The 122,177-nt window shown below is 50.6% G+C and overlaps 3 protein-coding genes across 4 annotated transcripts; all 3 read left to right on the forward strand.

Annotated features, from left to right (window-relative positions):
- Positions 1–7,457: 7,457 nt before the first annotated feature.
- On the forward strand, positions 7,458–62,214 carry CHST8 (carbohydrate sulfotransferase 8). Its single transcript, XM_078606902.1, has 4 exons — positions 7,458–7,587; positions 41,886–41,923; positions 57,835–58,590; positions 60,695–62,214. Exons 1-4 carry the CDS (start codon positions 7,458–7,460, stop codon positions 61,358–61,360), a joined length of 1,590 nt encoding a protein of 529 aa, XP_078463028.1. The 3' UTR covers positions 61,361–62,214.
- Positions 62,215–71,189: 8,975 nt separating this feature from the next.
- On the forward strand, positions 71,190–87,402 carry AQP4 (aquaporin 4). Its single transcript, XM_078606468.1, has 5 exons — positions 71,190–71,265; positions 74,321–74,698; positions 81,929–82,093; positions 85,757–85,837; positions 86,609–87,402. The coding sequence occupies exons 2-5, from the start codon at positions 74,330–74,332 to the stop codon at positions 86,954–86,956; spliced, it is 963 nt and encodes a 320-aa protein (XP_078462594.1). The 5' UTR covers positions 71,190–71,265; positions 74,321–74,329; the 3' UTR covers positions 86,957–87,402.
- A 7,719-nt stretch (positions 87,403–95,121) lies between these two features.
- LOC144727572 (protein LSM14 homolog B-like) lies at positions 95,122–118,280 on the forward strand. 2 transcript variants are annotated; one of them, XM_078606467.1, is made up of 8 exons: positions 95,122–95,470; positions 99,757–99,914; positions 102,690–102,930; positions 109,320–109,505; positions 112,769–112,933; positions 114,275–114,377; positions 115,170–115,413; positions 116,487–118,280. In XM_078606467.1, exons 1-7 carry the CDS (start codon positions 95,350–95,352, stop codon positions 115,375–115,377), a joined length of 1,182 nt encoding a protein of 393 aa, XP_078462593.1. In that variant the 5' UTR covers positions 95,122–95,349; the 3' UTR covers positions 115,378–115,413; positions 116,487–118,280. The 2 variants fall into 2 exon arrangements, with proteins under 2 accessions (XP_078462593.1, XP_078462592.1); XM_078606466.1 differs by having other exon boundaries at positions 95,124–95,470; positions 109,320–109,517.
- Positions 118,281–122,177: the final 3,897 nt, after the last annotated feature.

Below are 122,177 nucleotides of genomic sequence, written 5' to 3' on the forward strand. Positions count from 1 at the left end.
CCCGTGTAGGCGATACAGGCTGCTGGGGCATGTGCCGTGAGTGAGCACACAGGACGGCCAGCAGAACACACCATTCCCGGCCGCCTTTGTCTCCCGAGCGCTGATCTTGATGCATCACATCATCGACTCGCTGAAGGCGACATTGACCACAGAGAGACCCAGGACCGGTTCGCCGGGTTTGCAGCGCAGGGCGCCAACCATCACCACCCCCGCTGCCCACAGCAGACAAAGATCCCCTGTATAGCCTGAACAGACTGTTTGGGCAAGCGCTGTTCGTGAGTAGTATCCTTTGAAGTTCAGCACGGCACACAAAGAGACGCACAAAGACAGACACACACAAACAGACACAATATATTCCCATTAGCCGGCAGTGAGGCTGGTAAGACGCAAATGTGCTTCAAGCCCTTAGTGGCCAGTGCTCCACGTGTATGAGAACGGAGGGTTGGATGGAGATGGTGGTGGTTGGGGCAGCAGACAAGCGTGAACGCACCCTCACATGCCCTGTGAAACGCGGTGTGTGTATAATACATTGTCGCAGAGCGGTGTTTTTCCAACGGTAAGATGAAACAAATTATACGGCTGAGATAAATTCGAGATGGCGGCGTAGATTTGCAGACCCCCCCCCCCAACCATCAGCGCCCCCCCCCCTCCCTCGAACAAAAACCCATCTAGCCCGATAGGGCGAGCAGGCTGCCTCTGATACCGGGCTGATAATTGCGTGGGGAGAAGACATTTCCAAGCCCGGTGGAGGAATGGTCCCTAGTGGCGTCCTGGCAGGGGGCAGGGTGAGAGAGAAGCGAGAGAGAGAGAGGGGGAGAGAGAAAGAGAGGGGGGGGCGGTATATGGGGGGGGGGGGTGGGATGTTCCGGATTCCTGGTATGGAGGGAACGATGCGAGTTTAAAATCTCCAAGCCCTACCCGGCCCCGACCCGGCCTCAACCCGGCCCCGTTGCGCAGGCCCCTGTCGGAGCGAGCGATGTCCGACGTTTTGCTCCACGTGCTGAGGAAGAAGAAAAAGAAGAGGAGGAAGCTGAAGACGAGGAAGCTCCCGGTCATCTGAATGTATCTCAAGACGGACGGACACCGAGAGAAGAACAGGGAGACAGATGAGTCGACGACCAGACAGGCAGGCAGACGGAGAGAGATGGACAGATGCCCGGCTGGAAGGAATGCAACACACGTGTGGAATCTACACGGCACCGATATGGAATTACATTTCCAGACGGAAGGACGTACAGACAGCCGGACAGACAGACACGTGGGCAATGACGCGCGACGTTTCACTTCGCGTGCTTAACAAGAAGCTCCAGGCACACGGGCCGAAACGTCGGACGTCGGAGAGCGAGGAGCGCTGTTGCGACCGCCGCTAACCGCACTGTGAATTCCACGAATACGCTGAACATCGATCGATCCTCGCGGGCTCCCGAGAGAAAGTGGGGGGGGGGGGGTGGGCCCATCATTTTCTTAAACAAAGTAAATAAATGTTGAGTTCGAGAGATTAAGGTAGATCAGCAATGGATTTAAATTCAGGTGGAGTTGCAAATGGAATGAAAATAGAAAAATGAAAAACGCCATGCCCACCTCTAAGCTCCGCTTAAAGGTGGAGGTTGCTGAATGGGATTTGTGCTGCTTACCGAGGTGTGATTACAGACTGGGCGAGTCAAACTCTTAAAATCACATTTGGTAATTTTCCCTGCTGCTTTATACAGATAAGACGCACAAATCAACAAGACAGCGATACAGACTGACCGACTCAGGGGGGGGGGGGGGGGGGTAGGCCGGGAGATAGACAGGGAAAGGCGAGGTGGCGGACGTTCACATGGACAGAGGTGCAGATGGACAGTTAGTTAGAATGAGAAGACAAGTACATCTTCTTGGTTCTTTCGGTAAAGCCACGTAGCTCTGGCTTCACCTGAGGACGGCTGCTTGTGTTGTGGCCGAAACGTCGTGAGATTTTTATTTTATGTTTTATTTTTATTATTTTATTATTTCCCTTCTACGTGCCTTTACCGAAAGAACCAAGAAGATGAATCCCTGCAGTCACGAAAGCTTTAAATCGAAATTTACAATTGGGATGTTCTATAGCATCCAAATGCAACTGCGCACTGCCAGATGGACAGATGCCTGGTTGGAATGAATTGCAATACCATGTTGGATTCATGCAGCGGATCAATACAAGTGCGTCTCTGCACGCAAGGGCGGACTTGAGAGATACAGTAGTTGGACGGCTCAACGGACAGGCAGACAAAAGGGACACCCGACTGGAAAGAACACACCGCAAATACAATCTCGAGTCACCCAGCTTCCAACGCAACCGCAACTTAAGGCGAAAGGACGTACGCGCAGACAAACGCACACAGATGGATGTATGACAGGTTGGCAGATTGGTACATTGCTTTGTGTGTGTGTGTATGAAATGCTGCAGGTGATAAACAATGTGGAATTAAAGTGAAGGCACCAGAAGCTGTTTTCAGCAGCCACACGGAGCGTGCGCGGCAATGCGATGTCTTGGCATCCTCAATACCCCAGCCTCCGAATCCATCTGTTGCCTCCCAAGACAACTCTGAACCACACACTAAGCTGCACACGCTGAACATTGCTTGCCGATTTCACCAGGGTACTGCTGCCGTTGTTCAAGGCACTCGAACGGCGTAATCGTGGTAATAGTCCCTTTCATTTTCAGCCGGAACGGTCCCGAACGCCGTCTCGGGAACGATTTTTGTCACGTAAAAAAATCCATCCCACCATATTGTCATCATTGATCACGAGGACATGTCCTCATTGTGACTCCGCATTACTGTAAACCCGCTCATATGATTGTGTGAATACAGAGCGCAATGATATAGGATTGTTACTATGAGGCGTACCGTGTATGGGTAGTGCCTTACGCCGTCAATCCCTACTCCGAGGCTGACTAACAGCGTTCCCCAAAAATATCGGGTGAGAGATGAAGCCTCGATAATGACGGCCCTCTGTTAATCTAGTCCGTGTCGGTCACTGGATGCTGCTGACCCACTTGACCACGCTGGTCAGTGCGAGTTGGTGAAACAAGGGGGTGGGGGGGGGGGGTGTGAGTGGAATAGCCCAGGATTGGTTCAGATACCACTGATCTTGTTAGCCGACGGCTGGGGATCAAACCTAGGTTGCTCGGTCTCGCAGCGCGGTAACCGCTGCACCAACACGGGCATCGTAAGAGGACACTAACCTAAACCGCATGACCTCAACTACTGTCCTCGTTGTCGTCGGCCATGACCAATCCACTGCTGGATGAAGGCCTCACCAAGCTCTCGCGACGCTGTGCGGTGTTGCGATGTGGCAATCCGTGCAGCTGCTGCACGTGGGTTGCTACCCACTGCAACTCGATTGCTGCTGCAACTAACCCGTGCAATGCAGAGCACACGAGATACAGACATGAATAATTTTCTCTCGTGCTATAGACTGCGATGGCAAGTGTCATTAGCGAGTGCCTATTAAGGCCAGTCTGGCACTTAACTTCAGCGGACACTCACGCACAGCACAGGAATAGACGTTTTCCTTCTTCTCGTGCACAATGTTAATGCAGTGTTAATACCAATTCCTTACTTGTGAAAAGAAGCATTGGTGGTTTCTCGTTGTTTAATCAATTTACTTTATTTACCTGTACGCGTACAGTATTTAAAAGCTTGCTTCGAATTACACTAAGAAACTAAGAATAGCGCGCACTGATGGAGAGTCACGATCGTGGATCGTGTTCGACACGGAGCACTTCTCGCCGGGGCATCTCAAGAGCGCTTTTGCGTCGCATTTCGTCTCAACGCGATTTGATGGGGGGAACCCCCAGCAGCAGCTGTCCCTGTGAGCACGCGGTGACTCGCGCAAAATCGGGCATTAGTCTGGCATAGAGGAGACGATGATTGCGATCGCAGTGCAGTGTCCACATTGAGTTGGATTCGGATCAGGAAACACGAAAGCAAGCGGAGTTGTGCGATCACGTGACCGTTCCTGGGGGGGGGGGGTGTGGTCGCGCGTGGACGAGATCGGTGACAGAATGGCAGCCAGAAAAGATCATCTCGCCCCCCCCCCCCCCCGAGAGAATTCCCACCGTGGAGATGGAGCGATGAGATGGAGTTCACGCGCGAGGCAGAGATGGGTCGTGGCATCGCGCGATCGCAAGGAAATGCCAACGGGTGTCCCCCACCCCCATCCCCGGGGGGGGGGGGGGGCAGTGGTGTGGGGGAGATTTATTTTATCCAGCAGTGGATATAACACGGGCCCGTGACGCTCGTGCGCTTGGAGGAACACGCAAAAACATTTTAAAAGGTCACGCATTACGTGCGCACGGAACTAACGTAAAGGATTGACATCGGTCCGCTCACGTAAAAACCGCGCGCGGCGCGTCACCCAATATGCCGCTGGCTAAAAGGGAGCCGGCTGCCCTGCCAACGACGATCAGCGTCAAAATGTCGTAACCCGGATCACAGGTGCGGCTCACGTGCCCAGGTGAACGGCGACAGCGCCAGTGGCACGTTCGATAGCGGGCCAACGTATCGGGGTGCTTTTGTTTGTGTTAAACCAATTGCGGCGGAAGGCATTGGCGCTCTTCCCGAGCTGATTCAGCTTCAACGCTTCGCAAATCTGTTCACATCCTCCTCCACCCCCCCACCACACCAAACGCGTCGCCATTGCCCAGCGGCGGAACAGACGGCGCAGGTGCGACCACGCGGCGCCGGGGGCGTGCCTCTGTTCCGCTGTCATCGTTACGGCCAAAGTGGCCGTCCGTTGTTGCTGGTCCCGCAGGAAGAGAGAGACAGAGAGAGGCAGGGAGTGGGAGGGAGAGGGATGGAGAGAGATGGAGGGAGGGAATGAGGGAGGGAGGGAGAGGGAGGGAGAGGGATGGAGAGAGATGGAGGGAGGGAATGAGGGAGGGAGAGGGAGGGAGAAAGACACACAGAGAGAAAGGGAAGGAGAGATACAGAGAGAGGTAGGGAGAGGGAGGGAGAGGGATGGAGGGAGATGGAGGGAGGGAATGGGAGAGAGAGGGAGGGAGAAAGACACAGAGAGAGAGGGGAGGAGAGACACAGAGAGGGGGAGGGAGTGGAGAGGACAGGACGAGTGAGTCAAGGTGAGCGTGGCAGGTCAAGGCTGCCTTCCCCGGGTCCACAGACGCCTGGGGCGTGGGCGGGCGAGCGAGGTGTGGGCAGACGCCCTCGGCGAGGCGACGGGGGGGAGTGTGCGGGGCCAGGAGGTGAGGCCAGACGAGAGAACCGTCTGCGGGACAACGTCACCGTTGTTTTGGTAGCCCGCGGTCGGTTTGCTCTGTGGCAGGCAACGGTGAGTGAGAGGCATCTGTGGCCCTGTGCGTGTGGTTCTCGGTAAATGCTGTGCTCCACGTCTGATGGGGACGGGGGGAGTATTATAGCAGGGGGGGGGGGGTTCACCCTGTTAGCGAATGTCCCTGTTTTGTGTGAGCGTCGCCGTTGATAATTGCAGCTTTACTTTGCGAGAGTTTGCATTGGTCCCTCCACGAGTCAGTCACAGCTCTCAGTTTAGTCGTTTTCACGTAAGGGCTCATTCAAGCCAGAAATAAAACCACAAAGACCTATGACATCGATGAAGAGTTATGTAAAGGCGATGCCCTGTGAGTTAGGTTAACAAACAACAAAAAGCTTCCGAAGAATGTAACCGCGTTATTTTAGACATTTGAAAACTCTATTCCCATTCCTGGAGTTTTTTTTTTTAGTTGAGACTTGGGAATAGTTTTGAATCGTGGGTGAAAAAAAAGCAATCATTGTAATGATGTGGGAGAAAAATGTATTTGAGGCACGGTCAAATTTCAATGTGAATTTAATATTCTTTTTGTAAGTACGTTAACACCGGATTCATTAGTATTATTGTTTTTGGGTTGGATCGAAAAAGTTCACTGTGTGTCGTAAAGCCACCTCCATCCGACACAGCCATTCAACGAAAAGTTATCACGTGAACAAATGTGCCCCTTGATTACCAAGGGCACCACACCTGAGAACCAGGGGCACCACACCTGAGAACCAGGGGGACCACACCTGAGAACCAGGGGGACCACACCTGAGAACCAGGGATAAAACTTAACTTGTCATCAATTTGGGTACTGGCAAAAAAAAGTTGCCATCGATAACAAAAACAAACCCATTCCGTTGCACGTCCCCCGCGTGCAAAATGCAGTCGCGAGAAAGTCTGTGACGTCCACCGCTTGAGAGACGACCCTGGACCCCACTCCAGCACCGCAGCCACAGCCCTCCCGACGGAAACACCACCCCACACCACCCCACGTCACGCCACCCCACACCACAGCACGTCACACCACACCACCCCACACCACCCCACACCACCCCACACCACCCCACACCACCCCACAACCACGCCACCCCACACCACACCACCCCACAACCACGCCACACCACCCCACGCCACACCACCCCACACCACACCACGCCACACCACCCCACACCACCCCACACCACCCCACACCACAACAACGCCACACCACCCCACACCATCCCACAACCACGCCACACCACCCCACGCCACGCCACACCACCCCACACCACCCCACGCCACACCACCCCACACCACCCCACACCACCCCACACTACAACAACGCCACACCACCCCACACCACCCCACACCACCCCACTCGACACCACACCGTGCCGGCAGTTGGAGACAGCCGCACCGAAATAAACTGGGGGTGGGGGTGGGGGAGGGGGGGTAACAGAGACAAATATTCCCCGTATAGCCTTCAACAGACTATTGGGGCAAGTGCAGTTAGCGAGTAGCACCTATGAAGGCCGGCACGGCACACGAGGGGGTGGGTGGCCAACACCACGGCCGGCCGCCTTTGTCTCCCGAGTGGCGATGTTTACACACCGCACCAGGTACTAGTTTGTGGCTGAGTCGACCAAGTGGAGGTCCAGGACCGGTCTTCATAAGCGTCCTCATCGTCACCAGCCACGATCTGTTCGCTGCCAAACGAAGGCTTCCGCACCCGGTCCCCATCGCGCACGGCTCTGTGATGTTACCACCCACGTGAGCAAATCTCATTTCTCCATCTCCGCGGTGACCCTTGATTATATAATGCAACACATTTCCCCAGCCATTGTTTGTTAAGTATTACTGTTATTATTATTATTATTACCACTACGTGTAATTACCCCCACACGTGATTGTGTTTGTTCACCCCAATCGTCGTGCTCACGGGCACCATTGCATTTTGCCTTACAGGTCACTGACGCGAGCAGTAAAACATGTGCCGCTGTCAATTTCTCTCCGCAGCGTCGGGGAGAATCGCTGTCATTCTCGCCAGCTCGCGGGCCGGCCTCGGAGCGAGTGAACGAGCGATCGAACGAGCGGGCGGGCGATCGAGCCAGACGAGACGAAGGCGAGCGAGGAGGCTCCAAGTGAGAGCGGCGTGCGTCGAGGGGGCGGTGGGGGAGGTGGCCGCCATGGGGCGCGTGTCTCGAGGGATGCCCGCTCGCCGCGCCTTCCTGTGGCTCGTGGCGGCCGGGGCAGCCGCCCTTCTACTCGCCGTCTACAGGCAGAGGCGGCACGGCCCCACGGAGCACCATCCAGGAAGTGAGCGGACCCGCACTCATTCAGCCAGCGGCAACTGCGCGGTGGCTCTCCGTTATTGAACGGTCCGACGGCGTTTATAATTATTCTTCTTTTTTATATCCTTTATATTAAGTTCACTTGCTTGCTTGCTTGCGCGCTTACGACCGTGCAAATCTTTTGGTCGTTTTTTAACCCACTTCCCGTGATCCAATCGAGCTGACATTTTGCACACAGACTCGTTGTGCGTGACAATTTATTTTCGTGAAAATTTTTTGTCCAAAATTTTACACTTTTTAGGAAAAAATAAATTATATTTAATTACCAATTGTTTAATGGTGGCAGGCAATCATCTGACGCATAGGTGGCAGCTATCTCAAGCCAGAGGACGAGAGGACTCTAGCCGCCACGCATATAAAGGATTTATAGTGAAAAACTTTGTTTTTACGGGTTAAATTTTTGTTGTTGAAACCACCGTCGTCGTCGTCACAATCCAGCGGCAGCCGCAGCTCCATTCGCAAACACTCATTTATTTATTCGTTCGCCGTTTAAATAATGTTTTCCCAGAATTGCTATCGGCATCTTGGCATGGGATGAAGAATGCATTCAGATCTCTCAGGGCGGGGCAAACTATCGCGGAAGGGGATATCACTGAGCTACCTCTGAGATGAATTTCAAGTGACCTCTGGTGCGCCCGTCAAAGGGCAGCTCTGGTGTAAGAGCAGACATCCGTCATCACGTGATTCTCGCGAGCGATTGCGACCAACGAATCACTCAATTCAACGTTTTGGTCCGACCTCCAGGTCAGGTCACGCACTCTCAAAAATCAAACTTGAAATTTTTGAAACGGGATTTTGTTTTCGCCGAATGTTTTTGTAGCAATGCTCATCCTCGCCCAGCTCCGATGTATCAACTATATTTCAACATTTGTTTTGTTTTACCAGCTAAAGCCGACTGAGCAGTGTAGCTCTTTGTCAAAAGCGACCTGGCCACAAATGATAGCTCAAGGAAGTGGCTTATCGGGTGTAAATGTACAGCAACCAAAACTCTAAACGCGTGACGTTGATTCCAAACGTGGTGGGAAAACCGGAGAAACCGGAGATAAATCCACGCGACCACGTGGAGAGAGACACGCAAACTCAAAATATACAGGCGTCAGAGTCGGAATCGAACCCACCACCTCCTGCATGGCAGGATGTTCCGTTCACGTTCTGTCGTAATGTGCACCGATGCCAACTTTATTGAGGGCGATTTTGGGAACGTAAAATAGAGATTTATTGATTGATTGAGGCGAGGGAGATAAGATCTCGCCACCGTGGCACCCTGGTTAATAAGTGGAATGACAAACATCGTTCAATAAATCACAAACACATTCACAAGAGATGTCACCGTGCTCGCAGATGCATCGCGTGCTGTGCTCAGCGTGTTGTTTCCGCGCGATGTCTGACGTTTCGCTCCACGTCCTGGGAGCTTCTGGAGGAACCGAATATCAAAAAAACTTGAAAATCGTCCCGGGGCGTGTGGGAGTGAAACGTCGGACAACACGCGATATAACCCAAAGGCACAACGGATAGCTATAGAGCACAACCGCGAAAACCCAGGCAGCTGGTACATTTGGACAGTGGCCACTGATTGCATGCGACGCCAGAGAGCCATGGAGCTGCTTTTTGTCTTCAGTTTGCCGTCCTTCCCCCGCACTTCCAAATTAGCGCGGTTGGCAACGTACGGTGCGAAAGAAGTCCAACGTACGTATGCACATACTCAGTCGCCAATGAACGTGAACCACCGCGCTAGCTGCAGTCATCACCGCAGCGACTTTGTGTCTCGTCATCGAACAAAGGCGACGGTCGCCGCTTCATCGCGCAGCTCTTTCAGGTGGCGCTTCTGCGGCCGTCTGGAACGCTCTCCCCCTTCCGATCTTGGGACGCCGCCGGAGCTGTGTGCACTTTTACATCATCATCGAGATTGACAAACTCATTCGTTTGAAACTGCTTTGTGTGCGTTAGTTTGCTGTCCTTCCCCGGGACATCCGATTAGCGCGGTGGGCCACGTGCGGTGCGTAAGGAGTTCAACGTGCACACGAGACTGCTGTTCACTTCACAATAATAGACGTGTCCGTTGATGGCTCACCGTAGAAACTGTGGCAACAGCGATGGGAATTGAACCTCCCTCTCCCCCCCAACAGACTCTGTGCAAATCGGCCCAGTGGCGAGCGAACGGTCGGCACACCACACACACCACACATACCACATACACCGCACACACCACACACACCACACACACACCACACACACCACACACACCACACACACCACAAACACACCACACACCGTACACACCACACACACCACACACACACACCACACACACCACACACACCACACACACCACACACACCACAAACACACCACACACCGTACACACCACACACACCGCACACACCGCACACACACCACACACCACACACACCGCACACACACCACACACACCGCACACACACCACACACACACCACACACACACCACATACACCGCACACACCGCACACACCGCACACACACCACACACACACCACATACACCACATACACCACACACACACCACATACACACACCACATACACCACACACACCGCACACACACCACACACACACCACACACACACCACACACACACCACACACACCACACAGGCACTGCACTCTCCCGCTCGCACACACGCTTGGGAATTCAGCGCTCACGCTCGTGCGTGCCGCAGAGTGGGGGGTTGAGAAGGGGGCAGCAGAGTGGGGGGTTGAGAAGGGGCAGCAGAGTGGGGGGTTGAGAAGGGGCAGCAGAGCGGGGTCGAGAAGGGGGCAGCAGAGTGGGGGGTTGAGAAGGGGCAGCAGAGTGGGGGGTTGAGAAGGGGGCAGCAGAGTGGGGGGTTGAGAAGGGGGCAGCAGAGTGGGGGGTTGAGAAGGGGGCAGCAGAGTGGGGGGTTGAGAAGGGGGCAGCAGAGTGGGGGGTTGAGAAGGGGGCAGCAGAGTGGGGGGTTGAGAAGGGGCAGCAGAGTGGGGGGTTGAGAAGGGGGCAGCAGAGTGGGGGGTTGAGAAGGGGCAGCAGAGTGGGGGGTTGAGAAGGGGGCAGCAGAGTGGGGGGTTGAGAAGGGGGCAGCAGAGTGGGGGGTTGAGAAAGGGCAGCAGAGTGGGGGGTTGAGAAGGGGGCAGCAGAGTGGGGGGTTGAGAAGGGGGCAGCAGAGTGGGGGGTTGAGAAGGGGCAGCAGAGCGGGGTCGAGAAGGGGGCGGCAGAGTGGGGGGTTGAGAAGGGGGCAGCAGAGTGGGGTGTTGAGAAGGGGGCAGCAGAGTGGGGGTTGAGGAGGGGGCAGCAGAGTGGGGGGTTGAGGAGGGGGCAGCAGAGTGGGGGTTGAGGAGGGGGCAGCAGAGTGGGGGGTTGAGAAGGGGGCAGCAGAGTGGGGGGTTGAGAAGGGGGCAGCAGAGTGGGGGGTTGAGGAGGGGGCAGCAGAGTGGGGGGTAGAGAAGGGGGCAGCAGAGTGGGGGGTTGAGAAGGGGCAGCAGAGTGGGGTCGAGAAGGGGGCAGCAGGCAAGCCGTGGGGGGGGGGGGGGAGGGGCTGGAATACCTCTCAACGTTCACTTTAACAAAGCACTCGATGTATTTCTGACGTTAACCGGCGAATATTCCCACGTGTCCGGCCACTGGACGGCAGGGAAGCGATCGGCCTCCTTGCGACGGTGGCCCCAGGGGTAACGGGGCGCTTGAGCCGGCGTCGCTGAGACCCTTGGGTTCCAATCTGGGTGGAGTGAGTTGACGGTTTCAGCCTCGTAACCAAAATGACTGTTCACGAATTCGCTTAAAATGTGGCTTCTGCCAGCTCTGAGATTTTTGAATGATAAATTAAAGGTGCTTTGCTTGATGTGACAGACAATTCGCATGGCACGGAGACGCCGTGCCCCCTGGCGTAGATATACAGCGGCTGATTGAGGTGACTGCAGAAGTACTTCTGAGACATCAACTTCCCGAGCCAACACCGGATCCTGTACCGGTTGCTGCAGAATTCCGAACGTAAATGTGCAGCAAAATTGAATAATAACCGGTGGGGTGGGAGGCGGGCGGGCGGGCGGGCGGGCGGGGGGGATGTGTGGTGTGGCCAATGAAAGAGACAAGATGCGTCTTGCATTGTTGACATTCATCTGCTTCACGTCGAGACCGAGTTGACTCGTCGCGGTTGGCCCTGCAGCTCACGTCCATGCCACGCAGCGTGGTGGTCCGGCATTGCCATCGAGCGTGCGGCTGCTGCCACTGCGCCTCGGATAAGCACGGTTGTGGCTACCCACGGTGCGAATGAAGTTCAACATACAGCACCTGCAACTGCACCAGGGCCCGTGGGCCGGAGGGTCCCCACAGGCCCCGGGCCACACAGGGAGGGGGGTAAATAGGACCCGGGGAGGGGTGCTCTGGGCGTTCCTCGTCACCGCTACGCCACTCAGACCACCAGTCGACTGACACGGTGACTCTGTAGATGCACGCGGAGACCCGCGGAGACTTTACACAGCACGTGGCAAGGCTGGCACAGGACTCATGAACCTAGGTCGGACCCAGTGGTGCAATTATTGTTTGTGTAGTCGGTGCCTCTGCACTGTGGGAGGGGGGGGGGTGGGCGCAGTGGGGGGCAGGCAGGCGCTTGACTATGAAGATTGAGGGGGGGAGACGGACAGAGGGTCCAAATGAATGCCCTGCACCAGGGCACGTGGTTAGCCTCACCTTGTCGCCCGCCGCCGCTGTGGTGGTTGTGGTGGTGCGGTATTGCTTAACATTTCACGAGGCGGACGCGTGTGATGCGAAGACAAATACGACGATAACAGCCGATAGGTTTGTGTCGCGGTGGATTTGCCCTGAGCCCCATTCCTCTGGGGATTGAAGATGTTTGAATAGCAGTGCATTTCATATGCAGGGGAAAGCTAAAGCTGGCCTTGAGCAAAAAAAAAATACCCGCTCGCCTCCCGATAATAATCAACTTGGTAAACAAAACCAAAAGCTGAGCTAACCCTCTCCGGATACGACACTCATTTATATTTTAGGTGTTTTTTTTCTCCCCTACTTTCATATATTTATGATAAGCTTATTAAATGCTAACAAGGGCTAAAATGTTGGTTTATCTGTGCATTGTTAAGCAGAGCTGTCATGGAGATGTTTTGAAATGACCTCATGCAGCGGATCTTTTGAATTTGCTTGGTGCATTATGAACAGACGCAACCATTAAGATGCAAGACATGTAGAGACAAAGACCCCCCGTATAGCCTTCAACAGACGGTTGGGGCAAGGGCTGTTAGCGAGCAACAATTAATGCCGGCATGACACAGGATGGAGCGAGTGGCCATCATCATGCCCAGCCGCCTTTGTCTCCCGAGTAGCGATGTTTACACACCGCACCAGGTACTCATCGGAGAGCTGAGCCGACCTAGGGGAGGCCCAGGACAAGTTCAGATAATCGTCACTGCTGTTAGCCGTGAAAGCTAATCGATCTTGGATGATGAGACGCTTCACCACCACTCCCCATATACAAGCGTACACGCGTACACAACATATGTGCGTACATATAATCTGGTTTCAACGAGAAACGATCTACATGTTGACGTGGCTGGCGTGTTACTTTGACAGCAATCTTCTCACACGTGCCTTTTTTTGTTTTAATTAACGTGCCAATCACATCATGCAAATATAATTTATCCCCCGCGAGCAACAATTTGCAAGAGAAAGGCAATCTAATCCCAAAGAAACATTATCACCGTGATTACAAAATGAAATTACTTAAGAAACGATTAACACATCTCAAAGCATTGTACTTTTTTTTGTTCGAATCGTACTTTTTCTCATATCAAGTATTATATATCAATCTTGATTTGAAGCTTTCGTGACTGCAGGAATCCATACTCTTTGGTTATTTCGGGAAAGTCACGTAGGTAGAAAAATAAAATTTAAAATAATATATCACGACATTTCGATCGCAACACAAGCGGTCGTCCTCAGGCGGAAAATATACATCGTCATCCTACGTTGTCATCCTACGTCGTCATCCTACGTCATCATCCTACGTCGTCCCACGTTCCCCCACATTCCCGTTCGGCCCCACAGTGACGACCGCGGCGCCCCTTACGAGATAACAAGCAGTGGGGGGGCGGGGAGGTGGGGGGAGTGTGACCCGCTGCCCGGCTAAGACTTGACACAGCTCCGCCCGCCACCGGGGCGATATTGCGTCATTTGTCACCATTACACTCTGCCTGCTGCCCCCCCCCACGCGACTCTCTCACCTCGCGACGCCTTAGCGCGCTGCCCCCCCCCCTCCCGCGCCGTTCAACCTCTGATCGGACCGCGCCGCCACCGCCGTCGTTACCACGCCGAGGCCAGCCCCTTGCATTCTGAGCAAATGTGGGGGGGGTGGAGCAAGGGGTGCCTTGCTTCCCCCCCCCACCGCCCCCCGTTAGCTAAAGCTACGAGCTGGGGGAGGGGGGGCCTTGACAAGCACCATGAGATATGTTTTCAACCAGGGCGTAGAAGAACGACGGCTATTATGTAACGACGTGATTAGGCGCGAGCAGCCGCGATACGCTGTGTGTAGCCAAGGTGCGACCGTGCCAGGCAAACCAAATATTGGAGCACCACCTGATCGATTTCCGCACCCGCTGGGGCTGATAAAGTCGTCACCAGGCCACCTGAGCCTTTTTTTTTTGCTCGAGCGGGTGCAGTTTACGGAGCGCGCAGGCCGGTGCAACTGCACGGGTCGGAGAGATCCTGGGGAATTGGGCTGAGCACCCTCCACTGCCACCCATTGAACTTCTCGTTTAAGGTCCCATGCCGGCCGAGCGCTGGCCAGTGAAAGATTGGCTGTCCGAGTCGGCCTGTGTTCAGCGAAGAGCCTGTGTCAGTCAAGAAGCTGTGTTAGCGAGGAGAGTGGGTCACTAACAAAAAAAAACCTGTGACAGTGATGAACCTCTGTCAGTGATGAGGCCGTGTAAGTGAACTCCGTCCGTGCCGGAATGCGCATGAATCTAGCTCCACGCACACCCACGGATGTCTTTTATTTTCTCTTTTTATGCAAAACCCTTCAACCAATGCCCCCTTTAAAATGTAGCACATTCACGTGACCAATCACGTCTCGCTCTCCTTCTGCCAAGCGCGAACTGGGAGAGAGAAAACATTTCTGCAGTTTCCAAGTCATATTATTAACACGTGGCAGTCCGGCTTAGGTTTCCCCCAAGTCAGATTTACCAAATAGATATATATATACCAGAGCCAACAAATGTGATGGGTTCTTTTTTCTTCCCCCTTTTTATTCTTCTTATTTGTCACTGCTTGTTTGTTCACTCGCCCACAGGAATCCCCACGCACCTGGCGCGGTGTCCGCTCACCGCGCCGTGATTAATGGGTCTGATTACGCACCGCGGATTCGGCACCCCAACCCCCTTCCCGCCCACGGGTCCCCTTATCTCTGGCACGGAGAATTTGTCCCGAGACATAAATTGAAGTTGTAACCGGGCCGTGCCTTAAACCTCGACCGTGCCAGGCAGCACTCAAACGTGGCGATAATAATAATAATAATGCCTGCCTCGTAATTTTTCTTTTTTGCGAGCGACTAAAAAATTGATTAATGAAGGCAGGGGCTGACGCTGATGCAGCCCATTTAAAGGAGGGTCATTAATTATCCATGAGTGACGCTTTATCATGCGCTGCCGTGCGCGGCGCCCTCTTCCCCGTAATTGTTTTATTTCTTGCGGACCGGGATGTCTTTTTTTTGTTGCTATTCCAAAAGCGCCCCCTCAAGGATTCTGCGTCCCCTCGCTCGTGTGCATTGTCTGAGATCTCCGACTCGTTCGTGCGCCACCATTCCTGGAGCCATCGGGCAATTGCACCCCCCCCCCCGTCCCCATCAACATCCGAATAGTAAACGGTTGTGTTTTTTTTTTTACTGAACACTTTCTCGACGCCAAATTGTTCGCAAAATGTTGTATTGACTTGCGTGCTATTGCTAACTTTGAAGTCACATGTCCGGTTGTTGTTTATTTTCTTCAAGCTCGCCGTCTGCTGGCTACAACCAAGCGGTCTCCTGGCCATGCAGCGTTCCTTCCAACCGACGTGGTTATCCCTGACAATCACAGATTCATTTCAGCCACGGCTGTCCGAGGCTGAGTTTTGGAAAAGGGGTCGCCGTTGTTAGGGGGGAAGGGGGGGGGGTCATGGTTTTGCGAGCCCCTGAAATTATTCCAGGATGAATGTAGCCCCCCCCCCCCCTGCTCGCTGTGTCCAGGGACAGAACTCCCGTTGCTGGGCTCATAGCTCAGTGCAATAACCACCACCACCACGCCACCACCTCACCCCCTTGTTATCTCTGCATGTACCCATATTACTCACTCACGCGCTCGCGCGCACACAAGCCCCAGGCATGTGTAAGTGGGACGAACGCAGGCACGTTGCATTACTCTCTTTTTTTTTCTTCTTCTTCTTGCCCAGTTAAATGCAAATGCGTTCACAACACGAACGCGAGACGGGTGGACTCTCTTCCATTATGAGCTGTCAAGGCCGTCCTTTCGCGGAGATCGGCGCGCTCGCCGAATGAAGACACTTGTGGGCGTTCGAGAAGGGGGATACGTTTGGCATGAAGGTTACAAACAGGGCGTGCACACACAGCGCGCGGCAGCAGCAGCAGCAGCGGAGGCAACAGCATCCCCGTTACGGGTTATAGATTCTGCGCGTGCAAAATTAACAGCTCGGAGCAGCGGGATGGGGTAGGGCTTTAGATCAATGTCAAAACTATTATTTATACGCGGGATGTGCACGCGCGCAAAAAAAAAAAAACAGGGACGCGGGAGACAAAACGAGGGAAGGGCGACTGTGGTTTATTTGTATTTTTTACGAGCGGGATTTGTTTCGCGGACTCGAGCGGCGAGCCTCGCAGCGGCAACCTGCCACGTGTTTGTGCTTTCGGTACCGCGAGAGCACGGAGATTTCTCCCATTTTTCACGAGGAATAAATTTGACACTGATAACATTCCACACGGAGCATTGGTGGAGAGGGGGGGGGGGCTAATTGTATAGGGTGGAGGGCGCGGAACCGGTATGAATTCAGAACAGGAGGTCAGAGTGATATCTGTGCGCGTATTTATTTATTTCCCCTCGTTTGGTTTGGGGTCGTCGGGGAGAAATAATTCTGGGTAAAAGCTATTTCTGTACGGTGAGTACCCTTGGTGTTTGTGCCATGTCGTGCGTACGCATTGATGTGAATGCATGCGCTAGCTTTAAAGTACGCGTGGGTCTTTAAGAATTATTACGATGAGTCCTTGTGAGATGCAGGTGAGTGCTTTTGGCCAGGATTTGGCTCATTTCTGTCCGAGGTGGCTGTCACTATATTATCCTTTGGAATGCGTCTGTTTAAAATCCTCCCGGGTATCGCTGCTTAAATCCGAAACAACCGGCGCCAGGCTATAATTTTAATAAGCAATGTTTCTAAGCTCGCATTTGGAAGCCTCGATGTGATATCGCTCAGGCACCAATTACATTCGACACGCAATGACAAATCGGATTCGCCGATTTAAAAAATGTATCCGAGCGCTCACGATCAAATCGCAAATGCAAGGATCGACTCCCGATCTGAATAATTTATGAGCAACGGTACTGTGTCACAATGCGTTGCGGCGATGAATAAATCCCAACGCTCTGGGTTTGCATCCCAGCCACGGCGAATATTCGTGTGCGGGTGATATGTGAACTGCAACACCCCATCCAACCCTTAGCCAAACCGGCGTGAGACCAGCGTGGTGAAGTATGGTCAAACCACCGCCCCATGACTGACGCGGAAGTGGACTTACCAAGGAAATCGCGGCACATTAGAATTATCCCCACCTTGCTATCCTTCCAAAAACTGGTGTCACGTCGCATCGGATTAAATACATTTTGTTGATTTCACATCTAGGCTGCCAAATGAGGATGACACGTTAAATTATTACATCGTTTAAAAATGGTCCGGAGAACATTTATGCCAAATTGTCCTGAACAACTAAAACATCTGCATTATTGCCTGTATCATACGTGATGTACATACATCGAGATAATCCCTGTATATATGTAGTCATTGTTCACACGCACGTTGGAATATACACGTACGAATGTCGATACTATGGTGCGCGTGTATCTCTGGTCTCCACCTCGAGTGCTCCAGTGCTTCGCTTTGCAAAATAATTTTAAAGGTCAGCCGCGCCCATTCTGGCTGTTCCGAAAAATTGAAGTGGCCAGCACCCATCGTTATTCATAAACTCAGATGTCCACGGTGGCTTTTCGTGCGAGCAAACCGGAGGGCCTCAACAAAGCCCTACGCTTTACGAGGGGGAAACATTTAAAATCTCCGCACAGACAGATTCCGGAATCCTTTGCCATTCTGCCATCTCCTGACCACTCCATAGCCTAATCCCACAACCGCCTGGCATTCCCAGCCATGTTCAAACCAAAGCTTTAAACATTTTTTCAAAAATCCCTGCTTGGCTTCCAAAATCTGACGAAATCGTGACGCATTCGGCATGGGGATTTGGCCACGGGCAAAGAGGGTGGGTTGGTCGCGGTTCAGCAACCGCGGATTTGCGCTAAAGTTTTCATCTCTGCGGGCACACAAAACCATCGTCGGGTCCGGAGCAGCTAAGCTGGATTGGGGCACACAGATGAATAGATGAATATATATATATATTATATACACTCGCGCAAGAAAATAAACCCGGATGGTCCCGAGGGCATGCCTCTCGTGTGTGTACGCGTGTGACTGTGCGCATGAATAATTTACTGCCGTATTGATATTATTGACTTAAGGAGATTGAGTCCCCGGAAATCAGGAGCGTTGGATTATGTTGGTTGCCATCTTCGTCACGTGTTGCGGCCCGCGATGTTGTGAATTTATTTTTCCCATTATGAGTAAGTGTAATTATTATTAATAGGCATGTAATGATTCACCTTCCCCCCACCCCCTCAACACCACTCAGCTATTCCAGCGAAGATATGACTCGTATCTAAGCTGCGCGTGTTTCGCGTGTTGTGCTGCACGGTTCTCCGACGTAGTTTCGGATCGCGCCCGCGTGTTGCTCTTGGGAATGCAGTCCGACGTTTCGCTCCGCGTGCTGGGAGCTTCTTCGGGGAACTCAATTGAGCAGATTTCGATTTAAAGCGTTCGTGACTGCAGGGATTCATCTTCTCGGTTCTTTCGGTAAAGTCACGTAGAAGGGAAGTAATAAAATAATTAAAACAAAACATAAAATAATTCTCACGACGTTTCGGTCACAACGCAAGCAGCCGTCCTCAGGTGAAAACCAGGTCTGTCGAGGCGACAGCGTCTGAATGGTTTTCACCTGAGGACGGCTGCTTGCGTTGTGGCCGAAACGTCGTGAGAATTATTTTATTATGTTTTATTTTTATTATTTTATTACTTCCCTTCTACGTGACTTTACCGAAAGAACCAAGAAGATCAATTGAGCAGCTCACGCTCTCCCTGGATTGGAGAGGAGTGCCAACTGTTGCTGGTGAGGTCGGTTTTTTTTGTCCATCTGGCAACAGCACCAGCAGGAGGAATCCGATGAGCTCCCAAGCTTTTTTTTCCCACAGATGTCCAGTAGTGGCGGGTCAGCAAAGCTACAGGAGCAAATAATAATAAAAAACAACGATAGGAGTGCAACGATAGTGAACACGGTAAGCAAGTCACGAAATATAAATACGTAATAAACGCACTTATTATGTAAGTTCGAATCGTCGAGATTGGACAAGGCAGCAAATACAACGACAAAACAGTCCCAGACCACACCAATAAAACACCACACAGCAATAGTCCCTGAATAAAATGGCACATTGAACTATCGACACGACACTGGCAAGGATCAAAGTTACAAATCTCATTTTCCAAAACGTGGCCGCTGTATCCAGCACTCATCTCCTGCGTGAGAAAGGGCTGTCAAGACCGACAAGCGAATTGCTGGCCAGACACCCAAAAGGGGAAATAAGGTTTAGACGTCCTCGCCTTAGAGGAGACGCACAATGGTGATGGCACGGGGATGGAGAGCTACAGAATAAACGATCCTACTCTCGTTGCTGCCGTCTATTCGACTTCAACTTAAAACATTTTGTTTTATTTTAGCAGCTAAGAAGGGCCCACTGAGATATATACACTGTAGCTCTTTTACAGAAGCGACCAGGCCCACGAATAACAGCTTAACGAGGACCCGGAGAAAAATCCACGCGACCATTGTGGAGAGAGACACCGCAAACTCTAAATATACAGCAGCAAGCGGCAGGGTCGAGATCGAATCCACGACCTCTTGTATACCAGGCGAGGTAGTCAACATCCCCTATCCACCGTGATGATGATGATGATGAGAGGGATACACGCAAACTCCAAATATACAGCAGCAAGCGGCAGGGTCAAGATCGAATCCACTACCTTCTGTATACCAGGCGAGGTAGTTAACATCCCCTAGCCACCGTGATGATGATGATGATGAGAAGGATACACGCAAACTCTAAATATACGGCAGCAAGCGGCAGGGTCGAGATCGAATCCACGACCTCTTGTATACCTGGCGAGGTAGTCAACATCCCCTATCCACCGTGATGATGATGATGATGATGAGAGGGATACACGCAAACTCCAAATATACAGCAGCAAGCGGCAGGGTCAAGATCGAATCCACTACCTTCTGTATACCAGGCGAGGTAGTTAACATCCCCTAGCCACCGTGATGATGATGATGAGAGGGATACACGCAAACTCTAAATATACGGCAGCAAGCGGCAAGGTCGAGATCAAATCCACGACCTCTTGTATACCAGGCGAGGTAGTCAACATCCCCTATCCACCGTGATGATGATGATGAGAGGGATACACGCAAACTCCAAATATACAGCAGCAAGCGGCAGGGTCAAGATCGAATGCACTACCTTCTGTATACCAGGCGAGGTAGTTAACATCCCCTAGCCACCGTGATGATGATGATGAGAGAGAGAGACACGCAAACTCCAAAAATACAGCAGCAGGCGGCAGGGTCGAGATCGAATCCACGACCTCCTGTACCCCAGGCGAGGTGGTTAACATCTCTTAGCCACCGCGGCGTCTACCACCCTAAACACGGCCTCCTCGCCACCTTCACCGGGCAAGACCTAAAGGCGCACGCTCTCAGGACCACCACCAACACGATAGACATCGACGACAGCCGTCACAGCTGGTCACGTGGCAGTCGTCACCACCTGTGCCAGCAGCCGCTGTAGACGCGGGTGATTTCAGCAGCCGCCATGGCACTCACACCGGGGCTTCTCGGAAAATTGACAAAGCCAGACACGTCCCCGATGTACGAGCCTAAACAGCTGGGCACATTCCACTCAGGCCGATGGAAAAAAAGGAATAGAACCCATACTCATGCTTGGTCTCAGAGGACAAGGAAGGACAGCCGCTAATTGTTTCTCGAACAATTGTAAGTAATTGCCCAAAGAGCCAACACGGACCGGCAGTCACGCAAATCAGTTTACTGGTACCGGCCGTAACCTCAACACCACGGCCACCGCGTTGGAACTATCAGGCGACCAGGCGGCTGGAAAAGAAAACCGAAGCCGGATTGAAGAACCCGAAGCCAGAGTCGAACGAGTTCTATTAAAATAAAAAGTAAAAATTAAAGTCCATGAACTCTGCACGGAGAGAGCAAAGCTCCTCCAGAACCGAGGGTGCCTCAAATCCAAACAGCATGCAGACCGCCGCAATAAACATAAACCCCCGCAGTGAATGCGGTAAGCTTGCCACGCGCTTTCCTGTTCAAAGGACCATGCGCACGTCTCATGGACGAAGGGGAAATTAAAGACACGAGCCACAGTAGTGCGACTGGAGGCAATGCAAGCCGAGCTATGGACCGTATCGTAAACCACTGAATTCTGCGCTCGTTTGACACAGCAATAGCAATAAACAGCACAAACTTTCTCCCGAAGTCCTCTCCGCTGGATAGCAGCCCTCGCCACTGGCATTTAGCCAGTGGACGGATTGCCATACGGGCCTATTTTAGCCTCGCAGCAACGCAGAAAATATTCAGTGGCAGATTAAACCTTGGTAAGCAGCCACCAGCGAATGCATTATCGCGATGCGTGTTGAATGGACCTACTTATAGATTCGCAAGCCTTGTGTATCAGCCAGCTTGTGTCAAAACTCTGTCAGCCTTTTAGTAACAATACAATAATAATATGCAGGAATAAATAATAGATTAATTCTTCATGGGTGTGAGAATATCACGTGCGCGCATGGAATAGAGAGAGAGAGCGCGCGAGAGAGATGGAAATGTCTCATTATAGCTGGCTACACGCCAAGCCTATAAGCACTTTGTTTGGAAATCCAGATTCGACAAAGCAGGTGTGTGAAAAATGTATTCTTTTCATTTTCACCGGAGCGAAACGGTACGAGAGGAGAAACAGACGTGAATATATTAAATAGCGTTAGGGTGGAGATAGCCAGCGAGGGTTTGATTACGTCACCCGTCTTAAAGCCCCCTCGCTCGCCCTGACACAGTATCCACGCGTGATCACTATTGCACGGTGGGGGGTGGTGGCGGTGGGGGTGGCGGTGGCGGTGGGGGGTGGTGGCGGTGGGGGTGGTGGTGGTGGTGGCGGTGGTGGCGGTGGGGGTGGTGGCGGTGGGGGTGGTGGCGGTGGGGGTGGTGGCGGTGGTGGTGGCGGTGGGGGTGGCGGCGGTGGTGGCGGCGGTGGGGGTGGTGGGGGTGGTGGTGGCGGTGGGGGTGGTGGGGGTGGGGGTGGTGGCGGTGGTGGTGGCGGTGGGGGTGGTGGCGGTGGTGGTGGCGGTGGTGGTGGCGGTGGGGGTGGTGGCGGTGGTGGTGGCGGTGGTGGTGGCGGCGGTGGTGGTGGCGGTGGTGGTGGCGGTGGGGGTGGTGGCGGTGGTGGTGGCGGTGGTGGTGGCGGCGGTGGTGGTGGCGGTGGTGGTGGCGGTGGGGGGTGGTGGCGGTGGTGGTGGCGGTGGGGGTGGTGGCGGTGGTGGTGGCGGTGGGGGTGGTGGCGGTGGTGGTGGCGGTGGGGGTGGTGGCGGTGGTGGTGGCGGTGGGGGTGGTGGCGGTGGTGGTGGCGGTGGTTTTTTTTTCTTAGCCACAGCGCGAAACATGAATATTTACACAAGCCCTCTCTCTCTGCATGCATGATTCAGCCAGCCAGGACTCGTTTGTGTATGAACTTCTTTGACACCGTACGTAGCCAACCGTGCTAATCGGAGGTTCGGGGAAAGGACAACAAACTTTTGAAAGACATTCATTTTCAATCTAGATATAGAATTGCATAGCTCCAGTGAGTGGCGTCCTAATAGCGAATGGAAGAGCATTCCAGACGGCTACAGAAGCGCATCTGAAAGCGCGCGATGCGGTGACCGTCTTTGTTCGATGGCTAGCAGCCAAAATCCGCTGCTGCGAGGATGACCGGAGTTTGCGTGATGGTTTAGGGTAGCACTTTGAACTTGTAATCATCCGTCTAAGCCACTCGCTCACCCTGAGACCGTTTCCACGCACGCTCACGGCGGTGTTGTTATTGTTGTTGTTATCTTTTTTCAACGTAACCACGGCGCGCAACATGAACATTTACACAAGGCCCGTGCGTGCATGATTCAGCCAGCCAGGATTCCGTGCGTTCCAACACGTGCATCCCTTTCTCTGCCACAGACACGCGCGCCAGACACCGGGGCTTGTGGAGACGCCAATTTAATGTTTAAACGCACTATTAATAACATGGAGCTCTTACCCCCGCCCCCCCATCCTTTCTGTGGCCCCGCGATGACGGAATCGTCTGAAATGCGCCTCACCATAAATAATAAATGAGTTGTTGCAAGATACATTTCTATCCTTCCATTAATATTAATGCGCGCCAAATTTTTCCTAGAGTGTCTCCGGCACATATTTCACGCTCCGCATTAAATCACTTATTTATTTATGAACTTATTTACAGTATTTAAACTAAAAAAAAAATGTGCGTTCCATCGTTCGTCCAAACTCGCTCCGCTGCATCATGAGCGCGCCTAAGCGAAGCTGACACTTCTCTCTTGATTTGAAGCTTTCGTGACTGCAGGAAGCCATACCTCTTTAGTTCTTTCGGTAAAGTCACGTAGGTAGAAAACAAAAATACTGGTAGGAACCTCCTGGTTCCACCAGCCCACAGGGGATTATTGTGTCCGTCCGTCGTGCAGGGAGGGGCTGGGTGGGGAAGGAGGGGCTGGGTGGGGAGGGGAAGGTGGGGAGGGGAGGGTGGGGAGGGGCTTGGTGTGGAGGGTGGGGAGGGACTGGGTGGGGTGGGGTTGGGTGGGGAGGGTGGGGCTGGGTGGGGGGTGGGAGGGGTGGGGCTGGGTGGGGAGGGGCTGGTCACCCCGTGGTGCCCTTATAAAACTCAACGTTTAACCTACTCACGCCGGCTTGTGCCCGCCCTCACAGTCGGGCATATTTGCGGAATACACCTACGCCGCCGTTGACCCTGCAGGCCATTGACCGAGCAACCCAACGTACCTACCAGCTCCCTCCGCAGGACAATGTGTTAAAAGAAAACACGACGTCGCAACACAAGCGTCCTGAAGACGGACGCTTGTGTTGCGCCCGAAACGTCGTGTTTTTTGTTATTATTTTTTCTTCTATCTACGTGACTTTACCGAAAGAACCAGAAAATACTGACAGTTCTTGTCTTTCTCGCGCTTCCTCGAAGGAACAGCCCGGATGAGTGCATGTCTCACCAGACGATGGAGCCACCAAGTCAGATTTCTCCTCGCCTCGTCTCGCCGTTGCGTCGAGACCGCGCTTGGCTTTCCGAGATGTGACGAGGTCGACGCATATCCAAGAAGCTCTTTTGGTCACAGCGTCTCAAGTCAGTATAAAGAGCTTGCCACATATCAACACCCAACACCTTTGCTGAACTAAAGAAACATTAACCATCACGCAGACTCCGGTGATACTCGCAGCACCAGCTTTTGGCTGGCCGTCGAAGAAAGGCGGTCACCAGATGCACTTCTGTGGCCGTCTGGAACGTTCCTCCTTCTGACATTAGGACGCCGCTGGAGCTATGCATTGTGAAATCTCCTCTATTGAAAACTCATTTCTTTAGAACTGCTTTTTGTGTTTATTTTGACGTCCTTTCACCGCACGATCCGATTATCACGGTTGGCTATACACGGTGCGAAAGAAGTTCAACATACACACATTACATACCAAGCCGTGACCATTTCCCTTCGCCGATATCTCCTTGCCAGCGTCTCACCTACTTCCACTCTGTCCGTCGCTGCCTGCGTCTTTCAACCGAGTCGCCTTCCATCGCGTTCACAGGTTGGCATTTGATGTTTGGGAAAGACCCGAGGTCTTTGTCTTCCACCGAGCACCATCGTGAGTTCCCTCCATCGCCGTCCGTTTGCGAACTGGTCACCATCCATCCGTCGTGTAGTCTCCTTCACCTGACCTCACCTGACCTCACCTGGCCTCACCTGACCTCACCTGACCTCAGCTGGCCTCACCTGGCCTCATCTGACCTCACCTGACCTCACCTGACCTCACCTGACCTCACCTGACTTGAGGTAGTTGTCTAGGTTTTTTCCGCGAGAAAACCGCGGCGAGTGTTTTAGGATTATTTCCAGAAAGGGTAAAACCTGTTTATTATTTTTTTCATACTTTGATACCTGGCGAAAAGGTCCCATTTTTTTTGCTGCTCACCCCGAGCTTCAAATGAACACTGAGAGTGCATTGTCCTTGTACTGTTCGCCTTTTGGTGTTCTCTGCTCTGACACTGGTGGTGGTGAGACTGGGCCCTGAAGAAGGCTGCCGTCTCTAGTGTAGGCCAATCGGTTTCAAAGACAATGCCATTTATTGTCAGAGCATGTTGGTTTGCATGTTCGCCACAAGTAGGCGTGGTCAATGCAGACATGATTCCTTGCAAAAGGTTTCTATTTGGTGTTTGAACATCTTAACACCGCCTTTTATTGCCAGAAATGGTTAAAACCTATTTCTTATTTTTTTTTATTTTTGGGGATATGTTGAGTGTTCGTTCGACTCTGGTGCTTCTCATCGTTTCATCCACTTCGGTGGCGAGATTTACGCGGCACGGCGCAAGGCTTGCGCTTAACTGTACCCTTAGCATCCTTAATTAAGCATAACATAAAATCTGTAAAGCAAGCGGCCAAACATAGGCACGCATGATACCACAGTTATAATTGCATGCATATTAAATTTAAAGTTAAGGTCATGATCAATTTGTTTAATTGATTTTTTTTCGCTTCCCCTTTACCGAATCCTCCAAATTAATGAAACAACGCGTGCGCTTGGATTATAGATTAAGCGAGATTAAGGATTTGCTTCCACCGGCGAGCAATTCGCTTTGTGGAGCAGAGCATCTGTAGGTTGTGGGTCCCTCCCCTTGACCTCCCCCCCAACCCTTGCCCCTGCCCTACCCCCCTGCCCCCCTCCCCCACCTTAGTAGAATAACAATGACAAAGATCCCCCGTAGAAACTTGACAAACTGTTGGGGCAAGTGTTGTTGGCGAGTCGAATAAGAGCCATCCACCCACACACATCACCGCTCCGTGAATCGTGCAAACACAACAGCAGCAGCAGCAATAGCCGACATTGGCCACTAAGTGGCATTGACGGCACCACCACGACGCTTGTGCCAGGCTCGGTGTCCTTAAGCAACGCGTGTGTACGTACAACAAAGACAAAATTCCCCCCTAGTATAGCCTTCACAGACTTTTTGGGCAAGTGATGTGAGCGAGTGGCGTCTATGAAGGCCGGCACGGCACACCAGGGGGTGGGTGGCCAACACCACGCCCGGCCGCCTTTGTCTCCCCAGTGGCGATGTTTACACATCACACCAGGTACTCATTTGAGGCTGAGTCGACCTAGGGAAGGGGATCTTTGTCTTTGTCTCGTGTGTGTGTCTGTGTGGGGAGCGGTAGTGTAGCGGTTAGCGCTACGCTGTGCTACGAACCTGGCAAACCGGGTTCGATTCCCGTCTCACGGCCAACACCGGTGACTATTGTCTGAACCGGTCCAGGGCCTCCCCTAGGTCGACTCAACCTCAAATGATTACCTGGTGCGATGTGTAAACATCGCCACTGGGGAGACAAAGGCGGCCGGGTGTGGTGCTGGCCACCCACTGTCTCGTGCGCAGCGTCGGCCTTTATAGGTGCTCGCTAACAGCACTTGCCCCTACAATCTGTTAAGGCTACACGGGGTATCTTTGCCTTTGTACGTGGCACAGTGGGGGAGGGGGGGGGGCCGGAGTGTAGCGGTGAGCGCGTGCACGCGTGCCACCCCCCGTGTTGCTCTCCGTGGTGGGGGAGCAGCGCAGGCGCGCGGGGGGCACATTCACCGCGGAGCGGGGTGCCCCTCGTCGGCCCCCAACGGGCGGCGGCGATTCGGTGCGTGAAGGTCGCCAGCGGATGATTTTGATGGATGTCGGTGCAATGATCCTCGGCTACACGTCGATGCTGCGAGCAAACTAGTGGACGTCTGTTGAGAGAGAGAGAGAGAAACAAGAGAGAGATTCGTAGCTCATCGGATTCCTCCCGTGTACATCGATATAACGATTCTGAAACGCGTGCGTGGGTGCGCGCGTGCACCTAGCGTGGCACGCGCGTCGTGGTGACGTCACCGCCCACTTCGTGGTGAGCGGCGGTTGTTGTTGTTGTCGTTGCTGCTGCTGCGTGTGTGTGTGCACGTGCGTATGTGTGTGTGTATGCGTGTGTGTGTGTGCACGTGTCTGCGTGTGTGTGTGTGTACGCGTGTGTGCGCGTGTGTGCGTGTGTGTGTGCGCGTGTGTACGCGTGTGTGTGCGTGTGTGTGCGCGTGAGTGTGTGTACGCGTGTGCGTGTGTGTGTGCGTGTGCGTGCGTGTGTGTGTGTGTGCGTGTGCGTGTGTGTGCGTGTGTGTGTGCGTGTGTGTGTGCGTGTGTGTGTGTGGGTGTGTGCGTGTGTGTGTGTGCGTGTGTGTGCGTGTGTGTGTGTGCGTGCGTGTGTGTGTGCGTGTGTGTGTGGGCGTGTGTGCGTGTGTGTGCGTGTGTGTGCGTGCGTGTGTGTGCGTGTGTGTGTGTGCGTGTGTGTGTGTGTGCGTGTGTGTGTGTGCTGGTGTGTGTGTGGCGTCGTGCAGTGGTGAGCGCGCTGCGCTACGAACCCGGCGACCTCACTTCGTTTCCAGGACACGACTTACATCGCTGTGGCGGATATTTGGAACTTGTCCTGGGGCCTCCCCTAGGTCGACTCGGCATCAAATGAGCACGTAAATGACTTTGGAGCCGTGTGTAAAACGCCAGCACTGCGGAGACAATAGGTAGAGGAAGCAATGGTGTCTCGCCACACCGCCCCTGTCTGTGACGTGCCGGCCTTGATAGGAGCTCGCTAACAGAACTCTTGCCCCTACAATTGAAAAACGAAATCGACACTGAGACCCATGCGTGCATGCGCGGAGCTTGCTTCGCTTGTCTCCCCCCTTTCGTTTTGTTTTACTTTGGTCTGCCGGTCACCTCCGTCCACCTGGGTCCGTCCCGTGCTCTCCTGCCAGTGCGCTTTGGACACACCTCAAGCAGAGGTCGCAAACGGGTTTTGATTCCTTACCCGTACCCGTACCCGGCCGCACCAGGGTCCCAAATGGGTACCCGTACCCTACCTGTACCCTACCCGAAATGAGTGACAAACGTCTTCTTGGTTCTTTTGGTAAAGTCACGTAGAAGGAAAATAATAAAATAATAAAAATAAAACATAATAAAATAATTCTCACGACGTTTCGGCTACAACGCAAGCAGCCGAAACGTCGTGAGAATTATTTTATTATGTTTTATTTTTATTATTTTATTATTTTCCTTCTACGTGACTTTACCGAAAGAACCAAGAAGATGAATCTCTGCAGTCACGAAAGCTTTAAATCGAAAGAGTGACAAACGGTTACTCACCAGTGACTCACGGCCTACCCGTACCCGTACCCGGCCGCACCAGGGTATCGGGTACCCGGTTGCGACCTCTGACCTCAAGTGGCCTCGGAGTGCACCTCGCCTGTCACAACGGCTGCCGTGACATCGCCGCCACTTCGCGGTGAATGGAGCGGTGGCGCAATCAGTCGTGGGCTTTGAAGCCGCGCTCTCATCTCGAACCCTTTGAGTTCGATTCCCGAACCTGGGCAACGTCAGAGGCGAGGTGGTATATGAAGCCTGCCTTGAGCCTCCCCTAGGTCGACTCGGCCTCAAATGACTACCCGGTGCGGTGTGTAAACATCGCCACTGGGGAGACAAACGCGATCGGGCGTGGTGCTGGCCACCCACCCCTTCGTGTACCGTTCCGGCCTTCATGGGTGCTCGCTAACAGCACTTGCCCCTACAGTCTGTTAAGTCTATACGGGGGATATTTGTCTTTGTGAACGTGACCGCGAATGTTGGTTGGGTGTGGCGCTGGCCAAACCACCCCCTCCCCCACCCCCGTGGTGTGACAAGCCGATCTGAATGTTTGCTCACTCACAGCAAACGGGCCTGGCGATCTGGCCGAGTGGCTCGGTGGTCGAATGAGCGGTTCGCGATCGCGAGGTTGGGAGCTCAATTACCTGGTTGGGATGGTAGGTGGGAGGCGGGGGATGGGGTGGGGGGGCTGGTTGACTAAGCCCATCATCCCTCCCATGGTGGGTTAAATGAGTACCACTTTGTCGAGAGGTCAACGGTGGTTTTGGTCTTACGGGTAAACTCGCCCCCGTCATAGGAATGCGGAATGTCCACCGCTGGCTCGGGACTGCCAGCGGGAAAGGAGCGCTGTCACAATCGCTCAATTGAGCAGCAAATCGCCGTGGCTTGAAGAGCGCGTGTGCTCAGGGTGTGTGGATGGCGAAACAGGCGGATCGTTGTGAGTCTCTGTGATGTAAGTGTGTGTATGTGACCTCCTGCCAGCGGGCGTTCGAGACTTCACGTGGCCTCAAGGTGTACATGGCCTGGCACAAGCGTCGTGGTGACGTCACCGCCACTTAGTGGCGAATGTTGTGTTTGTGCGCGTGTGTACATGTGCATTGTTGTGTGTGTGTGTGCAAGTGTGGTGAGCGGTAGCGCAGCGGTTAGCGCGCTGTGCTCTGAACCCGGAGGAACCGAGTTCGATTCCTGCTCACGACCAGTATCAGTGGCCGATATCTGAGCCGGTCCTGGGCCTCCTCTGTGTCGACTCAGTCCTCAAATCGGCAACTGGTGCGGTGTGTTAGCGTCGTCACTAGACGGTCGGGCGTGGTGCTGGCCACCCACTCCTTCGTTGTGCCCTGCCGGAGTTTATAGGTGCTCGCTAACAACACTTGCCCCAAAAGTCTGTTGAGGCTATACGGGTGATCTTTGTCTTTGTGCGTGCGCGTTTGCACGTGGAGAGGTGCAGGTGCGCGTGTCAGCGGCGTCTCAGTGCTTTGCGCAATGAACCCGGTGACCTGAGCTCGATTCCCGGACAGAGCTGTTAGCGAGCGATATCTGAACTGGTGCTGGGCCTCATCTTACCTTGGGTAGATTTGGTTAGCAACCGGGGATACAAAAGTGGGCAGGACTTTGTCTTTGTACAGTTTTGTTTTTTAACAGATGGCATTGTGCAACGTGAATAATTGTTCGCGTTGAGCTTACCAACGAAGGAAATTGCATCACCATCGGTGCATGTCTGTCGTGTTTAATAGTGCACCCGATTATGAAACGTCCGTTGCTACATTTTCCTCTCCGGGATTGAATCGGGTGCAACCGCAATAAACAAAAACATGAACAAGAAAACATTTTAAAGTTACTATGCGAGAGAGAGAGACTGTGGAAAGCGTTCGATTTCGTAACATTTCGGAAGCGAAGTTTGGCCTGAAGCCTCGAAAGTGCCTGGATGGATGCCCACCACACACCACCCTCTGCTGAGACACGGGGACAAATGGCTTTAGTTCTTTCACCGTTTCTAAATGCGCGCGCGCGCTCTGAAATGGCATTGTTCCTGTAATTCTATTAGCCGCACAATTGCTCAATATATACAAAGACAAAGCTCCCCCGCGTATAGTATAGTCTTTAACAGTCTGTTGGGGCAAGTGCTGTTCGCCAGCAGCTATGGGTGGCCAGCGCCACGTTCGGGCCGCCTTTGTCTCCCGAGTGCCAATGTTTACACGCCGCACAAGGTACTCATTTGCTGCTGAGTCAACCTAGGGGAGGACCGGTTCAGATTATAATCGTCACCGGTGGTGACCGTGGGAATCGAATTCGGGTCGCCGGGTTCGTAGCGCAGCGCGCTAACCGCAACACTACAGCTCCCCATAATAAATATATTCACACACACACGCACACGTGCATAATTACACAGTGTACGTTCCTCTTGAGCAGGCTGACGGTCGAGACGGAATAAGCCATCAGCGGATGAGCAAGGTCGGCTGCAGAGAATTAGCGAGGCGGCTCAGCGGGAGGACAGGCTGGCCGAGAAGGGGGAGGGGAAGGCGAGTGGGTTGGGGGAAGACGTCGAAATGAGAGCCGAGAGACGCGGGGTTTTCAGCAGGTCGGGCCGGGTGACGTTTGATGAGAAAGCTCACGTCAAGAATTAAAACCCAAAAATAAACGGGTAGAAAAATAATAAAAATCGTTAACGGAGGGTTGTTACGTGGTATGGGAAAGAGGATGGGCTAGGTACGGTGAAATGAATCGGAGCAGATCGTGCATCCGTAAAAGTAAAATGTTGAAATGTATTTAAATTAAAACGGCGATATTGAGTGACGCTCATCCCATTCAATGTGGATTCAGCAATTTGTTTTGCAGTTAGATATAAAAGGAAAATCTGCACGCATTCGTGTGCCAAGTCTCAATAAATAAATAAATAGCCATCTGTTGGTGATTATAATAAAGGTGGTGGAGATGTGTGGGGAATGGCAACGGATCTACCGTGGGATTTTAATGGGTCTCGGTTATCTCATGGATCACACGTCTAGTTCACGTCCCTGTTAGCAGAAAATATATATTAGCCGATGGCGCCGTGTACACGTTCTCACGGTGGCTTTTCGTCTTTAAACATTCGCGTTAATTTGTTTTTGTTCACGATTTTTTTTATTGATGCCTCATTATCTTGTATATCAGGAGGGAGCATTATAACGGCATTCTTAACCTCAGAGATACGTCGCGGAACAGGAACACGCTGGCCTTATTTATGTTAGCCGACATAATTGTTAGGTTTTTTTTTCACTCGTATTTTCGTGTAACGACCCATCAATTCTGGCCGGTTGAAAGTTATTAACTCGGCCGATGGGTCCTGGTCCCCGATAAATCAATGCGAAGGGGTTGGGGGTGGGTGGGTGGGTAGCGAGCTTGACAACATTTAACACGTGCCCGAGCAGTGTGCAATGCTGTAAAATTAGTAATTTGCTCAATTTAACTATAATTGAACCTCGCAGTTTCCGTGTGTCCGTGCGCACAGTTAATTGCATCTCTGCAACATCTTGTGTAATTGAGCCATTGATTTCTCTATTATTTTTCACCGCTCGGGTTTGGACCTGCATTAAGTTTTATATTTATGAGCGCGTGCGTGTGTATGTATGTATGTGCGGGCAGCGATAGCAAAGTGGTTAGTGTGCACTCACGCTATTAACCTGACAGCCCATATTTAATTCCTTGCCACAGCTAAACAACCATCAGTGTCAATGAACTGAACCAATCCTGGGCCTCCCACCCCCCAGGATTCAATATAAAATAAACAGCCATGAGGAGTCCTACTACGATTTTTTTTTATTTGTTTTAACCGGGTAAGGCCCACTGAGCTCCACAGCTCTTTTTCAGAAGCGACCTGGTCACAAATAACCTCTCAACGAAGTGGCTTAACATGGTGGGAACAAAAAACGGAGGACCCAGAGAAAAACCCACGCGACCACCGGGAGAACACGCAAACTCCATCCTGTACACCAGGCGAGGCAATTAACATTTCGCCATCGCGGCGCCCAAAACATCGGCTCTGGGAGACAAGTTCGGCCGGGTGTGGTCTCAGCCACAACAGCTATCGGTTGTGCCGACGCTTGACTTTTGAAGGCACTCGCTAACAGCGCCAGCCCCAGCGGTCTGTCCGGGCTACGCGGGGAGGAGGGGGGGAGAGATCTCAGTCGTCGTTCTCTCCCTGTACACATAAAACATTCACTTTTAATTATTTATTTCTGACACGCCATCTCCAAATCCACGTTAAAAAAATCCATATTTGTTACGCGGCCAAGCTTATCCACTTTGCGCGAGACAAATTTATTTGACTCGCGCCGTATTTACGAGGTCACGAAAGCACCGCGGATCAAAGCACAAAAACGGCGAAGGGCAAAGAGCGACGCGCAGAGAAACGCGCGCACGCCTTCAAACCGCCGAGCCGCTCCGAGGCTGGCCGATCGATGCGTCTAATAAGTTCCAAGGCGACAACAGCATTGAGCGACAAAAGAAAAAAACGAGAAAACTTCTGTGCGCGTGGCGTAATCATTTGGAAACGATGTGCGGGGGAACGCGCGCGAGACGATAAGTGGGCGCGATGATGAGAAGTGATCTATGATGATGATGATGATAAGTGAGATGATGGTAAGTGGGACGAGGTTGGTGGCTTGGGAGAGAAAGTTGTGTTTTGTTTTGGCGCCCCGAGTCTTTGTCAAAGCCTCCTAATAAGTGCTAATTATTATTGCGTGTGTCTTTGTCGTTGTCACACAATTTATATTATTCTGTCACGTACAACACATGCAAAAAAAAATTACTTTACACCCGTAACTTTTCTAAATACACTTTAGTAACTCTGAACACCAGCGGACATTTGGTGGTGTTAATGCATAAAATAGTTTTAAGTTAACGCTAATATTTGCTTTGGTTTTCTTTGACATTACCCTCCTGATCTGCATTTTTCTTATCATCGGGTTGTGTTCCCTCCGTGCTATCGGCGTCTTTTCACGAGCAGTCGCGTTTCACTCCCGTGTTAGGGAACGACGGGCCGTGCACTCGTATGTGTGTATGTACGTTGAACTTCTTTCGCACCGTACGTAGCCAACCGTGATAATCCGTTGGCTACCACAGTGATTATCGTATTTCCTTCAGGTGACTTGTTTCATCCGCACACGAGCAGGGCACACACATTCCCACACTTTACAGACAAATAGATTTGTTTTTTGTTGTTGTTGTTGTTGTTTTATGACCTAAACCAGTATTTATTTTGGAATCCTCAGGAGCTGGGGTTTATCCAAATTCGGGTGAAAAAAATCTCTACATTATGGGGTTTGATAATTGGTTTTTTACCCTTCTATCTGGCAACAAAACTGACACCTTTTTTTTACAAGGAGTCATGTTTGCATAGACCACAATACCTGCAGTCATAATGCAAACATTCATAATGCAAACATTATGACTGCAGGTATTGTGGTCTATGCAAACATGACTCCTTGTAAAAAAGGTGTCAGTTTTGTTGCCAGATAGAAGGGTAAAAAACCAATTATCATATTTTTTACTGGCAAATAAGGTTCCAATGATGATGGGGTTTGTTGTACGAAGCATGGAAATTTAGGACACTTGAGTACGCAGTTTAATCACGGGTGACTGAGACCTGGATTTGAACCATGCCTCTAAGTGGTGCCAGATCACCGCTTTGAGTAACCGAGGCAATTCATCTTTGTTTTTAGTAATTTTTTTTTGGCCCGCTTCTCATACTTAACCTAAAAGGACATTTCATTTACCCTGAAATGTAAAGATACAGTTACGGCACCAATGGGGAGACATTCATCCAGCCGCGGATTAATGATTCTCCACTTCCCGGGTTATTTCGATCGTGGCGGTTGTTTGGGCATACTTCACCCCGCTGGTCAGTGCGAGTCTGTGAAGGCAGAGAGACGCCGCAGCGTAGTACAGTACAACAATGCGTATTGCTGCACTGACTTATGCTGACAAAATAGCCCCCACAGAGGCCGTGGGTCCAGATCAGATATTAAATTTGTCTATTAACACGTGAGGTGGCGTCAATTCAGTGGTTCCGATTTCTTTACGTGACCTATAGTGGTGAATCGTGCGATGAACACTTTTAAAACGAGTGGACTATCAAATAATTCACTCCCATTAGCCATATAAATGCATCGTTTCTACTCCAGTTTGCCACGTTAAGTGTTACCGATGACTGCTCTGGTCCATGAACTAACGGTAGCCTCCGGCACATTCGGCCAATTCCATTCATGAGTGGACAGTGGACGGAATCCAGAGTAGCCAAGAGAAAGCCCAAACATACAAGAGGATAATGCGCACACCTTTACACACACACAGATTTACACACACACACAGCTTTACACACACACAGCTTTACACACACACAGCTTTACACACACACAGCTTTACACACACACACAGATTTACACACACACACAGATTTACACACACACAGCTTTACACACACACAGATTTACACACACACAGCTTTACACACACAGCTTTACACACACACAGATTTACACACACACCTTTACACACACACACAGCTTTACACACACACACACAGCTTTACACACACACACACAGCTTTACACACACACACACAGCTTTACACACACACAGCTTTACACACACACAGATTTACACACACACAGATTTACACACACACACAGCTTTACACACACACAGCTTTACACACACACAGATTTACACACACACAGCTTTACACACACACACAGCTTTACACACACGCACAGCTTTACACACACACAGCTTTACACACACACAGATTCAGGAATTCATCGCTGCATCGCCATTTCCTGGCCGCTTTGCAGCAGCACAATCCACTCGTCGCAATTGACTGTCACAAATTTCGCTTTCGCCGAATTGACGCATCATCACAGATTGCTTCTTCTCATCTGTTTCATTCACACGCACCTCCACCATTACATTCACACACGGGCGCGTTGCTGTGCCGTTGCTAATTCAGTATAAAGCGCCTTGGTTAAGGTGCTATATCGTTCCTGTGAAAATAAGATAAGACGCCGCGGTATTCCCCGTTAGTTTCCCATCCAAGCGCTACACAGGTCCAAAGCCTGCTTAGCTTAGTGGTCTGACGTGCCTCGGGCACAACCGAGGAGACGCGTCCTCAGGCTAAGGGGACATGACAATGTCGCACCTTCAATTAGCACGGTGGGCGACGCACGGTGCGAAAGAAGTTCAACGCAAATTTTGATTTAAAGCTTTCGTGACTGCAGGGATTCATATTCTTGGTTCTTTCGGTAAAGTCACGTAGAAGGGAAATAATAAAATAATATTAATATTTTATATTTAAATATTTAATATATTTAACGTAGAAGGGAAATAATAAATAATATGAATATTTTATATTTAAATATTTAATATCAACATTATTTTATTATTTCCCTTCTACGTGACTTTACCGAAAGAACCAAGAATATAAGTTCACACATAGCACAATTTCAATAATCCGTGAGAAACACTCTCACGAGATCGATGTCTGTTTTCTTGCGGGTGTCAGCCAACTAACCCACCCCCCCCAGCCCACTGATGATAGTGTGAGGGGTCAGCGGCGTGTGACGTGCGTCTGTTGCTCTGACTGACAAGCCCGAGTCATCCGAGGCGAGGTTACCACAGGCGTGCCCAGGATGCCGGCCAAGGCTGGATATAAAAGTGGAGGAAAAAAAACCTCTCGCTAATGATACGGCTAAAAATAAGCGCTGGAATAAACAAGGAATACTGATAAATGTCAACGCAATGCACCCTCTCCTCCCCCCCCCCGAGCGTTGTGGGAACGGCGCACTTGCTCCGAATCACTCAGGAGACGGTTGTTGTGACGGCTCTGAAAAATGCATGGGGGGTGGGGGGGTTGGTTAGTGGGGAGGGTGGGGGGAGGGGGTGGTGGGTGGGTGGGGGGGGGTTCGTCGGGGGCAAGGGGGCAGTGCTCGACTGACCCGTGGCCTTGCGGGGTCCCTGATTCACGCAATCGCTGCTCGCTTGGCGGCCGCGTTTACTTCATCAAATCCGTTCCAATTCAGCGGAGCAATCACTTTTGGCGCAAATCACTGCGTCGCGCAATCAGCTGCGCAAGAAATCACTCTACCGCCGCCGCAGACTTACTTAAAGCCCAGCTCTGACGAGACGATTAGGTAGCACAAGTTGAGTTCATTATGCGAGTGGCGTCGGCCGCACGCGTTGGCAAACTGGCCACACTGACGAGATTGAAAATGAGAATGGCGAATGAAGCTAATTATGGGTCTCCGTTGTCTGCGCGCTTTTGCCTCCCCATTAAGAGAGAGGCAAGCGCGTGGGCGCCAGAGGCTCGGTGTAGTGCATCTGAACGAGCCATTCGGACCCTGGACGTGCAGTTGAGATGCCACCGCGTCCAGGAAGACCGTGCCCGGGGCAGTGCGCTCGGCGTCCAGGGAGACGGAGGAGATCACGCGCGTCTCGGCGCGTGATCACGAAGCGCCAAGGGTAGTCACGTTGAACTTATTTCGCACCGTGCGTAGCCAACCGTGCCGAAGGGTGGTGCGGTGGAAGGACAACACAACTAAACACGCACGAAAAAGCAGTTCTGGGGAAATTCATTTTCAATCTAGAGGATTTAAAAATGTATGGCTCCTGTGGCTTCCTAATATGAAAAGAGCGTTCCAGACCGCCGCAGAAGCGGATTATTGAAAGCGCGCGATGCGGTGGCCACCGTCTTTGTTTCGATGGGCTCGTCAAAAACTGCCGCTGTGAGGATGATCGGAGTTCGCGTGATGGTCTATGGTCCTTGACGAGACCAGCGAAGCATGCACCCTGTAGCGTCATATCTCCTAAGCTTTAGCGCAAAATAAATCAGTGGTGTCTCCCTTACGTGATGTACATCCGTCTCGCCCCGTTTTACGTCTCCTCCCCTTTACGTAGTTTCGTAAATACGTTGTCACGTATTAATCCCACCACCCGATTTGCGTCGGCTCAACCCCCCACGCTTACGTCGCTGTCAGCATCGTCCGTCATTTCTCGATATCCGTTGCCTCAGCCTTCGCCTCCACCACCTACTGCCCTGTACATCGCTTTGATTTACGTCGTTTCGATATCTGTCGCACCTTTTAGGAAGGCATCGACGGGGGTATTGGTAAGCCGCTGCAACTATGCACTTCTACATCTAGATTGAAAACGAATTTTTTTCGAACTGATTTATTTATGCTTAGTTTGGCGTCCTTACCCCGCATCTACGATGAGCAAGGTTGGCTACGAACGGTGCGAAACAAGTTCAACATACATACTCTTTGGTTCTTTCGGAAAGTCACGTAGGTAGAAAGAAAAAAAAAATCACAACGTTTCGATAACAACACAAGCCATCGTCTAGCAACACAAGCCATCGTCTTCAAATCTTTGTGACGTCATGTTTGAGAGGGGGGTCTGACTTTTTGTGACGCCGTGTGACGATGGGGGGGGGGGGGTCAAAAATCGTCCAAAATCACGTGACGTCATTTATGGACGGCCCATTATCGCGTGCTTATTTATTTTTTGATATCAAATGAGCTCTGGCTGTGCCCACGAAAAAAAAATCCTGTTCCACAACAGTCGACGGCCAAGTGTGTGAATCAAGATCACGTGCCACCACCCCCATTGTTCTGGCTGAACAAGGTGAGACATCAAAAATGTGCACGCTTCGGCGACGGATCTGTGGGGATGTTTTATTGTTTGAAGCTCGCAGAGCGAAGCCACCTTCTTGCTCACGGCTCCCCACGCTCGCACAAAGTTTATACTTCGTGTTGCCCGCGCCTTCCTAATGCGCGTTTGGCCACGGGGGTTTTTTGTTGTTGTTGTTTGAGCTGAAGTTTTTGAACCCCCACCTTGTTCCAAATGTAATGGTCGCGTTCAATGGGCGCGGTTTATTCCAAGGGTTGTAGCCTCATTAGAAGTAAAGCCGTTGGCCCTGACATTTGATCGCCCGGCTTGACCCTCCGAAACCCACCACGCCCACTTTAACGAGAGATTATCCAAGAGAAGGCATCCTTTTCTTGTTTTAAACGAGACGCTTTTTGTGTTAGCGGCAATGCAGTCGCTTTAGTGAGAGAAGCTCCTCGCAGGCAACATGTTGGGGCTGTGAAATATCAGGCCAGAATGTTGTCCTCTTGTATGAACAGGAAACGGCACACGACCGAGTCGCCCTCAATGCAGACAATGCCGTCAGGGGCAAAGAAGGCTAAGCCGGTGTGAGCCTGGTCGGTTTTGCAGGCGTGGGTTGTGAGGTGGCCAGGAGATGGCACTGGGTCCTTGAATCTGATCGTGGGACATGTTCAGCGTGGGTTTGGTTCCTTCCAGGAGCTCCGCTTTCCTCCCACATGAAGCCAAACACTCACGAATGGAATTGGCCAAACAAACCGATCAACGAAGAACCCTCCTTGAGAATAATCCTGGGAATCAGTTGGATTGATAAAGGTCGTGCCTTTGATTAGAAAGTCCTTCCGTCCTACAAAACAAACCATTAACTCTCACCGTGACATCTCCACTGCCTTGGAGAACACACGTTTATATATATATATTTTTTTGGAAATATCTTTTTACACGAACTTTTTCCTTCTCAATCTGCCCTGCTGCCCTCTTCATCTCTGATTGTCACAACAAAGCCTCGCTTGAGCTTGCGTCTCGGATAAAGCCCAGCAACTGCGAAGCGAGGGGGACACACCATCGATTGCTCGTGTCCGATGCGAGCGCCGCTTTGTGTCTCAGAGACACGAAAGGGAGCGGGCATCCCCTGCATTCATCCATTGCGGCGGTCGCAGCAGCAGCAGCAGCAGCGGTCATGCTCAATCCACTGGCGGATGAAGGCCTCCTCAATGGCGCTGTCACCTCTCACGAGCCCTGCGATGCAGCAATCCGCAGGCCCAGATTGGCCAAAGGGGCAGCAGTCCATAGGGCTAATGCCCGGTGAGGTCGGTCCATTCCGAGGGCCGGTGGGTCGGTCGGTGTGGGGAAATTGCAAGTGTGATCAGACAAAAAAAAAATCTATATTAAAACATGTTTTGATTAAAATATTTTATTACCTCTAATGTGTACTCCTCATTGCTTATTTACGCTTTCAGTTGCCGTTAACTTTCCACCATATTCGGCAGCTCCCAAGATTCTTCCTCACAGGTCCCATCTGTGTTCTTTTTTTGGACTCATTCCCAAATGGTACCAATGATGATCGCGCGGCAATTTGGGCCCGGTTTGTCTACAAAATGCCTGCGGTGATTTTGTTGTTCTTTACTCCCAGTCTGTCACTGCGCTCCATCTCCTTGGCTGACGCCCTCTCGAGGTTGTCTCGAGGTGGCCACGCCAGTGTGGGGGGGGGGGGGTGCTTTGTGCAGAGGAAAGTGGGAACGTACAGTACTTATGCATTCGTCAAACGACGATAGAACGCTCTCTCCCTCTCTCTCTCTCTCGAAAAAAAGGGACTGTTAGCAACGAGATATTTATTGCAGATATTTTTTCTACGCTCGAGAAACGTAACCTAAAACGTGGAGAGCGATACGAGATATATTATTCAATTTACGACCGAGGATTTCTCAGAGAAAGCCGTTGTTCCATTATATATCCATTCCTCTTTCTATTAATGCGTTTCATCGCGGGCGTAGCCTTGCCCTCGAGGAGAGTGAAATCAGAGCTGGATAAACCAGATTCTTTTTTTTAGTTTTCGTTTATTCTCCGAGCCATTAACAGCCACACCTGCATACGTTACGTGTCCTGCAGAACGTGCAGACGATAATGGGATCTCACCCTGCATCGTGACATACCGGTGTGTGGTGTTTTATATATTATTATTATTACTTTTTACTGTATGTCAGGTAAGGCACAGAGACCCTGAGAAAGATTTTTTTTATTTTATCAGAGGAGCTTTGGGCTACAACAAAGCAATGCGGGAAACTTACGAGTGTGCAGTCGAATAATAATATCGTTAACGCAACATTGATGGAACTCGAGCTGGAGACAAATTAACTGTGAACAGCAAACAAACGGTACCGCAGTGATAAAACATTTTTTTTTACTTAAATTAACAATGCAATGATTGTATCTATTACTTTATTTATATTTTACTTGTATTATTATATTATTAATGTAGCATTTATTTTACTTCATTAACTTCATTTCCAGCAAGACAACTATTTTTAGCCGTGCGATGTACTGTATAGCTCGAGAGAATTGACATTCATAAATGTACGCGCGTGTATAAACACTCATTTAATTTGGCTGAAAACATCTTCATAGACAGATGACTGCAGAACTTGGGCAATTGTAGCACAGGCTCGATGCCTGGCCGGCTGCCTTCGAGCTCCTCCATAATTTCTCAGCGAGGTGTGAGAGATGCAATCTGCATGAACGATGATGCAATTACATAAAACCAAACTAAACATTATAAATGACCACGCAACATTCACGTTTTTTTGTGTGAACAGTTCACCGGGAAGGAATGCATTTTAAACGTGATGGTTTTAACGCTCTTTTGAACGAGGACAGCGAATGGCGTCACGGCCCAAAACACGCGACCCTAAACTTTGTTAAGAGTACCCAAGTCGCTGAGCCACTGTTCGCATTCCCCAACAAAGCGTACAATGTGTCTCGGTCACCGTGTTTCCAGCCTAGAAGTGGGAGAAATAGCTCGGTTCATACGAATCCAAATTACATCCGTACATGTATATTACAGGAACAGCCCCCCTCCTTGTCAATCCACTGCTGGATGAGGGGCCTCCCCGCGGGGGTCATGTGACCGCACTTGACAACGCTGGCTGGTCACTGCGTGTTGGTCAAGGCACTCCTCAGCATAGACATCGGGAGCATAGAAGTCCGGTACAATAATGGGATGCTATGCATGGCGGTCACCCATCCCAGCACGATTCGGGCTCGTAGCCTGCTTCAGCTTCCAAGGTCTGACGAGCCGCGATGCATTCTGGGTGACGAGGTCACAGGCGCATATTGCGCGTTTCAATCTGGATTTCAATCTGGAATTATTGCACCGCGCAGACTGGGTGGCAATGCCTCGGGCCGGCTGGCACGATGTTGGTCTATTACAGTCGAGGCTCCGAGCCGTATTGTTTTGAAATAACGCGCATTACCCGGCGCCAATTAAAGAGCATCAATAGCCACGTTGAGGCTGTTTCAACAGCGCGAACGTGCGCCGGATTGGAAGGATTGGACACAGGTCACTGATGATTTTTTTTCGCTCTCAAAATATTGAATGCCGAGACGGCGGGCAATTACAGAATCTAATTGCATGGGAACAGGGGTTTGCCGTGTGTGTTTTTGCGCGTGTAATTTCTGTTGTTTATTTATCGCTCTTCTCTTTCTCTCTGCCCTCCCCCCCCAACCGCCAGGGCTGATGTTGAACAACTCTCCATACCTCGGCCAACAGGTGAGCATGGTACAATGCAATGACACACTTCGTCGTCACCGATGCACCGATGCATCGTGGATAACACATTGCGTGGCAGGAAAGGGGGGAGGAAGAGAAATAACCCCCCCCCCCCCCACAACCCACAAGGAGGGCTCTCCGATGCGCTTTTCTTGTCAGTACGCACGTCCGTTGAACGTCTCTCGCGTCGTACGTGGTCAACCTTTGCTACTCGGCGTATTGGTTGACACGATGTCCGACGTTTCCGCTCCGCGCACTTCACCAAAGAGACGCCGGAGCGTGCAAGCCAATCGTCGGGACACCGCAGGCCGAGAGGGATGCGCGGCACAGCGCCGACGACGATTCGCCGGGCTGACGCTGCCTAGCGGTGAACCCCCGAGGGTGGATCGACGCGGGGGGCCGTGTTCGCCAATCCCGATCCGATCACGTCCTACGGGATTGAACCTCGCTCGCTCGCTCGCTCGCTCGCTCGCTCGCAGCTCGCGATGACTGGAACACGTTGTGTGCGGGGTGGAAGGTGATGGGAAAAGCAACTTTCGAATTTGGGAAATGGAAGGCGGAAGAGAAGTGTTGTAAGACAGGCAGTAAGACGAGCTTGTGGCGGGTGTTAACACTGTTATAGGATGGAGGAGGATTAGGGTCAGCAACTTGGGGTTTGGGAAGCTCAACATTGCGGGAGAGCGTCGCACAGTATTTGTAATCAGGGAGCGGAGGTTGCGATTGGTGGGACGTGTGTGTGCGGGGCGGAGGAGGTTTAGATTTTTTACCGAGGCGACATTGGAGTGGCACCCAAGTGTTGTTCACGGTGGCGGTAATGAGAATGTGGGAGCGAACCCTGAAGGGCAGGGCTCTCGACTTTGCAACAACTTTGGGAAGCAGCAGACGAAAGAAAGATCGATGGCGTTGGTGTGGTGTAATCGACAGCATTGGCCATGATGACCTCGTGACCTCGACTCGCCGGTTTGAGGGTTTCCACCGTTGAAGGGATGTCGCGCTTTGTTGAATTCTCTCGCGCGCGTGGATAAATTGTGATGGAGAGTTCCACATTTCCTCCACCCAACCGCCTGCCTCCCACCTCCTTCAAAAAACAATCTCACATTTTCACTTGTTTTTTTTTTCTCAACATGACATTCTAGATTTGCCACTCAAGACACTTTTGCACAAATACTGGTTATTTGGATCTTGAGTGCTTGTCCCGTGTCATTATCCACTTGCCAATCACGGCTGGGCAGAGCCGAAGGAAGAGCATCCACTCACAATCAGTGGGGACGAAGACAGATTTCCACGTGTTTTTGTTTTCAAGCTGTGTGACACACAGCAAGGACACAATGCCTGTCAACACGGCTCGATCGCATGGCCGGCTACGTACGTGCGATATGAAGTTCAACATACATACGGAGGTGCACCCAGCACACCACTCACTTGGCTTTTCTGACACCGTGAGAGGTTGCGTGTTTACACCGTTTACACTGTTGGAGCGGTGGCGCATTGGTTAGAGCACTTCGCTATGAAACCGGCGACCCGGGCTCGATTCCCCGCTCACGGCCAATAAGTGGAAAATAGTCGAACCGGTTCTGGGCTTCGACTCGGTCGACTCGTCCTTAAATGAGTACCTGGTGCGGTGTGTAAACATCGCCACTGGGGAGACAAAGGCGGCCGGGCGTGGTGCTGGCCACCCACTCCCTCGTTGTGCCGTGCCGGCCTTCATAGGTGCTCGCAAACAGCACTTGCCCCAACAGTCTGTTACAGGCTGCACAGCGGAATCTTTGGTATTTGCCTTGACAGACTGTACACACCTCCTCGTTGGATTGGAACCGCATGAGCGGGCACAAGATTATAATTGCTGTGGTGTACGGATCAGAAACGTGGGCGTGAATGAAGAAAATGAACAGAAAACTTCAGTGTGCGCAAAGAAGCATGGACAGACGCATGCCTTTGGATTACGTTGACAGACAAATGATGGCCAATGGTTGAGAATAATTGTAGAATGACAGCGACTGCTCAGAACACCACTGAGAGTACGTCCTCAGCAGAGACGGAGCAATGAACGCAGCTCGTTTGAAGGGAGCTTCGGTGGATTGGTGTTTTCTAAGTTATATTAAAGCTGTGCTATGGGCATCGTGCCAAGAGATAAAGGCATTTACACGCAGAACTCTCACAGATCGCGGTGCAGATATCGCCGTGGAAGTTGACCGTACAGAACTACTTCTGAAGTCGCTTCAACAGGCTTCCTTATCGACACGTAGATCACACTTTTCACAAATCACAACGAGAGTGTCGGTCACGTGTTAAACCGCAACTTCTCATTCTCAGAGCTGTAACAAGCCAACATTTATATTAAACTAGCAGCCCACACGTCCTTTGGATGAGGCATGAGACCGTCCATCCCTCACACCCTCCAGCCAGCAAAACTTGTTTTGTTTTGTTATCACACAGAGTACGGTAGCGGCGATTAGTGCGATCCTTTTATTGTGCGGTCCCAAGTGGCTGGGCTGAGACCATCGACTCGCTGCGCTGGAGAATACGACTCAAGCACAGGTGGCTCAGACCTGACTCCCTGCCACTTACCATGGACCCCCCCACCCAACACTCCTCCCACCACCTTTCTCAAGACAGCAAAGCTGCGTTCGGCGAGACGCAGGAGAGTGACGCGCCACTCATCTGGGACGTCTCCACATCCGCGGCGACATCGCCGATGGTGGCTCGGAGCGGGCGTGGCACGGGCACGCGAAACGGGGGGTCGATAGCGAGCATCCCGTGAAACAAACACATTTTTTTTATTTCACCAATTTGCTTCGCCGCCATTGGCTGTGCGCGCGCGAGTCGCGCACCACCTGTGTGTGTGTGCGTGCGTGTGTGTGCGTGCGTGTGTGCGCGTGTGTGTGTGCGTGTGCGTGCGTGTGTGTGCGTGTGTGTGTGTGTGTGCGTGTGTGTGTGTGCGTGCGTGTGTGCGTGCGTGTGTGTGCGTGTGTGCGTGTTTGTGTGTGCGTGTGTGTGTGTGCGTGTGTGTGTGTGTGCGTGTGTGTGCGTGTGTGTGTGTGTGCGTGTGTGTGTGTGTGCGTGCGTGTGTGCGTGCGTGTGTGTGCGTGTGTGTGTGCGTGTGCGTGCGTGTGTGTGCGTGTGTGTGTGTGTGTGCGTGCGTGCGTGTGTGTGCGTGTGTGCGTGTGTGCGTGTGTGTGTGTGTGCGTGTGTGCGTGCGTGCGTGTGTGTGCGTGTGTGCGTGCGTGTGTGTGCGTGTGTGTGTGTGCGTGTCCGTGCGTGTGTGTGCGTGCGTGTGTGTGTGTGTGTGCGTGTGTGTGTGCGTGTGTGCGTGTGTGTGTGTGTGTGTGCGTGCGTGTGTGCGTGCGTGTGTGTGCGTGTGTGCGTGCGTGTGTGTGCGTTTGTGTGTGCGTGTGTGTGTGTGCGTGTCCGTGCGAGTTTGATTGCCGCTCAAGGCCAACGCCCAGCGAGACAATTGTCGGAATCGGCCGTCGGCCTCCCCTAGGTCGACTCGGCCCCAAATGAGTACCTGGGTGCGGTGTGTAAAATCATCGCCAGTAGGGAGACAAAGGCGGTAGGGCGCGGTGTTGGCCACCCAGCCCCTTCGTGTGCTGTTCCGGCCTTCATAGGTGCTGCTCGCTCTCAACAGTCAGGCTACACGGGGGGTCTTTGTACGCATCATCATCATCATCACCGTCATCATAATCAACAGCAACAGATTGTTATCAGCAGCAATACCAGGAGCACCATCATTATCATTATGATGATGATGATGGTCATCATCATCTGCAAAAGGCATAGAAGCATCATCATCAGTAGCAGGAATAGCATGAACACCATAAACATCATTGATAGCAGCATCATAATATTATAATCAACAGCAGCGTCATCAGCAGCAGCAACAGCACAGCAGCAGTGCGTCGGCTATTGCCTGCGGTGGTTTAACCTCGAAGTCTTCCTCCCACCTCCGACCCAGTTCCTCCCAGGGAGTCCCTGACCTCAGCGGCAGTGCTGCCCAGAGAGCGAGCGGACGACGTGCACGTGACCCATTACGCGTGTGTGCAGTGGCAGCACGGGAAGACAGAATGATGTCAGAACGAAAAGCAGATGTGCTCCCGACTACCAGCTCATCCACTTGCTGCTTAGTCGCCTTGTATGAGGAGTAGGGTATACCATTTCAGATGGAGACATTCTTGAACAGTGTAGCACACGCTTGGGGGCCCAGTGGCTCGGAGGTCGGCGAGTTGAGCTGGTCCAGCCGAGATCCCGGGTTCGGATCCATACAGTCACCTGTGATTAATCCGGGATCTCAAATGGAGCGAGTCGATGGCCGTAGCCCGGCCACCAATGATTGCACACACAAAAGCCATCACATTAAAACGTGGTTCCGCGCTACAGGTGAATTGAAGCTTGTGAGAGTTTTCAAAAATGTCGGTTTAATTGTCACGTGGCAAACCATACGCGCAGTGGCAGAGCCGGCGAGAACGCGATGTCCCCCTGGTCTGTGGAACAGAGGTCCCTTGAAAGCGTTCCCAGAGGTAGCTCTGCAACATACACTTCCTTCGGGCCGTTCTCTTAACGCGGAGGGTTGCAAATCATCTGTGAAAGATCCGAACGGGGACTTTGTCTAACGATGTGGCACGATTGGGGAAATAACGAGAGCGCAAGTGGGCGGGTGGGGGGTGGTGGGGGGTAGAAACAGTTTTGTTCGTTTAGCCGCGCGAGTCGCGGGAAACATTGCACCGTCCAAGAGGTTTGCGTGCTAAAAGTTGCGACTGGAACAAGACGCTTTGTGTGGGCTGCTCATTAAAACGGTACATATGTCGGCAAAATGAAGCGCCTTTAAAAATACAGCTCGTTTGATATCCCTCGGATCGTTTCGCCAGTATGTGCACTATTAGCATCCTTCATCAAGCAGGCCAGCTGTTAGCAGTAAGTTAAGATCATTATTCCACCCCCCCCCCCGCGTTTCTCCTGCATCGCTGGCTGATGCGTTCCGTGCCGAGCGCAATTGCCCGGGGGTGGCTATCGTAATGAGACCTTCTAATTGACAGCCCCATCCCCACCGATGTATGTAGCGGCTGCGCTGGCGTTCGTCTGCGTGCCCTTCAGCTCTATGGCACCGGGCACCGATGCCGCTCTGTCCGTAGCGGGAGGGTGGGCCGCTAAGCGAGATGTTGGGGAGGGTACGAGACGGGTTGACAGAACGGGAAGCGATGAGCGACCTTGATGAAACTATCGGCTCCCACCCAAACCACCACCGCACCGCGAGCGGTCACCTTGAAGTCAAACTCACACTCGGTCCATTGATGTTCCAAGGTTTCAATCCCAGCCCAGAAGAACTCTTTGTCCCACTCCTCAAACAACTTGTTCAGGGCCGGCACGCCACTCTTCATTGTCACTAGAAAATTGCTTTTCTCCCGGGGCGATGATTTAGCTGTGGATACACGCGGAAAGCGCCGGGAGCTTTGTTGGTGTGCTGAGTACCTTCTTAGTTTCGCTCCAGATTTCGCTGAATTCCCCCGAAACATTCCTCAAGCGATTTAAGTTCATAATATCTGCGGGTGTTATTTTTTGTTCAGTTCAACGATTCCAAGATTATATCAAACACACAAATTGTAATCGCTATGAAATCTTTCTAACAAATGCTTCTCCCCCCCCCCCCACAACTATCTTGCGAATCGTGTTGTCCGTTGCGACGAGTGACAAATTAGCTTTCAGAACTCTCGCAGTGAGCAGTGCACCATCCTGTCTCAGATAACGTCCTGGGGAGGATGCAGTCACCAATTTACTTCTGAAGTCACTTCGATATTCTCACCAGGGCCACACCTTTTATACGTCACGTAGCAATCAAGTCAAACGTTTAATTATCACCACTTGCGTAATCCCAATGAATTTAAAAAAATCGATTGTTTAATATAATCGGTATTTTTGCTGGCACTCATTGAAACAGTTGACACGATGGTGCAAGCTTCATGACCCCTTCCCCCCCAAGCCTCTTGTCCACCCATCAGTACTCAATGTGTATGGTGGGGTAAAGTGTGGGTAACACAACCTTATCCAAGACGTCTGACCAGCGTGGAGGAGCAGGCCAAATGTCACGTGAGACAAACTATCCTTAGGGCGCCCCCTAGCTGAGGCCCTTCCACCAGCAGTGACGTGACCAAGTAATTGCGGGGCTGCCCCTTTAAAATTGCAGCCCAGGGTCCCAGCGCGCCAGCTCAGCGCTCTGACGTGGCATCAGATCTCCGAGTCACTGCGGCCACCACCAAATGTCACTTCAGACCGCACCGTTCACCCCGCGTCGCCGGGCCACTTCTATACCTTCGTCAGGCGCAGGGGTTTTCGATCAGCCCCTCCCCAGCGCGTGCGAGCGCGCGCGAGTTCTCTGGATGCAGCCGCTATTCTCAGCCTCCCGTGATGAAGCGGTGTGTGGTGGTTATGTAACACGGCAACCGCTATCAGATCTTAATTCTTTCAGCACTCTGTGGCCTGTGGATTCGAACCCTGCCCCTCCCCCCCTTGCTCAACCCCAGTACACATGCAAACGTTGGGGCGACGTTGGGGCAACGTCAGATGCCGTCGGCCGAAAGTTGGTCCAATGTTGCCCTACGTTTGAATGTTTATTGGGTTCGGGCGGGGCACGGGCACGCGAAACGGGGGATCGATAACGAGCATCCCGTGAAACAAACTAATTTTTTTTTAAATCGCAGCAATTTGCTTCGTCGCCATTGGCTGAATGTGTGGCATTGCCGGGTGCGGTAGCGTAGCGGTTAGCGCGCTGCTCTGCGAACCTGGAGAGTTCGATTCCCGCTCACGGCTAACACCAGATTATCTGAACCGGTCCTGGTGTGGTGTGTAGACCAATAGGGAGGCACTTGCCCCAACAATGTATCTGACTATATGGGGGAGCTTGATCTTTGTGTGTCATCATCGTCGTCGTCGTCAGCCATAATCTATCATCTGCTGGATGAAAAAGGCCTCTCCAAGCCAAGAGATCAATTATCCCATTTTTGTCTTTAAGTGTTGTCAGCGAGCACCTATTCAGTGATGCACAACACATCATACTTTAACTAGTGGTATATTTAACGAATTGTGGGTTTAATTGTGTTCATAGTACGCAATGGATGGTGATAATTATTCAAGCAGAATAAAGGTTTGGCGAAAAATGATTCTAGTAATAAACAATATTCACCATTGAAAACCGCCCTTAAGATGAAGATTCAAACATCCTACATAAGTTCAATGTATTTGCATTAAGCACGGCTGCTGAGCAAGGGCCTGAAGGCCCAACATGCTAAACGGTCAGCAACAAACAGCACCGTTGACGTTGTAATGGATACGTTCTTTGAATTACGCAACGGTTGTAGTGACTTTGAGCGGTGGGGCAGTGGGAGGGCATTCTGAAGCCCAGCGGAGTCAGGGAAGTGGGAGAACGAGAAGTGTGGTGACCTGCAGTGCGGTGAGTGGGTGAGTGAGTGGGTGAGTGAGTGAGTGGGTGGGTGAGTGAGTGGGTGGGTGAGTGAGTGAGTGGGTGAATGAGTGGGTGGGTGAGTGAGTGAGTGGGTGAATGAGTGGGTGAGTGAGTGGGTGAGTGAGTGGGTGGTGGGTGAGTGGGTGGGTGAGTGGGTGAGGGAGTGAGTGAGTGGATGGGTGGGTGAGTGAGTGAGTGAGTGAGTGGGTGAGTGAGTGGGTGAATGAGTGAGTGAGTGGGTGAATGAGTGAGTGAGTGAGTGGGTGAGTGAGAGAATGAGTGAGTGAGTGGGTGAGTGAGTGGGTGGTGGGTGAGTGGGTGGGTGAGTGAGTGGGTGAGTGAGTGATTGAGTGGGTGAGTGAGTGAGTGAGTGGGTGGGTGGGTGAGTGAGTGAGTGAGTGAGTGGGTGAGTGAGTGGGTGTGTGAGTGAATGAGTGAGTTGTCGTGACCTGCAGTGCGGTGAGTGGGTGAATGAGTGAATGAGTGTGCTGTTGTGATCAGAAGTGCGGTGAGTGTGTAGATGAGTGAGTTAGTGATTGAGTGAGTGTGTTGTTGTCACCTGCAGTGAGGTGACTGCGTGGGTGAGTGAATGAGTGAGCGAGTGTGCTGTTGTGATCTGGAGTGTGGATGGGACGAATCAGTCTGACAGAGTCCTCGACAGAGGTGGACGTTTCAACGAGCAAAGTTCACGGGTACAGTAACCATAGCGATAGTAGAGCGAAAAGGAGGCGACTGACGGTTGAATAATTACGAATAGCATTTTGTATCCGTACAAAGTTGACCAATTTCCCCCAACTCTCACTCGACACACTTTGTATCCGACCGTATCTTTCTATCTATCCGTGCTGCTCTTTCAAGGAAGCGCTCATCCTCGTAAGCAAACAAAAAATACGTCTCCGTTTATGTTGCAGACCTTTAACAATTTTGTCCTTTTAGCGTCTCGTGGGTCAGCCACCACGCCCCGCCCCACAAGAAAGTCTGGTTCCAGCCGGGCCGCGCTGCCCTTTGTTTGACGGCGTCATGCTGCGTGGTGGCGGAAGGGGGTGGGAGGGGCTTGAGAGTCAGGTCAAACTTGTTCCAACGCCACAACTCCGCATCGCATCATCACCACCAACTCACTAATCTCACAATTGACGTGTTTTTTTTATTTAACCAGGTAAGGCCCATTGAGCTATACGGTATAGCTGTTTTCCAGAAGCGACCTGACCACAAATGATAGCGCAACGAAGAGGCTTATCACGTGACACATCTATAGCAGCCAATTATTCTAAGCACATGTTGACTCTTTATGTGGAAGGAAAAAAACCGGAGTACCCAGAGAAAAATCCACGCGACCACGAGGAGAGCGACACGCAAACTCCACATACACAGCAGGCGCCAGGGTCGTGACCGAACCCACGACCTCCTGCATACCGGGCGAGGTAGTTAACATGTCACCATAGCGAGAAAGAGACACGCAAACTCCACATACACAGCAGGCGTCAGGGTCAGGATCGAACCCACGACCTCCTGCATACCTGGCGAGGGAGCTAACATCTCACCACAGCGAGAGAGAGAGACACGCAAACTCCAAATACACAGCAGGCGTCAGGGTCAGGATCGAACCCACGACCTCCTGCATACCGGGCGAGGGAATTAACATCTCACCATAGCGAGAGAGAGAGACACGCAAACTCCAAATACACAGCAGGCGTCAGGGTCAGGATCGAACCCACGACCTCCTGCATACCGGGCGAGGGAATTAACATCTCACCATAGCGAGAGAGAGAGACACGCAAACTCCAAATACACAGCAGGCGTCAGGGTCAGGATCGAACCCACGACCTCCTGCATACCGGGCGAGGGAATTAACATCTCACCATAGCGAGAGAGAGAGACACGCAAACTCCAAATACACAGCAGGCGTCAGGGTCAGGATCGAACCCACGACCTCCTGCATACCGGGCGAGGGAATTAACATCTCACCATAGCGAGAGAGAGAGACACGCAAACTCCAAATACACAGCAGGCGTCAGGGTCAGGATCGAACCCACGACCTCCTGCATACCGGGCGAGGGAATTAACAACATCGTCACCACCGTGGCGACAGGCGGAGGCGTCACGGCCCCAATGATGACGCGTCCCGGACGGAGCGCGTATTCGCGTGATGTCACCGCGACCCTCAAACTTTGTGAAAAGTCAGAGGCGTCGGGCGACATTTGCATAGCAGACGAATCGGACGGCTTGTCTCGGTCACTGGATTTCCAGTCTATAAGTGGAGAACATTTCTATTTGCATCCCTACGTGGCCGTTACAGCCACAGTCCCCCTTGTCCATCCGCTGCGGGGCCAGGGGCGCGGGCACCATTTGACCATACTTCACCACGCTGGTCAGTGCGTGTTAGTGAAGGCACGCCTCGGCACAGGGGAAGTCCATAAATGACGTCACGCACCTAGGGGGGGAGGGGGGGTCAGACATTTGTGATGATGTGTGACGAGGGGGGGGGGGGGGTTGAGAATGTGACGTCACATCAAAATGCGCAACTTTAAATAAATCTAGACAACACGTTCTACTTAATGAAATAGACTTTTTAATAAATGTTTTCTCCTACGATATCAGAGTGCAACGCCACATTAAATACGCACGACAATGACAATAGTTTAAAGCGATTTGAACCATGTTTTATTTTCAAAATGGAAATATTGTTTGGGGGGGGGGGGCAGAGCTTTGTGACGTCATATTTGAGGGGGGGGTCTGACTTTTTGTGACGCCGTATGACGAGGGGGGTGGGGGGGGTCAAACATCGTCCAAAATCGCGTGACGTCATTTATGGACGGCCCCACAGACATTGGGAGTGTAGATGTGTCTCGGGAAACAATGACGTCAGCTCCTATGGTAGGGACCCGCATATTACGAGTGATAACAATTCAATCCCACTCCTAATAATGCGATCAATTCATAATACAGCCGATTAGTAAGCGTTGTCATGTAAATAGAACATGCCGATTCGTTTACGTGACAAGCCTTACTAGTTGGCTGTGTCGGGTGGTGGCGGGTTTAACGACACGTTTATATTTGCCCCTAACGTGTTAATTCGATCAATTGTTGCAATTCATGGTCGCGACTTCTATTTAAGTACAGTCGTCAACTCTTTTGTTTGATGATTTGAGTTAATGACAGCGCCTGAAGTGTCTGCGGGGGTGACATGAACCAAATCCACACAACGTACATGAATGGAAACACAATGAACATTCACCGATTATCTTATTGGTTCTTTCGGTAAAGTCACGTAGAAGAGAAATAATAAAATAAGCAAAAATAAAACATAATAAAATAAAATCCTCACGACGTTTCGGCCACAACACAAGCAGCCGTCCTCAGGTGAAGACACAGAGCTGTCGGAAAGACAGCGCTCCAATGAACACTGCTAAGCTTGGCAGCGTATTTTAATCTGGGGTGGGAGGAGAAGAGCGCCTTGACAAAGGAGTTTACATATCAACATAAGAATTTAGCATTGAATAAGCTGTGTTAATGTGAGAGAAAAATTCACCATATCAACATAACAATTTAGCATTGAATAAGCTGTGTTAATGTGAGAGAAAAATTCACCATATCAACATAAGAATTTAGCATTGAATAAGCTGTGTTAATGTGAGAGAAAAATTCACCATATCAACAGAAGAATTTAGCATTGAATAAGCTGTGTTAATGTGAGAGAAAAAATCACCATATCAACAGAAGAATTTAGCATTGAATAAGCTGTGTTAATGTGAGAGAAAATTTCACCATATCAACAGAAGAATTTAGCATTGAATAAGCTGTGTTAATGTGAGAGAAAATTTCACCATATCAACAGAAGAATTTAGCATTGAATAAGCTGTGTTAATGTGAGAGAAAATTTCACCATATCAACAGATGAATTTAGCATTGAATAAGCTGTGTTAATGTTAGATAAAACTCCACCATATCAACAGAAGAATTTAGCATTGAATAAGCTGTGTTAATGTGAGAGAAAAATTCACCATATCAACAGAAGAATTTAGCATTGAATAAGCTGTGTTAATGTTAGATAAAACTCCACCATATCAACAGAAGAATTTAGCATTGAATAAGCTGTGTTAATGTTAGATAAAACTCCACCATATCAACAGAAGAATTTAGCATTGAATAAGCCGTGTTAATGTGAGAGAAAAATCCACCGATCAATCAATGCGTCCCGGACGTTCGAGTGGACGACGACTGCATCGTAAGCCACGGGGTCAGAATCCAGGGCGCGAATGCAGGCCCCAAAAAAGACGAAAACAACAAAACGATGGCTGTCTGCGCCACCCGTCTGGCTGACGGCCACTGATGTTGGCCGAGATTATTATTATCATCATCATCCACGCTCCTGTTGGGCGAAGTGAAGTCACCCGTTCCTCGGTTTCTCAATCATCGCCACCCGCGCCTCGTACTGCAACGATCGGCAATAGTGAGGTCGCCTCTCTTGCGCAATGGGAAATTATTGCGCAATCTTTGGCGGAGACGACTTTTAAACAACTTTTATTGCCGCCAGCAGCAACGGCACTGGATGCGATTCCGATATGAAATACACAAAGTCACCAGAAAACAAACAGACGCTATAAATCCACGCGCCGTGGCGCTAAATGCAGCGCGCACAACACGAAAGAGAAGTCACGTGGTGAGAGAGAGCCCAGCGAAATTCATTTTTTTTAAAAACCCGGACGACTTTGCCGCAGCGTCTCGAGAAGAATCTCCTTCATAATTATTGTAGCCCGCGAGGTGGGCAGACGGCGGTGCGAAGAAATGGATTCTTGAATCCATCTGTGGTGGAGATTTGCGTGTAAACCCGCTCGTGCACGTGCGTTGGATCGGTGGAGACATCCCGACGCAGGGGACACACCACCAGAGGGATACGAATCTTACGACTCGGTTTAGAATTTTGCACGTGCAAATAAATGCACAGGCGTTATTAAGCGAAGAGCCTCTCGTAATTTAAATGTTGAATTACCCCGTTCAATGTTTGTCTACTTGAGATTGAATGCACGCATTAAAAAGCACAGCTTTTATGGGTACACATAAGCGCGTTCAACCGACAACTCTCTTGTGTAAATAACTAGCACGACTCTATTATTAGCACCAAAAAAGTGTTGTCAGCCGCACTGAAGCAAACGCAGCGCGGTTCGCACTGCGTTACGACACGCTGAACTTCATTCGAACCGTGCGTAGCCCACCGTGCTCATCGGAGGTGCGAAAGTTTCGGGCCGTCTTCTCGGACCCCCCCCCCACCCCCCCGGTCGCTCTGCCCTGACGCGACACCCTCCTAGACGCACACATTTGCTGTCCTGGCCAAAAAAAAAATCTGTTGCATTGCTCGTGGAGTTGACCTTCACGTCTTGTCTGTTGCAGCCTTGCAGACATCAACGGAACCCGTTGCCGCAGGGCAAAAGCCGTCGTCTTGTTCTCTACTTGTGGCTGCCATTCCGCAGTTAGTCAGTCTCACCCCAACAGCCGCTGGTGTTTTTTTAGAGAAGGCGCAATGTGGATTTTTTTTTGACAATTCAATTTTAGAAATGGGGGGTGGGGGGGGGGAGCGGTGGCGCAGTGGTTAACGCACTGCACCGTGCACCCGAGTTCAATTCGCGGCCAATATCAACGGCGTGTGATATCCGACCTGGCCCTCTGGCTGGCTCATCCGCTGAACGGTGCCTGGATGGGTGAGCACCGTGCATAACAGGTGTTATAGGCTGTCGCTGGGGCTACAGCGCGGTCAACAATGGGCAATGCTTCTATGCCGCCAGCATCTACTCTCGCTCTCTCTCCTTCACCCCCCCCAGCCCCCTATTGACCGGTGTCGTGAAGCAGTCAAACAAATCCATCCCCGCCACTGATGCAGCGTGGAGGAGGGGCACTCATCCAGCAGTGGATTGACAAAGTGTCCGTAAACGATTACCATTCTTTCGAAATTAACGTTAGCCTAGTTAAAAATAATGGTGGGGTCGTTTGGGGGGGGATGTGGGGGGGGGGGGGCTTGGCAGAGTTATTTTTTGCTCTGGACCCGCGAATTCCCTTCGCGAAAGAAAGAAAACACACACAAACACACATGGGGGCAGCGTGCGCACTTAAGATGTTGCCCTTTAAACTGCGAACGTCTGCGGCTGCTGCTGCTGCCCTCGCTGCAGACGTCGACGGGAGCCCCGTGACGACGCGACACCCCGTGACACCGCCGCACATTCACGACGAACCACCCCCCCCCCCCCCCCGTTAAAGTTCACCAGCGTGAATTCACGGCCGATTGAGCAATTGACGCAATGAGTCTCGTCGCGTGTTTACTTTAAAGGGGGGGAAGAGAGAGAGAGAGAGGCGAGAGAGAGCGGCATGGGGGGGGGGGGATAAATAAATAGCAGCCGGCTGGATTGCTCTCTCGAGGCGAAGAATGTCGATAAACAACAGCGGCTGCTCGAAATGTTGATGGGTAAATTGAGGTGGCGGTAAGCGCGAGAAGCGGCGCTTGCAGAGACGTGCGGCCCTGTGGTCACAAATGAAGCCAGCAAACCTGAGTTCAATTCCCTGCCACGGCTGCAACCGATTCCATCACATTTCCACCCCCCCCTCCGCAACTTCCCACTCTGCCCCCACCGCTTCATCAACTCAACCCGACCAGCGTGGTGAAGTATGGTCGAGCAAGTGCCCCGTGCTTGATGCAGCGTGGGTAGGAATTTTCGCCAAGCAGCTGGTGAACAATTAGCCCGTGGGCCGGAGCTGAAATCGGTGCCGCTTAGTGTGGCACAACGTTAACTGTGACCATTCATTTCACACGGCGAATTCGAGTTCATCCTTTTACAACTCCACACATCTTCTTGGTTCTTTCGGTAAAGTCACGTAGAAGCGAAATAATAAAATAATAAAAATAAAACATAATAAAAGAATTCTCACGACGTTTCGGCCACAACGCAAGCAGCCGTCCTCAGGTGAAGAACAGGTCTGTCGGAAAGACAGCGTCTTCACCTGATGACGGCTGCTTGCGTTGTGGCCGAAACGTCGTGAGAATTATTTTATTATGTTTAATTTTTATTATTTTATTATTTCCCTTCTACGTGACTTTACCGAAAAAACCAAGAAGATAAATCCCTGCAGTCACGAAAGCTTTAAATCGAAACTCCATACATGTCAAACGGTAATCAAATAATTAACCGTTATTGGCCAAGTATTGAAATTGTAACGGGGTGTTTTATTTCTCTCTGTGCCCTCCTTTGGCTGCTGCTCCATAGTTAGTCTCACCCCAGAAGCAGTGGCGGTTTTGTATGGGAATGAGTAATTAATGGGAATGTGCCATTAATGGGAATGTGTAATGTATGGGAATATTCATTATTTGGGAATGAGTAATGGATGGGATGTGTAGTGAATGCAACTGCACGGAGGATTCACAATGCAAGGACAATTTAGGAGGACCTTGTAACGTTGGTAAGGTGGTTCACCTTACCAACATGACACTATGAACCGGCCGCCTGAGCTATATTCCTGGCTGTGGTGACATCAGTGGTGGGTGACCGCTGCCATGCCTACATCACCAACCTACACTGACCAGCGTACAGCGAAGTGTGGTCAAACAATCCCCCGACTGACATGGCGTGGGTAAGCCCACATTCAGCAGCGATTGAATGTATTTTTTCACGCACATGTATATGCAATGTTGAATTACGTGCGTATTGTTCTGCAGTTGAACGATTACATCCAGTCTCCCCGTCAAGATTCATTGGGCACAGCGTGTGCTGGCTCTCATGACTTTGCGCATTCCCTTCCCAATTTAGAATTGTGAGAGGGTTATTGGTTGTTCACGCGCGCAGTCTATTTTCACATCCGTGATTTCGTCAAAAGCCTCGTGTCGTCTCATATCGGTGGGCGGCACAGATTTACGTGCAACAAGGCGCTGTGAAGGTTTCTATTGCATCACGATGCGATGTATGTATGCCTGTACTGTATGTTGAACTTCTTTCGCACCGTGCGTGGCCAACCGTGCCAATCGGAGGTGCGGGGGAAAGACAACGAATTAAACACCAAAAGCCTTTCTAAAGAAATTGGTTTAAATCTTGATGATTTAAAAGTGTGATTAGCTCCAATGGCTTTCTAATATCGGCAGGAAGAGCGTTTCAGATGGCCACAGGAGCGCATCTGAAAGTGCGCGATGCGGTCACCGTCTTCTGTGACGACGACAATGATGATGAAGTTGAATGACTGAAAGCTGATGTTTGGGTGACTATGAACGATTGTGATCGAACAACTTTGATCATAAATGATTGAATGATGACGACGGCAGCGATGATGGGACCGAATGATGATGATGACTATGGTGATCACTGACCATACTGAAAGTGAATAATTATTATGATTTGATGATGATGATGATGATGACATTGATGAGGACGACGAGGACCACGACGACGATGACGAATGTCCGCCGCCTCTCTCACGTCCGCAGGATTCGCAGGAGGGCGATCGCCTCCCCGCTCGCTCCTCGGCCGCCCTCTCTCCCCCCGAGGCCCGAGTGGCCGTGAACGCGGCGGCACAGAAGCGGCAGCTCCTCAACCGAGAACTTGGAACCTTCAACTCATCCTCCTCCTCCTCGGTCTTCTCGTCGGCAGCCCATCCATCGCACCTCTTCGACAACGAAGCAGTGGCGGCGGCGGCGGCTGCAATGTCACGCAACCACGCAACCTCCTCGACCACCACCACAACAACCACCACCACCGCCTCCGTTCTCAACCACGCGGCGTTCAGACCTCACGGCTCTCCGCGGTCATCATCGTCGTCGTCGTCACCGCCTCCACCGTCACCGCCGTCGCACCGGGTCGGCCCCGACTTCCCGCGGGACCCTCGCCTCGACCTCTCCGCCCTGCCGGAGGCGGCGGCTCAGGCGCAGGCGGCGCGCAGGGCGCAGATCGCTCAGCTGTGCGCGCGCTACGGCGTCGGCGGCAGCGCGGGTAGCGGCACGGTGGCCCCCGTGTCTCCGCGCCAGGTGTCGCGCCTCTACGTGGAGGACCGCTACCGCCTGCTCTACTGCGAGGTGCCCAAGGTGGGCTGCACCAACTGGAAGCGGTTGCTCATGGTGCTGAGCGGAGCGGCGCGCAGGGCCGGGGAGGTGGCGCACGACGCGGCGCACTACGCCAACGGGCTGCGGAGGCTCGACAGCTTCGGGCGCGCCGAGATGGAGCGGCGGCTCGCAACTTACACCAAGGTGGGTGGGGGGCGGCGCTCGTGGGGGGGAGGAGGGCAGGAGAAGCGGACGTCGGTCGCGACGAGGCTGTCCGTCTCTCGTGCTGAGATTCTGGAAAGTGACGATTTAATGTTTTCTAATAGGGTTTTACCCGTTTTTCTGGCAACAAAACTGACACCTTTTGCAAGGAATCATGCTTACATTAACCACAATACTTGCAGTCAAATGCAAACAAAAAACAATACTCTGATAATTTATGCATTGTCTTTGAAACTGATTTCAAACTGATTTCAAAGACAATGCATAAATTATCAGAGTATTGTTTTTTGTTTGCATTTGACTGCAAGTATTGTGGTTAATGTGAGCATGGTTCCTTGCAAAAGGTGTCAGTTTTGTTGCCAGAAAAAAGGGGAAACCCCTATTAGTATATTTTGGTACTGGCAAAGGAGGTCCCATGATCAATGTTTTCTGTTTATTTGACCAGGTAAGGCCCACTTAGCTGTGTGGCTCTTTTTCAGGAGCGACCTGGCTCTCACAAATAATAGCTCAACGAAGTGGCTCATCGCCTGGACATTTTTTGGCAGCCGAATAATCTAAACGCGTGATGTTGATTCTAAATGTTGAGGAGAGAAACTGGAGGACCAGGAGAAGAAAATCCACTTGACCACGGAGAGAGAGACACGCAAACTCCAAAAATGCAGTTTAACACGTAGGCTTTCGCGACCAATATGACCCAAAAAAAACCTCTATTATGGTCCAGATGTGCAGGCGTCAGGGTCGGGATCGAACCCACGACCTCCTGCATACCAGGTGAGGGAGCTAACATTTCCTAGCCACCGCGGCGCATTTCATTGAGAACGGAACGCAAAAATCTGACAGATTGTATGCGGGGGCCAGTAACTCACTATTTCAAGAGCCGCAAACGCACTGCGTGGCGAACACGAGAAAGGCGGCCCTTACTAAACGACGTCACTTAGCGGTCCTTAAAGAGCCGCACGGCGGGTTCGGAGCCGGGGGTTTGTCGACCCCTGGTCTGGACCTTAGCAACATCCCACACCGGCCAACGAATTGTTTGTTGAGTTACTCACTTCCACGGATACGAACTTATGGTGATGCTGCTGATGCTGCAGCTGCGTTGGCAGCGGTGTGTGCACAAGCACCATTCACATTAAACAACAAAAAAGCTCAAGACGTCCGTCAATAAGACTGTGTGGCCTTAACGTTATAAATATATTATAGGCAATGACCCTTCTTCGAAGCATGTAGAGAGGCCAGATAGAATGGATAATAAGAGTTGGATAACCACATATGAAGTAAATGTGATTGTTGTCGAAGGTGTAATGGCGATTATCTTATTGATCAGCGTTATCGTTGTTGATGCCCTGAATTGTCAATTCATCTCTTGCTGCCGCCGCTGCTGATGTTGCATCTGCTGCTTCTGGCTCTGCTACTGCTCCTTCTATTTGCCTCTCCTACTGCCGCTTCCACTCCTCCTGGCTCTCCTGCTGCTGCTGATGTTGCATCTGCTGCTTCTGGCTCTGCTACTGCTCCTTCTATTGGCGTCTCCTACTGCCGCTTCCACTCCTCCTGGCTCTCCTGCTGCTGCTGATGTTGCATCTGCTGCTTCTGGCTCTGCTACTGCTCCTTCTATTTGCATATCCTACTTCTGCTTCCACTCCTCCTGGCTCTCCTGCTGCTGCTGATGTTGCATCTGCTGCTTCTGGCTCTGCTACTGCTCCTTCTATTGGCGTCTCCTACTGCCGCTTCCACTCCTCCTGGCTCTCCTGCTGCTGCTGATGTTGCATCTGCTGCTTCTGGCTCTGCTACTGCTCCTTCTATTTGCATATCCTACTTCTGCTTCCACTCCTCCTGGCTCTCCTGCTGCTGCTGATGTTGCATCTGCTGCTTCTGGCTCTGCTACTGCTCCTTCTATTGGCGTCTCCTACTGCCGCTTCCACTCCTCCTGGCTCTCCTGCTGCTGCTGATGTTGCATCTGCTGCTTCTGGCTCTGCTACTGCTCCTTCTATTTGCATATCCTACTTCTGCTTCCACTCCTCCTGGCTCTCTTGCTGCTGATGTCGCTTCCGCCGCTTCTGGCTCCGCCGCTGCCGCTTCTCCGCGGCAGGTCCTCTTCGTGCGCGAGCCGCTGGAGCGCCTCGTCTCCGCCTTCCGCGACAAACTCGAGCGCCCCAACCCTTACTACCAGCCGCTGTTCGGCCGCGCCATCCTCGCCCGCTACCGCGCCAACGCGAGCCGCGAGGCCCTGCGCTCGGGCGAGGGCGTGACCTTCCGCGAGTTCCTGCGCTACCTGCTGGACCCGCGGCGCCCCCTCGGCATGGACATCCACTGGGAGGCGGCGACGCGCCTCTGCCACCCGTGCGCCATCTCCTACGACTTCGTGGGCAAGTTCGAGGAGCTGGAGGGGGACGCCAACGACCTCCTCCGGGCCGTCGGCGTGCCGGACGACGTCACGTTCCCCGGGGAAGGCGAGGCGCGGGCGGCGCAGGTGCCGGCCGAAGCCGAAGAGGCCGCGGCGTTTCCCCAGACGCCTCCGTCGGGGGAACGCGCGGGCACGGGCGAGCGTGCCGACCGGGACGAGGAACCCGGGAGGGGTTCGACCGCCGGAGACGGAAACGGGACGGCGACGGTGGCCGCGGGCGAGGACGGCCGGGCGACGGGACGCAGATACCTGTCGGCGCTGTCGAGGCGGGAGAGGCAACGCGCCTACGACTTTTACTACCTGGATTACATCATGTTCAACTACTCCAAGCCGTTCGGCGACATTTACTAGCCCGCGTGGCCTCGCAAGCCGTGCGGCAGGCATTTACGCGTCGGGGAAGCAGCGACGAGCGCACAGCGGTGGCGGTGACAATTGCGGTTCGGATTTAAGGAGCATTATTGTGGATCTGTATTTAACCGGGATTTCCAAAACACAACAACAACAACTCTCGAGATTCACGTCTTCTTACCAAGAAGGCGGCAGTGGGACATCAGTTCCGCATGAACGCAACCGCATGTCAAGAGGCTGTACAAAAATATTATATATACTGTGTATATATATATGAGAACGGGTAGTGAGTCACAGGCAGAAGAGCCAAGCAAGGACTTGAGCCTGGACTTGGAACAGAGGCAGAGGTCGACAGCATGGATTGCTGGGAGGAAGTTTTCGGGCAGGGGGGGGGGTCCGTGAGGGGGGGGGGTGCAGCACAGGAGAAGAAGCGACCGCCCCGCTGACGTTGACTACAGCCGCCAGTGGATGTACACGTGGCTTGTACGACGAAGGTTGACTGGGAGTAGGCGTCAAAATGTGAATCGTTCAACTACGCACTCAGTGTACGTGCGACGCATTCGATTGCACATTATTTACGAATCTAAAAAGATATCAGGTGTGCTTTAACCCCAACCGGACCGCCTACTGCGGTAAATCTGGTTCGGGGGTTGGGTATCGTCGTCAAAATATAGGCCACCGATGCAAATAGTGCACACCGAGAGAGGAGATATCCCACCACTCAGAAGGTTTAACGATAGACCTCATGCACGGTTCATTTACACACACACACGTGTCACACAGACACACACACACACATATACACACTGTGTACAGAGTCTGTGCTTGCGGTGGATTACAAGACTAGCGTCATTGAGTTTTATTGGTTCGAGTCGTTTCTTTATTTCCAGTGTTCCATATAAGTGCCATTTAAATTAACGTGCGCTAGGGAGATGACGATTGATGCTCCCGATGAAGATGATGATGACAAATGATGATGATGATCATGATCATCATGACGATGACCTCTGTTTGTCGCGATGATGACCTTTGCTGTTCTCGATGATGATGATGATGATGATCATGAGTCTGGATATTGACATTTGCTTTTCATTGTGATGATGACCATCATCATGGTAACAAAGATTATATTTGCCACTCATGATGATCATGATGACAGTGATGAACTTGATGATGATGATGATTAATGGTCTTAATGATCGTTATTATGAGGCTCTTGGCTGCTCATGGTGATAATGATCATCATGTTATCACGATTCTCCTATTCACGATGTTGGGTTTTTTTTCTGAGTGATGATTACACCTGTGATACTGCAGTTGCATTCATTAAAGCGCTTATACCTGACAGCCACACACACATCTCTTGTTGACTTAACAGGCAATTGTTAACAGTGTAACGTGGCTCGTGTGTAGCCTATAGAAGCAATCCCATGATCAAACAGGGCCGCCCAGATAATCTCACACAATACGGCCTGGGAGACATCTCCAATCGCACGACACAACACCGCCGGGCACCTCCATCACCCCCATCACCCCCATCACCCCCATCACCCGAAAATAACTCGTGCGCAAGAATGGACAGCTGTTTTTAACTGGTGTCACTCTTCAAGGTCATATGCATATGTAGAGGTGTCTGTCTTCTTGGGTTCAAAGTACATTTACCGGGCATTATGATTGCAGTAAAATCATAAGACAACCGAGCCATGCTTGCAGTGGTTAGCGCTCACCGCAATGCACCTGGAAACCCGAGTTTGAATCCAGGCCACGGTTCCGTAAGCGAATTACACACGAACCGGTTTACTCGTGTGGTTCATCAGCAGGGTCAGGCGTGTTAAACGCATACTGATGGTTACCCACAATTGGTGACATCACTCCATCTCCACAATGGAAATCATGGTAAATCGACCTCGTAGATTTTCCACCGTGAGGTGGTCAGTGGCGTGGACAGGGGAGGGGGGGTTCGAAAATATTTTCCATAGCTCAGCCCCAGACATCTCCGGCTGAAATAAATAAGGCCCTGGTTTCGCCCCATATGAATTGTATTGGGAGTGCACAATTAAAAAAACTATATATACGGCACCAGCTCTTAACGGATCACAGACCCACACACTGGTGGAGTGTGTGTGTGACAAGACCTGGTTTGCAAACGTTGCGTTCAGCCCGCCCGTCTTGTTTAATATACATAAGTTACGACAATACCATACATCATTTAAATAAAGAGATGTTACGTACGCACGGTGTGCTGATCAGTATTGTTCATGTGGGTCCGTATGTGCATGTGCTCGAGTGGAAAAACAGAGAGTTTCAAGATCATCACTCATCTCAGGTATGATCAGGTGTTTATTTAATAACGTCGGTTATTTATTACCGGTATGCCCAAATAAACCCCAAACTGTACAATACTGTACTGTAATGCCACACACGATATCATTCCATGATGCCGGTGTATGGGTATTGTTTGGTGGGTTAAAGTGGGGGTTAACATCGCTTTGATAGCTATTAGTCACATGACAATTTTTTTCTGGAGGGTCCTGCTACGTTGGCCTATTCCATTGATGAGTGCCTGGCTTCGAGTGGGAGGAAACTTGAGAGAAATCCACACAATACCAGGCGGTATTATAAAACGCTTGTGTTGCGCCCGAAACGTCGTGATTTATTTTATTTTCTACCTACGTGACTTTACCGAAAGAACCAAAGAGTATGGATTCCTGCAGTCACGAAAGCTTCAAATCAAGATAGATTGAATAATTTAATTGCTGTACTGGTCACCGTGCAGTTCAGAATATTCACTTATATGAGAATCAGAATATGTATTTATACTGGAGGAATCCGATAAGCTATGAAGCTCTTTTCACAGATGTCCAGTCGAGGCGGGTTAAAACGTTACAACAAACAATACAAAAACATGATAAAAGTGCAAAGTACAAGAAAGGTGAACAAATCACCCCAAAACACACAAATCAAACGAAATCATCCCCATCCTACCAGACAAATCCCACTGAAATATTAACTTATTTTAAAAAAAGCGACATGGCCACAAATGACAGCTCAAAAAAGTGGTTTATCATTTGGACATTAACAACAGCAAAATTATCTAAATAGTTCAAGCGCAAATACAACGCCTGATATTTTCAGGCAGTCTTACATGCAATTAAAAACCAGGCTCAAAACCTGCTTATCTCCTGAGGTCCGTTCAGATCGAACAAATCCGGGGTGACTTGGTCGTGTGCTGTTTCCATTTCGTAATAGTCTCGAGGTCCCACATTCTTGTCACGTGAGCACTACATTCTGTTTGTGAGGGCTCCTCAATAAAACGACTGAATTGCCACTAAAACGTCTCTTGTTGGAAAAGTACAGGATGCCTTCTCTTGGCTAATCTCTCGTTGTAGTTTCTGGAGGGTCAAGGACAGCTAACGAATGTCAGGGCCGACGGCTTTACCTCTAATGGAATAAATTGCGCCCATTGACTCCGACCATTCATTTGGAACAAGGTGGGATTAAAAACTTCAGCTCAAAAAAATACAACCCTGTGGCCAAACGCACATTAGGACGGCGCGGGCAACACGACACGGCGGTGGAAGTTTTGTGCGAGCGTGGGAGCCGTGATCGGAAGGTGGCTTTGCTCTGCGAGCTTTAAACTAAAAAATTTCCACAGCTCCGCCGTCTCTGAAGCGTGCGAAGTTACGATTTCTCGGGTCCGTTCCAACGTGTTATCCCCTTCTGATACGAATTTACAGATAAGTCACATTGCACGCGGTTACCGATGCGATCGGCGACTACCGCGTATTGAGCACGGATAATGTTGTTCAGTCCAGAGTGAGAGAGAGAGAGAGAAAACCCCAGGGGCAGTGCCGCAGCAGTTAGCGAATTGCGCAAATAAACCCAGCCACGTTGAGTTTGATTCCCAGCTGCCTCGGCCAATTTAGAATTACAAGTAGGGTGGACATGGATGTTTGGTGTTCGTGCTTTGTTATGACGCAGAGGCTCTCACGACGGCTTCATAATTATGCTTTGTAAACTTTAATAATAATAAATCAAATGTATAATGCGCATTCCACCATTATGATGCCAATGCGCAATGCATAAAAAGCAGGAAACAACAGAACCAGGGAAACCAACCAAAGTCAAGGGGGAAGGCTCCGTTTAAAGAAATGGGGTTTTCAAAGCTGACTTGAATCTATCTACCGACTCCGATTGCCCGATTTCAAGTGGCAAGGCGTTCCATAGTTGGATGCTTCGCTAATTAAAGCCTGATCACCAAAAGAGCGCAACCTAAACCCGGGAGTGCTGAGAATTTCCGTCGTGAGCCAAAACCAGGAGGCAAGCGATATTGGAACCTGCTCGGACCCAATTACACGGGGAGGGACTTAATACAGCAGCGGATTGACAAAGAGCTTTGAAGCATATCTTGAAAAATGTACGATTAAATATGTATATATCCCCAAATGGCTTAATTGTATTCTCAATCTAAATCCAGTGTTTGTTTGAAATCCAGCCCGGCATTTTTGTTGGTGCGTGGGCTTTTGCGATTCCCACGGTTAGGTGAGAATAAGGAGTCACTTTAGCTCCAGCACACAGATTTATGCCAAGCGATGCCATTTACAATTACTCGTGTTTGAATGCTCCCACCCACGAGGCTCTGGCTTTAACGCCCCATCGGGCAACGCATACACGCAAATTGTAATGCACGCAACATTACCAAGAAGCCTTCCTTGGCTGGTTCGGCTTGAAAAAAATAACACACCCTATCGACCTGGCCAAAAGGCGTGGCAGGCCATTCTCTACAAACACGGGTTATGCAACTCCTGTTAAGGCGTTCCAACGCAATCAATGCCAGTACATGTTCCCTTAATTATACAGCCAGTGTTTGTTGGATGACTATCCTCCCAATGCCTGTGAGGGTCGTAAGGCTTATTTAATAATACCAATAAGTACCAATTGATCCAAGATCAATATGTACTTATAATTATTATTGTATTACACTACTTGTGGGAGGAAATAGGAGCACCTGGAGAAAACCCTCGCGTGCGAAAGGGGGCAACGCTCTATCCCCGTATAGATGGATGCAGGTGGAGATTATTCCACGTGCTGAACCGGAATTCTCCTGGCTCAGCCAGCAGGTTATGGCACCTCGTCAACGCCCCCCCGTGAATGGGGGCTTCGCGAGATGTGTGCGCTCCACCACGCTTGGCCATGGCAGGTCGTTGAAGGTGGAGGGAAAGCGGTAGATGTGGAAGCATGGTTCCTTTATTAAAGACCACGGTGAAGTCACGGAATCGCTGTGAGGGCTACCGCAATGTATGCGTGTATAGTTGTACGTAGGTCGACTCAGCCTCAAATGAGTACCTGATGCGGTGTGTAGTAAATATCAACACTGGGGAGACAAAGGCGGCTCGGCGTGATGCTGGCCACCCACCCCCTCGTGTGGCGTTCTGGCCTTCATAGGTGCTCGCTAACATCACTTGCCACTACAGTCTGTTAAGGCTATACGGGGGATCTTTGTCGTATATGAACCAAAGGGAATTATTTTTAATAAAAAGGGATATAAGAGTTCGATGCAATGCTTTCGTAAAACTGAATTTCATCACAAGAAGCAGCATGCAACTGTTGCTGAAGCGGAAAGTTTTCAATCGGTGCGCATTTTCTGAGTGAATAGCCAGTTATGGACTTGCGGATCAGAGATGTGGATACTGGCAAAGGGAATATAAGAAAATATGAAATGTGCCAAACAGAAGAGTAGAGAGATGATATATTATATTCTTGGTTCTTTCGGTAAAGTGACTTTACCGAAAGAACCAAGAACATGAATCCCTGCAGTCACGAAAGCTTTAAATCAAAATTTAAAGATGATATATTCTTGGGTCTTTCGCTAAAGTCACGTAGATAGGTTCAAAGAAAATAATAAAAAAAACTACGACGTTTCGATCGCAACACAAGCAATCGTCATCAGGAGAAAAAAACGATTGCTTGTGTTGCGATCGAAACGTCGCAGTCGTTTGTTATTTTCTTTGAACCTATCTACGTGACTTTACCGCAAGACCCAGGAATATGGATTCCTGCAGTCACGAAAGCTTTAAGTCGAGATTTCATAGAGAGATGCACGGTTGGAATTAAACCGAGACAGCGGAATAGCGCCAACAGCGTTCATTTATGAAAGTGCTACATTTATAAAAGGAAACATCTCAAAGTGACCAAATGACATATCGGATCAGGAAGCAAATGCAAGTACCGAGATGTCTAGCCGACTCTCACGAGGAAAAAAGATTGTGAGATGGGGCAGAAGACGTCGCGCAAGAAGGTATGATGGCCCACGGATGGAGACCGTTCACCGAACGGCAGCCAACAGATAAATGAAATCTAGATTTGAAGTTTTCGTGACTGCAGGGATCCATACTCTTTGTTTTTTTCGGTAAAGTAATCATGATTTAATTTGTTTTCTAATTAAATCATGATTTAATTTATTTTATACCTACGTGACTTTACCGAAAGAACCAAAGAGTAACGGATAAATTGCTCCCCGAAATGACCAACCCCCCGCGGAGTAGCGGTGATGATAACGGCTCACACGCCGAAGCAAGATCGACTGCGGAGTTCAAGACCGACGAGTCGGCAGGCGATTGGATTGGACGACGATGAAAATTCCGCTGCAACAAAATTTCCCCCCTTCTTGCAAGGGAGACCTAGGATTTATTTTGATTGCTCAAAAATCTGTGCGGCTTGTTTGAACGTTGAATGTTTTTTTTCTGTTAATTGCATTAATCTCTCTCCCCCTCCCCCCCAGCTTGGCTGGCTACCTATGGTAATGCATGCCTTACAATGATACATTATTCACGGATGGAAGCGTGCTCATCCGAACAATAATTTATAGGATTCAATTATATTGGAAGGAGAGTGGAAACGTACAATTTCCAGTCTTCTGCAGTTTTTTTTTATCGCGCAATTTAGTGTTTTCATTATTGTGCTTAAAACCATATATGCAGAAAATCTCATGCGCCGTACGTAGCACGAGGTTTATAGCTCACCGTGAACGGAGTCAAGTCACCTTGCACGCGCTCTATCTCGAGCAGATCTCGGGAGCTAAGCAGGGGTTGCCAGCCTGGTTAGAACTCTTTATTGGGGGACTGCTTGGAGCTACCAGTTTGTCTGTAGGCTTGAGCTGCGAGGCAGCCAGCAGTTAGCAGCGACGGAGCTTTTTAAGAGACCCGTGCGGAGCTTTGAGCGTGGGGTTTTTCCGTGAACTCTTGCTGACCTCGATAGCAGGGGGTTGAGGCAGTGGGTGTGAGGGGCGGTTTGCGTGACCATACTTCACTACAATTGGCTCAGCGCAGGTTGGAGGAGCCGGGCGGTGGTGGCGCACGCCTGTAGCCCGGCACCGCAGAGGCGAGGGTTGGCGGAACGCGCAAATGTTTGCGAGAAACTCCCTTCCCGTGGGCGCCGCGGTAGCACGCCGTGGCTTGCTAGGAAAAGGCAATGCACTAAGTGGACTCATCGCCATCTGTTTCCACCAGTACGGTGGAGTGTATGAAATGTATGTGATGAACTTCTTTCGCACCGTACGTAGCCAGCCGCGATAGGGTGTTATCCAGGTGCGCTCCGTTTTTCCTCCCACAGGTAAACACTATTTGGCTAAAAACGCCTTGAGATAAAAAAAAAACTCAATGAAGCGGCAGGACCCTCCTGACAAAACGTGTCCTCCGACTCAGTGTGGATCCGCTTGATGAATAATCACGTAATGAACCCTGCCGGGCGAGGAGAAAAACTAACTGAAACACCAACAATGCGATTATAGTTCGCTCGAACAACCACCACCACCACCACCACCACCGCCGCTGCCACAATCACAACTTGCACAGCCAAACGACAACCACAATATCACTGCAACGACAGCCAAGGTCTAGCTTCGACACGGACAGCTCGGGGAATTGGCATCAACGTTCGGGTGGCAGGAATTTATTTGGTGATAAAGTGGTGAACCTTATGATAGTAGATTGCGCGGTTTTGACAATCTCGTCGGTTGGTGGAGGATTAATGGCAATCATGTTATCATGAATCTAGCACTTGGCCTAAACCGAAAAACAAATCAAGAAGACAGGATTGTGACTCCCGCTAGAAACGGTCACGTAAACTCGAGTACTAGATGTTATACTACCGAGTGTAACTGTAGGAAGTTGGGGCAAGTAGAGTTATAGAAACGTGAAATAAAATTTGAAGACCTTTTCGCAATAGTTCTAACAATCGGCAGCTGTATTGCTTTCTAATACATCAGTTTTATCCAATTAGCATTTTGCCACGCAGATGAACTTAGCCATTGTCACACGCGAGGAATGCAGTGAACAAACAAAGAAAACAAGAGAACCAAGACAAGTATTATCACGGGCAGTTTATGAAGGTGAAATGTGGCGAGTTAAAAAGGAGAGCAAGATGAGTGTGGAGTGCTTCCGAAAACTGTACTCGGATAGGCTGGTGGACTGCTGCTCTAACAACACGTCACGGGGTCCCTAGTGCGACGCAATTGATGTCCACGTTTGTGATGCATATGTCACCGATTAGCACACACCCATTCGGTGTCTTACAGTGCACGTGCAAGAGACGGGAGAGACAAGAAGCGTGTCTCGTCTTGCTTCCCATGGTAACTGCGAACTGTCAAGAGACACGTTGCGGCCCCTTCTACCCCACGTCACGTGCGTGACTCCCATGGCAATTTTACAGCAGCCCCAAACGCAGCAGAACAACTACCACCACCACCACAACAACAGTCGTATATGAACGATCCGAATTGAATGTTCGATCAAACAGACCAGTGTTCAAGTCCCGCAGGGGCCACTGGCAGCACCTGGTGGCCTTCAGTACGGCCCCTGATGTGTGCCCCCCGACAATACACACATCGTGAAAACACACCCATCATCATTATCGTGCTGCTGTCAAACCCCCAACGGATTCAAATGGTGCGGCGGCCCTCACACACATATGCTGATGTCTTCTTCTCGCCAAAAATGGCCCACCTCTGAAAATTAGTGACGAACATTGAAATAGAATATGTATGCTTCTTCGTCAGCCATGATCTGTCCACTGCTGGATGAAGAGCCTCACTCATCCGTCGCCATCTCTCGCGATTGCAAAGATGCATCCGCCTCCAGCGCACGAGTTGAATTAATCCGCTCCATCTCCTTTTGGGCGTGTCACCCCGCCTCCCCGCTCCTCTTGACAGCCACTCCGTCGTGAAGATCTCGGCCCCCAGCCGTCATCCCTTCCCGTGACGTTTCCTGTCACTTTTCTACAGCAAATACGATCTTCTCCAACGTGCAGCAGTTATCTTTCTGTGCCTTAGTGCGATTGCAAGCGGGAACATCGCGATGGTGGTTTTTATTTCATTTCAATCATGCGCTATGAAGGAGGGCCATCGCACAACATCACCTATTATATATATTTTTTGTTTCCTTTGAAGGAAAAAAAGTGTTGAAAGACGGATGTGTTGAGTTTCATGCTTTTCGGACCACTCTTTTGTTCGGCATTTCCTTTGGGAGATGCCCACGCTTCTGAACGACGTCATCGCGGGTAATGTACACCGATGGCCCCTCCCGACAAGACATGTCCGACGTTTCGCTCCGCACTTTGGGAAGCTTCTTCGTCAACCCTGTGCTTTAAAATAAAAAAAAAACTGAGCCACCGGTTTTGCCGGATGCGGTGTGCCAAAATGAACCTGCTTTAAAAGCCGCGTGTTTGCTTCAACCCGCTCCTCCAAACGATATACCTACGTCAGACAGGTGTGTGTGTGTGGGTGGGGCTGCTGTGGGTTGGTGCGTGTGTGCGTGCGACTATATATGTGCCGGCTCTCAGGTGGATTCTATCCAGTCGCCCGTGGGCAAGCGAGACGTTATTTAAGCAACGACACCAACAGCAACTGCCAGGTAGGAATAATACAATAAAACCTCACGCGGCGCGATGCTTCTGTACGTTTGATGTTTTCAACGCGAACTGTTGGACACGTACCTAGCACCTCTATACACCGGTACTCATAGGCGGAGTTTGACTTCTTCTATATTTAGGGGGGGGGAGGGCAGGATTTTGCTTTGTCCTTCACAGGGATCGCGGGGGCATGTAATGTATTTATTTTACATCTTAATTTTTAACTACTGAAAATAAATGTATAAAGTGGAGTTTGAGTGGGGGGGGCACAGCCCTCTCCGTGCCCCCCCCACCCAAACTCCACCCATGCTAGTACTGTATATAGCTACATATATACACACACCGTGTGTCACCTGTAAAGATTACATTCAGATGTGTATGTATGTACGTTGCACTTCTTTCGCAGCGTACGTAGCCAACCGCGGCAATTATCGTTGGCGCGACGGGGGGAGGGAAACAAAACTCGACGCAAAAATCGGTTTCTAAAGAAATGAGTTTTCAACCTGGGCGATTGAAAAGTGCAATAATAGCTCCAGTGGTGTCCTAACATGGCTCCCTGACAACCACTTCATTGCTGACCGACGGGTGATGGAACGCATGAAAACAATAACGTCACCCGAACGCAGTTCGAGAAGATAAAGTGGTGGTGGTGGTGGCCTTGCTAACACAAATACAACTGTGTCGACGATGACTTTGCTCACCAAAGGGATTATTGGAATTATGCGTTCGAATATTTCGGCAGCCATCGCGAGACCTCCTTGTAATGAATGCTCGCAACGTGTTACACGTCCTTTTGGATGTCACCGTCAGTCCCGTCCCTCCCTGCGCCTCGCGACCGAAACGTTGTATTTAATAATATAGCTAGCAAGGCGTGTGTGTGTATATATATGAAGCCTATATATGAGGCCAAGGAATGGAACGTGTCCCGAGAGCATACAAGACGCTCTTGGCATCTGACAGAGCTGACACGTAGCACAGAGTCGAGTTGATGCTGCTTAATCGAAAGAAAACGATCCCTAAAGTTAGTCGTTATCATCTTTAGCCGTCAAAATGTTCAGCCCGTAGGGCGACTGGGACGCACTCAGGTTAGGGGGCAACCAAAAAATGCTGTCCGCATTTGCTGTAAGGCTAATGTCAAACGCACAAATGCAATGCCCGTGCTAAATGCTTACACGTTTACAATCTCCATCGCCGGTGAACCCAGTTAATAATCAGTCTCCCGTGCAGTATGTGGACGAAGCTGATAGAAAGCTGCCTCGGCCTGCTGCCACCGGTTGGCCAAGGAGACGATGTGCTGATCGTCACGGGATGTGACTGCACCTACAAGAATGCGTCTTGTTACCGGACAGCCACCTGTGTGGGTTGTAGAATTTGAAAAGATCTGTAATTTTATCGTATTATGACGTGGCGGGTGTATTTGATGTATGTAGGGTATAGGGGCATGCGATTATTACCAATTAAAGTACAATGCTATATTGTGTAAGAATATATAACCTGCGCGGTGGGGCTATGTAGGACAGATCCACGTGTTAAAGCTTTCGTGACTGCAGGGATTCATCTTCTTGGTTCTTTCGGTAAAGTCACGTAGAATGGAAATAATAAAATAATAAAAATAAAACATACTAAAATAATTCTCACGACGTTTCGGCCACAACGCAAGCAGCCGTCCCCTCAGGTGAAGAACAGGTCTGTCGAGAAGACAGACCTGTGAAGACAGAGTCAGACTCTGTCTTCTCGACAGACCTGTTCTCCACCTGAGGACGGTTGCTTGCGTTGTGGCCGAAACGTCGTGAGAATTATTTTATGTTTTAGTTTTATTATTTTATTATTTCCATTCCACGTGACTTTACCGAAAGAACCAAGAAGAAAAAATCCACGCGTCTAAATTTCGTGTTCCGAACTTTGGGCTGCTCGGTGGCCACGAGTGGGAATCGGCTCGCAAAACTTATCCTTGAATCCATCTGTGCGGAACATTGTGCGTTCGAGGGGCCGTGACGTGCCCTGGCGATTCAGGGTCCGGTTACATTCGGCCGACCTGCTGTAACCTTGCTTCAAAGAGTGGACGTTCTAGATGCCGTGACCCCCCCGTTCTTCGCGTGAATAGGAGGGCCCATCCGTGTGCCAGTGTCACGTTCCGATTAATTATTTGTCGCCAAACTTAAAGAAAAAAATTCCCCGCAAAAATTACCCATTTTGGGTTATACTTGGCAGGACCCTCATGCAAAGTGAGATAAAAAGAGGGCTAATTATGATAATTAATCATAAACTAAATGACAACCTTGGGCAACGTCGAGATTATCAAGTTTCCTCCCACATGCGTATATTGTAGAGGGTGGCCGAGATGTCTTGTGACCCCCCCCCATCCACAATTTAATTCTCCAAAATGTAATGTTTTTTGCATAATGGATGTGAAAACAGAAATAACTAAGCAAAGGGGGGAAAAATATTAGGGGTCAATAAAGTCCACAACAAACAGAACAAGTGGTGTTAGCGAGCACCTATTGACAAGGCCACTGTACAAAGCACGACAGAGTGGTGTGGTCAGAACCACTCCCGGCCGCCTTTGTCTCGCCAGTGTTTTTTTTAATCCCTCCATGCCAGGTACATATTTCAGGCTGAGTCAACCTAGGGGAGCCAGGGACCAGTTCAGATAGTCGTCGCCGGTGCTGGTCGTGAGCGGGAATCGAACCCTGAGGGTGGCCGGGTTCGTAGCGCAGCGTAGCGCTAACCGCTACACTACCGCTCCCCACACACACATCACACACACTCACACAACACACTCACATCACACACACTCACACATGCCACACACACATCACACCACACACACAACACACTCACATCACACACACTCACACACACTCACACATGCCACACACACATCACACCACACACTCATCACACTCACACCACACACACCACACCCACATCACACTCACACCACCACACACATATGCCACATTCACACACCTCACACACTCACACCACACTCTCACACGCCACACACACACTCACATGCCACACTCACACGCCACACACACACTCACTCCCACGCAGGCCTAAGCCATGACCGCCTTCCGCGGCGTCTGGACCCAAGCCTTCTGGCGCTGCGTGGCCGCCGAGTTCGCGGGCACGGCGCTGTTCCTCATGCTGGCGCTGGGCTCCGCGATGCCGTGGCCCGACACGGCCTCGGACCCCCTTCGCACCGCCCTCGCCTTTGGCCTGAGCCTCGCCGCGTCGGCCCACGCGTTCGGCCACGTGAGCGGCGCGCACCTGAACCCTGCGCTCACGGCGGCGATGGCGTGCATGAGGAAGATCACGCTGGCCAAGGCCGTGGTGTACATGCTCGCGCAGTGCGTGGGCGCCGTCACGGCGGCCGGGCTCGTCTACGCGGTCACCCCGCCAGAGGCTCGCGGCGACATGGCGGTCACGCAGGTGGGTCGGGGGGGCGGGGTGGTGTGGGTGGGAGGGAGGGGCGGGGTGGGTGGGTGGGAGGGGCGGGGTGTGTGGGTGGGAAGGAGGGATGGGTGTGTGTGGTGGTGTGGGTGGGGTGTGTGGGGTGGTGGTGGTGTGGGTGGGAGGGGTGGTGTGGGTGGAAGGGAGGGATGGGTGTCTATGGTTGTGTGGGTGGGAGGGGCGGGGTGTGTGTGGTGGTGTGGGTGGGGTGTGTGGGGTGGTGGTGGTGTGGGTGGGAGGGGTGGTGTGGGTGGAAGGGAGGGATGGGTGTCTATGGTTGTGTGGGTGGGAGGGGCGGGGTGTGTGTGGTGGTGTGGGTGGGGTGTGTGGGGTGGTGGTGGTGTGGGTGGGAGGGGTGGTGTGGGTGGAAGGGAGGGATGGGTGTCTATGGTTGTGTGGGTGGGAGGGGCGGGGTGTGTGTGGTGGTGTGGGTGGGGTGTGTGGGGTGGTGGTGGTGTGGGTGGGAGGGGTGGTGTGGGTGGAAGGGAGGGATGGGTGTCTATGGTTGTGTGGGTGGGAGGGGCGGGGTGTGTGTGGTGGTGTGGGTGGGGTGTGTGGGGTGGTGGTGGTGTGGGTGGGAGGGGTGGTGTGGGTGGAAGGGAGGGATGGGTGTGTGTGGTGGTGTGGGTGGGAGGGGCGGGGTGTGTGTGGGGTGGTGTGGGTGGGGTCTTACCATCAGCCCCACCAAAACTAAGCACCTGCCTGGGTATTTTGTACCATCGGACACTCCACCCCCACAACTCCCAATTGGTGATGGGGCAGTTGTGGAGAGAGTGGAGAGTTTCCCATACCTGGGCAGTGTGCTTATGACCGGCTCCAGTTTATCAGCAGAGGTCTCACTCCGAATCAGTCGAGCGGCAATATCTTTTCATCGGTTGCGTAACGCTGTGTGGAAGCTACCTGGTCTGTCGCTCCGCACGAAGCTTCAGGTCTTTTCGGCCACGGTCATTCCCTCCCTTCTCTACGCTTGCGAAACGTGGACCCCCCTAGTGGAGCATCTTCGCCGGTTGGAAACATTTAGGCTGGCCTGCCTACGATCCATCCTGGGTTTAACCAGGCTGGATTGTGTGAGGAGCTCACAAGTCCTTGAAAGATCTGGGCAAAGTCCCATCAGTGAGCTCCTCCGGCAGGCAAGGCTGCGTTGGCTGGGTCATGTAGCCCGCATGCCCAGCCACCGCATGCCTAAGCAGCTTTTGTTCGGCCGGATCGAGGGGGCTAAACGGGCGCGGCACGGGCTAGAGAAGAGATGGAGTGATGTGGTACAGGAGGACGTGGAGCTGAGTGGACTTGCCGATGACTGGTACCAGCGGTGTCAAGATCGGCCTCAGTGGAGGAGGCTCGTGAAGGACGCTACTGGGCAGTTGGAGGCAGTCGCCCTCCAACAACAACGGAGGGCGGAGGAGCGACGCTCACAACAACGAGCAGAGCGCCGGGTGGCTAAAGCACAGCAAGTTGGCACAGTAGGGGGCACAGGTGGTGCATCAGTCAGTCATCTCGGTCATCTCGGTCAGTCGACCCGTGGCACCTGGGTCTGCCCCGTGACCTCCTGCCAGCGGGCGTTCGACACTTCACGTGGCCTCAAGGTGCACATGGCCTGGCACAAGCGTCGTGGTGACGTCACCGCCACTTAGTGGCGAATGGCGGTTGTTGTTGTGGGGTGTGTGGGGTGGTGTGGGTGGGATGGGCGGGGCGTGTGGGGTGGTGGTGTGGGTGGGAGGGAGGGAGGGACGGGGTGTGTGGGAGGGGCGGGGTGTGGGGTGGTGTGTGAGGGAGGGAGGGGTGTGTGTGGTGGTGGTGGTGTGAGTGGGAGGGGCGAGGTGTGTGTGGGGTGGTGGTGTGGGTGGGAGGGGCGGGGTGTGTGTGGGGTGGTGGGGTGGGTGGGAGGGGCGGGGTGTGTGTGGGGTGGTGGGGTGGGTGGGAGGGGCGGGGGGTGTGTGGGGTGGTGGTGTGGGTCGGGGAGCGGTGGGAGATGGGATTGGATATTTTCTATGGGACCTAAAAGAGTCAACAGAGCGGCTTACATCGTTTGGAAATCCATAGCAGCAAACAAATCAAAAATTCCATCCATCCGTGAATGAAACAATAAGAATAGAGAGTGCACATGAGAGTGAGTGGTTGGGAAAAGTGAAAAGAAAGTGAGGATTGCGTGCCCAATCAGTCCGTCATTCATCTATTGAGGCAAGTGGGCAAGTACGGACCCGATCTTGCCTGTGTAGCTAGTCGCCACAATTTTTTTTTCAAGTGACATTTAGTTTGTATCGTCCCATGGGTCTTGTGGAGGAATGATTTCTCTGTAGCTTCTTAAAGCTCTCAGGCGGCATGCAGACTTTGCGACGACTTGGAAATTATCTCGCGCAATGCAAATTCCGAAATAAGTTTGATCCATGTTGTAAGTGTAATTATCATTGGATCACCTTGACTTCATTTCTATGCAAAGTGATGGCAGCCATCATTAAAAATCGGCTCTTCAATCACTCTGAGTTCTTATACTTTGTTTCGTGAATATCAGGATGGGCTATGTGGCCCCTTAGCTCCTGCAAGCCAATCTAACATCTTCAACCATCAACTCTGGCATCCCGCAAGGATATGTTTCATCCACAATATTACTTCTTCATGCCTTATTGTCTTCCACTCACGATCTGATCCACTCATTTGCAGATATCAGTACACTCCAAGCATCATATTTGTTTAACTAACAAGCTGAGAGTTGTCGACACTTTGCTGTCTAACGCACAGATTCTTCACTGTCAATCCCCACCGACCTGAATACAAGTCTCGATTTGGTTACAAAAACCTGAGCATGTTGAACAACAACAACAAAACACCCAATCAGTAACAATATCACGGAAGACTGTCAATTGCACAGTTCCTGCTACCGTTTAACAGTGAACATGCTTATCCGTAGTAAAACGATTAATATGCTTGGCACAAAATCTCTCCGCACCCGTTGTGGACCGGCTATGTGACTAATCTGGCCTTAGGGGCTGCGCTCAGCAGCCGTGGCTTAAACAACAGCAAACAAGTGATGGTACTGTTTAATTTAAAGCTCCTGGAAAACATTGGCCCAAATGGCACAACGGCGCTGGAGGACTAAATTAAGAGCTGGGCTATCTGACTGATGTGTTCGAGTACTGTAATCGATTACTCTGCAGATTGTCGGTTCGATTACTCTCACGACTTGTGCCGGTGGACGGGAGGTGACGGGCAGGGGGCATGGAGAGGTCATCGGCACAGTCAGCCGTGTCGCGCTGGGTGTGGCTTGTGGGGGGTTTCCCTCCTTCTGGAGGCCAGATGTGTGTGGCGACCACCAAATTTTAAAGAGGCCCAGAGTAGTCGACCACCAAAGAATACATTACAACTAATATGGGGTTTCCCCCTTTTTTCTGGCAACAAAAATGACACCTTTTGCAAGGAATTATGTTTACATTAACCACAATACTTGCAGTCAAATGCAAACAAAAAACAATACTCTGATAATTTATGCATTGTCCTTGAAACTGATTGGTCCACACCAGAGATAGCTTTCTTTAGAGCCTAGTCTCATATGGTGTTCGATAAATTACAACTTTAGTCAATCATTTTAACTATAGACTCCAGTTTATTCATTTGTGGTAACGCGAGCCTTGTATAGTTTAAATACAAAATTTCCTACAACACAGCACGTGATTTCTATTTTAAACATATTTTTTTTACGATTTTTCTGATTCATCTTTTTTTTACGAGGCCAAAAAACTATTGGCGCGTGCAGCGTTGGGATTTTCATTCGTCCCCGCACGTTAGATTCCCTTCTTCCACGTCGCCCTTGTAAAAGAGCAATGCCTGTCCGAGCCCACGCTTTATTTAAGCGCGTGATTGATTGCATCGTTCGTTGACAGCTCCAGTTACTTTGTCTCCTTACGGGTTGCCATGAATCCGTATACATCTTAATGGGATTTGAGACACGTTCTTGTGAACAGTGTCATTGAATGGCTTTTACTCTTACGTAACCGGGCTCGGTTAAATTCAATGTTCACCTTTATCTAACCAGGTCCGGCCGATGCCCTTTATTCAATCAGCTCTAAACGCAACCAGATTTACTTTGATGTATCACCATTTAAGCCGACGAGATGGTGCAGCGTCACCGGCGTTCGATCACCAGTGGTGTCTAACGCCAGCGGCGATTTGCACCCAACGCTGCCCCCCCCCAAACTTTTTCTCGCCTGCACTGATCAACCGCGATGAAGTATAATCAAACTACTCCCGTGACTGAGGAAGCATGGGTCGGCCTTCATTCGGCAGTGAATTGAGAAAGGGGTGTTCATGTTTTATGATTATTATACACTAGGCAAGAGGCCAGGGAAGATTTCATTATTGCCCACTTATATGTATATAAACTCGGCACATGCATCAATAACTGAGGGATCTCTCTGCTAAGAAGAAACGCCTTTTCGTGGAAAGGCCCCGATTGTGTATATTGTTTTGTCCTTTATAGTTTGGGCGTTGTTATTGATTATCGCGTTTTCGTTATCTCTGCCTGTGCACCACTGCCAACGCAGTATCACAAACAGTGGTTAGTGATGTGCAGGGTTTAGTTAGCAATTTACCAAACACCCGTCTATTGAGCGGTGCTAGGGACAAACATCTGACAGTGACGGTCCAGTTCACCAGCATTGGTTCGAAGAAGAGGCTGACTCTGCTGATGAGACAATGGATGTCAGAATCAGTACAGAGTCTTAAACCAATGCTGCTCAAATTATATACTCTCAGAATGCCGTGCGGGATGTGTAAAACAATACTTTTATTTATGCGAAGGAGTCGCCATTGCTGATTTATTAGTGTATCATTTGAAATAATTGTAATGAAGCATAACAGCCTGTAGTCTAAACCAAGCCTTACTTGCTCAAGACGCGTTCCATCGCCGTGTTTAATCTGTGCAGGACTGTACAACACAGCTTGAGAATGTGGTTGTACTTTGCATAGCTTGCCTACAATACCGCACGAGCCAGCAACCACTGAACTGTATTCTAGGGAGAGTATCCTCTGACCAAATCACCTGGAACAATCCCATCAGATCCTGTCACATTATTACCCAGGTTGAGCTTGGGTAATGATTTGATGGGTCCACCTTTGTGGACAAACAACAACGTCAGAACGTTAGTCAATAACACTGTGGCCTTGAAGGTAACATATTTCATAAAGAGGCTACAATGACCCTTCTTCATATCACGTAAAAAAATGTTTTATTGTGCTATAAAGAAGGCCCATTGGCTGAAACGCCACCTATTATATATATGGTTTTCTTTTTAAGAGCACGGTGTTATTGACGAATGTGTAGAGTTTAATGTTACTCGTGCCTGCGCACCAGTGCCAACGCAGAAATCGCCAAATAATACCGTTGACAACCAGGTTGTTACAGGCTGTGGGCCTACGAGGTGGGCTGTAGAGCGCTAAATTCCTCTTGATATGCAAATTCCTTTGTCAAGGCGCTCTTCCCCCTCCAACCCAGCTTAAATATACGCTGCCAAGCCTGGTGGTGTTCATTCAGACGCTGTCTTTCCGGCAGACCTGTTCTTCACCTGAGGACGGCTGCTTGCGTTGTGGCCGAAACGTCGTGAGAATTATTTTATTGTTTTATTTTTATTATTTTATTATTTCCCTTCTACGTGACTTTACCGAAAGAACCAAGAAGAAGAAAAATCCATTGTTTTACAATTAAGTCGGGTCGATATTTTTTATAGGGTAACAGATTCGACTGTGCTGTTCTTGTGTGGGCAAATTCAGCTTTCAATTTTTTGGTTTCATTCAAGATCATTAGAATTGATATCAGTCGCCCGGTGTGTGGGAGTGTGTGTCAGCGTAGGTGCCACCATGGGTGCCACGCTGCGCTACGAACCCGGAGACCCGAGTTCGATTACCGCTCACGGCCAACAGCAGTGACGATTATTTGAACTGGTCCTGGGCCTCCCCTTGGTCGACTCGGCCTCAAATGAGCACCCGGTGCGGTGTGTGAACATCGCCACTGGGGAGAAAAAGGCGGCCGCGTGTGGTGCCTTCATAGGTGCTCGCTAACAGCACTTACCCCAAGAGTCTGTTCAGACTATACGGGGCATCTTGTCTTGGTCTTGCCACGGTGGCGAGATGTTAACTACCTCGCCTGGTATGCAGGAGGTCGTAGGTTTTATGCCGACCCTGACTCCTGTATATTTGGAGTTGCATGTTCTCCCCGTGGTCGCGTGGATTTTTCTCCGAGTCCTCCGGTTTTTCCCTCCACATTTATAAACAAGCGTTTAGAGTATTTGGCTGCTTTAAATTTCCACGTGATAATCCACTTCGTTGAGCTACCATTTGTGGCCAGGTCGCTTCTGAAAAAGAGCTGTGTCGCTCAGTGGGCCTTACCTGGTCAAATAATAACATAGTTTAGTGTTAGATGAAGGCATTTGGTTCTACCGCTTGCAGCGTGGTGCTACACGGTCGACAGAGGATAGTGCTGACAAATCTACTGTTGTACAGTACCATGCTCCAGCAACTATGCTCCCCACCTACCAGCCGGCACGGTGAGATCCGATTAGTAAAGCGGTGAAGTATGGTCATGTAGCCCCCCATCACCCGCACTGCGTTGGACGGTCCCTCGCTACAACAGCAATGGATTTACAAAAGTTTCCTGTACATGTAGGGTGAGGCAGGGCTATCGTGTATATATGTGTGTGTGACAGAGCAAAGAGGTTTACGTTGGAGGCAAAACTAAAAAACGGCCACTTGGAATGTTGCTTTGCAGGTTGACCACCAACATTGCATCCTGCTGGAACACGCACTCCCCCACTGCCTGCCTCGCAGCACCACTGCACCCCAAATGCCAAAGATGTAACTGCATGTCGGCACACACACAACAACTCCTTCCATGACAACCTGCAAATACAAAGATCCCCCCCCCTATAGCCTTAACAGACCGTTGGGACAAGTGCTGTTAGCGAGCGCCTATTGAGGCCGCTGTGGAAAACGAGGGGTGGGTGTAGCAAGCAACATGCCCGGCCGCCTTTGTCTCCCCAGTGCTGACGTTTGCAAGCTGAGGCCCAGCACCGGTTCAGGATGTTCGCCACTGTTATTCGGTCGTCGCGAGCCGGGAATCGAACACCGTTCCCAGCGTGGCGAGCTGGCGACTGCTGTGCCACCGCACACGCACACGCGCACCATCCCAACTCACACACGCGTGTCCCCCTTCCCCCCCCCAAGCTGCACAAGTCTCTGTCTGCGGGCCACGGTCTGCTCATCGAGATGATGATCACCTTCTTCCTGTCCTTCACCGTCTTCTCCACGTGCGACCCCAACCGACCCGAGCCGCGCATCCCAGGCTCCGTCGCCGTCGGGGTGGCGGTGATGGCGGGCCACCTGTTCGCGGTAAGCGACGTCCCGCTAATTAAAAAAACATAGAAAATATTTTGTTTTATTTTACAAAGGAGCTTTTCAGAAGCGGGCCCATCGAAGTGGGTTGGCACAAGAGATTGGCGCCAGAAAGATGTGGCACTAATTTAGCGTATTGGCACGAGACAGAGGAAAGTTGAAACAAATTACGAAATGTGCAGTGGACACCTTCTGGCTGTCTGCCCATGGATCGTGATGATGATGATGATGACTCTGGGTGTTTTGATTTAGCATGCTGACCGACGAAAGAGGTGCTCACGGCTATTGCCAGTGTCTTTTGCATGGAGGTGGTGTGAAACCGGCAATTGGTCAAGGGGGGTCAGGGTCTCTGCGGAAATGCGCCGAGAAGTTGCCACTTGGAAATGGTCCCGTGCCGCCGTTGAAAATTTGAAATTTGTGGACGATGAGGTTTTTCGGTGGCGCTTGCATACAGGGCTGGAACGGTGGCGTGTAACGCTTAGTGCATCCAGTTACGTGAGAGAAACGTTCGCGCAATGTACGCACGTAATCGATGCTCACAATCATAATTGCAATACATTGCTGCTGATCAAATCGATCGATAGTTGCGTTGCACGGTGAAAGTATAAACGCAATTAAACTCCGTCCGCCGAGCGGGAAAAGAAAAGTAAGAAGTGTTTGACAATTTCCAGTTTTTCAACATCGCTAACGGACCGGTCTAAATCCATTCAAGGCGATTACAATTTCACTTGGCCGCCTGCTCAATTGGACTCAAGTTCATTTAGCCGCGTGTCGCTTACGGAGCCGGCGGAAGGGAGGGCTCTGCCGATGCCTCCCCCCTCGCCCCTCTCGGCGAGCGCCGAATGGAGAGCCCCGGCACTTAATTTCCCGTGCGATCGCAGCATCACGTCTCGTCCTAGTAACCGACCCGCTCGATTTTGCCCTTTATCTGCCAAGCGGCCACTGGTAATCTCCCTTCCTTCGACTCCTCCGCGGTTCATCCCACCTCCCCCTCAAATCCCCCTACCCCCCCATCCACCTTCCTCGTCCTACTCCCCACACCGCCCCTTTAACTCGCCATCCTTTCCCAATCACCCCCCCCCCCCCACGCCTCATCCCCCCGCACCACGTGTGAATCTAAACGAGGTGTCATATAGGAGCACCCAGCATGGGGCTTTATGATTTTTTTGTTCTTTAAACACGAAAATCGTCGTCCTCTCTCACACGCATTTTTTCCTTTTAAATCCCATTTGTGCCAACGGGAATGGTGTCACGAGACGTAGCATCAGTCTGGAATCGCTCGGGAGAGCGGCGCTTCGCCCCCTGTCAGAGAGCCGTCACAGTGCGCGCGTCAAGCCACGTGTCTTAAGAACCGCGTGGTTTTATTCTTGCTTCGAACACGACCCCCTGAAGCCACAAGAGGCCGCTACGTATTGGTGAATCGGCAGAGATGTGGCGGGCGTCCGAGCGCGGTGGGGGGGTGGAGGCGTGGATCGTTACACCCACAATTGTTGTAATTGTTATGATAATAAGGCTACGGCCCACGGCCACACTTTGAAATGTCCCGCAAACCGATATTTATCTGTCACCGAGAGCGTCGCAGCTGCTCTGATCGGGCACTCGAGGGGAATCATCTGGGGCCGGCAGCACGCCCAGTGTCCCCCTAATTCCCATTCGCACTGAGTCACCTGTTGACCTTCAAGTGTTTCTCGGCCGCACACACACAGCGAAATAGCGTACAGTCCTCACGCGATTCAAGTTTCCGTGGTGGCTCTTGCGCGCCTGTAAACCGGCACTGCGCGGGCGAGGGTTGGTGGATTACGCAAGTGTTTTGCGGAGCTCCCCGTGGGTGTCGAGGGGCCATGCAATGGCGTGTCAGGAGAAGGAGGTACGGCAGAGAGCAGACCGATCTTCTCCTACACCTCCCTTCCCATGGGTCTCGAGCAAACATACCATGGCTCGCCAGGAGAAGGCGGTACGGCAAAGCGTGGACTAATATCATCCCTCCTTTCCGTATGGGATAGGGTATTGCTCCTCTCACGTGCATGACTTTTCTCCTGATGCACTGGTTCCCTCCCCACCCCCCCCCCCCCAATCTGCATAATCACTCAATAACTGGCTGAAAATATCTTAATTGGAAAATTTGTGACCGCGAGATGCAATTTGTATGAACGACGACGACGCCACACGGCATACAACGAGAGCACTGCCTGAAAATGTTGTGAATCTTTACCGCCAACTAGCGCGTGGCCCCCGCCAAATGGTGTATGCAAATTCTATTCGGCCATCTTTAATGATATTACATGGCGAGGCGAGGAGTTCTCGAAAGGCATGCCATGCCGACCGGTACGTCGATGGATCAGAGTATTTATTCGTACTGGAGGAATCCGATGAGCTATAAAGATCTATTTTCACAGATGTCTGGGAGGGACGGGTCAGGATGTTACACAACAATGAGAACAAAAACACGATAGGAGTGCAAAGCATAAGAAAGGTAAAGAAATCACTTAAAATATATACAAATACAGCTACTTTTTTATCTTTCCAGGTAAAGCCCACACTTATTTTTCAGAAGCGACCAGACCATGAATGATAGCTCAACGAAGTGGCTTATCAAGTGGAAATTAATAGCAGCCAAATCCTCCAAACGCATGTTTCTAAATGTGGAGGGAAAAAACTGGAGGACCCGGAGAAATATCCACGTGACCGAGGGGGCGTCAGGGTCGGGATTTAAACCACGATCTCCTGTACACCAGGCGAGGTGGTTAACATCTCGCCACCGTGGCACCCTTAGCCTGACACCATCACTCAAAAAGGGCATAGTGCTCGCTTGTTAAACTGGAAAATCAAGCGATCTGAAAACAGTTCTGCACTCAACGTTAAGCGACGGTTGCAAATAAACTCGAATTTCGAAAAAGCAATTGTCGAATTCCATTCGTGAGAACGAGCGTGCACTCCCACTTAAGCTCCGCGGATTGAGTGATTTGGTCAGTTTGTGCCTATTATTTAACACATCGGGAGCCTGTCGAGATTTATTGTCTCCTCGGCAGAAAATACCTCGTTCCCCGTGGCCGTGTGTAACGAAGCCATCTGAGGCACGCGCAGCAAGAGGCTTGCCGTGTTGGAGAGTGGCTGGCGACAGAGTCGCCCTGGGAATGTTTTCGCCCGGCAGTGGATAGAGAATGACGGCGGCCAACAGCGTTCCGAGGTGGATGCGTCGTCCGCCTCGATTTTGAGCGCTCCCAACATTGAGTGCTCTCCTACACAAATTGTGGGGCGCCGCAGTGGCGAGATGTTAACTGCCTCGCCTGCTATGCAGGAGTTCGTGGGTTCGTTCCCGACCCTGGAGTTTGCGTGGTCTCCCCATTGCCACGTGTATTTTTTCTCCGGGTCATCCGGTTTTTCCCTCCACATTTAGAATTGACATGCATTCCGAGTGTTTGGGTGCTGTAAATTTCCACGTGCTAAGCCACTTCGTTGAGCTGTCATTTGTGGCCAGGCTGCTTCTGATATAGCTCAGTGGGCCTTACCTCAGTGTAGTTGGACCGCCTGGACACTCAATAGCTGCACGAATTATAACGAACTCCCCCCCATAACCCCCTGACACCATTTTACCACCCACCCCCCCCCCCCCCCCGTTTCTGCTCCCCGTCTCCTCCGCCAACCACATCTATCGCGCAGATCCCGTACACGGGCGCCAGCATGAACCCTGCGCGCTCGCTGGGACCCGCGATCGTGTCGGCCAACTGGGACCATCACTGGGTACGTCCGCACCCGTCTGCTCAAGGCCCACGTGCTCCCACCCTCCCCTCCCCCCGTGACCCCCTCCCCCTCGTGCGCCCACCCACACAGAGGAGCCATGAGCAGTATCGGTGTGATCTCTGGTGGGGAAAAGGTGCTACAGTTTTGAGAGACATTTTAGCGTTTCTTTTTTTACACTCGGCTCTTGGGTGTCTGCGGGCCATAACGACAATGTGCTTTGATAATTGTTTTTTTAACCCTTTTTTACGGCAACAAAACTGACACCTTTTTTACAAGGAGTCATGTTTGCATTGACCACAATACCTGCAGTCGGAATGCAAACAAAAAACATAACTCTGATAATGTATGCACTGTCCTTGAAATTGATTGGTCCGCACCCGAGACAGCTTTCCTTAGAGCCTAGTCTCACATGGTGTTGGACCAGATGACGCCATTAGGCGCACCCTCAAAAACTCATTGCTAGATCCCACCCATCAGTCACATCACACAGAGATCACTCTCTGTAGCCCAACACGTCAAAAAGGATGGAAAACCCTCCCACCCCCCCACCCCCCGTCGTCAACTGAGCGTAGCCAAATTCCAGCCAAATTTCCGGCATAAATCAGGGCCCTGACAATGTGACGGTGGCTGGATGAGCCATTCCCTTCAATTGCACATTTTCGGGCCCTATAGATCGCCAGTTTCGCATTGTTTGCGATGACGTTCACCAATCCCTAATATCTTCGGTCTCTGCATTCCCTCCCTCCCTGCTTCCCTCCCTCCCCGGCGCAGCTCTACTGGATTGGCCCAATGCTCGGCGCCGTGCTGGCCGGCGCCGCCTACGAGTACCTGCTGTGCCCCGACCCCGAGATAAAGCGCCGCCTCAAGGAGGCCTTCTCCCGAGCCTCTCCCGCCCGCCAGCACTCGCAGGGCGCCAAGTACGTGGAGATGGAGGAGGCGGGCGGTGGGCGCGAAGACGGCAACCTGGTGTTCAAGCCCGGCTCGTCGCACCTCGCCGAACGCCCCGAGTCGAAGCCCAACAACAACAACGGCGGCGTCGGTGGCGGCGGCGGCGTCGGCGGCGGCGCCAGCCACAACCACGGCAACGTGGCTGGTGACCTGGGATCGTCCAGCGCATGACTACGCGGCCCTGCCGAGCGCGGGTACAGGGCCATCGTGCAAGAGCTGCAAGCTCGCTTTGCGGCGATCAGAGAGACCACCGTGTGAGAGGTGGCATTTGTCACTTTTTTTCCCGAGCGGGCGTTCTCGAGACTTCTGAACCTTCCACAAAAAAAAATATAAAAAAATATATAAAAGTGATTTCTTGCCCAAACGAGCGTCCAGGACGGCGCTCGTCTGTTTACAGCCCTGAGGCAGTGGTGGAAATTCCATATTCCTATGGCGGGGGAGGGCGAGTCTACGCATAGGACGACCACTGTTGACTTCATCACAAAGTGGTACTGATTGTATCTACCCCAGAGGGATGATGGGCTGAGTCAACCTCCCACCCCCCCCCCCCAACCAGGATTTGAACTCGCAAACTTCCGATTGCGAGCCGATCTCACTGCCGCTGTTCTACCTGCCCCAGCTCGCCACACGCAACCTAAACGCCGATCACGATTATCAATAACGCTGCGATATTGCCAGGCCAAATTCAATTTGAAATTTGTCATCTTTTTTTTGTTTTTTAAAGCGTAAACCTGCGTCGACTCGTTTACGTGTGAGGAATGGCCCCGTGGGGGTGGTTGGGTGGGGGCTGGAGGGTTCTGACCCCCCTTCCCTGCTAGAGGCTCAGTATGGGGGGGGGGTGGTGGGCTGGGCGGTTCTAATCCCCTCCCCCCTGCTGAAGGCTCGGCCACCCTGCTTCATGCGTTCATGGCCGTAGTCGAAGTCAATAAATATTGCCGCGAAAAATACTCTGTACAACGAAGCAATGGGCATCACTTCCATAGTATACACAGCGGGTGAGAGCCAGAGCGGAATGCACGATAGACGTTAGAGTCCATGCCGTTACTCATGCAGTTTAGCATTTAACATTTGTTTCATGTTTGTTTGACCTTTGGGCGCGTCATGACCCCGTGCATTTGTTATCCGCGCTCCCTTTAAACCGGGCCGCACTGCGGCAGCGTTGTTGAGGAGCATGCGTTATTTATTTATTTCGGTCGTGCAACTACGTATGTTAAAAAAAAAGTGCTTTCAGTTGACATGTGTAACGGCCAGGACACGGTCACTGTGGTGGGCGGCGGTGCATCGCTTTGTCGGCGAACAAAAATTGTCTTATCGTGCGCGCATCGAGTGGTGGCGTGCGGGAATCGATTATTTACGGATTGCGACGACGACGACGACGACCACACTATGCCAATGTTGCACGAGAGCTAAAGGGGGCGAACTAAACTGTGCAAACGATGGAAAGCAAACGACGAGAAGTCCGAACCGAGCCGGAAAAGAACAATGCCCCCCGAGAGACAGTGATTGAGTTGAATCATGACCCCCAAATAGTGACGACTCGCGTAGTTGGTAGGTGACGTGGTAGGAGGTCTTGGGTCAGGGTGGCCTGAACCTCAAGCCACCGTGGTCTTTAAAGTCCCCTTCGTGTAGCGCTTTGGTCACTTCTCCGAATCAATTGCGAGAACGCGGACCAGCAAACCCACTCAACAGACTTGTCAAATTACGCGAGTGGAGAAGTAGCGTCGCCAGCATGGGCCCCGGTGCGTGGAACTAAAATTAGGGGCACCCTATTCCAACTTCCCCCCCCCCGTCCCCCGTTCTACTGGCATCTGGGCAACCCGTATTGCCCGTGGGCCTCGGTGCGGTTGCACCGCCTGCTCACCCAATAGCTAGGCCGCTGCGTGACGCGCGTGGCAGAGAGACGAACGTAATGCTTGAACGTTGGTGTCGGCGCACGACCTCAAGGTGTGTGGGAAGGTCGTTTGTGACGTGCACGACCCGCCAGCGGGTGTTAACGGGGAGCGATCGGCATTCCGGTTGCTAAAGTGCCGAGCTCACAAGCTGCCGACGGGAAACGAGCGTCCAACTTGTCGCTGCGTTCGTGTGCACCGCTGCCGTTGAGCATGCACGTGTCTATTTTTGTTAAATATTCTTTCCTCGGCAGATTATTTTTTTTTTACCCAATGCGAAGGGTGTAGCCTGCTACGCATACATGGAATACAATGAACGGGTTTAGAGCCATATTATTAGATAACGCTGTTATTAACTTGCTAAGTCTTGTTAGATTTTAGTTTCTACAGCAGGGAGATACTTTACATGCACAATATATATTTGGTCGGGGATATCATGCATGTATCTGTCCCGATCACCTTCATCCCCACATTATCTACAGTCGTAAGATTGATGTCAAACAGAGGCTTTCGAGCTCCCAGCTGTGACTGGTGGGAATTTACATCGCGAGCACGTGCAGATTTTACGAAATCGCGATTTCAAGATTCCCATTTTGCACCACGGCAATTGTAAGGCCGAGGTTCTGCCGAGTGATGGTGGCACGCCGACGTCCAGAATAAAACGCCTCATTCGAGACCCAAATGGTCGCATCTCCTGACTTTGGCATCCCTCAGTGACACCGGTGGGGTTACCATCGACCGCATCGGAACATCAGCAGGCCGATGCCGCGCATCTCCTTCGTAAATGGAAAATTAAAGACGCTGGCCGTGGTAAGTGCGATTGTGGCCACGCAAGCCGAAACTGTGGACCATGTTAGTCAACGAACGTGGTGCGATTTCGATTTAAAGCTTTCGTGACTGCAGGGATTCATATTCTTGGTTCTTTCGGTAAAGTCACGTAGAAGGGAAGTAATAAAATATTAAAAATAAAACATAATAAAATAATTCTCACGACGTTTCGGCCACAACGCAGGACGGCTGCTTGCGTTGTGGCCGAAACGTCGTGAGAATTATTTTATTATGTTTTATTTTTCTAATTGTATTACTTCCCTTCTACGTGACTTTACCGAAAGAACCAAGAAGATGAACGTGGTGCGCTTCTTCAACGGAGGAGCAGAAAAATTACACGAACTCTCTCTCTCTCTCCTGGAGCGCCCTCTCGTCATTGTTTGCAGTCCTCGACATTGGCATTTAGCTCCCGAACATTTTGCCGTACGCAATAATATGAATAGCACGTGATACGATTCTTTGTAAATCGCCAGAGGCATGACCGACGGTCAAACTAAAGTAACGTCAAAATAAAGGAGCTGAAAAGTGGTGGGAGAAACGTCCCAAGACAATCCAGCATGGCGGTCACGTGTTTGCTTACGCTGTGCACGGCGCCTTGATGAACAAATGCAACATTGCACAACTTGCTGGTGAAGTTATGTCTTACACTGTCATTTCGAGGTATGAATATCCAGGAGGTGCTCGGGAAAAAAAAAAAACCTACCTGTTGAGAGATTTGGCATTTCATAAACGGGATAATCGGTGTTTGTGTGTATGCGTGTGCGTTGCATCAAGTGTGGGGAGCGGTGGCTCAGCGGTTAGCATGCAGCACTACGAACCTGGCCACCCGAGTTCAATTCTCGCTCAAAGTCAACTCCAGTGACGATTATATGAACCGGTCATGAGCCTCCTCTAGATCGAATCAGCCTCAAATGAGTACCTGGTGTATTGTGTGAACATCGCCAATGGAGAGACAAAGGCGGTCGGGCGTGGTGCTGGCCACCCACTCGCTCGTGTACCTTGTCGACCTTCATCGGTGCTACTCACTAACAGCACTTGCCAAAACAGTTTGTTAAGGCTATACGGGGGATCTTTGTCTTTTTCCATCAGATATGGTGACATAGCATTGCATCAATTAATCAAATACCATCGATCATTAAGGACCGCAATACATGACGCTTCGTCTCCGGCTGTCCGAAAATCAAGGATTTGTGTTGATGCATGCAAACTGTAAGCAATCTAGCATAACGAACAAATTAGACAATAACAATACAAACAATATACACACTTTTCTTTGCATGTATATTGTTTGCTTGAAGTCAATATACACACGAGACAAGAACAATCGATTATTGCATCACATTGTTTACCGTCCATATCAATGGAATAATGGATTATTCACGACACCCTAATTAAAAGTCATGTACTGTATATGCAGAACTCCATTCTGTGAGTCCACAAGTAAGAAAGCACGCATCTAAATGTGTTCGTCCATCGGCCAATTTCGGCTTCTCTGGGCCAATATTAATCCGGCAGCATTTGTTCAAACGAGCAAAACTCTGGGCCAGTTTTACCACCTTCTGGGTCTCACCGGCAGTCGGTATTGTTAAGCAAACGCTGCTGGATTTGTCCGCACACTCCAGAAAATCATCAGACGCTCTCTGTGCAAGGCAACAAAAATATGGACGTTTGTATGTCTCCCATTTTTCACGACGTTGGAATTGATGAGGTCTCCCACCCCCCACCCAATTATTCTCCCAGCGATCTCACTTCTAATTTACTAAATGCGTCCAGGAATGTGTTCTTCTTGAATATACCTTGCGTTAGATGTCGATTAACAAAGGACATCCATCACATTAATTACGCCCCATGCGTGACTGCCGTTGCTGGGTGGGAGAGGAGTGTACGTTAATTGACGCGTACTTATTTATGAATACATTTTCTTTTTATATAGACAACAAAAACTTGTAATAAAAATAAATAAATGCTTTCAACACTGTTTCAGGCGTCACTCGTTTGGCTTAATGACTGTGTGTGCCGAGTGATTATTAATTGCAGAGCTCGCTATAAAGTGACGAAAATGAAACGCGTGGAGGGTTGTGATGTTTAATAGCGTTCTATTGTGCTTGGTTTGTTGTCCTTACCCCTGCACCTCCGATTAGCGCGGCTTGCTACGTACGGTGCGAAAGAAGTTCAACATGCATCCATACATACTAGAGTGGACGGTTTTGCGCAAAGGAGGCAACGGACTGGATGTCTGTAAAAACAAAGAGCTTCATAGCTCATCGAATTTCTCCAGGATAAATAAAGATTCAAATTCTGAACTTGAATAATGTCTCAGGGAAGTACACACAAAAATAGCGATTTCGGTTTAATACTCAAATGAATAGATCAACGACCGTTCAGTTACGTTATAAATGAAACGAACGTTTTCCTTAATGCTTACAAATTCCCTGAAGAGAGATGTTTGACAGTGGCCACCACCCCCCTCCCTCCCAAAGTGCCCCCTCTATGGGGGGTCATAAAATAGCAAAGTCAACTCAACTTAAATTTTTCATTTCATTTATTTGGTATAGCCCTGTGAGCCATTCGGCTCTTGATTCTGGTGCAATCGCAACAAGCAAAAAACAAAAACATGAACAAGAAAACATCTTAAAGTGACTATGTGCCTATGTGCAAACAGAAAAATCCAAGAAAAGACAGAAAAATATTGCAACTGAATGACACAAAGGCAGGGGGGAAGAGGGGGGGGGGGTGTCCCATTACTATTAACTCAATAATAACGTTTAGTAAACCTTGGTCGTTCCACTGTTGGATGGATTGGGGGGGGGGGGGCTACCCCAACGCCGATGAAACTCCAGCTTTTGATCTCGGAGCAGGCAGGCACTGGAGCCTCGCACTCCAAAGCGGCGTTCCGCCACATCGAGCCGTGTGTGTGGCCGCACACGTGGAGCGCGATCTTCTCAGGATCGTGGTACGCGCCGGAAAGTAAGACACGCCCTCCCCCCTCCTCCCCCCTGACTTGTTCCCCGTGTCAACTCTTCATGGTTGTCCTCACACAGGGATAAATATCTATACATATATTTTACTATATATGGCCTTTAACAGACTGTTGGGGCAAGTCCTGCTTGCGAGTAGCACTTATACGAACAAAGGCCAATAGAAAGATCCCCCGTATAGCCTTTAACAGGCTGGTGCGGCAAATTCTGTTAGCGAATAATATAATCACTCTATGAACAAAGACAAAGAACCCCCGTGTAGCCTCCACAGGCGGTGAGGGCAAGTGCTGTCATCGAGCACCCATTAAGGCCGACACGGCACATGCCGGATTATAAGACCATCCAACCACCCTTCCCCCAACTTTCTGAATAAAATAAAGTGCGTCAGGTCGTCGGGAGATGACGGCGACGTATCATCATCATCATCGATTGCGACGCGAATTGGTTGATTGGACAACGGCGGTAGTGGCGAGCCGGAGCCGCGCTGTTGAGCACGTGGCGGCAATTGTTTGACGTGGAGCGATGGCGAATGCGGTGAGGTGGGACTGCGGCTCAATCTGAGGACGAACCCGCCCAGCGAATAGGCGAGCACCACATCACCCCTCCCCCCCCCCCCCCGATCAATAATTAAGTGATTGATTAGGGCCTCATTCGGCCAAACATTACCCTCCCCCTTCCCTCCTAGCCAGCACCTCCGCAGCTGGTTCTGATGAATGTTAAAGGTGAACAAGGCAAAGGTGCAGCCCCTGCAATTGCGTTGCTCACGCCACTTCTGCGAGATAACGGCCATCCATCCACCTGGAGGAGGAGCAGGGGTCGGCAGCCTGGTGGCTCCTCTTCACTAACTGCATCGTGACATATCTTTAGGGTCTTTCGGTACAGTCACGTAGATAGGTTCAAACAAATGATTTAAAAAATACTACGACGTTTCGATCGCAACACAAGCGATGACGAGCTACGTGACTTTACCGAAAGAGCCAAAGAATATGAATTCCTGCAGTCACGAAAGCTTTAAGTCAAGATCTGCTTCGTGACAGTTATTTATCGTTGCGACTCTTGCATTATTGAGTGTTTTTTTTTGTACTCAATTCTAGCGAACTCTAGACGGTCGCTCTGGAGGCGGGTTTGGATGCCTGCTCTGACACCACGCCGCAAGAGGCCCCCCCCCCCCACACTTTACCCCCCACCCCACACTTTACCCCCCCCCCCCACACTTTACCCCCCCCCCCCCACACTTTACCCCCCCCCCCCACATTTTACCCCCCCACCACACGCGACCTGCCGATCATCGAAATGTGCGGAGTACCAAATGAATGAACTTTCAAACAAGATCCTCGCCTCTTCGAGAACTGGCGACACGCCGCAACTCACATTATTTGTTGCGCAATTGTACAGAACGTGACGTGTACCGCCTTTGTTAATCCACTGCTATATGAGCTCCTCCCACCCCCGCCCCCCCCGTCGCTATACGGATCGTGGGAGTTGTTTGACCATACTTCACCACGCCGGTCAATCGATGGAAAAAGTAACGAGTCACGACGTATCCATTTTCTGAAAATAGCTATAGGACGTTCACCGCCTTTCCCACACTATCAATAATTAAATCAATATATCCATACATTAGGTGGGTGATTGATTTGATCTCCACTCGGGCAAACATCAACCGCACGTGTTTTGTAGCAATGTAAAAAATAAAAAGGTGCTCCTCGTATTCGTCGGATCTTCAAATGCTGAAATCAAATCATTGGTGCTATTTGCTCGTTTAAAACGTCGTTATATATTTGCCCTTGGAATATCGATTATACATCGCCTCGCGATAATTGGGCTTACGCGGGGCAACGTGGCAAGCTGGGGACTGGCGGTGAGATGGGTCGAGACGTAAGTCGGAGTGGCGGTCAAAGGAAAGGAGCGACGGAATGATGTGAACGTGCAGCGCAAGACGGCAGGCTGCACACGGGAGGGCCCCACTCCGTTATGTGAGACGAATGCCACCAACGCGGCGCACGGAACATCGAACATCGATCTCCCCGGTCTCCAGAAGCGACGATTTAAAGAAGAGAAACCCAGCAATCTCGTGTGCAGGTGGCTTAGAGAGGAGGGGCTGCGACATCGCAGGGGCCGTGACGGCTTTGGGAGGCGTTCATCCAGCAGTGGATTTGGCCACGACTCTCAAATTCAACGGTTGAATGGGGAAATTAACACAGATTCTGTCCTGAAGCCCTCTCGTCGTGGCTCGTGGCTCGCAAGCCCAGCCGCCCCCCTTCCCCCGCACCTCTGATGAGCACGGTTGGCTCCGTGCGAAAGAAGTTCAACATACATACATTACTTATTATCATGACGATGAGCTCTTGTAACCCAGATCTCCCCTGAGAGACACAGAGAGAGAGACATCTGTGAGTCGCAAGGTCCTCTCTCGTCTGGTTGAATTCCCATTCCTGTCCGCAGACTCACGCCGGCGTGACACCCCCAACTCAATCACGAAGCGCGGCTCACGCAAAACAACCGGAACGGCTCCGCTAATTAAATACAAATCCCGCCTAATTTTCACAGCCTGCACCTGTCTCCAGGTGAGAGGCGAAGGGGGAGGGGTGTGGGCAAGGCTCTTCAGGTATCGAGAGGGGGTGGGGTGAGAGTAAAACGCTTTCAAGTATCCCGACAAACGTTGCGCGGAAGAAAAAAAATCCCCCACAAATCCGCGTGGTCGGCGCCATCCATGTGCAGTTCACTTCCAACGGCGTGTCCGTGAGCACGCGGGCCACACCGTTGGCTATATTATCATCATCATCGTCTCGCGATCTGGGCCAGGTTCCTCCTCCTCCTCCTCGGCCCCACCACCAACCCATCTCGTCGCACGTAGCCGCCAGCGATCATGGCGACTACGACGCCCTACATAGGCAGCAAGATGAGCTTGATCTCAAAGGCGGGCATACGCTACGAGGGCATCCTGTACACGATCGACACGGACAACTCCACCATCGCCTTGGCGAAAGGTACGCACGGGGGTTTTACGGGGCGACTCCGGGCGCCCCCCCCCCCCCCCGATGCCTGGAGGATCTCTCCGAAGCTCGGGGTGGGTTGAATGAAGCTGGTTTAGTTGTCTTGACACGCACTTGGCAAGATTTGCTTGGAGAGAGTTGGCCAAGAGGTGAGCGTTACGGTACGGTGATGTTATTACTACTGTGCAGTTTGTGTGCGTGTCGTTGAATGTTAATATCCACACATTGCCAGTGTCAAGGTGTGGATATTAAGAATCGGTTTTACCCTTCCAGGCAGTAAGATGTTCAAGCGACAAATAAGATACCTTTTTTTTGTTGCAAGGAATCCAAGTCTGCATTAACCAGAGGTGGGACAAAGTCATTGTTATGCAAGTCCAAGTCGAGTCGCAAGTCATCAAATTCATGACTCGAGTCTGACTCGAGTCCAAGTCACATGACTCGAGTCCACACCTGGCATTAACCACACGCAGCACTTGTGATGAGCATGCTCTGATAATAATATACTGCGTTGTCTTTGAAAACTGGCCGACACCAGAGCCTTCTCTGGCCTGACACTGGTGGTGAGACGGGGCTCTAAAAAAGGCTGCCGTCTCTGGTGTAGACCAACCAGTTTCAAAGACCATGCCCGAATATTATCGGAGCATGTTTTTGGTGGCATGTTCACCACAAGTACCATGTCCTTAATACATATATGATTACTCGCAAAATATTTCTAGTTTGATTTTAGAACCTCTTGAACACCAGTTTTATTGCCAAAGGGGTAAAGCGTATGCTTAATTTCCATAGTATTTTAATGCTTTGTGGATTTGTTTTCCTAATGAGGGCACTAATTCCGGATGCACGCTGGAAAGTGGTTTGGCACACGGAATAATGCCGTGCATTCGCCGCAATTTAAAATGTTGGTTTTATTAAGCAAGCATTTGCCTTGTTGCGCACAACCCCCCAGATCTACAAACCCTCGATTGCAAACAAGTAAAGTGGGCCACACGAGAGTTTAAAGATCGATCTGTGTATGTTTAAGTCGTTGTATTTCTACGTAATAGTTAAACATTGTTGCCACTCGCACAAATTAATTTGGAAATGTTCCAGATTTCTTTTTGCCGTCAAAGATTGCACCCAACGGCACCTGCCGGGATGAAATTGGCACAATTGAGCACTTCTTCTTTCGTATGGCGTGGGGGAGAGGGAAGCAACCGTATTTATCGATGTCATTAGTTGCATGTGAAAATCCTTCAATCAATGCAAGGCGGCAGTTGGACACTGTGCGGATTGCAGCGATAAGCGTCAGGGCTGTGCGCGGATGGCGATTCCGTCCGGTGATGCGTCTCTCTTTTGATGGTTCGGCACTTGCACACGCTCAAGTAGCTGAGAGCCCATCTCATTTGCTCTTCGCTCGATGTAACGATTCCCACCATCGCCGCCACGGCCGCGAGCTCGATAGCCAAAAAGTTTGGCAAAGAAGCGTGTGAGTGAGAGAGGGTGGGGAGGGGGGGGGTTGATTTGTAAGATTGATTGTGAACTTTGATGAGAGCACATTGCGGCGGGATTGATGGTATCGACCAAACGACCGTTTATCGTTGGGGGGGGGGGGCGATTCGTTCCTGAAAGGTGCGACGACGAATATCGAAACGACGTATATCGAATCGTATATTTACATAGCGCCTTTATCCAGGGCGCTTTACAAGGGTTATGAAGTGGGTACAATGAGGGTAGCTGAAGGTGATACGGCGAATAGGGATGGGGGGGGGGGGTTGGGTATGGGGAGGGAGGTTTTAGTGGGTACGGGAATTTCAGCGGGGGGTGGCCTCGGGAAGGATGGGCCCAAGGAAGAGCGGAATCTCGACGGGGGGAGGAGGGTGCTTCTCGCTTCACGTGGAGGGGAAGTTTGTTCCAGTGCAAAGGGGGGCAAGTCGGGGAAATGGAGCGGAAACTTGGATTGTGCCCGGGGAGGGGAGGGGGAACGGTTGGGGAGTCGTGGGAGGGATTGGGAGCGGAGCAGGGGGGGGGGCATGAAACGAGAGGAGGGAAGCGAGGTACGGGAGGAGGCGAAGGCTGAGAGGACGACTGATAACGAGTCGGGAACGGACGATGTTGCCAGCGACGTGAGTGCGGGGTTTTGGGCGACTCGAATCGGGCAGTGGTGGCATTTTAGTAAAGTAACGACGTATTTGCGAAACAACGTTAAATGTGGTTGATGAGGGGGGGGGGGGGGACTTAAATGTGTGTAAAATAACCCTACTTACAAAAGAACATCAAAGTTGGGGGTGGTGCAGGCTAGCATGGACGCGGGGATGGGGCGAGGAGGATTAATAAACGGGGCGAGTTGCGGCGTCTTAGAGGCGAGTATGGGGGGAATGTGCTCGTGCGGTGGCTTGTCGTCCTGTCGCAGGGTCTCGATGCATTGCGGCGGTTTGGCGTTGGGGGGGGGGGTGGTTGAGATTCATCCAGCAGTGGATCGACCATCGCTGCTGCTGCTCCTGTTGCCTTGTGAATTGCCCTCGCGTCTCAAGCCCGCTGTACAACGGCAATGCCATCTGCCGCCTGCGCCTCTGGGCGATTACTCGACGACGAACCCCGCGGCGCATTCGTCAACACCGCCGCCTTGTTTTTTTAAAGTACGAATCTACAAATTAAAATCTAAATCTGGCAACATTTCGGGGCAATAAGGGGGGGGGGGGCGCCTTCATGTGCGAGGAATGAGAGGCGCGCGTGTGCTTGTGCGCCATTGCAGGAACACCAAGTAGGTGGTGGAACTCTGCGACTTGATCGACGTGTGACCATGGGCACAATGAGTTTAATCACGCGAGCTGGAATCTATTTAAACCCAAATTTTATGCCTATTTCTGTGCAGTTATTGACCAGGCTGAGACCCATGAACTCGTGCTACCTGAGAACCCGATTTTTTTAATTACGCGTGGCTGAAACCATCCGGATTCTACAAACGACGATTCAAAATCAATCTTTTTTTTTGACTGGAGGAATCCAATGAGCTATAAAGTTCTTTTGCAGACGTCTCAGCAGGTGCGGGATCAGAACAATACTACAACCAACAATACAAAGACACGATTTTCAAGCCCTAATGCCATCTCAGTATCTCTCCCATGATTCCGCCGATCGCCTCTTGCGCATGCTGCTTTTAACTGGACAAGTGGCTTTCTGCGGGCTGCATGAAGTGTCTTTTACATGGGGTGGGGATAGCGGTGGTGTGCGCTCGTGGTGTTTGTCACGAGGTGTGGGGGGTGGGGATCCGTCGCATCGTTGAGATGCTTGCAGGCTCCCAAGGACGGGAGGGAACGAAATTTGATGCCAGAAATGTCACTTTGCTTGGCCATCCCGTTCTCTAAATTTGCCTGGTGACTCCTGGGGAATTCTGTTAATTTACGATAAAATTAAGTATTCGCGAGAACAAACTATAACTGCACTTGTTCCATTTAAAAAACGTTTTAAAAAATACAATCGACATTTTCGCGGCTTGTAATGATAATTGCGGTTGGCTACAATTCTGCCACTCGCGCCATTGATTGCCATGGCCGGGAATGAAACCCAGGCGAGAGCAGTGTTGGTACACAAGTGCGACAACCACTGCCCCACCGCTCTACACTGAAATAACAATCATTTGCACCGCGCGCATTGGTCCGTTGACGTTGAAAGATGAACTGACTTGCGTCTTGGCTATGAGAATGCGTTCCTCAAAAATTTGAATATTAAGCTGGCCCGGGAGGGATGTTTGTAATTGCTAAGCAGGTTGCGAGGGTGATGATAGGGATTTGTGATGTTGATGCCCATAAACATTTCAATACCTGCAGGCATATGGGTTATGGATGATGGGCGAGTGGTTTTAATGCAGCTTGTTTGCAGGAAATAAATTAATCTTAATTTTTGGCTTTGCATGGCTTGCAGAGTTGAGAAATGTGTGCGGCACAGAATCTCGTAAGCTATATTTTATTGCTGGCTACAGACAACGTCGGGTGGCCTTTATATCCGAACCCATTCTGGGCTTCGCGTAGGTAGACTGCCTTCAAGTTATGTTACCTGGTGTGGTGTGTAAAAGTAAAACATTTCTATTAAATCGGCACTGGGGAGGATGAAGGTAGCTTGGCATGGCGCTACAAACTATTTGAAACGATTATTTAGGTTACCGGGTAAGGCCCACAAGGCGGTCGGCCGTGGTGCTGGCCACCCACCCCCTTCGTGTGCCGTTGCGGCCTTCATAGGTGCTCGCTAACAGCACTTGCCCCTACGGTCTGTTAAGGCTATACGGGGATCTTCGTCTTTTGCAGTGCGCTCGTTCGGCACGGAGCGGCGCCCCGCCGACCGACCCGTCGCCCCTCGCGAGGAGGTCTACGAGTACATCATCTTCCGCGCCAGCGACATCAAGGACCTGACCGTGTGCGAGTCCCTGCTACCCGCTCTGCACCACGACCCGGCCATCGTGCAGGTGAGAGATGTGCAGCCGCTCTTTACCGTTAAACTATTTTTTATTTCACAAGGTCAGGCCCACCGAGCTACGTAGCTCTTTCAGAAGTGACCTGGCCACAAATGATTTGCTCAACGAAGTGGCTCATCGTGTGGAAATATCTAGCAGCCAAATACTCTAAACGCACGTTGGTTCTAAATGTGGAGGTTAAAACTGAATGACCTGGAGAAATCCACTCGACCACGGGGGAGAGCGTTGAAAACTCCAAATATAAAGGCGTCGGGGGTCTGGATCGAACCCCCACGACCTATTGTATTCCAGGCGAGGTAGTTAACATCTTGCCACTGCAGTGGTGCCATGGTTTAGGGGAGTGGTGGCACAGTGGTTGATGCGCTGCTTCACAAACCTGGCTACGACCACCGGGGTTTAATTCCAACTTACGGCCATCACCAGGTGAAGATCATCTGCCCCAACCCCCTCCGTGTGCCTTGCCTGCCTCAAAGTTGCTCGCACAATACTTGCCCCAAACGTCTGTTAAGGCTTTAAGGGACATCTTTCGCAATAGATTGACAAAATGTCAAATAAAAACGCAAGTTCTCGACACTGATCGGGCACATTTCGGGCGAATTGCTCTTCATGGCACTGGAATCGGGAAGCCAGAGATGGTGGAGTATACGAGTTGGAGACCGCACTTCACATTAAGAGGCTTTATGAGAGGTACGTTGGAGGGTTTTATTGGTTGAGGAGGAGGCTACCAAGATCCGTGCCAGCGTGCCAATGGATGAATTGCGCAACTCCTTGACCCTGGCACCTGAATGGCTCTCAAGTGACGACATCACATGTATCCCTCAAGACAGAAGCAACAGGAGGATTTCTACACAAATTATGCTGTTGGCTGATGCTAGTTGTAATTTATGGTGGGTTTACACCTCCAACACACCTGTGATGTACAGTAAATAATTGGCATGTTCTGTTTACGTGACAACCCTCACTAGTTGGCTGTCGGGTGTGGCGGGTTCAACGACATTTACGTGATCTAACCCCAAAAAAAAAACTCATGTTAATATTGGTTGCAAAAGCCTACGTGATGAACTGGAATACGATGTTGATTTGTTCATCTTGGTGTCTTTACGAATTGTATTATATTCTTAAGTGTTCTTCACAGGAGGGGGAGCTGTGGCATGGTTGTTCGTGCGTTTGCGCCATTCAACGCTACGATAGTGGTATTGGCCAATGCCAAGACCGCAAATGGGGGGCCTCTGCAAATGCAACAGATGTTGTGCGCTGTTTTGGCTGCCAAGCAGTAGTTTTATATAGTCCGCTAAGAAAGCGTGCAAACGCACACATAACGAATGGTCCATATAACGGGAGGCACATTGGAAAACGAAAACGTGTAGCTTGTGTAGTTGGATGCGTGCCTGGGTTGTGTGCCAGGTTATCCAAAAAATGACGGGAAATCCCTAAAGGGACACGACAGTTTGAAGTAACTTTCGTAGCATGTTATACGTGAATATTGAAAGGTAATTTAAGCTTTTTGTGTTTTTCATATAAAAGAAGGAAAACATTTTGCCCGGTCGCTCGGATGTCGGATCATAACTTGTAACGCTGAGGGCCCTGGTTTCAAATCGAGGATTGAACTGGGTTCACCGTTTTATTGAATTGATAATCTCAGCCTGATCACCAATGACTGAAACAACAAAACCCCATTTCAAATTCCATTTCGGGAGAATTTAAAACTTCGTTGTCACGTGACAAACAATCGCACACTTTGGCAGAGTGCTTGGAAGTGTCCCCCCCCCCCCCTCTACTATTTGGACCAGAGGGCATTTGCAGGGGTCTCGAGAGGCAGCTCTGATATCCGCTTTCGTGGGCCGTTCTCGAACGCGAAGGGGTCATTGCGGAAGAACGGAATGGGATTCTTCGTCTCGCGACGACGTGCCGCCGATGGCACAATCAGGATAAACTTTGGGGGGAGAGAGGGGTCGGGTGGAAAATGAGACTCAGCCCTGGGGGGATGTGGGGATGTGCACGCCAGTGAGCTGACAGCCGTATCCTGGTATCACCCCTCCAACGCCTGCTGCGTCTTAGGCGCTCTCCGAGGCCTCGATCCCATAATGCGCGCGACATGCCGGGGGCAGTCTGGCCGTCTGGGGGAACCGCGAGCGGTGCTTGCAGATTGGTCCGGTGCGCTGCGAGACCGCCTGAGAGCGATTTCCAGCCACGGAGAATATCGGCGGAGAGTTTTATCATCTGCCCCGTTGCCTCCCCAAGGGCGACTCCGCCTTAAATGCATGCCTGGTGCAGGTGTAAGGGGGGGGGGGTTGAAGGTAGCCCGGGGTGCTGTTGTCCCACCACCCACCTGCTCGTCCAGCATCGACCTTAATAGGCGCTTGCTCGGTTGTGCTGCCACAGCTGAGGGTGTTGGTGACTATGTACATCGACTGTCTTATTTCCAGAAAGGCTAAAGCCTCTTCTTTTCTCCCAGTTAATTTATTAGCACTGACTACGAACTGTGTAAAAGAAGTTCAACATGCGTACATCATTAGGATTATTTTGTTATATTCTTGGGTCTTTCGGTAAAGTCACATAGATAGGTTAAAATAAAAATAAAATAACAGGAAACTACGACGTTTCCATCGCAATGCAAGCGATCGAAACGTCGTAGTTATTATTATTTTCTTCGAACCTATCTACGTGACTTTACCGAAAGACCCAAGAATATGAATTCCTGCAGTCACGAAATCTTTGAGTCAAAATTATTCTATTGCTTCGTAAACCCCCCCCACCCCCGTCCAGTCCTCCCTAGGCACCCCGGGGGGGGCCGCTCGCTACCCCCTGCACCACGTGTGCGGCGGCGCGGCGAGCCGCTACTCCGTGCCGGGCACGCCGACCGGACCCTACGGGGCCATGGGCGGCTACGCGGGCCACGCTCAGCACGGCGCGCAGGCCCACCAGCTCGTGCAGGCGGCGGCGGCAGCAGCGGCAGCGGCGGTCGGGCACTATCCCTTCGTGCAGCCTGCGTACGTAGGAGCTGCAGGTATGGGTGGTGTGTGTGGGTGCGGCGGTGTCGTGGTGAGCGCGCCGCACTACGAACCCGGCAGACAGAGTTCGAATCCCGCTCGCGGCCAACGCCGGCGACGATTATCTGAAACTGTTCTGGGTTGTCCCCTTCGTAGGTGCTCACTAACGCAACTTATCCCATCCGTTCAAGGCTATGCGAGGAGGGGGTCCTTGTCTTTTTGTGCGAGTGCTGGGGGTGGACTCGGTAATTCCACGCTCAACATTTTCTGGATTTCTGCTAGGCAGGCTTGGAGTCGTGACTATGCGCAAGGCACTTATTGGGAGTACAAAGAACGCCTATCCATATAAAATACTTATCTTTGACCCTGTATTCTGATAATCATATGAACGGATGTTGGATGGAAAGGATGATGATGACGATAATAATGCTATTCGTAACCTGTACAGTATTTCGCGGACATAAATGCCATGACCTTTAAGGTGCGTAGTTGTCTTTTTCAAAATCTGGGCACAGTTGCATGGATGCATGTCATTTTAAGTGTCCATTTTTTTTGCCAAACGTCGGTGTGTCTTGAATGCCGCCGCCGCGTGCTGCAGTGGAGGGAAGGCCGTGGCCACGTTCCAGACGGCCGGGGCTACCGCCGCAGAGAAACCGTGCCTGGCGGGGACTGTCCTGGTCCTTGGGGGAGGTGGGGAGGGTAGAGGGGTAGAGGGGAGGTTGCGGAGTTGTGCTGTGGCCGGACGTGGCGTGCCAAAGTTACTCGCATTGTTCTTGTACCGTTCCGCATGAAATAAAGCCACGGGTCGGTTGGTGTATGTGGGGCTGGGTGGTGGTGGATATTGGGAGTGGTAGTGCGGTGGTTGGCGCGCTGTGAGCCAAACCCAATGAGCCGAGATCGATTCCTGCTCGCTGCGGACGCCAGCTGAATTTCTGAACCAGTTCTGGGCTTCGCCTTGCGTAGATTTGGCTTTAATTGGGTACCTGTGCGATTGTGTAAATGGCTCTACTAGGGAGACAAAGGCGGCTGGGCCATGGTGCTGGCCACCCACTCGGTGTGCCTTAGCCTTCCATAGCTGCTTGCTAACAGCACTTGCCCCCGCCCCCCCAAACACAGCAGTCTGTTAAGGCTACACGGGGGCGATCTTGGTGATGATGCGTGTGGTGCTGCGGCGTATTCATAGCGCGCCTCCTGTGTTATCGAGCAAGGTGTTATTCTTGGACAAAAAATCGGTGGTGGATGTATCTGGACCGGTGGCGGTCTGCTTAAGTAGACCCCGTCTTAAACGGGTGCCTTTTTTTACCGTGCCGTGAAACCTCGACAACGCGGAGAGGAAGGCAGCCGGTCACGGTGCTGTCCAAGCCACGCTCTGCTTGCGCACCGTTGCTGAATTTATCGATGGGCGCATGGTGACGGCGCTCGCTCTTAAGAGTCTGTAAGGCTGCGCACTGGGGTCTTTGTCTTTTGGGTGTCACTGTTCCTGTAGCTCTTCCCCCTCCCCCTAATTTATCGATCTCTTCTAAGACTCGACAGAGCCTTAATTTGTGCCGTCAGAAGCTGCTTCTGATTCCCGATCGAATCTTTCGATTGGTAATGGGCCGTCGCAGCTCCGACTTGCAATTCCTAATCGGATTCTTTCAGAAGGTCCGATCGCATTTTCTAGCCCAGATTGACCTCTCCCTAGGATGAATTGAACGTTGAGGATACGTTCTTGCGCTGACCTTTATGTTGCCAGGAACGCCCGAGTCTCTGCACACTTTGTATGGACCTGCATTTGCGATGTATGGATTGTACTCGTGTTGAGAGAACCCAGAGGGGGGAAACCCATTGCAGAATGGGGAGGGAGAACGGTCCACATTGAACCCCCCAGGGTCTTGGTGCTGTGAGGCACAATGGGGGAGCAACTTGAGCTCTGCACAGTTGGACTGCCAATCTTCTGGTTGCCACCTCAGCCCAAGCCTTAAACACCGAGAATTGCCAGGCAATCCACTACTGGATGGATGCATGTTGGACTTTCGTACCGTACTTGGCCAACCATGCTAACTGGAGGTGCGGGACGAGTGCCCCTCCCCCCCCACAGCCCAATGAGTTGTGGGGGTGGTTTGACCACATGTTACCATGCTGGTAAGTGTGTGGGGGGGGGGCGCCATAGATGAAGGTGGTGGAACCTTAGAAGTACAATGGGCCTTGCCGTGCACTGCCTTCCGTGGCTGACCCATGTAGCCCCGCGTTCTATGTAACGCCTGTCAAGTGTGACATATTTCATTACGCACTAGCCCAGGCTCGAACTTTGCTCTACTTCTGAGATCTGACCCAATATTCGTGGTCATTGTGGATGGGCAAGTACCGTTCTAACCACGCTCAAAGCCGGCTTGACGTGACAATCCGGCACAGGTCGGGTGGGGGTGTCAAATACGGTTGTTTAACCACGGCAAGAATCCCTCTGCTACAATTTGCCCTTGGGTGTGGTGGTTATGACCTTGAAGGAGGGTCCGTGACGCCCACTGGCTTTGCCTCGAGCGATTCATCCCTGCTCCCTTTTTTTAAATGACCCCCAGGGAAGTCGCCGTGGTATTGTAAATGGTTAGCGCGCCGGACTTGGGATCCCAGAGGTCGCTGCTCCTATTCGATCTCCCAAACAACGAAGGCGAGGTTTGTTAAATGTCCCCGGCTATTTCCATCCCAGCGATGTAAATGATTTAAAGCTGCCACGGATTTGGTAGATCGGCAGGTCACGTGTGGTGGGGTAAAATGTGGGTACTGCCGCTTTTCAAAGTTGTCTGGCATAGTTGATCAAATGCCATTTTTTGAGAGGGCTTTTGAGCCATCTTCAATGCAGGCTTCTCCACTCGTGGTATCGGCAAGAAATTGCAGGGCTGCACCTGTACCCTTTCATGACCTTGCCATGTATTTTCCGTTGCCCAGTGGTCTTGCCTTGGGTCGTTTTCGTCTTGCTCGTTTAGAGCAACTGCATGATTAATGCGATCTTAATTGAACGCAGTTGAGTGCAGCTATTTTTATGGAAGTCTTTTGGGAAGCATATGCAGGAACATAAAAGGCTCTGTATATAACAGCATGATGATGATAATATTTAGTGCATGCGGACTAACATTTTTGTTTTTACTTTGCACTTGATGGTGATACCCGGTGATTGTGTTTTTAAATTGTCGCCTTTTCAGAAACAGGACCCTGCGGGGTGGGCTGGTAGGAACGAATAACCAAAGAATATAAACATCATGTATTATTACACTTGTTTAGCCAGGAAAGCCCCACTGAGTCTAAAGGTTTTTGTAGGGTCCTGCCAAGTGTTTGCAGTAGGGGGCGATGTTGCTACACCTAATCTGACTACGAAGGGAGAGTTTGAGGCCTAGTTCTAGGATTTAGGCCTAGCTGTAGGCTTTAGGCAGCTGTGAGTTAATTTTTAATTTAAATGTTTTTATTATTTATGTAAAAGCTTGTAATTTAAATGTTTATTTAAAAACATCAGGGAATGTAACATTGTTATACATTAACTCCCTTTCACACACGCGGGGGTACGATACGAAGGGAGAGTTTGAGGCCTAGTTCTAGGCTTTAGGCCTAGCTGTAGGCTTTAGGCCGCTGTGAGTTAATTTTTAATTTAAATGTTTTATTTATTAATGTAAAAGCTTAAAATATAAATGTTTCTATTTAAAAACATCATGGAATGTTACATTGTTAAACATTAACTCCCTTTCACACACGCGGGGGTACGATACGAAGGGAGAGTTTGAGGCCTAGTTCTAGGCTTTAGGCCTAGCTGTAGGCTTTAGGCCGCTGTGAGTTAATTTTTAATTTAAATGTTTTATTTATTAATGTAAAAGCTTAAAATATAAATGTTTCTATTTAAAAACATCATGGAATGTTACATTGTTAAACATTAACTCCCTTTCACACACGCGGGGGTACGATACGAAGGGAGAGTGAGGCCTAGTTCTAGGCTTTAGGCCTAGCTGTAGGCTTTAAGCCGCTGTGAGTTAATTTTTAATGTAAATGTTTTAAAAGCTATCTCAGGGAATTCTAAGGGAATGTTACACTTGTTTAGCCACGAAAGCGTCACCGAGTCTAAAGGTTTTTGTAGGGTCCTGCCAAGTGTTTGCAGTAGGGGGTGATGTTGCTACACGGACGGACGATATAATCTTTTGTAGGCTGGTTCACTTCGTTCCTACCAGTATAACCCGTCATTTAAAGCGTGAGAATGTGGTGCCCTCTATCATTGCACTGCTGGACGAAGGCCATGCTGTCTGTCATGCGGGGGGGGGGGGCGTTATTTGACCTCTACCATACTTGTGTGGTTGTGGTGAATGGGTAGGTGGTGAGCCAACCACTGATTTGGATATAATTTACTCGTGATGTGGCTGAGATTAGGTTTTATTTGTTTTGTTGGCTTCATAGTTCTGCGAGAGCCACTCTTCACACCCCTACCACGCGATAATACAAATGTGGTGCTAAATGGTTTTTGTTTGCAATAACAGCATTTACCAAGGCCACTTAATTTAGTGACTATTTGTGGCAAAGTGGCTTCTGAAAAAGCAATATAGCTCTGTGTCTTGCCTGATAAAAATACAGTTTTTAAATTACCACTTCCACCACTCCACCCAATTAAGATGTGCACCCACATTTTTTTATTGCAGCTTAAAAGTCCTGCACGATGCATTTTTCCATGGCAATGGTGAACTAAGACTTTTCTTTTCTCTGGTTTGTGAAAAATGAGGTTGCCAGAGGCAACTGGCTATATTGATCTCACCGAGGGGTGTGGTGGTGTTGTGGCCACCCTATTCACTGGCTGGGTATGGAGAGGATTTCTGATCGGATCTTCACCTGCATCTCTTACCAAACACCTGATGCCCGATTTGTAATGTCCAGTGAGACGTTGTACAAAAATCAGATTTTTTTTTGCTCTTTTCAACATTCTCGTTTGAAACCACATCGATTGGTATGGTAGTCCAGGTGACAAATTTTAATTTGTCGGGTAGCAGAGGGTGTCGCAGAACATTGGGCATTGCAGAGTAATCCGATTTACATTAGTGATGCGTTCCTGAAATGTGGGGCGAATATTTAAACGACGTAAATCGAAGCATTATTTCCCAAAATACTGTCCGTGATTATATTTTGTTATCGACAGCGCAGTACATGTCGTCATGCGCGCGGCACAAAGTAGTTGGTTTACAGGGTAGGTGAGGGTAGAGGCGATGGATATGCGGAAGGACTGATGCTGTCACCGACGTAAATTGGGTAGCGGTGTTAGTAATAATGTGACGACGTAATAGCGGGGAAGTTGTAAATTGCTATTTCTGTGTACCCCACGATCATCTAACCCAGTGGTTCTTAACCCAAGGGGGGGTACACGCACTTGGGGGTTTCTGGGGATGCGAGACATGGGCAGATTGTTTTTAGAAGGTGAATAATCGCAGCACAAATTAAGCACGGGCGCGCAAGTGCAACTACTTTGTTTAATCAAATCTACATTTGTTAACACTGCAAATTTAACGAATGAGAACCAAACGGGGGGTTGCAAGGCTGCAGTAAATGTTATATAACAGCCACCGATTTTAACAGACACGTGTGAATCATCGTGCTGCCCGTGTTGGTTTAGCCGAGGTCTCCCTCTGCAGGCGAGAGGACGAATCGTAAAATCTGCCGTGGCTTGTGGACAACAGCCGTGGTGACCCTCATTCCACCGTCTCGTTAATTAATGTTTAAACCTCCCCCCAACGCCCAAAGTGGTGCTGCCCGACCATAAAAGTGCGCGCAAACACCCCCCCCCCCCCAACGACAAACGTTTGCTATGCGCGTGGCAAAAATGTTTTTAAACCAGTGCGAAAGAATCGTTTGCACAATGCATAGTGTGCGATGGCAATTGGATGCATCAAGAGCAAATGAGGTTCCGTTTCGTAAATGTCGGAGACGCAAATGAGGTTGTCGGCAACGCTGTGCTTAGCTGCCGAGTGATCCCGTGTGGTTTTGACGGCCTCGCTTGAAGTGAAAGTAAACATCGCACGCTCGGCCACGCTGGGATTTGTGCGTGGCGAGCCCCGCTGCTTGGTGAGAACACAAACTTGTGACTGCAGTCGTGAGGAACGATCGGTGGTGGTGGTCATGGTCATGAAGGAATGACGATGACAACACGATGGGTGATGGAGGGCTTTGGCACGTATCTTGCCCACACAGCTGTTGTAGAACGCCCCCACCCCCATAATACCAACAACCACCTTTCACCACTAAGTGACGGTGACGCCACCACGGCGCCCGTGCCAGATCGGGTGCACTTTGAAGGCCACGACGTGTCGACGGTCGTTGACGGGGGAGGTCACGGGACGGACCCACGTGTCCCCATGGGTTGGCGAACTGAGACGAGTGCCCAGCTGTGCCCGTCTCCTCCACACAGGTGTGGCACCAAAAGCAAGTGCGGCCACCGTGCGCGTCAACACCACACCGCAGCAGTCGGCGAGGAAGAGCGTCACGGTGGAGCAGGGGGTGCAGACGGCACCCCAGCAACAGCAGCAGCAACAGCAGCAGAGGACCCCCGTGAAGCAGATTGCGGGTCCCGCGGCTCCCAGCGTTGGGCAAGCAAGTACGACTTCAGGTGGTGTAGGTGGTCTACGCCCTTCCCCACCCCCATGCCGTCATTCATCTGTTCATCAAATTTGTCCGGTCGTTTTTGAGCAATGTGTCCCAATTGACCGTTCGCATCTCGTACCGACGCGCACTCTGATTTCTAGCACGGTTGGCTACGTGCGGTGCATACAGTGCTGGGTGTGTGTGGGCGAGGTGTGGTTCTTTAGAAGGGCTCCAAAGCAGAACCTTGGGCACAAGCTCTCCTCCCAATGCCACGGCAGTCGTCCTGTCTCCTGGACCTGTTGCCTACCTGTGCATTAAATGGGGCACTCGCGCCAGCCCGGCTACTTGGTGGGAGGCGAGATGAAATGTTTGCCCTTCACCAACGCGTGCACTGCCCAGCGTAATGAAATATGGTCAAACATCACCCACAACCATGATTGATGGCACATGCTGCATGAGAAAAAAAAGCATAATTCGTATGCGCATTCTAAAATAAATGTGCTGTTTAATTTGATCGATAGAGATCGATAAGTTATTGCACCATGATGAACTGCCTCCTACATGTGGAGGGGGGTCTGTACCGTGCGCAATATTGAAGTCTACGTTTGCTATATTGAAGCCACGTGAGACGAATGCGTTCGTGTATTGAAGGCTAGACGTGCACAGATTCTATCGAGGCATTAGTCGTGGGGCTATATAAATAGCGGTGGAAAGGCAAAACCCCTTGCTGCATTCATTATTGACGCTGCCTCACAAAGGCAACGCGTGCATTCGCCTCGACTTTGGCAATGGCCTTTTGAACATATACAGAGGGAATAGGGAATAAGAGATTCTTGGCTGTTGGTGGCGACCTGAATACCGAGCAGCTGGTGTGCAAATTTTTTTTATGATTGTGAATATTTACCCAGGAAGCCTGCTCGGAAGTACGACTCATTTGTCCATGAGGGTCCGGGAAAGCTGTTTTCGTAGCAGGGTATACTGATTGATGCATAATTGCAATGGAGAAAGTTTGCAGGTGATTTTCATATTTGGACAAATTTTGACCAGGCTCCCAGCACACAGTGGCCTACTCTTGTGAATGACAACGCTGGGATCTTTAACGTCCACTGAAGCAGAATGGCGTGCAATTTCAATTATTGTGAAACACAGCCGCAGTGATGTAATCGGGGGCTGCCGCTGAATTGGAACTGAGCCTCTGCAACGAGCGGTTGCGTGTGCCGTGGCGTGGGGCGTATTGTTGCATTGCAGAACCGTGGCCGTGCTGATGGATTTGGAGGCGTTCGTACGTCGTGTGGATATAATTGTGTTGGCAGAAGACGACTGATGGTGATTTGCGAATGCTACTTTACACTGCGGGGATCCTAAGAACTGCCATTTTTGTTAAGTTGTCAAATAACAGACGTGACAGGTGAGCGGGTTTGTTGCTAGATACATATTGAATCATTGCCACCCCCTCCCCACTAGTTCCCAATTCAGTTAGGCTGGCTTTCCCAATCTCCCCAGTCCTGTGATCACACTACGTCTTTCGGCGATTACGAAATTTACTCCCCAATTCAAATACAACTTTAACTAGATTCCACGCTGCTCCGCAGCAGTCGTCTAAAATCGTGGCAACTCCGATGTTTCGTCTGCTACGAGCGGCGCGCACGTGCAGTGCAGAGCGTCGGTGTGATGTGTGCACCCTTTTGAAAGGAATCTGTCGGAACCCGTTAGGCAAGGTTTGCTCCGGGGTGTGGCTCTCGGTTGTCAACTGTTTAACAGAGCACTCAACTGTGCCATTTTTTAAATATATACATGTAATTGCCACCTTTTTGTGCACTTGTAGAGGGCCAGTCAACTTTGGATGCGGAGTTCAATATTAAGTGACCACCCAAGAAGAGTATTGGGGGAGAAGTTCATTTCCATTGTGAGATGGATGGAAATGGAAGGATGTAGGGCTTAAACGGTGAAACGAGCCGAGTTGCAGGTCGGAAAGATGAGGTAGCTTGTAAACGGCCCATAGGTTTTTGTTGCTTATTAGAGTTTGAATGAGTTGCTATTTAGGGCTATCCCTATTTTATAGATCTGGTGCCCCATGAGCTCCTTGGGTCAAAGTTTAGCCTTGGCTTGTGCCTCGCATAACTACCGACACCATGACAATTTGTTAAATCGACTAAATTATTTTTACTTGGCTTTTTTAAAAATCATGATTTAATCAATCGCCCTTTCCAAGAAATTCTTGGCTGATGGGTTGCCCATGTTTTTATTTTAGTTTTATTATATTGTCCATTGGGCTTTTAATGTCAGTTTTACTTTCATAAGGTTAATTGTTTTGCCTCGTACAGCGCTTTTAGATTGCCAATATGAAAGGGTGCTTCATGAAACGTGAGTTTTGTTATTATGATAATTTGTTATTTGCTTTATCAACCTTAAATCTTGACCTAAAGCTTTCGTGACTGCAGGAATTCATTCTTTTGGTTTTCAGTAAAATCACGTACATAGGTTTAAAAAAAATTATAAAAAAACTACGACATTTCGATCGCTACACAATCGGTCTCCTTCAAGAAAAGGGGGTTGGCTTCTAAAGGTAAACCGTTTAAAGGTTTAACCCCCTTTTCCTGATGATGACTGCTTCTGTCGCAATTGAAACGTCGTAGTTTTTTGTTATTTTCTTTGAACCTATCTACGTCGCTTTACCGAAAGACCCAAATAATATTTAGCAACCTTGTTCACCGGGGCATCTTGGAGCATGCTTATCATGAATGTATTTGTATTATTTTACCAGGTAAGGCCTAAGGGGAGCTGTACAATATACATCTTTATCAGAAGCGACCTGGTCACAAATGATAGCTCCACGAAGTAGCTTATTGTGTGGAAATTTATAGCGGCCAAATGTCATAAACGCGCTTCTAAATTTGGAGACCCTGGAGAAAAATCCACATGACCCACGGGGAGAACATGCAAACTCGTAGGTTTTTTTGGTAAAGTCACGTAGGTAAAAAATGATATTCAAATTAATAAAAGTTAAATAAAAAATCATGTTTCGGAGGCAACACAAGCTTCCGTCTTCAAGTGGTACCTACGTGACTTTGCCGAAAAAACCTAAGAGTATGAATCCTTGCAGTCACGAAAGCTTCAAATCTAGAAAGAACATGCAAACTCCCAATATACAGTAGGGATCGGGATCGTACCCACGACCTCTTGCGTACCGGGCGAGTGTAGTTAACATCTCACCACCACCACTGCGTTAGTGGCTCACAATCCAAGCTGCCGTGTTTTTTGTTCCCCTCCCCGCAGGCGTGAGCCGCCGTTGGCGTCCCCGTGGGCGTCCCCAGAAGGCCCAGACCCCGAACCTGGGCGACGAGTTTGAGGTGGAGTTTGACTTTGAGAGCGCCAACGCGCAGCTCGACCGCGACGAGCTGGACAAGGAGTTCCAGGGCAACAAGGCCAAGCAAGGAGAAGGTGGGTGATGCACTTCTTCTTTTAAAGGAGCACTTTGGGGGGCCCGGTTCTGCCCCCCCACTACCTCCCTACTGCCCATCACTCCTGTAGGATGTCTCCTATTAGAATCAGAATATTTATTTGTCCACTGGAGGAATCCTATGCCGCTACAAAGGCCTTTCACAGATTGTCCAGTAGGGGCAGGTCAGAATGTAACAACGTACGATACAAAAACACGATGGGAGTGCACAGTCTATAGGTAAAGTAAACAATCGCTTGAAATAATAAAATAAACTAATCTTGTCTTACCAGGTGAAGCCCACTGAGCTATTCGCTTTTTCAGAAGCGACCTGGCCACAAATGATAGCTGAATGAGTTGGAGTAATCGTCAGGAATGATAACTTGAGAAACTCTCCACATTTGACAGCTTTTAGTACTTGGCTGGCTGTCACTGCACTTCTGGGTGAGGGCCTCGCATCACTGGCCAGGTGTGGTTTCTGAAAGAGTGGAGCTTGGACAGTGTAAAGCGCGGATGTGCAGTGCAACAGTGGATTTGTATTACACCGCCCCTCTGCTGCCAACAAATTATTGGGGGGGGCAGCACCACGGAGGCGAAATGTTAACTACCTTGCCTCGTGGGTTTGATCCGAACCCTGACGATTATACATTTGGAGTATGCATGTGTCTCTGCCTGTGGTCGTGTGGATTTTTCTCTGGGTTGGTTTAACGCGTCGGCTTTTGCAGCCAATATCCATGATTCAGATTTTTTTGGGTTGGATCACGATCTAACCCAAAAAACCTGTTATGGGTTTCTCTGGGTCCTCCGGTTTTTACCTCCACATTTTAGACTCGACGTGGAATTATTGGAGTTTACCTGCTATCAATATTCACGTAATAAGCCACCAAGTTGAGCTATCATTTGTGGCCAGGTCTCTTCTGAAAAACCTTACAGCTTGGTAGGCCTGAAATATAAAAAAACATGTTTATAGTTGTATTGTTTTAGCCCCGACTCGCATTGGTGAATAGTTGTATTTTAATAAATGGTAAAAAAAAATTGGAGACTTCCCTGTACTAAATGTTGGTCCCTTTAGGACCATGATGCACTTGGACATTTTTTGTTTACTAGGAGCAATCTTCATGAGCGTCCATCACGATGATCTGTTGCCACGTCGCTTCTGTTGAAAGGTTTGGTTGAACAAATCTGTACCATTGCCCCCTCTAGTGGTTCACCCCAGCCATCGCCACTCGGGAGACAAAGGTGACCGAGCGTGGTGTTGGCCCACCCATGCCTGCAGGTGCCACTTGCCAACAGCACTTGCCCCTCCAGTCTGAAGCTATATGGTGTCTCCCTTTGTGCTGCAGACAAGCAGAGGGGGGGTCCCAGCAGAAGCTCTGTCGTGTTCCCTGATAACTGCTTCTACGACAAGACAAAAAGCTTCTTTGACAACATTCCCGAAGACGGCAGGTAATGGTGTCTCTGCCACTTGTGATTTTGAATTGGATCTCCTTGCCCATTGCGGTGTTGATGGTCTTGGCCGGGCAGTGGTGGCGGCACACCGTAAATACAGCGCCTGGAGGAGGCGAGAGGTTGGTGGTTCACAATCTCTTGCAGTGTGCACCGACTTTCCAGGAGATGGCAGTACAGCAAGTGGATTCATCTCCATCTGTACGGAGATGGTGTTGCTGTTCCCCCACCTCCTACCTTTGCACGTGTGGGTTTTCTTTGGTTTTGTCCCTCGTGTATAATAACTCTCAAATGGAGTTTGCCTAACCATCCCAGTATAGGATGACAGATCTTGGGAAATTGTTGGTGCCGTTCCTGGCTGCCGCCTTGCTCGTATGTGGTTGACCACGCCTCCTGAATATCTGGAAACTATGGGCGTTACGAATGTGTGACGTTAACTTTAATTGCTGTGCATAAAAATGCACATCGCGTAAATTGTGGTGTTGCACTTGATTCGGAAAAAAATCTGAGCCCGAAAATAGAGAAAAACATGTTATTCTTTGACTGGGCACGAGGCAAATATTTCTCATGCTTTATCTCCTTCCTCCCCACCACCTCCAATACCAACACGTGCCATTCACCACTAAGTGACTGACGGGCCTCCAAGTGCCAGGTGCACTTTGAGGCTATCACGTGTAATGTCGAAGGCTTGCCGACGGGAGGTCACGGGAAAGACCCCAGGTGCCCATGGATTGACAGATGACTGGCAGATGCACCAGCTGTGCCCCTCCCCCCTTCCTTCCACCTTGTAAGGAACCGCCGCGTGACGTGGGCGGAGGAGCGGCGCTTGAACCTGCAGACGTTCGGGGTGAACCTCCCGGCCGCGCGCGCTCGCCGCTTCTGGCCCGGCCGGGGCCGCGCGTCCTGGTTCAACCGCGGGTCCCTGCGGCGTGGGGACGGGAGGCCAGGCATGCCCGGAGCAGGAGTGCAGTCTCCTCGGCCGGCCAAGGTGCAGGCCTAGACGGAGGATGATGAGGAGCAGGAGGAGCACGTACAGGTAAAGGCAGCTCCCGCCCCTGCACTCCCGTTAAGCTGCAAAACAAAATCTAAAATCTGCTCATGCCTCGCTGAAGTTACGTGACTTTTGTGGCCAACCCTGCTTGAATCCCTTACCCTCTGCCCCAACACCCCCCCCCCCCCCCCTGTGAAAATACACTGCTCCGTAGAGTATGATGGAGGCACATTTATAGCCTTGACTCTGATCCCATTTTTCCATTTGTCTCTTCTCCCTCTTTCTATTCCTCTTTCCATTCATTACATCCTTGACTCCCCTTCTCCTGGTTGTAGCCACGGGTACACTACCACAATTGCTTATATAATATAATTTGCATATTATATCGTGAATTTCTCAATCCTCATTTATATTAATCTTAAACATGAGACTAGATTTGTAATCGATCATTCGCATGCCCAATGTTAATGCATTTATGCGATCTGATCCACTGGAGGGCTACATGTTTGGAAGATCCAGAGGTACGAGTGTTGATGGCCAAGATTCTTACAGGTTTTCTTGAACTGTCAAAATGTCCTCTTGACGATTCATTGCTCTTATTTGGATGCCACGGTGGCGATGTTAACTCCCTTGCCTGGTATGCAGGAGGTCGTGGGTTCCACCCCAACGCCTGTATAATTGAAGTTTGCAAAGCCTTCCCGTGGTCGTGTGGATTTTTCTCCGGGTCATCTGTTTTTATCCCTCGTTTTAATAAAACATGCATTTTCGAGTATTTTGCTGCTATAAATATCCACACGATAAGCCACTTCATAGAGCTATCCATTTGCGGCCATGTCACTCCTGAGAGAGAGCTACATAGCTCTGTGGGGCCTTACCTGGTAAAATAAAAATGTCGAGTATTTTTCAAATGGGGTTGGTTGGTAACGCTTTCGTGCCCAATTTCGAGATTGGCGAAGGGCATTGTGGATGGCTTGGAGAAACCTTGTGATCAAATCTTGGCCAAAATCGAGACCACGGAATATGATTCTCCAAATGAGACTCGTGAGCCCCTTGTGGGGTCGACGACGATCTGTTGGTTTTGTTTTGACGCCGACAATGTGTGCTCTTGTTGTTTGCAGGTTGCAGAGAACCGCACTTCCTCCCAGTGTACATATATTGAGGGTTTGCTTTCTTTAAAAACAAAGATATTTGTGGAGTCTGAAGAAACGTTAAGTAGAGGGGTAGTGCAAGGACTGTACGTGGGTTTTGTTTATTTATATGCGATTCTTTCATGTATATGGTGTGTAAATAAGAGAAACACCGTTTAGTTTAACGCTTGACACATTGTAAATATTGTTTTGAACTTCAGGCTAATGGGTGAACTTAAACATTTCTGTCAAGTCGGACTTAACTTTAAAGCTTTAAGAATTTTCTCCTAAAATGGGTGCTTTTGTGTGACCTGTCTTAAGCTTAAATGAGCATGGACATGACAATTTAATTAATGGAGTTGTTTGTATTTCACAAGGCAGCGTTAAATGTTGCGGAATTTATATCGGCGAAATGGCTGGCAAATAATAAAGTTGGCCAACTGTTGGATTTAGAACATTGCTTCGTTGGATTTACTGCATTGCTTTAGATTCCTGTAAACTTTGGCCGGAATGAAGTACAATGCATGGCTTTAACAGGGTCGGTGGGGTGGGGGGTTTGCTGGATTTGAACAAAAGTAAAGTGCCCTTCAATAAATTGAGGCATTATCTGTTCCAGCTTAAGGGCCGATTTTGAAAATAGAATCCTCTGCTTGGTGTGTAAAGCAGCGCGCATCACATCTTGACTTGGTGTGGTTGTCTCCTAGGATGGTGCTTCTCAGCGCCAGTCCTCGCAACCCACTGTGGGTGCAGCTTTCTGTGCTTGCCGACCTAATATCGGTTGTACGCGGTACCCGAATTTGCATATCGGGGAATTACAAACGGTGGAGTGGCAGTTCAGAAACTCTTGTCCAGACCCGGTGCTTTTTATCGGTAAGATCCTGGATTTTGCCCTCTTTGGTGGGGACGACCGCTGCTTTGCTGTTATCTTGTAGTTATTTGCACACAACCTTTACTTAAATGCAGTGCATGGGATCGCCGGTGCGGTTTATGGTGTTGCGTAGTTTTTTTTGTGCAAAATTTGACGGGAAAAGTTGTCAAGTGAACTAGTATTAATGACACCTTTTTTTGCTCGCCTATAATTTTTACGATCTTGGTTATGTTAGATTTTGATTGCGAACAGGGGTTGTTTGAGCAGTTTGTGCTCTTTAGGGTTTTTTTGTCGTGGCATTCGTTCAAGTCGAGGGTCAAAGTTTGCATCCACATTGTGTTGCGTCGTGAAATATTGGTGGTTCTGTCTGACGTTGCTGTGGAGACAATTGTAACCTCGGAGAAAATGGATGTTTGCAAATGCTTGTCAGCAATTATAAGGCACATTTTAAGTCAACGCTGTAAACTTGATTTGGAAGATCAGGCGCACTGACCTGGAGAGACCAATTTTTTTCAAGGGCAGCTAAATGATGACCAAGGTGTATTGGTGGTTATGGGTGGCTGGCAGTCCCGTGCAATGAACCTGGCCCCCACCCGAGTTTGATTCTCAGCCATGGCTGAAATAAGTGGCGTTTATATACGAACCGGTCCTGGTCCCCCGGTTCGGCAACTACCACCGACCCGCTCTGAGATTAAGTATGGTCAAACAGCCAAGAGGTTGGTTGTGGTGTTGAGGCTGACCCTGTGTGTTTTTTGTTTTCAACGGGGCCAAATAATGTTGGGATTGTGGTTGAACAGCCAACAATACAAATCCAATGTTTCTGCTTTGCGTGTTTAGTATTTTGTTATGTTGCACGTCCGACGTATGTGATCTCTGTGCATGTTTGAAATAAAGGTGTGCACCCATGCAATACCCTGCATATGACTTGACTGCTTTATGGCCACACGTTTCATTTTGCTGAGTTTACTGGATGCGTTGACAAGGAAAATTAACATGAATCCATGGAAATGCTAAATTAATAACCCAGTGTGGTGGTGCACAGTAGCGCCGTTACACTGACCTGCGGTGACCCCGAGGTTACATTCTTGGCCATAGATAATGTACGTGGCAAGTGATGCCTAAACCAGTCCTGCCACCCTTAAACCTGCATTGACCAGTGTGAAGTATGGTCAACCCCCCACCACCCCCCCCAAGACACTGGAGGAGGGCTTCCTGAATGATTGCAGAAGGGCTGGCAATTACCATTGATAGTTGTTGAGTCCAAGTTTCATTTGTTTCTAATGCAACGATCTAAACTTGCTAAATGGGCACAATGACAATCCCTAATGTTAGAAAATGAGTAAATTATCAATACTGTCATGTAAGATGATATAGGCAAACTGGATGGACGATATAAACATGAAATTGAGATTTATGTAAATGCATAATTGTCACGATTTTGTTGGTCTTTTGTGCACAATCGTGAAATCGCGCATCACGAGTTGGAGTAATAGATTTTAATTGATATCGTAATCTCTCTAACGTCTATCAGTCCGCAAGTCTAGGGCCTGGTCAGTACTTGGAGACCACCTGGGCTAGCCATGTGGTGCAGGTGTGCGCTCCAGTATGTGGCCAGGGGAATGGTGGTATTAAGTTTTAAGTGGTATTAAGCTTTTGCATAGGGTTTTTTCCTGGGTTTTCTGTTTTCCCTTCTACTTGAGGCCAAACAGCCCAATGGAGGTGTAGTGACGTCGAATTGGCTATGTAGCAGCATAGCGCTGGCTGCTGGCGGGGAAGGGGATCTGCAGCTTGCAGCAGCAGGCCACGTGATAGACCAGAGGGGGATCTCGGGGAAAGGTCACGCAAGGGGCACACCAGGAACCCGCGGGTAGGTTCTAGAAAGGGGGCGTGGCCGGAGGCGGAGCCAGGCCACGCTGGCGGTACAAGAGGGGCCCCGGGAGGGGACCTCGGGGCTGTCGTCGTGTGGAGTGGGGGGGGGTCCCCGTCGCGCTGTTGCTGGAGTCTTCATCACCGTCTCCGTCTTCACGGTCTCGGCGTCGCCAGTCAGAGGCAGTCTACCCGCTGCCCTGACTGGGAGCCGTAGTCGACGACAGACGGATTATTTGGAAGTGTTTAACCTGTTGGTGCGTGTTCATAAACAGTGCCTCCAACTTGGTGTCTCCGATTCAGTCACTACCCAGGGATTCTCTTCAAAGTATGTGGGGTAGGGTGGGGTAGGGAGGGTGGGGTAGGGAGGGGAGGGTGGGGTGGGGTAGGAAGGGGAGGGTGAGGTGGGGTAGGGTGGGGTGGGGTGGGGTAGGGTGGGGTGGGGTAGGGAGGGTGGGGTAGGGTAGGGAGGGGAGGGTGGGGTGGGGTAGAGAGGGGAGGGGAGGGGCTTGGTGGGGCTGGGTGGGGGTTGGGAGGGGCTGGGTGGGGCTGGGTGGGGGTTGGGAGGGGTGGGGCTGGATGGGGAGGGGCTGGTCACCCCATGGTGCCCTTATAAAACTCAACGTTTAACCAACTCACGCCGGCTTGTGCTCGCCCACGGCCATATTTGCGGAATACACCACGCCGCCGTTGACCCTGGCCATTGACCGAGCAACCCAACGTTCCTACCAGCTCCTTCCGCAGGAATGTGTTTATGTCCAGATGGGTATCACGCCCAACTCTGGTGTTCTTGGATGATTTCCACGTGATATTGCCTTCTCCCGTGGCACCTGAAACCGTGGCACCTGAAACCGTGGCACCTGGAAACGGCTTCATGGCGTGGTCGTGCAAGGATCGCAGGTGTTGGTTAGGCTGAGCCCCGCAGGTAATGTTACAACACATTTGTTGGAAAATTGAGTGGGTTCAGCTGGTGCAACTTCCGGTCATCTCGGCCTGTCGACCCTTGGCACCTGGGTCTGTCCCGTGGCACCTGGGTCTGTCCCATGGCACCTGGGTCTGTCCCATGGCAACTGGGTCTATTCCGAGGCACCTGGGTCTGTTCCGTGACCTCGCTGGCGAACCTTCGACACTTCACGTGGCCTCAATAGTGCACCTGGCCGGGCACGGGCGCTCGGTGGGGTCGTCGCCGTCACTTGTTGCCAAATGGCAACAAGTGACGCACACATTGAAAAGCTAGATGTTAACAAAGTCGTAATTAATCGCAGTAACAGTCCTATTTCTGAAGGTTTGAAATCCGTTTTAGCTAAAGGACTAAACTTTGCAGTCACACCTAGACACATACCAGTTAATGATATAATTGCTCGAGTAGATGTAGCTCTCAAGGGCTTGAGTCACATCGCTGCAGACGTAGCAAGATCGGAAATCTCTGTAACCCTCAAAAACGCTAAGATGCCAGCTAGCAACATCAGCAAAGATGAGCGTTTTGAATTAGCTCAATTAAAAAAGAGGGATGACATTGTCATCCTCTCAGCCGACAAAGGCAATGCCACTGTCATCATGGACAAAATAGAATACAACAACAAAATTCAAGAACTACTCACCGATGGCAGCTATACAAAAATAAAAAGAGACCCCACCAACAGCCTCGTCTCCAAAACCAACAACATCATTTCTGCTTCAACCGCATTAATTGATCAGACCAAACAGTTCTCGTTGAAACCTTCTGCAGCCAGGCCACCAAGATTGTACGGCTTGCCAAAGATACATAAAGAAGATACACCTCTTCGTCCCATTGTCTCTACTATCAACTCCCCGACTTACAAACTGGCTCGTTTTTTGTCCGAAATCCTACGGCCTTTCACTGGAAAAACCACCTCTGCAGTACTAAACTCTACTGACCTGGTATCAACAATCAAGGGGATTGCCCTGTCCCCAGACGACCTGCTTGTCAGTTTTGATGTGGTTTCCTTGTTCACCAAGGTGCCTGTGCCTGACACCATCGCAATCATTGAAGACTTGGTTCATCAAGGACTGAATGCTGGGGTACCCCCCCTGGTGAGACACTGCTTAACCAATACATACTTCACCTGGAATGGAACCTTCTACAAGCAAATTGAGGGCACCCCAATGGGCTCCCCCTTATCTCCGGTTGTAGCCAACATCTTCATGGAGAAATTTGAGACGGACGCCATCCAGACTGCGACTCTACGCCCGACCTTATGGAAGAGGTACGTAGACGACACTTTTGTCATCTGGCCACATGGCCGGCCTGCTCTAGACCAATTTCTCGACCATATCAATTCCATACACCCAGCCATCAGATTCACCATGGAAGTCGAAAATGATGGCAAGCTACCCTTTTTGGATGTCCTAATCAAAAGGAGACCTGATGGTTCAATGAGCCACTCTGTCTACAGGAAAGCCACCCACACGGATGCTTATCTAAAACCGGATTCCCACCACCATCCATCCCAGAAGAATTCTCTCATCAAGACTCTATATCATAGAGCCCAATGCATCTCCGACCATGAACACATTTCCAGTGAACTCAAACACGTACGCCAAGCTCTTAAGGCTAATGGTTACTCCGACTACACAATCCGCAAAGCCATCACTCCAACCACCAAGAAAGATCCTGTTGAGGAGCCTTTCAAGACCATCACCTTACCCTACATTGCTGGGGTCACAAAAAAGATCTCCAAAATCCTGATTAAACACAAGATCCAGGTCCGATTCAACACAGTACATAAAATCCGTGATCTGGTACCGTCTGTAAAAGATGTGGTTCCAGACATACAGTACCCTGGTGTCTACAAACTAAGTTGCCTCTGTGGTAGCAGTTACATTGGGGAAACCAAACGACATGTCTCGGACCGCATCCGTGAACATAAAGCTGACCTGAAACACTGTAGGACAAACACCTCAGCCGTGGCAGATCACTGTTACAA

The sequence above is a fragment of the Lampetra planeri genome, chromosome 26 (assembly GCF_965212315.1).
Source record: "Lampetra planeri chromosome 26, kcLamPlan1.2.h2, whole genome shotgun sequence".
In the NCBI taxonomy this organism is placed as follows: Eukaryota; Metazoa; Chordata; class Hyperoartia; order Petromyzontiformes; family Petromyzontidae; genus Lampetra; species Lampetra planeri.

Excerpts from the sequence above, each read along its gene's own strand:
- LOC144727572 (XM_078606466.1), top strand. The coding sequence starts at position 95,350 with ATGGCGACTACGACGCCCTACATAGGCAGCAAGATGAGCTTGATCTCA. Across the intron at positions 109,518-112,768 it reads GCAAGCAAGTACGACTTCAG|GCGTGAGCCGCCGTTGGCGT; the intron begins GTGGTGTAGGTG and ends CCCTCCCCGCAG. Across the intron at positions 114,378-115,169 it reads AACATTCCCGAAGACGGCAG|GAACCGCCGCGTGACGTGGG; the intron begins GTAATGGTGTCT and ends CCACCTTGTAAG.
- CHST8 (XM_078606902.1), top strand. The coding sequence starts at position 7,458 with ATGGGGCGCGTGTCTCGAGGGATGCCCGCTCGCCGCGCCTTCCTGTGG. Across the intron at positions 41,924-57,834 it reads CTCCATACCTCGGCCAACAG|GATTCGCAGGAGGGCGATCG; the intron begins GTGAGCATGGTA and ends TCACGTCCGCAG. Across the intron at positions 58,591-60,694 it reads GGCTCGCAACTTACACCAAG|GTCCTCTTCGTGCGCGAGCC; the intron begins GTGGGTGGGGGG and ends TCTCCGCGGCAG.
- AQP4 (XM_078606468.1), top strand. The coding sequence starts at position 74,330 with ATGACCGCCTTCCGCGGCGTCTGGACCCAAGCCTTCTGGCGCTGCGTG. Across the intron at positions 74,699-81,928 it reads GCGACATGGCGGTCACGCAG|CTGCACAAGTCTCTGTCTGC; the intron begins GTGGGTCGGGGG and ends CCCCCCCCCAAG. Across the intron at positions 85,838-86,608 it reads CCAACTGGGACCATCACTGG|CTCTACTGGATTGGCCCAAT; the intron begins GTACGTCCGCAC and ends TCCCCGGCGCAG.